The sequence below is a fragment of the Amblyomma americanum genome, chromosome 4, assembly GCF_052857255.1.
Source record: "Amblyomma americanum isolate KBUSLIRL-KWMA chromosome 4, ASM5285725v1, whole genome shotgun sequence".
Lineage (NCBI taxonomy): Eukaryota > Metazoa > Arthropoda > Arachnida > Ixodida > Ixodidae > Amblyomma > Amblyomma americanum.
In genome coordinates, this window is record NC_135500.1 from 42,985,290 (window position 1) to 43,104,354 (window position 119,065).

The 119,065-nt window shown below is 46.0% G+C and overlaps 4 protein-coding genes across 6 annotated transcripts in view; 2 read left to right on the forward strand and 2 right to left on the reverse strand.

Moving 5' to 3' along the window:
* Positions 1-3,721, forward strand: part of LOC144127907 (sialin-like) — a 109,850-nt gene extending 106,129 nt beyond the window's left edge. For both annotated transcript variants that reach the window (XM_077660893.1, XM_077660892.1), the window contains 2 exons: positions 659-744; positions 2,750-3,721. In XM_077660893.1, coding sequence (XP_077517019.1) covers positions 659-744; positions 2,750-2,968 — 305 coding nt within the window. In that variant the 3' untranslated portion in view covers positions 2,969-3,721. The remainder of the gene's footprint in view (positions 1-658; positions 745-2,749) is intronic.
* A 24,644-nt stretch (positions 3,722-28,365) lies between these two features.
* LOC144127910 (steroid 17-alpha-hydroxylase/17,20 lyase-like) lies at positions 28,366-82,928 on the forward strand. Its single transcript, XM_077660896.1, has 4 exons — positions 28,366-28,586; positions 61,270-61,395; positions 72,237-72,341; positions 78,026-82,928. The coding sequence occupies exons 1-4, from the start codon at positions 28,472-28,474 to the stop codon at positions 78,382-78,384; spliced, it is 705 nt and encodes a 234-aa protein (XP_077517022.1). The 5' UTR covers positions 28,366-28,471; the 3' UTR covers positions 78,385-82,928.
* LOC144127909 (uncharacterized) lies at positions 52,487-53,907 on the reverse strand. Its single transcript, XM_077660894.1, has one exon. The coding sequence runs from the start codon at positions 53,602-53,604 to the stop codon at positions 52,630-52,632; it is 975 nt and encodes a 324-aa protein (XP_077517020.1). The 5' UTR covers positions 53,605-53,907; the 3' UTR covers positions 52,487-52,629.
* Positions 82,929-82,931: 3 nt separating the features above from the next.
* LOC144127911 (zinc finger protein 784-like) lies at positions 82,932-114,726 on the reverse strand. 2 transcript variants are annotated; one of them, XM_077660897.1, is made up of 3 exons: positions 111,284-114,016; positions 95,870-96,044; positions 82,932-85,083 (listed from the first exon to the last, which is right to left on the reverse strand). In XM_077660897.1, the coding sequence occupies exons 1-2, from the start codon at positions 111,406-111,408 to the stop codon at positions 95,897-95,899; spliced, it is 273 nt and encodes a 90-aa protein (XP_077517023.1). In that variant the 5' UTR covers positions 111,409-114,016; the 3' UTR covers positions 82,932-85,083; positions 95,870-95,896. The 2 variants fall into 2 exon arrangements, with proteins under 2 accessions (XP_077517023.1, XP_077517024.1); XM_077660898.1 differs by lacking the exons at positions 82,932-85,083; positions 95,870-96,044 and adding an exon at positions 105,838-109,763 and having other exon boundaries at positions 111,284-114,726.
* Between the last annotated feature and the right edge of the window lie 4,339 nt (positions 114,727-119,065).

Sequence of the window (119,065 nt, forward strand, 5' to 3'; positions counted from 1 at the left end):
AGATTTAAACCTGTGTAAGATAAGGAGAACCTTTGTCCTCACTTTTAGAGACCTTTTCATTTTTACGGCTGCCGTAAGGGCCCCACTATATCGGTATGGAATAAACGCCGTTGCCTGGTTACCCATTTACCCATTGGCATGTCTGCCCTTTTGAATTTCTGCACATGTTTGTTTGTTTCAATATGTCTATGACATGTTATGCAATATATTGTTTCACCTGTTTCACCTGATTGGTCAAGCATGCCTTTTTGCTCTATCGACTCTGTTGATAAATATTTTTTTGTCATGTTATGTGGATAAATTTCAAGACGATTATGGATATCTGCCGTCTGCCGGCCCTAGTTTCAAGCTCGTGTTTGCGTTCCGTATTCGAGGGAACATTCCTGAAGGCGACGATCCTGTTCATATCAATATAATTCTTCTTACCGAGTGCTCATTGCTATAAGATGTGCCCTGAACAGGGTGCCAGGCAGACCTACGACATTCGCACTTAGCAGACCTACGACATTCCCACTTAGCGGAACCAGCCGATCGTCTCATCCGGTGCCAGTGGCTATAGGTGTGGATGCAATATGAAGCATATGGCGTGAATGCCCGTGTGAGCGTGCGCTACCACGCTGCCAATCTGCCCGGATACCATCATTGCGTCGTTTCGCAGGCATCCTGTACGGCATCGCGGGCACTGTATCCAACGCTTCCGGATTCCTGGCTCCCCTGATCGTCGGCATGCTCACTTCACCAGCGGTGAGCGCAGCGCTACATTTACTGCGAAAGCATTAGACAGCTCATCGACACGAAAACCTGGCGTCGCCCCATCGCGATCGGTCGAAACGGTGCGACGTCATCAACGGCGGGAAGATACGAACTGCTAACCAGTAATAGCCAGTACTATAGTCGGGTACAACAAAAGAAAGAAGCAGCAAATTCCCCCCAGAGGAGCTCCTCCAGCCAATGACATCGACAGATTTTCATGACACCGCGGTTAATTCGATGAAGCCGTGGGGTTTTCCCATTAATCCTTCGATTTCATGCAACAGGTCTAAGGGGATCGGTCAGTGGGGAGGGGCTCCTTTGAGGGTCATTTGTCTGATTAAAGTACTTATAACTGCATCAAGGCATCAACTACAAAACGATAGAATATATTTAGAATGGAACTGGAATAGAATTCCAGTTTAATTGCAATGGTTTCGCATTACTCGCACGTAAGTCCATTAAGCGCCCCGGTAATTTTTATTCTTCTTTTTTCGTGACTTCAACTTGTTGGCCACAGGCGTCAGCCACAGTCACAGCTTCAGTGAACAATTGCTAGAAGTCTGTGGAAATCATAACCTTCCTAAGGCCGTCACAAGGCTGGCAGAATTTATAAAAATAAAAATAAAACCACGGCCGTCCTAGCTGTGGCGAACTTTGGAGCTTGTAGCTTAAGGTGTGGCGTGCTTCTTGCTAATTTTTTTCCTTTCGGAGTGCGACCCAAACGTGGTCATTATGTGCACATCATATCCTCACGGGCCTATATGATTTTTCGGATTGCTATTCATGTTCACACAATGTGATAGCGCACACAAACTCTAAGCCCTATTATGACGGAAGGTTTCTGAAAGAAAAAGAAAACAAAAATTGGCGCTTACTTTGAGCGTAATTTTAAGGCCACATATTAGCTCGGTTCTCTAGCGCAGTCGAAATAGAAAAGGCGGAGCGTAAAACCGGTTTGATATCTTGTGCCAGAGAGCGAAAAACGTTTAATTTGCCCCTGGTCCTAAGTATTTGGTAAGGCGCAGCCGCAAAATATAAATTTCTTAAACTGTTCGATCAAGAACACTCTCAATGTTGCTATGCATCACGCTAACAGAGCGAACTTGCTAAATATGAAGGTTGCCGTCCAAAAACTTCGTTAATTTTTTGTGGCCAAACACGAATACGCACACGTGGGAGTGCACTTGGAGTACGCTGTGTGCTTTGATAAAAGGGTGAGGACAGTCTACTCTCTTCCTACTCCTTCCTCTTTTACGGAGTGTACAGAGAGGCGGAAGTTTTTAGTGCTGCGAATGTCTCTCGCCTGTGCTGATTTTCTCAGACATAAATTGTGCCTTTATGGGAAGTTTAAGCTAGGGCGCTGGAATCGGCGCGTGTGTTGGTGTCAGTGTGTGTGCCTTCCTGGTGCGCTTTACGATTCCTTAAAGGTCAGCGTTAAACGGACCATCGATTGAATATTAAGGATCCAAAGTTTTTTTTAGGCCTGACGGAAAGTTTGGTCTGCAAGGTGTCCTGATTCCACAATTATTTTGTTAGAGAAGGTTTTTAGTGAGAATTTTTTCAATAAGTTGATGCACTCATTTTTTCGCGTTCCGATGCTGGAAACTACGGTTATAACTCACAGAATGTTGTAAACAGCAAAAAAGTGCAGAGAACATTTCTTAAATAAAACATATGCAATGACCAAGCTCGTGGTGGGGTATAGATGAATAGTGCCAAAGTTTTCCCGCATAACGCCACTGTGGCCTGGTTTGTGCGGTTTTCAATGCCAAATTAAAATTCTAAATCCTGGTTATACTAGCATTAGAATTCATAATTTCGTAAATATGAGGCAGGATCTCACCTCGAGGAGGTCTTGCAGCAGAGCAAGGGTGATGGTTTACGGGACGCGTCGTTCGCAGCGCCGAACTTTTCCGGGGATATTCTTGCACTTGAGAGCGGCAGCAGAGAGCCGTTACTTTTCCCACATCACAGCTTGTGCGTCGTCTCGGTGCAGCCGAGCCTGGGTAACTGGGCCACCGTGTTCTACCTGACGTGCGGCATCTACCTGCTGGGGGCTCTGGCCTTCTTGGCCTTCGGGTCGGCAGAAGTGCAGCCATGGGCGCAGCCAGCTCCGCAGCACGGGACCGTGGCCTCCCACATCGAGCATCAGGCAGACAACGCCCACCGCTTCGACCTCACCACCAGCTTCGCCGAGAGCTTCCACATGTTCTGACCGGGGCGTCGTGTCACGCGCACGTGGACGCGGCTCAAGCCAGGGCAGGCGTCCTGCATACAGCCAGTGAACTCTCGGTTAACCGTAGAGTGTCGCTTCGGACGGACTCACGCCACCACTGGACTAGGAGCGTGTCCTTGACCAGCCACGGTCGGGACATTGGCCATCGCCATCTTTTCCAGCGCATTCTGATGGCCGTCACGCGCAAGCAGGCATCAGCTGGCACGCCTCTGGAAACGGGAACAAATCACGCATCTTTCTCAGAGCAGCGACGAATGCGTCACTTGTTGAACTTATTTATACGGATTTTCGAATCTCGCTCTTGAACCGGGACTTCGTGGCTTCGGGGTTGGGGCTCACTCTGCTGACGCGGTAATCACAAACGAGCGACGTCTGAGGTTTCACGTCGTTCGCGCGGTGCAGCACGTAAGTGGTTTGTACGAGTCGTGTATTTCCCTTTCAGCTCTTTTTCTTCAACCGTTCTCTTAGTAAAGTGTTTAATACTCCTGATTATCTTAGAACTAGGCATATTTGCTGACTGCTAGCCTCTCTGCACTCAATGATATGCCCGTTACGTTTCCTCTGCAATTTATTATTTTTCTCTGCTTCCTAAAAAAAAATTCAATTCGTAGTCCATAGAGCGGCTATGGACCGCGCGAATATATCTTTTGCGAGAGCTGGTGCCATCAATGTTTGTTGGTGTTCGCTGTATGTGCTTCACGAGCAAATAAACCATAGCCCACCGCTGATGGCGACGCCTGCCTACGCCTTCTCTCTGCTATCGCCGTCCATGCGCAGCGATAGCACCGACAACCGCTTCAGCGTCGTTAGCCGTCCTCTGCCGGACGACACTACACTCGTACTGCACCCGCCGAGTGCACCCTACACCAACTGACATACAGTCGTCCACACACCTGTGTGGAGCGCTCGAACGAGGCAGCGGGGAGTTCGCCTGCGTCATTTACGAGTGACTCGAAACAAGGCCTGTTGGCATCGGGCTCCAAGATCGTGAATGAGAGCACGTTATCAAATGTGAGGACAACTTACAAGCCCTTGCCCGATGATGTCTTGCGGCGACAATATTTAAGTGGCCTTCCAGGCACTATGTCTACAAAACGATACCAAACTATAAGTAGGTTCGCAAATTGCCCTGTTGTGACTGGTAACTACTTTTTTGTTTTCACCTGAATTATAGATTTGCTGTGAATAAGGCTGCGGCTCTGCAGCTTATGTTCGCAAAGCTGAACACGATAAAGTTTTTGTGCTCACAGAAGCGTTTATGCTAATGAACAGGATGTCATTAGGGTACAAAATTATAACACGCATATTGTGAACTGCGCAGACAAGCGTGGTGGCGGCTTGTGTGTTTTAGTAAGCAAACATGAAAGGCAGAAAATTTCAGCTTCGTCTGGTGTCCACGACGTAACAACAAAGTTCCTGAAAAGCACAGCTACATGTCCATCCTTGATTCTGAGTGAGATCTCTATGCAGTTATTGCAGAGTCGCTCCATACCATATGACTGGAAGGTTGGGAAGGTGGTTCCTTTACATAAATCAGTGTTTAAGCACTTAATTATAGGCCCATTTCATTAACAAGCGTACCCTGCAAACTTCTTGATCACATTATTTACTCTCACCTTGTTACATTTCCTAAATCTAACCGCTTTTTCAAGTTTGTCAACACAGTTTTCGACGATTTTTTTCGTGAGAAACGCAACTCCTCTCTTTCACTAGCGATTTATTTCGAGGTCTAGATGCTAACTTTGTTGTGGACTGTATTTTTTTTAGATTTTGCCAAGGCATTTGACACTGTTTCGCATGACTTGCTACTAATTAAACTCAATGCTCTAAATATTGACGATCAGGTATTAGGCTGGATCAAACGTTTTCTTTCAAACTGAAGTCAATATTTCTTTGTTAACGGCTACGATTCGCCTCTTATTTCCGTAACTTCCGGAGTACCTCAAGGTTCTGTGTTAAGTCCACTCTTGTTTCTAATTTATAATAATGACCTTACTAACAATGTTTCTTCCCACATTATACTTTTCGCAGATGATTGTGTGCTGTATCGTTTAACTACTAATCCCTGTGATCAGGCGTGTTCGCAGACGGACCTGGATACAATTTTTTCATGGTGCAGTGACTGGCTTACGAAACTTAACGCTACTAAGTGCGAACACATGCGAATTTCTAGACGAAATTATGAAAACACTACTCTTTATCTCATTAATAACACTCCGTTATCGCCTGTTTCACCGTACAGATATCTAGGTGTTCACATAACTCGCACTCTGTCCAGGAAAATGCGCGTGAACTATGTACCTAACCAGGCTAACAGCACATTCGGTTTCTTACGCCACCATTTCACAGCTGCAGACAGTTCCGTTAGGCTTCATTTGTACGGGACGTTAATGAGACCGAAACTAGAATACGCATGCTCTATTTGGGATCCTAATCAAATATCTCTAATTAACATTTTCGAGTCCGTTCAAAACCGCGCCGCCTGCTTTATTGTTTCAAATTGCTTTCGAACAGCAAGCGTATGTGCCATAAAGTATACCCTTGGTCTTCCAGCTCTTTCTTTGCGTCGTAAATATTTTCGCTTATGTCTTTTCCAGCGGATTTCTTATGCTAACCCCATTCTCAGAAATCAGTTACTGCTTCCCCGATCTTATATACCCTCACGCACTGATCATAGTTTTAAGCTAAGAATCCAGCACTGCAGAACCACCCTTTGCTTGAATTCATATATTCCTCGAAATGCAAATGTCTGGAACCATCTCCCTGCCTTCATCGCTGCCATCACCGATCTAGAAAATTTCACGAAAACTACTTCTGATTTTGTATGCCCCTCCTCTCTGTAATGCCTCCGGGCCTTAAGAGTATTTAAAATAAATAAATAAATCAAATGTGGAGAGTGACCTGATTCCAAAGTTTTCTTTTTTAGTACCAGACTATGAAATTGTTTGTTTGATATCTGACAGTACGGTATTTGCTTCCTGTTATCGTCCTCCTTACGGCTGCCTTGAGCATTTTAAGGCGAAAGCCTTTCTTGCCTCATCAGTGTGCGCAAGACCTGTCCGCAGGAAACGTGTACAAGAAGTGTCCGCTCCACCTGTCAATCAATCCAAATGTCATTTAAGGTCATCAATAGTCATCAATAATTGACATACTGACTCGGTCATAAAGTAATATCAGGTAATGACTGTATCATGTTTATAATTATGAATTAATTATAACTATATTGTCATAATTAACATTAAATCAATTTATTGAATAATTAAAAAATTACCAGGAGCGTTCTAGAGAGCTCAACAGGACGACACGAAGGCTTCGCCTTGATGCACGTAAGGTGACGTAATTAAGTGCTCCCCTGAATTTTTTTCTTGCATTGTTCGACTCCTTTTTGAAATTCGTACATAGCAATAAGTATATACGATGTTGTTTTAGAAAGGTTCAAATATACTTGACGGCAGACGATGCGGCAAATAAAAATTTTATCTGTCTCGTTTCCGCCAATGGATGCGCAAATTTCATTGATAAACCGACCAGAGTCAATTACACTGCCCAATCATCAGCCCCCGCGGTGGCTCAGTCGTAATGATTCTCGGCTGCTGGCCCGAAAGACGCGGCTTCAATCCTTGCCGTGGCGCTCGCATTTCGACGGAGGCAAAATTCTAGAGACCCGTGAGATGTCAGTGCACGTTAAAGAACCTCAGGTGGTCGAAATTATCCGCAGCCCTCCTATACGGCGTCCTTCATAGCTTGAGTCGCTTTGAGAGTGTAAACCACAATAAACCGGACCGCTCTGAAGTACTCAATCTTTAATTCACCTTCTTAAAACAAATTTTTACAGCGGCCGGTTTCTATGTAGTTTTCTTTTTTTCTACGAGACTAATCACCATCTTCCAATTCTATTCACGGTCAAAATAAGTGCCAACCGCGCACTAGATACCCTCGTTTGCTTCAAAGCATTACTGGAAAAAGCTTTGCGGCTTTCCAAAAAGTCGTTAGTGTTGTGAACTGGCAAGATGTCGTGAATTATGACGATGCAAAAACGGTGTACAGATCATTTCGTGCAAAATTTACTTCCATTTACAAAACCCCCTATCCAAGTAGCAACCACGATAGAGCGAAGAAAGCACGCAAAGAATGGATTACTCCACAACTACTGCGCAAGATTGAAACAAAGGTGTTTAAAACTTTTCTTTAAACACGGCTTAACAATCAAGAAGAAAATTTGGTATTTGGCTTAGTTTTTTTTACTAGATGGCATGAAAGACCGACATATCTAAAAGCACAATTTTTCTGAATATTTACCTCTGATTTCTAAAAAAATAAACTTAAAAATTAAATCTGTCCGCAACATTTCCTCTATTCACTAAAGAAGAAAACGCTGCCATAAACCTCATGAAAATTGAACCATATTTAGACACGCTATAGCTTCAGAAAGTTCCCATGTATTTCCTGAGGACACATGTCACTGGTGAACCCTCTTATCGTGAAGCCCGCCCAGTATAGTATCACATTTAAATACTGAAATATGTAAAGCTTCTTTGTAAAACGAATACAGCTCCATAAAATACTGCGTGAAAGTCATCGTGCTGAGTACGCAAGCAAGTACTAACAATGAAGCAATTGAAAAACAAAGGCGCTCTGAGTGCAGTTGAAGCAATTTCGATTTTGTTGCTGTGTACAGCGCGCAGCCCCGACCCGGTGAACAGTTTCTAGAGCGTGCAGGCGCCCCAAAAGTAATACGGAGCACGCGAGCAGTGGCCAAACTGGCGAAAACTGCATGCCAGCGCGCTCTATCAGCAGATGGGCAGCAAAGAGCGAGGCTGAGTCGGCACATCCGGCTGACCGATCTCGATAACTTGATGCGACCGCAGTCTCCTCATTGAGCGAAGCTGCGCTGCTATCATCCCTGCCCGCCAGGGGCGCTTTCAATTCCTAATAATTCAATAATTAATAATTCTTGCTCGTGCGGGCCGTGCAGAAATGTTTGCCATCGGCAGCGTGTGCTTTATGCTTCGTCAGGAATTGCATCATCTTTGCGTGACAGCCCAAGTTTGCGCTACACTTGGCGGCGAGTTTTTTGCGCTGTGGAGTGTAAACGCTCGTGCAACGCTTTCGCAAATGCGGTGAAAATTTTACTTCGCTCTGGGGAACGCATGAAAAAGAACAATAGTATGCATGTGCTATCTTCGATAAAAATAGGTGCTCAACAGCATACCAAGCGGGCTAATAATTCAAGACCAATTTCTTCAACACAAATTGACTTTCTTACACTGGAGAACAAAAAGTTAAACAAATAAAGGTAAATCTGGGTGGCCGGAAGAAGACAGTTCAAAAAAAGAAAACTCCAAAGATGTCGTTTCATGCAAACTCAACAGTTTCATAATCGGTAAAGCCCCCACGCAGGTTGACGACATAGGCCAAGTGCCGACGTAGCTTTAGGAGGTTGTCCCATGGATATCTTTGTTGACAGCCTGCCAGCCAAAGGTTATCTGTACTCAATCCGCGGCTGACACGAGGTAGATTGCTTTCCAACGTTCACCAAACGACCTCACTTATATCCATATCGGCGTCCTTTGGCGTCGACTCCAACAGCAGCACAGCCTGTTCTTCCAGCACGACTTTCATGACTCGCGCAAGGTAGACGGGACTATGTATACTCTTGCTGCTGGAAGAATACATCATCGTTAAATGGGCCGTCCAAGTCATATGGGATGAGATAGTGGTCGAGCACGTCGCAGTAGGTGACTTCGTTCATGCTCTCACCTTGACAATCGATGAGAAGAAGGCTAGAAATCTTTTGCAAGACATGCCCACACGCACATATACCGGGTGTTTCAGCGAACACTTTCAAAAATTTTCGAAGATAGGCTTTTTGGGGTAAAAATATGGCTTTTGTGGCATAGTATTACCAGTATTGGCGGACACCAGAAAACTAGCGAATCGTCTTAAGTAGTAAGCTGGTGAACAAATTATTAATAATTAACTTCTTAACTATTATAGTTAGGCGCCTGGTAGAAATTACAGATTTGTAGCCAGTCATTGGTAATAGCCATATCAGTTTTTAGATTTTATAAAACGCGATTACCCTCGCCACTGCGGCTCGACAAAATTTCTGCATCGTGCGAAAATGCATGCGTTTTCGAAAGCATGCAGGGAAAGCAACCCCTGCAGTGCACGTAACTGGTAAAAAAAGCCAAATGTCGAGCCGCAGCGCCAAGGGTAGTCGCGTTTTCGAAATTCCAAAGACTGATCTGGCTGTTACCAACGACCGGCTACAAATCTATAATTTCAACAAGCCGCCTAACAGGTAAAATTTAATTATAAAAAGTTAGTTAACCAACTTACTAATTAGACGGTTCACCGATTTTCACATAAAAGGGGGGTGCGCTAGAGGACAGCTTATTCCTCCCTTTCTGCTCCTTTTCGGTTTTACAGAGTGTTTTTGTCTGTGCGTGCTTTCAGCCTACTGTATTTTTCAGCGTTTTCGTTGCTTTCCCTGGTCTACCAAAGACCTCGCCCTTTATTTTTTTCTTATTTGGTTGGCTTTCATCTAGCGACAGGCAACCAGCAGCGCCCCAGATGACCCTAAAACTGTCCCACTGGACGCATAAAAACTGCTGCCGTAAGCCGCTTGGGCCGCTACGAAAGCCGGACAGCACTCCGAACCATCTGAAGGCCGTTCGGTTGGTGACCGTTCCTCGCCTATCTTCTCTCAACGCAGCCCCGTTGGCTGACGAATGCCACGTGTGCCTTCGACAGAGCACTAGCGCTGCCTGTTGGCGCAGGCAGACTAAAACAACCCTTGCTGGTCTCACTATAGGCTACGCGCGTTACGGCGTTGCGATCGACACGGCAATAGCATCGCCGGCGCGAGCTTCCTGTCACCGTTTATTGTTTTTTTTCTCTCTTTCTTTCCGAAAGAAATAAGCTCACTGCCGCTCTCATCCGTGCACGCTCACTTTAAAGATGACAGTGAACTTTCGTGTCAAGGCGACGAAAACGCGAACAGTGTAAAACATAGTAAAAAATACGGTGTGCTTCCCCAGTGTCCCGGGTAGCAAGGAAAGCGATAAGCCTTCTTACAGGTGGCGATGCTGAACAGGAAATGGGAAGAAGCAACAGTGCTTCTCAGAAGTGTCGTCCCAGCCCAGCTACCAATGCCTGGAAGTCTAGATATCCAGTGCAGTTCGCTGTAGTGCGGTGCAGTTTAAATATACGAAATTTACACACCGACGAGCACTGTGTACTCGAAGCTCGACACCTGCACAAATTCCTCAAAGAAGCCAGCCGCGTTTATGCAGATTGTCAGGGTGGATGCTTCGAGCACTTTTGTGCGCCTCTCTTTTACCCCAAACGTTTCACAATCCTGTTTGAGAAAAGCATGCAAGCGCCACATAATTATTATTTTTCCGACAAACTGTATACACCACGCATCTCGAACCAGTTACCTTTTGCATGTGACTTGGCCGTTAGTGGGAATGGTGAGCAGCTACGCAATAGAGAAATGCGTTTATTCCACAGGTAAAATAGTGCAAAGTGATGCAATCACACGTATCACTTCCGAAAAAGAAAGGCCTCTAGCTCTGATTCAGTTTTTTTTTTTCATAACATGCAGCATAACTTTGAAGGTTCCATAGTTTTTGATCTGCAGTTAATAGACTGATAGACTGATAATAGGCTGATAGACTTAAATCCACGATAAACAGCAGTAATCAGAATAACTTTTGTGTAGTCCATCATTAATAGGAGCCGCCACGGTGGCTCAGTGGTTATGGCACTCCGCTGCTGGCCCGAAAGACGCGGCTTCGATCCCGGATGCGGCGGTCAAATTTCGATGGAGGCGAAATTCTGGATGCCCGTGTACTGTGCGATGTCACGGCACGTTAAAGAACCCCAGGTGGTCCAAATTTCCTGAGACCTTAACTACGGCGTCCCTCATAGCCTAAGTCGCTTTGGGACGTTAAACCCCAATAAACCGAACCATAAACCAAATAGGGGCGTCCCACTGAGTAAGGTATAACCCGCCACTAAGCACATGCCCTAAGTTGCCAGTCACGCCCATGAACGCTTAATAGAGTTGAGTGGCGGCTACCATGCACCCACCCAAAGCAGAAAGTCATGTTCCGAAATGGAACGAAATAAACGTAAGTGGCAGAAACACAGACGGTGATAAAAAGGGGAAGCAAAAGGCGCCCACTAAAAGCATAATCAGAACTGAAGCTAAAAAAAGCGACTTCCCAAAAGATTTAGAACAGAAATATGGTGACTTAGGAAAAGTGTCAGGACAATGAATATATTACGGGGGGCAAGCATTTACGTAGCTTCTCGTGTTATTTTCTCACATAAGGTCACATTCTGAAGATTTGCACATCAGCATCACTTTCTAAAGGCCACGGAAATGCAAAATTAGGAGCGCTGTTGAAGTCATGAACAACCCTGGATTGTTCGTGCATTACTTTCTTTTTCTGTCCAGTGGGTGGCCAGCTGTACCCGGCCAGTCATATTGGCCGGCAGTGAGCTGACGTCATCTGGCATGCACCTGCCAGTTATTGCAGATCGCAACATGGTAAAGCTGGCGTTCATCGTGATGAAAAATGGCTAGCTATTGCTTTAGGCTCCCATAATTTCAACTCTTTCTACAAAAGATGTTAAATTGAAGAGCGTTTCATTCGGAAACATTCAAGTCCATTCACTAAGGCTTCAATCTGCAGCTGTTTGTTAAGGATATCACATTGTCGGAATTTCCCGCGAGTAAAACGTAGGTTTTTGATTCCGCATTCTTGCTGTACGGAATATCGCATCGTTCAGTTTTGCTGAGAATACGTGTGTCACTAAACCTCTATTTTTCCTACCCTAACTAAATAGACCTAACGGAGGTCTGAAAGGGGTTCTCATAAAGTTGCGGTAGGATGTTAAAGGTCGCCGCTTCACAAATGTCCACCAGCAAGAATTTTTTTAATGCGCTCATTGGCAGCTGAGTTATCTGTAGCAAAATTTTGAATTCCAGCATTTTCACGCCTTTCCGTCTCCTCAAGTCACTTCTTGCTCGCTGAGAGGTCAGCGCTCCTCCGCCGGCCAGTCGGCCCTATCGCCGGCTGCCGACGCGCGGGGGAATTCCTCGCAGGGCATAGCTCACTGACGCGCTGAAGTGACGCGGCTGATTGGCCGTGGCAGCTGCGTGACGTCTGAAAGGATATAACGGCCACTCCCTTAACCGACATAGGCAAGAGCGCAAAATGGAGGAGGGCGCGAGTATGAAAAAGTCGCCGGAAGAATACTGCGCGTGATTGCGGGTTGGTTCTCTGCTGCGTGAGGAAGTGCATTACTTGGCTCAGGTGTTTATGGTTCAGGTTCGGGTGTTAATTTCAATGATAAACTTTATGCATTCTTCTCGGAAGGCATTTCAGGGCCCCTTGAATGCCTAGAATACTTCCAAAATCAGGCTTAACCTTTGTTTCTCGTGCAAATAAATGGGTGATTTTACACGAATTCCTGCCATGGGAAGACACCTGACACACTTAGGCGCTCTTAAGCATTCCGGCCGGTTCAGGCATTGCCAGATGCGGTGAGTGTGATTTTCACCGCAACAGTAACCTGTGCACAGGGCGGAAAAAAACGTTACCGCGCTAAAAAGACGAAGGCAACCACGCTGTAGGTTTCCTTTCCGCCAGCAGTAAGAAAAAAAAGCCGCAACCGACTTCCGGGAAGAAATACCCGTGCATCGCACGAACGGAATTTTTCGCGGATGTTGTGTCAGAGGCGCAATGAGCATAGCAGCCGATCGAAAAACACTGTTCGAAGAGGTCTGCAACCTACCTGGTGCAAGTCTCGTAAGTTCACTTGCTTCTGTCCTTCATTAAAACCTGTGTACGATGACCAATTAATGCATATAAGGCAAGCATACTGCAGTAATCGGTTTCCTTCGTTTCCAGTGCAATATTCTGTCGAGCCGAATGGCTGATCCCGACGACAAAGCGAGGCGCAGTGGCGCTTGAGCCGGGCACAAAGGGTGCAAAAGGATAAAACTGAAACACAATTTCTTTGTTATATTCCGTCCCAGCTCTCTAATATTTCAGCAGTGCTATCACGCAAGCGTGAATGCTCGGCCGGTCCAAACAATCCGACGCTTAAGCGCAATGACGGAAACCTGCAGCCAGCTCTGCTGCATATCGTTATCAACTCCCAGAATCACGCGCCGCTCGGCATCGTTGTGTAGCCACGGTAATAAAGAAAAAATGAAAAAAGGAAACAAAAACTGTGCGGGCGCATAGGAGTGGAATTCAGTAGCTTCTGTTGCAACTCCTGTGTGCGTTTGTGTCAGTTTCTTTGTAATTGTCGGTCCATCAACCACCACACTCGGACTGCTAGCTGGCATCCGCTATGCTGTAACAGTGCCGACATTTGCATATGTCACATTTTATTCTGCTATCTCATTTCGATTCCCTACCTATGTTGCTGCCTAGAAACTAGGTTGCTTGCAACGCAGTGGACAGGTAATGGAGTTCTACAAAATCAGTAATGGAGTTCTACAGGGAAGTATTTAGGGACCGCCTCCTTTCATCCTTTACATTAATGACATCGTCCAAGTAAGTAATAAGCCATACTATGTCATTTATACTGACGATAGCAGTATCTATTCTAAGGGCAGTACTATCGAATCCGTAGTCTCAATCATTAACAGCGCGTTAGATGGCCTGAAACACTACAGCGAAGCAAACTCCCTAGTTCTGACCGGAAAAAAGAGAAAAGCTGTTATTTTCCACGCGCGACATTCGGAGATCATGTCAGAATTTCGGTTTATCATTTGAATAGGAATTGCAGATACCGTTAATACAGAGGGCATTTTTCAACTAGAATGTGGCCTGGGACGCTCGCGTTGTTACAGTTTTATGTCGGCTTGCAAAATATGTGGGAGTGTTATGATTTCGGTACTTCATTCTGGCGTCCATAAAAATGATAACTTACAAAACACTGTTTCTACCTGATTTAAGTTACTGTTTCCTGCGATGGGCAATACAATGGAGGCCAACATAAATAAAATATCCATGTTCCAAAGGAAAACTGGCCGACACATGGCAAATAGGGATTACCGTGGGCACACAGAGGAATTGTTTCCTCGCTTTCACATCACTCCAGTTCATGACCTATACGAATATTATTTAGTAATGAATGAAATATAAAAATGTATATTCGTTGCCACCAAAATAAGTTTATAGAACTATCCTGCCTCAAAGCAACTTTTCCAATATATGCTTTTCGCAATCAAATCATTTAGTGCGCTCCGTTCTGCGTACAGAATAGGGATTTTTGATGCTGCGTTTTGCTGTTCCACATGTATGAAATAAACTGCTGAGTAAAGGCACATCTGTGGAAAGGAGTAGCCCACGTGAAATTCGTGACGCCTTGATACGATGACTGTTACAGTTCCTTTCATATCTGTGCTGAGATACACTTGATGTTTCAAACTTGTAATGCTTAACTAAGGTTTTGTGAATATATTTGCTGTCATAATATGACAGCATGTAAATAGTCTTACCAATCTTTATATATGCCTATTGACTCTTGTTTCTGTGACCATATGTGCCCGCACTATTAAATTTTGCTGAATTCAAATTCTTTCTTGTCCAGCTAATGTGCAGTATATGTATCAGTCATATTCAACATGCTCTGTCGTTTTCATTGTATTTGGCCTCGTACAAGGGGGCTGCTTCAAGTGAAATGTAAAGACGACTTGACTTCACATGACCTGACGCCTGTAGGTGTCGCTTCCTCCCGCCGTCTGCACGATGCAGTCTCAATTTTACCTACAGTGAAAGCAAGTGTCACTACATTTCACCCACCCTGGAAAGACGCGCGATTATATATATATATATATATATATATATATATATATATATATATATATATATATATATATATATATATATATATATATATATAGTGAGCCACCGCTTGCACAGGCGTCGGGAACAGCCGGGCACACAGCGCGCGCTCCCCGGAGCCCAGGCAAGCGACGATGATGATGATGGGGATATAAGATGAAAGAGGTGAAAGTTCGCGCAAAGCGCTCACACAAATAGTTCACCGGCAGGAAAGCGGCCATCCTGGCCGCGGTTTAAATAGAAGAGGGGCGACGGGTGTAGAGTTTCATCCGCGATACATGAACCACTTGAGAGCGGCGACGGCGGTCGATGACGGGGTGCAAGGGAACAACGGCGTAGTTGACCGGAGATGTTTGCTGGACGACAAGATAAGGTCCGATAAAGCGCTGGAGAAACTTTGCGCACAGTCCAGGCGTGCGGACGGGTGTCCAGAGGAGGACCTCATCTCCGGGTCGGAAGGAGACCGTACGGTGGTGCAGGTCATAGCGGTGTTTGCGGTCTTGCTGAGTGGCTTCGGTGTTGACGCGGGCGAGGTGGCGACAATATGCCATCCGAGAAGCGAACTCTTCGCCCAGAGACGCAGGCGGAGATGCGGGAGCAGAAAAGAAGGCGGTATCGAACAATGAGGATGGAACACGGCCATAAACCAAGAAGAAAGGGCTGTAGCCAGTGGTGCGTTGAACTGCGGAATTGTAGGCAAAGGTGACAAAGGGCAAAATGTTGTCCCAGTTCTTATGGTCAGGCCGAATGTACATAGATATCATGTCAGACAGGGTACGGTGAAAGCGCTCGATGAGACCGTCGGTTTGAGGATGGTAGCTAGAGCATGTCTTGTGGACAGTGTTCGTGGCGCGGAGGACCTCTTCAAGCACATGGGACAAAAATGTCTTCCCACGGTCGCTGATCAGGACACGAGGAGCACCATGGCGCAACACTATCGCATGCAAGAATAAGTCGGCGACTTCAGAAGCGGCACCGGAGTGAAGCGGGGCTGTTTCAGCATACCGCGTCAGGTGGTCAATGGCGGTGACAACCCAACGGCGGCCAGCTGGCGTAAGGGGAAAGGGACCAAACAAGTCGATGGCGACGGTGTCGAAAGGCACGGATGGGCAAGGAAGAGGCTGTAGGAGGCCGGCAGGAACGGATGTTGACCGCTTGCGACGCTGGCAAGACACACAGGAGGATATGTATTTGGCGACGCTAGTAGAGAGCCCAGGCCAGAGGTATCGGCTCTTGATACGGTCATACGTCTTCAGGTGACCCAAATGACAGGCAGAGGCGTCGTCGTGGTAAGCCTGCAAAACTTGAAGACGAAGAGAGTGAGGCACAACGGGAACCCACCGGTGACCAGTGGGGTGGTAGGTGTAGCGGTAGAGTGTGCCGTGCTGAAATCTGAACTGGCGAAGCTGGCGGCGCGAGCGACTGTTGGGTGCCGCTGATTGGCCTCGGAGACGATCGATGATAGTGCGGCAGTATGGATCAGCCAGCTGATGGGAGGGCAAATCGTCGTGGACGTCGACTGGTGCAACAACAATGGGTACTCAATCCAGAGGGAGGTCGGACGCCTGAGGTGAAGGGCGCGTCGTTGAGGGGGCCGCAGCGTGAGTCCGGGAGTCAGTCAACGGGCATCGAGACAGGGCGTCAGTGTCGAGGTGTTTTCTCCCGGATTTGTAGGTAATAGTGAAGGTTTACTACTGAAGACGTAGCACCCAGCGACCCAAACGGCCGGACAAGCTCTTCAGTGTCGACAGCCAACAGAGCGCGTGATGATCGGTGACAATGGTGAAGTGACGGCCGTACAAGTGGGGCGAAATTTCTGGATTGCCCAAACAACGGCGAGACACTCTTGCTCTGTTATGGTGTAGTTACGCTCAGCTGTAGTAAGAGAACGGCTGGCGTACGCTGCAACCTGCTCTTGGTTGACATCGTTGCGTTGTAAGAGAACAGCGCCAAGGCCTTGTCCACTGGCGTCGGTATGGAGAATGGTGGGGGCTGCCTCATCAAAATGGCGAAGCACAGGCGTTGAAGTGAGCGCCTGCTTGAGGGCTTGGAAGGCCTCTTCGCATTCAGTGGACCACAGATAAAGCGTCTCAGAAGTCAATAGTTTATGGAGGGGGGACGCTATGGATGCAAAATTACGTATGAAACGGCGGAAGTAGGACGCTAAACCCAGGAAGCTGCGAAGTTCTTTCAGGCGCTGGGGGCGAGGAAAACTGAGGACAGCGGCAATTTTTTCAGGATCAGGTGGGATTCCGACCTTATTAACGATGTGGCCGAGTACTTTGATGCTTTTGCTGGCAAAGTGGCAGTTTTTGGTATTTAATTGAAGACCGGCTTTCGCAAGGCACGTGAGAACTGCGTTGAGACGGTGCAAGTGCTGGGAGAAGTCGGACGAGAAGATGATAATGTCGTCCAGATAGCAAAGGCAGGTCTTCCATTTCATGCCCCGTAGCACGGTGTCAATCATGCGCTCAAATGTGGCCGGGGCATTGCACAGTCCGAAAGGCATCACATTGAATTCGTAAAGACCGTCCGGGGTAACAAATGCGGTCTTCTCCTTGTCTGATTCGTGCATGGGGATTTGCCAATAGCCCGAGCGGAGGTCGAGGCTTGAAAAGTACTCAGCGCGTTGGAGGCAGTCCAACGCGTCGTCGATGCGAGGGAGCAGGTAGACATCTTTATGGGTTATCTTGTTAAGGGCACGGTAATCCACGCAGAAACGAATTGAGCCATCTTTTTTACGGACGAGAACGACAGGAGATGACCAGGAGCTTGTAGACAGTCGAATGATGTGGCGCGAAAGCATGTCTGCAACCTGGTCCTCAATTATCTTGCGCTCAGATGCGGAAACGCGGTACGGACGGCGTCGTACAATAGCTGAGCCGTCCGTCTCTATGCGATGGGACGTTACAGAAGTCTGGCCTAAAGCGGACGTGCACACATCAAAGGAGTTCTGGTGGGTCATAAGAACTTCTAGTAAGGCTGTCGACTGCTCAGACGTAAGGTCAGCGCTGATGGCGGCTGCGAGCGCAGAGGAAGAACCCGGAGCGGGAGTATCAGCTGGTAGCACAGCACATGAAATCGGGTCGGTGTCGAGAGGGACAGGTTTACCCTGAAACAGGAAACCAATAGTAGCGCCTTTGGGTAGTAACATGGACTGGCTGGTAGTGTTCAGCGCCGTGATGACCGCGCAACCACGGACGAAAGACGTGAGGCAAGAGGCAAGAGCGATGCCTTGGGAGGTCCAGCGTGGCGAAGGCATGACTAAGGCATCGCCGTCAAAAGCGAAGTCTAAAGTTGCAAGGATGAGCTGTTCACGGCCAGGGGGCAGGGCGAAGTCGACAGCAGCGACCACACGTGGTGGCGAACAGTCAGACCAGGGTGCCAAGTCTGGATATGATATGTGGATGAGGCGGTCGTTGCAAGAGATGAGGGCAGAAGACGACGACAAAAAGTCCCACCCCAGGATAATCGGAAGAACGCAGGATGGGAGGATAACGAATTCAATATTAAATTCAATATGAATTAGCGATGAAAACACGCACAGTGCATTGGCCAGTGGGGTGGATGAGCGTGCCGTTGGCTCCACGGAGAGGCGAACCGGTGTATGGAGTTGTGACTTTGCGCAGGCGGGAACACAGGGCAAGGTGAATGACGGAGAAAGCGGCACCCGTGTCTATGAGAGCTTTAGTCCACACCCCTTCAACACACACTGTCAACATATTCGACGGGCGGTCAGGAGGAATTTTGGAGTTCGCACGGCAAGCAGCTTTCCCTCCAAAAACTGCTTCGTTTAGTTTTCCGGGCTAGGAGCGAAGGGCTGCGAGGCGGGACGAAGAGGTGATGAGCGGCGAAAAGGTGAAGGGGAGCGGCGGCGAGTATAACGGGAGGACCGAGTGATATCCTGGGAGTTTGGAGGCGAGGGGGAGCGACGGTAAATTTGGGAGAACGGCGAGGTGGAAGTATCAGGCTGGCGCACAGGTGCACGTTCGAAAGCAGCATAACCGCGTCGTTCATCTTGCTGTCGCCGGCGACAGACGCGTGAGACATGACCGCGGATCCCGCAGTAGTAGCAAGTAGGACGGGGAGTACGCCAGGCTGGAGCATAAGGCGTTGCTGGAGGACACGGAGCCACGGCAGCCACGTGACCGCAGACAGGCGTTGGAGTAGACGTAGGGACAGGGGCGGGTGGCCTCGATGCAATGTCGGCATAGGTGGGCGGGCGAGAAGGAGTCTGAGGGGTGGCAGGGGCTACGGCGCAGGTGAAAGCGGCCAGCTCATCTTTGATGACGCTCCGCAAGTCAGGTGTAGCAGGCGGGATATTAAAGGAGGGAGGGCCGAGAGTGGTGGGCTGCCCGTAGAGTTCCCAGCGTATCAGGGCACGGATGACGGAACGGAGGTTCCCATCGACGAGGACGCTGCCATCACTGGGGTCTGGCTGAAGGCGGCATGACTGCAGCTCATCCAGGCGCTGGCATGTGGAGGTAATGGCAGATACGCTGCAGGGGTTCTGGGCTATCAACGCGTTGAAAACAACGGTCCCAATGCCCTTAAGAATGTGGCGAACGCGCTCCGACTCAGGCATGTCAGCACTAACGCGGCGGCAAAGAGCAAGAACGTTCTCGATGTAAGAAGTGTAGGACTCCCCAGGCTGCTGAAGCCGCGCGGCAAGCTTCTTCTTGGCTAGCTCAGAGCGGCCTGTCGGCGTGCCGAAAATTTGCCCCAGCTGCTGTGTGAATGTAGGCCAGTCGGCGATGTCATCTTCGTGATTAAGAAACCACGTCTTTGCGACGTCAGTCAAGTAAAAGACGACATTCAGCAGCTTGTGGGAGTCATCCCACCGGTTGAACGTACTGACCCTGGTGTAGTTGTCGAGTCAGTCGTCGACGTCGTCGCCACGAAGTCCGGCGAAGACCTGAGGGTCGCGTTGACGGCTGTTGATGGTCCAGGCTGGGGCAGCCGCAGCAAACGGGGAAGGCGACGGGGGTGAGCGCGTTCCGTTGCCTTCCTCCATACCTGAGGGCTGCAGACGCAAACGACGGCCTGATCGGAGCTACAGGGAGAGCGAAAGACGGGTCCGAAGCGAGAGGTAGGGGATACGAATAGCCACTACGAATAGCCTCCGCCACTTGTGAGCCACCGCTTGCACAGGCGTCTTTTTTTCGGGAACAGCCGGGCACACAGCGCGCGCTCCCCGGAGCCCAGGCAAGCGACGATGATGATGATGGGGATATACAGATGAAAGAGGTGAAAGTTCGCGCAAAGCGCTCAGAATATATATATATATATATATATATATATATATATATATATATATATATATATATATATATATATATATATATATATATACCAAAAGTGATTTCTGTATATATATATATATATATATATATATATATATATATATATATATATATATATATATATATATATATATATATATATTAGTCGCGGATGGTACAAGTCCTAGCGATGGGCAGAAAGACACGGTGACGATGCACACAGCAAGCCGAGCACCGCCTTTTCAGACCTGTCTGTCTCTTGTTGCCAGGAAGAAAGAAAAGGAATGTGCACAGGCCTGGCCACTGGCTCAAGCCGAGCCACAATCGCTACCACGTGCAGATATAGTAGGAGAGATGAAAGATGGGAAAGAAAGACAGGATAGTAAAGACGCGCGGTACAAAGACCAAGGCCGACCCCGGAGGCAGGGCAATACCGGGCCAACCGGTGGCGGGAGTAAAGCATCCTTCAAACTCTCCGCCACATTTCCAAACATAAGTCCATTGGACCCGTAACAGATTGAAGAGAAGTTTATTTACCACGGGCCTGAAAGGGACTGGCATCCCTCATAAAAAACAAAGCCACAGAACGGCGACTAATGTCGCCCAACCTAAACTAAAGACATGCTTTGGCGACTAGCGTCACCCTCCCTACCTATGCAAAAATGCACGTTAGCATAAAATGCACAAATACATGATCCATGAATGTCCAAAAGAGTTCAAAAGATGGTCCATACGCGCGGGGGGAAGCACGCGGGGCATTCACGCACAACACACCGCTCACAATCGCCGCACACAGAGATCGCACGGCACACTCAGTATAGCAGGAGCTGCACGGTGACGCGGCCCCTGCTTGTGTTGATGAACCGGGTGCTCCATTGGCGCAGGAATTCTTCCTCGTCGAGGGTGACCAAGTCTAAGCACGCCTGTTCGAGCAGGCGTGTTCTCACCCTCTGCAACAATGGGAACATGGCCCGCTGGGGTCAACCCCGCAAGGAAGCCGCGCCTCTCTGCCGCCACAAAACAAAGGCACCCACACACAGCATAAGCCGCACAAATGGCTCACATGGCCTGGTGCGGGAGTTCAAGGTGACAAAAAACATTCGCGACATGAGCCGCCAAACGTTCTAGCAACCACGCACTCAAACATGGCATGCTGTAGGGTTTCAGTGTAGCCACACTGAGGACACCGCGAAGAAGGGGCGATGCCCCACGCTGCAACACGGACTCCCGTGGGCAAGACCCTCCAGCCTCACAGTCAGCCGAAGTCGTGAACGTCTGGTGGAAGAGTGCTAGACGTCAAATCTCGCCACATCACCCGCCTGCTCCGCTCGAGCTGTTCTGGTGCAGCCTCCTGGATAGCGAGGAGCTCGCAAACGCGGGAGGCCTGTGTCTTAGTGACGTCGACCTCGGGCAGGGCGGCTGTGAGAGACTCGGCCGCCCGACAGACATACCTAAAGAACATCGGCTGCTGTTCGGCTGAAGGACCTGTTACTTGACCAAAAAATATGCGCCGTGACGTCCCAAGAAGGTAGGCGAGAAGTCCCCTCCCCGGGTAGTCGGTGACGTTGACCAGGTCGCGGACGCCTCGGACAGCTAGAACACTGCACATTGTGCGTAAATCGGGCAAGCTGAACCCGCCCATGCGCGTTTGAAGGCGGAGGAGCGCGCGAGCGACGGTCTCCGTCTTTCCCGCCCAGAAAAAAGCGCCACAAAGTGTGGCCAAACGACGGGTGATTGTGCGCGGCGGACAGGCGACGCGAGCTGCGTAGAAGAGTGGCGCGCACACAGATGATCTAATAATAAAAGCTCGCTCAGACAGCGACAAGCGAAAACGCGCTGCCACTTCGAGACGTCGCTCTGCTGTCGATCTTAACTGCGACCACGACTCGCAAGCTACCTCTCCTGAGGAGAAGAACACGACGCCAAGAACCTTAACCGCCGAGACCCACTCTACGTCGCCCAGCAGGTCTGACGCAAAAGCGCCAAAGCGCAGAGCTTTGCTCTTGCCGCTGTTAAGCAGGGCGCCGGGCAGCTCGCTGCAACTCGCAAAAGGCCGTAAGAACGCTGCGTAGCTGTCCTCGTGCCGCAAAAACAGGGACACGCCGTCAGCGTACGCGGACACCTTCACCTGACCTTGGCCAGACAAAGGGAACCCGCGCACCGATGGACACTCCGCTACACGGCGCAGGAGTGGATCTAAACACAACACGAATAGCATAGGTGACATGGGACAACCCTGTCGTATGCCGCGCTCGATATTGAAGCGTTCGCTCATCGAGCCGTTAAAAAGCAACCGAGCTGTAAGGCCGGAATACAGCCGCTCTAACCGCGCCACGAACTCGGGCGGAAAGCCGAAAGCCCCGAGAACTCCAAAAAGGTAGCGGTGCTCAACTCGGTCGAAGGCCTGATCAAGTGAGACGAAACAACCCGGTATTCCCGTTCTCGAGGTGAACGTGAACAAGTCACGCGTTAGTGCGAGAGACGAGAACACCGATCGTCCGGGCACACTGCATGTCTGTGCAGGGCTTTTGAGCTGCGCTAAAACCGTACTCAACATTTTAGCCAACAGTGACGCCAAAAACTTGTAATCTGCATTAAGCAGTGTGATCGGGCGCCACGCCTGCGGGTCAGATGGGCACCCGCCAGGCTTAAGGATGAGCACAATACGGCTCTCTCTGAAGGACTCCGGCCTCTCGCCGTCCCTGGCGAAGGCGTTCACCACCCGGAGAAGGTGTTCCTCTTGGACGGTGTAAAACCTCGCATAAAAGCTTATGGGAATTCCGTCCGGGCCTGGAGCTGAGGCAGCGTTCATGCCTTTAACTGTGGCAAAGAGTTCTGAGCTCACCGGAGCGCTGAGCTGTGTGCCTACATCGCTCGGCACTTGCGGCAACTGGCCGAAGAAATTGCGTAAAGCGTCCGCAAAGGAGGCGGCATCCCGCCGTCCGGCCTCAGAAACAAACAACTGTGAGAAGTGACGCTCAAAAGCGGCAGAGATGACCGCCGCGCTGCTGCTCCTGGAACCGTCCGGCAAAACGACCTCCTCCGCGCGAACCTGTCGTGTCTCATCAAGACTACCTGCGCGCACCTGCCGCAACACTGTTGGATCTGACACAGGTCTACCCTGCACTAGTGCCTGACTTGCTGCCCGCGAGGACTGGCGTAGTAGCATGTGGTAGCGTGCTTTTAACAGGGCGAGGTAATCGCGCATGGCAAAGGTAAGCGGCGCGCCGCGCTGCACGACGCGAATACGGGCGAGGGTGGTGTTTATCTCCTCCGAGATACGCCTCCTGCGCTGGCGCCCTTCGCTGACTAAAAGCGCCCGCTATGCCCATTTGAGTTCATCCCAGGTGTTGGCACTTTCAGCGCCTCCAACCGGGTCTCCCAACGCCCGTTCAATAGATGTCATGCTCGACCAATCTGTCAGCAGACATGGATCCATACGCCACGCGCCCACACGGGCGGCGCCACCGCCCATGTCCAGTACTGCTGACAGAGGTCGATGGCCGCTAATACGTGGGGTGCGCGGGGGAAACGCGAGCACGTCACACGAAACCACACAACAATCCAACTCACGTGGAAACAGGAATTTGTCGAGACGACTAGCCGACCTGCCCCTCTCCCACGTAGAACCAAAACTGTCCCCATGTAGTTTTACTCACGCGTCAGAAAAACAAAATTGAATACAAATATCCCGCAGTGATCGTGCCCCGGCGTAGGGTCGCCCCTGGCCTGGACCGCGAACATCACGTACGGGATCTAAAACACAATTGAAATCTCCGACAAGAAAACAAGGATAACAGTCTAACAAAAAAGAATCTAACAAATTAAAAAAATCTAGACGAATCAAAACGGCGGGCTGGTCCGTAGACCACTACCGCCCTGACACGCCTGCTACTCAAATAAAGATCCACCGCAAGTGTGCGACCGTCTATGCCGTAAATGCCGTGCGCGCCAGAGCGAAAAGAGCTGTTTACAAAAACATCCCCAACACCGCACGAAAAAGAAGTAGTTAACGAAAAAAAGGCATGAACACAAAACCTGGACTTAAAATCGGAGACCTCGCGGGGGTTACATAGGTTAGTTTCCTGTAAAAACAGGATGTCGGTGCCCTGCGCTCGGGCGAAGTGCATCACCTCTCTGCTTGTCCGGCGACCTAAATTCCTGAACATTCAGGGAGAGAAGGTGCACCAACGCGATGGTGGTGATACAGAGCATCGACGTTGACACTACTCGTTTAGGGAGCCCCGCCATGAGCGGAGCTTGGGGCAGACTTTTTTGCCTCGGGCGAGACAGCGCCATCGGAATTATCATCCGTGTCCCTCGCGTGCTTCCCCGCTAGCTTTCCTGTGTCCATTTCGGCCAGTGCTCATAGATAGAGCGGCTGGCTCACCGTCACGTGGTGACTCAGCGCTTCACTGGACGCCGCCAGAGTAGCGACCAGTGTTAGCGACAAGCCACCACCGGCTGGTTGCGTCTCCTCTTCTCTCTTGTGCTGGGGGCGGGGCGCATGACAGGGCAGGCCTTGGTGTACTGAGGTGGAGAGGGCTTGGCGCTGCTCGCAGGTCAGGTCCCCCGTCAGGCGCAACACTGAACCGCTCACGGACGGCCCGTCCTGATCTGTCAGGGACGAGGTGGACTCAGAGTCCTTGTTCGACTCGTCCTCCGAGCCGAAAGGTGCGAGCGGCTCCGGCGAGAAGGCGCCCGTTGCATCGGAGACGGCGGCCGGAGACGAGGGGAAGTCAAAGGAGAAGAGCTCCGAGAAGCTCTCTTACAGCGCGTCGACGGTGTGGTCCACGCTGGGGTGGCACGTGGGGGTGGCAGCCGGGGGGTTCGCGCTCTGCTCCTCTCGGGGGGTGTCGTCCGAGAGGTTCGCAGTCTGATCCTCCCTGGGGGAGGCGATCGGAGGGTTCGCGGCCTGGTCCTCCCGGGGGGTGTCGACCGGGAGGCTCGCGGCCTGGTCCTCCCGGGGGCGTATTTCCGTTTGCTAGCCGCTGCAGCAGTGCTGCCAACCTCGAAAGCCACTTCTCCCCCAAATTTTCACTCAAACTTCCCTAGATTTCCCTAGATGCGAAAAAAATATTCAGGCATGGAAAAAAGGTGCGTAGTTGAATTGTGAACTCTTTTATTTCGCTGAGACCCTCTTACCACACTTTGGTAGCAACTTTGATATAAATAACACATTGATTTCCCATGCAAACTCGCGTACCACGTGATCACGGGTAAAGAAAACATTAGTTAATATCAAAGCCTAATAAATCCTGGCCTAAGCCCTGAAATGAACGAAAATCTCGCAGTGAACACTTACGCTCACCGGCTGCAGTCAAAGAGCGAGGGAAAATCCACTTTGTGCCCAAATGTTGGCGTGAACAAACAAACGCTAAAACATAGGACACGTCATTCGGGTGGCATCCCGACTGAGTTTCACTCCTGCATACACATTTCTTTTTTCATGAGGCCAATTAAGCGTTCTTTCACTGCAAAGCCATAACAGTTGTGCCCTCTTAGAACCCGCTTGGCGTGAAGCGTAGCTGCCAGGGTTTGCGTCATCAAACTGTTTCTGGTCTTTGTTTTCATCAGGTTGATCTGAGAGAAAACTCTCTCCACTGTTGCACTGGAGTGCGGCAAACAGAGAAGCTTGTAGGCGAAGTCGCTCAAGAGAGGGAACATTGGGCTCCCATCTCCTTGCCAGGCGTCTCTCACTCGTTTCCAAAAGCGTTGAACGCTCGCATCTGCCGGCAGGTCCATTTCTCTATTGCGGAGCAGTCTCCATTCTGCTTCAATTTTGTTCATTTCTCTTTCTGGCACCACAGAAGGGAATGATGTGGCAAGTGGGGCTATTGAATAAATCCGCTTTTCGATGACAACTTGTGGATCGATTGCCTCCAGTCTCTTGATCTGGACGTTGTCCAATGGGAATCTGCTTAATATCTGGCTTGCCGCTTCAATATAAAATTCCAAACATCTGAGGCGGAAGTTATGAGTAATGGTTCGGTCTATGCCGTGAGGTTCCGACAGTGCCGACATCACTTTTCCGCCGAGGTATATCTCCTCAAGAGGTATGAAGTTCTTTGGGTCTCTGTACGGTACACGCTCCAACGGTACATCCCGCAAACAGATCGGCTTTATGTCACGCTAAGTCGAGGGCATCTCCTTTGTGACCGAGACCGCTACCCCCACACCCTCTAAGGGTGTCTGGCAGTGCACGCAAAAGTGCACGAAGTGGTGACACACGCCTGCGAGACTTCATATGAAGTCGCCTAAGCTGTTGTGAAAGAGCAACGACTCTTTCTGCTTGCATCCGGGTCGACTTGGGCCTCAAAAAGACTAACCACTTCACCTTCAACTGGCAAGTCGCGGGGACTGGTTCTAGGGAGACTCGTCACGAATTTTTCTACGGAATTTCACCGGAACCCAGCCAAGAGAGTCCAACCTAGACCAGCCCTTCCAACAAGCAGCTCACCCTTAGATTAAAGTGCTGAAACAATTCATTTGTAATTTCCTCTCTCTGCTCGATTGAATTTTTTTAACTGTTCTAATTGTGTTCTCATTTGATGTTACTGCTTGTATCGTTGTCCTAGTTTCCCTCTTTGTATGTTTATATATGTTTTACTAGATCTGATTTTTTTAAACCTCTTTGGCTTTGTTCTTGTATTTTCTTATGTACGAAGCCCTCCTTATGTAATACCCTGTGAAGGGGCGGGGCCTTAAGGGAAAAATAAATGATGATGATGATGATGATGATGACGACGTGGTGACGAAGAATGTGCGGTGCAGATTTACTGGAGTAGCAAAGTCAATCTGCTCCTCTGAAGCGGAGAAAAAAGCAGAATCCACCGATCTCGCCGGCCTACAGAAGAATGGCTACACACGTGGCTTTATTCAGCGCGTTGGTCGCCAGTAAAGCTCAGAGGACAGGGGAACCAGCTAACAATGAGACAACGAAACGCGCGTGTTGTGCTTCTATATGTGAGGGGAACCAGCGAGGCACTCGCACGCATTCTGAGAAAACATGGAATCGACATAGGCTCACGAACCTGTTTCGACAACAAGCAGCTTCTTGCCACGACCGAAAAACCGTGTCCCAGAGAAAAACAACCAGGTGTCGTTTACAAAATCTTATGATCAAAGTGCCCGGCACCATACATTGGCGAAACAAAAAACCTCCACCAAAGAATAAGGCAACACAAAAATGACATTCGGCAAATGAATTCAGAATCTAACTCCCTCGCCGAACACTGCGAGCGCGCCGACCACAGGATAGCCTTCGAGGAGGTGAGCGTCTTGGCCGTGGAGCCAAACCGGTTCAAGAGGCGACTGCGGAGTCATGGCACATCCGGCTGACAAAGGTGTCGATGAATAGCACTCCAGCAACACTCTCCTCCGCGTACGTTAGTGCATGGAGTGCGCCACGCGCTAACAAACGGAGAACGAAGGCAGCAACCCGCTGCTGCTGGCACACTTTAGTCACCCCTGAAGAAGAGACCGCGTTGGTCCAGAAACCTTGGCTAAAGTTAAAAATATTGGTTGGCGTCAGTTTCCTCTAAACACACCCAACTACCTTCAGCCGTGATTTCGAGGAATCGTGCTTCTTGGACAGCGTGCTTCTGGTACTGCTAAAGCTAGACTGTTCCAGGAACCGACCAGGAAATTCGAAGCAAAGGAAGCGTCCCAACGTTTGCCTAGGCAGATGCGCCATCGACTCTGTTCAAGGGCGGTGGCCAGACTTGTTTCTTAACGGGTAAAGAAGGCGGGAAGCGGAGGCAAACCCTATTTCAGGGCGCCCGTCCGCCTTACCCATCGAGTCTCTACCAGCGCTTCCCTCATCATCTCTGTACAGTCCGTGCATTTCCTTCACCATGTAAATAGAATGTCTTGTTGTCCCCCCAAAGTCTCCCTGAGTCCCGTCATCCTCGTACATCCTCCGGCCCGACCACGCCACCTCGATCCCAACAACGCTTTCCCCTCGTGCACATGGCGCGTAGCCAGATTCTCAAAATCAAGGTGGTGAAGAAACAGTGAATAAGGAGCCGATTCACATCGAAAAATAAAAAAGACATGCGGAAAGTAAAATTTCCCTAGATTACAACAAAAATCCCTTTCCCCCTAAACAAAGTTCAAATTCCCTAGATCTAGGAAAAAATCCCTAGGGTTGGCAGCACTGCGCTGCAGACAAGCCCAATGTTGCCCATGCCAACGCGCGCGCGGAGCAGCTGTTGCCATGACAACTATGTACATGCCATTGTTGCCTACGCCAACGCGCACGCGGAGCAGCTGTTCCCATGGCAAAATGTGGAAAATAGACGCGACGCCGGTAATTGCAAATGGCGGCGCCCTGCCGCCTCTGGGTGTTCGTGCTTTTCGATGACAGCAACGATGACTGCCGCTTGCGGCGACTATCAGACTATGAGAGTGCCATTTGGACAAGCTTAATTCAAGGTGGGTATTTTGTTCTCTTTCATTCTTTGCATCGACGCCGGTGAGGCGGAGAAGCAACGATGTCGGCCGTAGGGGTGGTATGGGATAAGTTTAATGAAGGTGAGTAATTTATGTGGGACAACTGTGCTGTCCCAGTTTTTTTTTTTTTTGTGTGTGTGTGTGTGCTAAGAGACTACATGAATACATGGCGTAAAAGAGTGCCGTTTGGCCAATTTATCTGGGACATTGGGCTGTCCGTTTTTTTTTTTTTAGTGCGTAAGAGACAGATGAATACATGGCGTAAAAGAGTGCCGTTTGGGCAAGCTTAATTCAATGTATGTGCAAATGGCTGCATTCCACGACCACAGAACAGTTTACCCTGTGGACTTTCTTCTTAGAGTGGAACAGAAAGAAGTTGTGAAGAACAAGGTACCGTGAATGGTACAGGTAAATATTCTAGGTAATGGTTTTTTTTTTGTTAGAAATTTTCCACAACTTGGGCTATTTTCATCTTGTTCAATCATGCAAATGTTTTAGAACCTCCTGGTATTTTCTGGCTTTTTTTTGGATATGCCCAAAATTTGATGCCTACGCATGCACGCAGTTTACTTGCAAAATCAGCTGGTGATGACAACACCTGTAGTTCACTTTTTGGTGTTTTCCGTCTTATTAAAGCTCAGTTTTCGGTGACAGCAGTTCCTTTGACATTAGAATATCATAGTCTGTTGATAGCAGGTCAACTTTAATTTATCCTCAATGTTCTTTTAAGTTTTGTTTGATTTGTGCCCAGTCATAACTGAAGCTTATATTGTGTGTAGTTATGCAGCAGTCATTTGGGGGCTGAAATTTTTCAAAGCACTTTAAAATTACTCTCAAAAGTGCACTTCATCGTTAAATAATTTAGTTGTGAAGCATAAGATATTAGAATACACGGATCACCACATGGTATTTAGCTAGGCCTGCTATGTGATTTAAAATTCAATTTATTTTCTCATGCTGTTTCGGTTTAGACAGCCGGACAATGGCTATGACATAAAAGGTCTGTATAGGTCACTGCTTCTTCATTTGTAGTCATTCTCACTCTTGAGACAGGCTGGTTTTAGCATTGCAGTTAATGAAAACAAAGAAGGAGCAGTTATATTGCAGTTTATTTTATGCCGCATGTGGCGTACACCGACCTTTGATATCACAACCATCTCCTAGCTGCTGGAATCAAAACATCAGAAGGAAATTCGATTGTAAATTATTTAGCGACTGATGTGTATGGGGTGATCCATATATACTAATGTCTAACGCATCGTTTTAAACATGAAAACATGCAAGCAAAGATTTGGTGGGTATAGTCCTGTAAAAAAAGACTGAAAAAGCAAGAAAGGAATGAGGAAACATGAGAACTACACACACACACAGAATTTGAAGAGCAATGAAGAGAGGAAGCGAGTGTGTTCCATGCCTTACCTGCATTATGTTTCTCACATCAAGAACTGTTATGCAAACTAAAAGTCATTCTCAATAACTCAACTCGTTGACTGGATTGCCGATTTCCTCTCGCACCGCTCCCAGTCTGTTCGCTTCAATTCCGTCGATTCTTCGAAAGCTGACGTAACCTCAGGTGTTCCCCAAGGCTCTGTCCTTGGCCCTTTGTTGTTTTTGCTTTATATTAATGATTTGCCTGACAGTATAACCTCAAAGATCCGTCTACGCCGATGATTGTGTATTGTACCACACTATTAACTCTGTCAGTGATCACTTCCTTATGAATGAGTCTTTTGGTATATTCTATGATTGGTGCAATACGTGGCAGATGAAAATCAACTTCACCAAAACAGTTGTCATGTCTTTCAACAACCGCCTATGCCCTTCTAATTACAATTATTCATGCCCTTCTAATCACGATTATTCATCCCTGCAAAGGGTACATGAATATAAATATCTTGGCGTTGTTTTTTCACACAATATGTCATGGTCAAAACACATCGATCATATCACAGCTAAAGCTCTTAAAAAGGTAGGTTACTTGAGGCGCACAGTACGGGATGCTCCTAAAGAGACAAAATTGGTCATGTATAAAACTCTAATTCGCCCTATTCTTAAATACGCTTCCAATGTTTGGAATCCATATAAGCAATGTGAAATTGATCAAATAGAATCTGTACAACGAAAAGCTGTAAGATTTATTTTTCGCCGCTACGACTTCATTTTTCACCCTCATCTGCGATATCTTCCTTAAACTTAATTAAGTCCGCTCGCATCCCGCCGGAAAACTGAGTCGTTAAAACTTCTTCACTCAATAGTGCATTCTGCTAATTGCCTCTCAGAGAGTAAGCATATCACGTTTTCAAAACCATCTCTAACCAGGAGCCATCACGATCTTAATATCCAACCCTTTTTTGCCCGTACTAACGCTTTCAAATACAGTTTTTTTCCGCGTACCGTGGAGAGTTGGAACTCATTAAATGGAAATATACGTGCCCTTTCTGTGTCTGGTTTTGCTTCCGAAATTGAGACGTAGCATTATATGATGTTGTATGCAGCGTTTGTTTCACATTTTGCCATGTACCTCTTTATGCGCGCAACTGTACCGCATGATATATGTAACCACTCCTGCTATAGCCCCTGGAATGGGGCTGCAGAATTTTCAAATAAATAAATAAATAAAGCTGCAGGCAGGTAACGAGTAAGCTTATGTTTTTGGTGCCATTTATTCGAGGAGCTCCAAATTTTTGTGGACTTTGGCAATACATTTTGCTGCATGAATGTTCTGTCTTGTCAAGCTTAGAGTGGCGTTCCTATGTCGTTTTAGAGGCATAACTGCTTCATGGTGCTTTTCCAAATACACATACTGACTATAAATATGAGAAAAATGTGGAGATGGTGCTAAGACAACGGCGACATTCTTGAAAGAACAAAAATGAACAAGGATACTGCACCATTTTCACTATGAGCTCAGGCCCATCTATTGATTTGTTGAATTCCAACAGCATTTTGTGAATGAAGATTCATCTAGGACCACTGTTTATTTCCAGAAATGAGACCACTGCCACTTGGAACAGTGAATTGCAAAAGCTACAAAGGAATAATTTCAAAGCATATTAGGAAAAATAAATCTGTCACAACAAGAAACACACTGACACCAATGGCAAATATGTTGAGTGATGTTTGAATGAATAGACTCTTTTGGTACAACCTTTGTCTTTCGTTCCATCAATTAACAGCCACAAATTTTAGACCTCCTCTCGTAAGCTTGCCAAGGTGTACACAAGGTTGAGCAAAAGATTAAGAGCTCAAAGAGTTAACAAAAAAAGACATAAGCAAACACAATGCGCCTCAGGGCCATCAACACGGCCCTTTATTCCAACTTGCGGCTCATTCAAAAACATCCCATTCGGTAATACTCTCTCGGGGGCTAAGTTGGTGCATGGTTTTGAAAGCAGACGCACAAAGCAGACAACGCTGGGGGAAGACAGACGAAACAAGTGCAACTGTTTATTCACCTATTGAACCAAGTGAATATATAGACAAAAAGGCAAGAGCAGAGAGGGACCTACACATGCGCACAAGCAGAAACAATAAGGTAACAAATGGCTATAGAAAAAAGTGTCTCAGCACATATCTAAAAAGACACTTTCTTTTCTGCCAATTGTAAGCGAGCGTGTGCTTACATAATCTCTTCTGCCTTTGTTGATGTGGAACGCCTCTATAAGATCACGGGCTGTAGTATCTTTGTCCCTGCTTAGGATTTTTGTTTCCTTCAGCTTTGCCTGGCATTTTTTCTTCTTTTTCCCTGCAGGCTTTACAGTATGTGGTAAGAAAGAACCCGTGCCGTTCTTTAATGCGTGATTATGGTCAAGGCTATCATTAATACATCAGCCCGTTTGGTCAATGTAAGATTTCTCACACGTCAGCGGGATCTGATAAACTATGCCCACTGCACATTTCACAAACAGCGTCACATGCTTTTTCTGCCATTCTGCTTTTTTCGGTTTGTTTGAATCCATTTTGCCACACGAGAAGAACAGCTTCTTGGGGGTGGAAAAACTACACGAACTTTAAACTTTGCCTCAACATGTTTCAGATTGTGTGCCATCTTATGAATATAAGGAATTATCACAGGTTTAGTTTTCTGTTTGACAACATCGTTTTTTGCTCTGTTATTACACTCTTCTTTTTTTAACCTTTTTCAGTAACACTTTGGCAACTGAGCAGAGTAGGATAGCCAGCTTGTTCAAGCCTGGTCTAGCCTTTTTGCTGATCTATTCACTTGCTTTCCAAGTGAATACACAGTTGCAGAGTTGCACTTGTTTCGTCTGTCTTTCTCCTGTGTTGTTTGTTTTGCGCAGTCTTCAAATTCCATTCGGTGACACCTGACTGCCCCAAATGGCAGAAGTAGATGCACATCTGCTTCTGGCATTTTAGTCAATTAGGTGTCACTGAAAGGGATGTTTTCAACAGGGACACAAATTGGAATACAGGCCGAGATTCGCCTACCGTGTGGGAGTATGCCCATTTGGCAATGCACTGTAGTAAATGCAAGAAACGTGGCTGCTGCCCTGCCCTTGAAAACACAGTGTTCTTTGCAAAGACAAGAGGTAAAGCTGAAAGGAAGGTAACTGAGGCTTTCATATTGCTAAGAATGCCGACAAAAGTATATGAGCACGCCATGTATCTTCATCATTATCATCATCAGCATGACTGCGCCCACTGCAGGGCAAAAGCCTCTCCCATGTCCCTACCATTAACCCTGTCCTTTGCCAGCTGCAGCCACCGTATACCCGTAAACTTCCTAATCTCATCCGCCCACTTAACTTTCTGCCGTCCCCTGCTACTGTTGCCTTCTCATGGAATCCACTCCGTTACCCCTAAGGATGAATGATTGTTTTGCCTTCGCATTACATGCCCTGCCCAAGCCCATTTCTTCCTCTTAATTTCGACTAGGATGCCATTAACTCGTGTTTGTTCCCTCACCCACTCTGCCCTCTTCCGGTCTCATAACGTTAAACCTAACATTTTTCTTTCCATGGCTCGCTGTGTCGTCCTTAACTTAAGCTGAACCCTTTTCGTTAGCCTCTACGTTTCTGCCCCATAGGCGAGTACCGGCAAGATACAGCTGTTGTACACTTTTCTGTTGAGGGATATTGGTAAACTGCTATTCATGATCTGAGAGAACCTGCCATATGCGCTCCACCCTTCTTATCCTTCTAGTTATATCCCTCTCATGATCAGATCAACAGTCTCTGCGTGCCCTAAGTAGACATATTCCCTTACCACTTCCAGCATCTCGCTTCCAATTGTGAACTGCTTTCCCCTTGCTAGGCTATTGAACATTAATTTGGCTTTCTGCATGTTAATTTTTAGACCCACCGTTCTGCTCTGCCTGTCTAAATCATTGATCATGCTTTGTAATTCATCTCGTGAGTGACTCAGCAAGGCAATGTCATCAGCAAGTCACAGATTATTCAGGTATTCTCCATTAACTCTTATCCCCAGCTGTTCCCAATTCAGGCCACATGATGTTATAACCCTTTTTTTTTTGCTGTAGTATGCAGTCTCCCTTCATATTTTGTGCGTATACAAGGTGTCCGATTTAATTCAATACAAATGGTTTATTAAACATTGCATTTGCTGTACACCACAGCTTTGGAAGTTGAATAATCGGTGAGGCTGATGCCTCAGTCAAGTGCAATGTAAATAATAAATGCTTATACATCTAACACTTTCAGACTGGCTTTTTAAATCCTGCGTTTAGGTCATATCTATAAGGAATAACATGGCACATCCTGTATACCATGAGTATTCCGCCCAAGCATATTCTTTAAGAATAAATGAAAACACTGAAATGGTTCCGTTGCGCCATCTTCTCACAATATGTCCAATGATAATGGCAATTGCTAGAGTTTAGGAAGGCCGGAAATAAAAGCAGCGTTTTACCGGACGTACCATAACAGGTTCTCGTACCACATCGCTGGAACTCCTTTATAAAAATTTATTTGTTGCCAGCAAAAAATATTTTTCTAGTTTTTTTAATATGCGAAATAAATGGGTTGACCATTTGGCTGATTTTTTTTGTCTAGCACCGTTGCCCACATAGCATTTTCTGGTCCTCAATGTGGCCGTTTCCGCAGAAATCTATGTACTTTTTATTAAATTACAGAACAACGCAAGGTTCAAGTTTAATTCAAACAGTGCTAGATCAAGGTTTCAGGCAAAACTCCAAAAAAGTTTGCTTAAATTTAGACTCCAAGTTTAGTTTAAAAAATGCGGAAATCTTCAATTTTCTCCGGTTAAGCATTTCCATTTTAAACCAAAATGGCATCATCCACAGTTTATTTTTTGAGGCATGACAGGGCATCTCAATACCTAACTACATGCGGAGATAAACTTTGCCAACAAGGACCGGTTCCTGAACAATAATTCTTGCAAAATGCCCAGATGAAGGTGATGTTTTACACTTTGGGGCATGATATACGGAGAAAAATTTTTTTTCTTTGAAAGAAGGTCTCTACACTTCTGTTGGGACTGGTCTTCCATGAATTTTCTCAGCAAAATCTAAAATACCAAGAATTTGGTGCATCTCCTTTCGCGTGGAATGACTCTGCTGTCCCCAAATTTAATTCTTGAAATCGACTGGGAAGTACTGTAAAAAAAAATTGTTTCATGAACCTCGACGGCTGTGAATAGTGACGAAACATTCAAGAAACGGGCAATTTTCTCTGTTAAGGTTTTCTGCCTAGATACATGCCTTACGGAGCATACTTGTCCCCAACAGTTTTCTGTTTTCTGGACCACTCGTTTCGTTGCACTCCTAGGACCGCAGCCCAGGTCTAGACAACTGTTTTTTTCTTCAAATTTATGAATTTTAAATTTCTTGTATGAAATTGTCTTCTCACTTTAATATGTCAACACTGAATCTCAAAAATTCAAAACAAAAATTTGAGCTTTGCAAAGCGAAAAGAATTACAAGAATGACTTCACCCTGCAAGAACAATGAATGTTGAACTAGCCTTCTGCCATATTTTCTTAGCTTTGCAGGTTTCAAGAAAAATATATATTGGAAAATAATGTTCTGCACATAAAAAAGTGACATTTGGTGAGAGCAGTCATAAAATTATTTTTAAATTGCTCAAAAAATTTCATGTAAATACAGCTAGAAATAAACTAAATTTTGTTGAAAGTTGCGTCCCTTCTGAAATGGAGGTGTGGGACAGACTGCCGGACATATCATGCTGACTTGAAATCCTATTGTTTACATCGAGTGCCGTATTGCTTGCTGCATTGCCTTTCTGACTGGTTCTCGCATTTCCTTGTCAAGTGCGAGTGAACTTTGAAAATGGGCAAGGTGCCACCTCTTTTTGACACAGAGTGGCACATGACCAGAAATGTTGTTTGAAGTAATGGCCATTTGGCAATCACTAAGTGCCAGCAGACTGGTTGGAAATATGCAGAAATCACTCTTGCTTGACACTTCAGCAGCCGACCATGATGCAGGAATACTTTACTGTGAGACTGTTTATTGCCATGGGTGCACTCCAGAAACTCCACGTTGTAGCACTCTGTATGTAGCCACTGTCTGCGAGTTAGCACATCTGTTCTTCCATCCCTATGCATCACACCCACTATAGTGGCAGCGTTTATCATGCTGTTCGTCCTTTGATACAGCCACATTAGAAGATGCATGCAAAGTTAGTGGGCTTCCTCATAACAGGAACATTGAAAGGACTCTCAAAATAAACACTGAAGCTTGTTTGGCTGGCTGCTGTTTACTTCAGAAAGTTTTGCATAATACCTTTTCTGTGTGCTCAACTTACTGCCCTACCATTTATGTATTTTTTTTGTCATAGCAGGGATGAGGGGCGTTCTTTAGGAAGGCCATGCATATTATGCGAAACCAGGTGGTGTTTTTCGAATACTGCATGGTCATAGAGGCATGCCTCGTTAATATGGTACTTTCGTCCCCCGTCAAAACTGTCCATAACAAATTGGGAAGCAAAATAAAAAGAAGACATTTATTCAGATATATACACTGGGATTACAGTATGCTTTTCTGCATAACAACAAGCAGTGAATTGCTAATTATAATCTTAGAAACTTGAACATTTTCCCGGTCGCAAAAGTTGTACTGCGGTGCGAAGTGCCTCACAGGCCACGAGAGACATCATGGCAAGATTCACACTGGGTGTCCGATTCTGTGTTTGCTGTTGTATTCACAGTGGCCCTGTAGACGACTTGCTTGTTCACCAGTTGTTCATCACTTCCTGGTCTACTGCATCAGCTGCAGGCATTCCTGAAGACTCACGAGGAGGATGTCATTGATGCGCACATTCATTTGCCTGTGACCTCCCTGAGAGGAATGCGGTTTCTTGGCTGCTCTGTATCAATGATGGTGAGCCAATGTATATGTGGGCTTTGTTGGCTATGCAGAATCCTTCCAGGTTTCTGTGTGCGTTTGTACCTTTTGTACTGGAGTTATAGGTTCCCTGGTTCTCCTATCTGTTTGCATATGTTTCTGTGTTCATGTTAGCATCATTTGCATGTTCCCTAACGAAATTCCAATTCTTGTGCAGGATGTCTGCACAATGACAGACACTGCACTGCTGAGTTGAGCCGTTCCCGAATCTGGCAGTATCGATGCTAGAGCCTGTGCGTCAAAGCTGAGGTCAAGTGTTGGACCTGTCTAACTCCCAAATTTTAATTTCGGTTTCATTCCTCACTGGTTGGACTAAATTAAATTGTTCTTGCTGTTTATACTTGTAAATTTATAGCTTTGAACTGCTGTTAAGCTCAGTTCCTCTGCACTTAACCGCAGTCATATCTCAAGACCAAATACCGCTTAATTTTCACTGCAACTGGTTTTCTTGTGTGCTTTTTTTCCCTGAGTGGTCATCACAATGCAAGTGAACAGCTTTGTTTTCATTATTTTTTGAGTGGCTTTGTTCTCTTGGCAGGTGCAGGTTGGCGCAACAAAGGTTGACGAAGCTTCCATTATTTTCTTTATAATGTTGAAATGCTTATGGAGGTGGTCATTTGAAAATTTATTTTCACATCCTGCAGGCTCCTCAAGTGAAACTGTGGCGTGAGGAGCGGAAAAATTATGCACCCCAGTGTGCCCTTCTGAACACCTGCCCAATGACAGCAGGGTCTAATACACTGAATATTGTGCAGTGGAATTTTTTCCTTACATATTTCTTTGTACACTTTTTTCCCAGAAGTGGTTGCCCTCATCCTACAAAGTAATGCACCTAGTGCTGTGCAGAAAAAAAAACACTGACATTAGTTTGCTGCCTGATTTTCAAGCTATGCAACAGCTGAAATGCGTTGGAGACTATACCCCAACACCCGCCGTGGTGGCTCAGTGGTTACGGCGCTCGGCTGCTGGCCCAAAAGACGCGGGTTCAATCCCGGCCGTGGCGGCCGAATTTCTAGTGCACAGGATTCATTGTACATTGGATCCCGCTGTCTTAGGTACGCTTTCATTAACGGCAGACTGGGGTACATTTAAATGATTGTTTTCACCAGCATTGCAAAAATGTAAAAGTCAGAGAATGGTGGTTTCCTCAGCTTTCATTGCAGAGTATGCAGATGCCAACATATCTTTGACATATTGTAACGGGAAGAAGCATATCTGATAACCTGAGAAATTGAACAGAAATTATTCATAGTCTGAAAAGAGAAAACTGCACATCTACTCCGGCCGACATTTTACTGCAGAAACCTGCCGTCATGATGATGATTCTTATTCATTCACAGTGCCAGCACTCTTTACTGCATAAGTCTGTGCAAGAGTGCGAACAGTAAATGGCAAGCAGCAGCAGCAGTGCATCATCCTTTCCCCTGTATTCATTGTCTGTGTACTTAACCAAAAATAAAAATTACGATTACTGACGCTGCAAGACCAGGCCCCTTCTCATCAAACAAGCCATTTCCTACAGTGTACTTCGCACCGTGTACTGCGAGTTTTCTGTTCGAAACATAAGTTAAGGAGCTGCACACCAGAGTTCACACAACTTTCTGCACAGTGCGGATGTCAGACGAGTGATGTATTCCTTCCAGTCCACATAAATTGGCAGTCAAAGCACACCTTTGGTCAAATGCAGCGTCACACTGATGTGGGTGTTAGTTTTCTGTACAGTATGGTACATTGTTAAAGGGAACATGCGGTCACGTGAAGTTGACTTTCCGCGAGACGCTGCTGAGGAAAGCCGGAAAGAATGCCAAGCTGATTATGGTCCGGAGATTTTTTTCGGCATTCTGTCCCCATGCATAGATCTCATTTTTCACACCCGCAACACATCGAATACCTCTTCTCGCTGCTGAATTGGCTTTTTTCCATTCTGTGGTCGCGTTTCGTGCGAAATAAGCAACATTTTCTGCGGACTAGGTTATCCATGTTTGAGTGACTTGGTTCATATGCCACTTAACGCGTACAGTACACGTTGATAAACAGTAATAAATATGCTCTTCTTATTGACAGATTCATGCACTAACACTGCGCCTTGGTTTAATCGGCACCTACATCGCTGAAACAATAACAAAAAATGCCTTTACAGACAGGCTGACTGCTGGAAATGCTACAAAGGCTTGAAATGCTACAAAGCATGCGATAAGGATTATCAGTTGATGTCTAAAAAATGGTGTCATTGCATGGCATAAATTTTTTGGGAAGGAAGCATTCAAGTATTTTTTATTTATTTACACACACTGCGGTCTCTACTCTTAGAGGCATAACAGGGGTGGGCTACACAGCATTTGTTTACAACAATGTCAATAACATAGTCAGGCAGTTCTTTTTGAAATTGGTTACTTAGCAATGCACGCAGATCACCGTCTAAGTTATTCCGTAATTTAACATTCTGTGGACCTTGATATGCCGGCCTGTTGACATTGCAGATCTGCAAGCTTGAGCCATTTTCGCAAGCCACCCAAGACAAACACATTAGGTAAAAAATTGTGAAGCGTAGTAGTGATGTGATTGTTAAAGAGTGCAGGAAGACAGGACACATGAAAGGAAGACAAGCAACACAACCACTGAAGCAAATGAATCATTACCAACTCGCCCAAACAGAAGCTTTAATTTAGTGGTGATATGTTCACTTTTTCAAGAACTGGTGAGCGGTTTCAGCAGCTTTACATCGTACTAGTCTTTTTAGTTTTCATTTACCCACTGCAGTATATTTTTTCACATTCACACTGCTCTGATATAATAACTACCAGCCCTTCTGACATGTATGATCCTGACAAAACTCAACGAAATTTGGGTGCGCAGAAAAACCCATATACATGCGCCATAACCCATAGCAACATTTCCAAGGCAATCATGAGGGAACATGCACGCTCCATTCACTGGCATAATGCCAGGCAACTGGTACACAAGGCACCAGCACACCAATGAAGTTTTTCCTACACAGGCACTCAATATTTCTGGATGATAGGATTTAACAAAAGTGGCCATGGAAAACTCTGTATCAAACATGCACATAGCTAACATACAACAGAGGAGAACCGTACATTGGTGAGTTGTTGGTATACCATGGCAACAGCAGCACCACAATGCACAGGATCAGCACAGCCCCCTAGTTCTTCTGTCAATATCTTTTGGTGCTTCTTCTACCACAGATTGAATATTCTATATTCAGTACTTCTCATGATAACTTGGTATCTTGCAAATACTTTAAAAAAATCTATATTTAGAATGAACTTAAACACTTGTACCCATTCTTGAATTACTCTTAACATGCTTCAAGTTTGTTTTTTTTTCTGGGAAGGGGTGGAGGCGAGATGCTGGCAGAAAACTTCAAACATGTTTGCTATGTCCTTTTGCATACATTCGTCCCAGATATTTTTGGGGACACTGTGTTATCTGTTCTTATAAGGAAACACAGGTTTTTTTGTAATGCTCCTTTCCTTATTCTCAATTTGTGTTAACTATTGTTACAACCCTGCTAGGGACACATTGTTTGACCTCTCGTTGACCTTACAAAAAAGAAAAAAGATGTCTCGGGGAAACTACCCTTGGAATCTCCCACGCACGCTCCCCTTGTGTCGGACCGTGAGACGCGACCGACGATAGACAAGATGACAAAAGGAAGCGGGCAGAAGCGCATTCCCGAGGACGAAGTAGCAGCGGACCTCCGTACCCTCCTCGCCCATTCCCACAGGGCTCAGCGTGCTATGTGCGGCGACTCTTCCGATCTGTGAATCGTGTGGTGAAAGCGGCGGAGCCTTAGTGTATTTAACGAGTGTCCTGAGTACGAACGATCGCTCTGGGCCCTGACACAAGGCTCATCCAGTTGCTCGACGCTATGAACTTTTAATTCTTGACCGTTTGCTCTTTGTTTCCTTTTAAATTATGTAATCAAGTTTCATGAAAAGTGCCAGTAAACTCGTTTGTTTTTCGTTTTCCCAAGCTTGAAGTTCCATATTTCTTCAACCTGAAGGCTCGGACACGTTACCCAACGGAGCCCGGGTTCAAGTGAACCCCTGCGCCACAACACTATGAATTATTTACTTTTCACTGTTCAGACATTTTTTACAGTTGAACATAGTCTCAGCAGATACTTTCTTGTTACACAGTACTCAGTACCATAAGCAACTCTTTTCATGAAAAGTATTTTCAACAAATCTGTTTTGCACTTATGTGCCCAAACTTTGACCTACAGCAGACAGATCTGAGAAAAACTCAAGAAGACTTAACGGCCACTCAATGTTATTTCACAATATCAGCATACGGTGATGCCAAGTTCAGCAATACATAGTACCACAACTTGTTTGGCAGACTTCGCTACAAATGTATTAGGCTGTCTTGCCAAGCTGTTGCCAAATACAAGACATGTTAACCAGTTGTAGCATTTGTCATTATGAGCATGCAGTGGTGGTGAAAAACACTTACAGTAAAAAAAGAGAGAGAAGAGGCTATCAAATACAGATGCTTTGCTGAAACATGTTGATGACCTCTGTTAACACTAGTTATGTCAAACTGAACTGGTAGCCGCGTTCACACTCATTTGAGGTGCTGAATCGAGCTGGACTGGTCAGAAACGTGCTTATGGAATGTATACGGTTATGAAGGCATCAACTGTACAGCAATTGTAAACGTTGTCACTGTCATTTTGGCTCAGGAGGGCTAATATTTTAGTGTGAAAGTACTACTTCACAAGGTCTAACTGGCTCACAGAGTTGGTGTGAAGCTTGACCTTGAGGATGACCTTGGCAAACAAAATAAATATTGCCGCAACTGGGATCAATTTCGATGGCCTGTGCACGAGAGCACTATGCTGCTGCCACAGACGACCCCGGCTCGCGTTAAACTGCAACACACGCTCGCGCTGTGCATTGCATGTCGCCGTCTTCCATCAACTAAAACTACTCTAGAACTAATCACGTCGCCAGAAGTGCCGACGACCTAGCAAAGCAAAACCATGAGACAACCAGGCTAAACATGTGCTTTCACATATATACTCGGCTTAACTACGTTAAAACCCTACAATTCCCCCCCTCCACCCACCCCCCCTTGTGCGGTACCCGTTTACTATACAGGGTCACAGTGGCTGAGCTCGTGCACTGCGCTCAGTATTTCTAAGAAAATTAACTGTGTGAACTCGCTTAATTGAACAGCTCAGGCCTGAAGTGATCAATTTCGAATCGCGTCACACGGAGGTACTATCGGCAGGCAAAATTTACGAGGTGGGTGTGTACGGGGAAGAAGAAGATTGGTTTTTGGGGAAAAGAAATGACGCAGTAGCTGTCTCGCATCTTGGCGGACAACTGAACCGTGCCGTAAGGGAAGGGGTAAAGGAGGGACTGAGAGAAGAAAGATGTGCCGTAGTGTATGGCTCCGGAATAATTTCGACCACCTAGGAATGTTTAACGTACACTCACATCGCACAGCACACGGGCGTCTTTGCGTTTGGCCTCCATCGATAACGCAGCCGCCGCATTCGGGTTCGAACCCGGGAAATCCGGCACAGTAGCCAACCGCCACGTAATCTAATCGCTCGAAGTGTCTGAACGAGGGGACTTGCATTCGCCACACGCTGGTAGCATTTTTAAAGCACTAGGTCGCGAGGAAGCCCCACAATAACTTTTCTTCCCCGAGAACACGCACCCCAATAACTTTTGCTGCTGGTGGTACATACACTTACGCGGTATGAACTCGACTCTGTCCGATAGGATCACGCAGCAGTAAAATCCTCCGAAGAGAAAAGTGGCCATAAGGTACAACTGCTGTTTTCCCAAAAATTGGTACAGTACTAACGAAGGCCGTGTAGGTAGCCGCGCAGCACGGAAAGCTCACCTGAACTGGCTCCAACATGTCATACTTGAACACTGCAGCATAACTTTTTTGCTTGCGCTTAAAAATGCACTCAGTGTTACAACAAACGCAAGAACAGCACCAATCCAGCCATAGATGTTGTTGTTGTTGTTAGCCTATCAAAAGATGGCACATACGGAATGTTGGCTTTCTTATTGTGAAAGGCCAGGAATTTTACACACTGCCTGTGACACTCACCTATTCGCACAAATGCAGGCCAGGCTAGCGTTACTACAATACAACTTGGGCCTGGCAGACGCTTGCATTTGTCGGAAACGGACGTGGGCAACACAGCCAGCGGAGGCGCTGACACAGCCAACACTGCACTTGGCTGCAGCGTGGAGACGCGAGAGGAGCCTCTCGCTGGCAATCCTCTCTGGCCTCGGAGAGCTGGGGGTCGGAAACAAAACGTACGGCTACATAAAGGACTTCCTGTCGGGTAGAACGATAAAAATAAGGTTTCAGGACATTGAATCCCCAACCGTCAAACTAGGTAGTAGGGGTACGCCGCAGGGTTCAGTGCTGTCCCCATTCCTCTTTAATGTTGCCATGCGAAATCTCCCGGCAGAATTGAGAAAAGTGGAAAACTTGAAATTCAGCATGTACGCGGACGACGTCAACCTATGGGTCACCCAGGGCAGCGACGCGAACATCGAGGAGCGCTTACAAACGGCAGCAGACACCGTAGTGTCCTATGCGGCTGAAAGGGGCCTCTCGTGCGCTCCCCAAAAATCGGAGCTCTTTATCTACAATCCAAAGGCGCTCAGGCACAAACGCCAGATAAACATCAACATAACAGTAGATGGCCAAACAGTGCCAAAAGTCGAGCAGATTAGGATCCTGGGGCTATTTCTACAAGCGGACGGGTACAATGATACAACGATAAAGAAATTGAGTGCGTACGCCACGCAAGTCATGGGTCTGTTCAGGAGAATCGCACTCAAGGGTCGAGGCCTTAAAGAACGAAGCCTCCTGAAACTAATGCAGGCTTACATCACTAGCCGCATATGCTACGCCACACCATTCCTAAACATCAGATCGGACGAAAAGCAGAAAATAGACGCACTCATCAGACGATGCGTGAAGAGGGCTCTGGGACTCCCCATCTCGACCTCTACTGAACGCCTCCTCGAAATGGGTGTGCACAATAATTGGACGGAGCTAGCGGAGGCTGTGCGCATGGCACAACTGGAAAGATTAAGCAAATCTACCACGGGCAGAACCATCCTTGGCTGGGTGGGGCTGCAGTCAGACAGGGGGACATGCCAACACGCGGACGTTCCACGAGGATGCCGCGAACACATAACAGTGCCCCCGCTACCTAAAAACATGCACCCCACATACAACGGGGAGAGGAGACGGAAGAGGGCCGAGACTCTCGCAAAAAACGCGGACAAAATAGGGCCGAAAGGAGTCGCCTACGTGGACGCGGCTAGCGGAAAGTTGGGGGCGGCGGTGGCTGCGGTCGTTGACGGCCGCGGCGTACCCGTCGCCGCCGCTTCCGTTAGAAGTCGAAACATAGACACGGCCGAAGAAGTTGCAATAGCGCTCGCTTGCGTTGGCACGGAAGCCAGTACGATCATTAGCGACAGCAAAACAGCAGTCTGGAACTTTGGAAAAGGGAGGGTCTCGAAGGAGGCAGTCAAAATCTTGGAAAAGGGAAAACTCGATAGACGAGTTCGAATAATTTGGACCCCCGCGCACGAATCCGTCCCCGGCAACGAGGCGGCGCACGAGCTAGCCCGAGCACTCTACTTCCGGGCAGCCGCAGAGCCGCCTGGTTGCGAAGGGATGGACGAGAGGCTGCAGACATACAAAGAGATCATAGAGCACTATAGACTTGGTAGACGGTCCCTGCCACCACCGGACCGAGCGCTAACAAACAGGGAGGCAGTCGCATGGCGGCGCCTGCAAGCTGGGAACTTCCCGAACCCCGTCTGGCTCTACCACACGCAAGTGGAGGAAAGAGCCGACGATAAATGCGCGACATGTGGAGAGAGGGGTACTTTAGACCACATAATCTGGCAATGCCCTGGTTCCCCGGGCGCCAAGGAGAACATAAGAAGTAGAGAAGCCTGGGAACTGATGCTGCGAAGCGAGTCCCTCGCCCACCAGCAGCAAGCCATCCGCCTGGCGGCTAAAGCCGCGAAGAAACACTGTCGCTTCGCCTGTCTTTAGTCGCGGAGACCCCGGCCCCCGTTCTCCAGGCCTGCGTGCCGGGGATGGGGAGTAGGGGGTCTCCTACATCGGTGGAAAATAAAGTTCTTACTCACTCACTCACTTGGCTGCAGCGTCTGTTTTGGCAACATTGCACTTGTCGGGAACGGGCGTGGGCAACACTGAAGTTGGCTGCAGCGTCTGTTTTGGCAACATTGCACTTGTCGAGAACGGGCGTGGGCAACATTGGGCTTGTGGGGCGAGTGAAGCTCCGCGCCAGCGGAGCGCGTGAAGCAGGCGGCGCCGAAATCTCGGGCCGCCGCGCGGCGGCGCTGCTGCGCCTTTCACTTGGCAGCCCCCTCGCACTCCGGAGCTCGCTGCGATAGGCGCCGGCTTGTTTGTTACACGGGGAGCGTGCTCTGCCTTGGAGTGTATTTTCAGTGTGTCATGCTCTGTTATGTTGTTTAACATAGGTGTGACTTTCTCCAGGGAACAGGTAGGGGCCATCCACTGACCGTACGAGAAACGGAACACTTTGCGCGGCAATCTTAGCACGTGCACTCATCTACGTAGGGTACGCGCGCTGGTTTCAACAAGATCGTCGTGGGCAAGCGTTTTTCCTCCGTACGTTAATTCATGTGCGTGTTGATTTCATCTATGCTGCGCTGTGCATCCCATGATATTACGAGATGAGCAAACCTCGGCGGAGGAACTATTGTTTTGCTCCTGGATGTAGGACCGGCTACAGTGGAGTGAAGGATGCTCCGAAGTTGTCATTATTCGGGGTTCCTGAAGACGAAGCAAGGCGCCGCACATGGCAGCGCAACTTGCACCGTGCGGACAAGCCCCTGGAAATGACAGATGCCGTGTGCGAGCTGCATTTTGAAGAGAAGTACATATTAATAGACTATGTGCATATCATCAACGGCAAGGAGGTGCGCATACCACGTGGCAAGCCATCTCTTTTGCCAGATGCAGAACCAACAATTCTGCCCAACCTTCCCGCGTATCTGTCCAAAAAGCCCTCGCGCGAGAGGCCAGCAAGGAAAAGAACGTCTTCGCAAGTGCCCAGCGACCCGTCAGCCAAGAGGCAGTGCACACAAGAGGATATATCACCGATTATTACGTCCCAGAATGACGAAGCAGCGGAGTTATGTGAGCCTAGCGAGAATTATGCGTTTCAGCTGAGCGAAGTCCCTAAACCATCTGAGCTCTGGGCACTGCACAAGTTTTGGAACTACGATGGTGTTGCTTTCGTCCACGGCTCCCTCAATTGTGAAACACACGCTATCAGCATAGAGAAATCTGTGTTCATGAACTATGGGGAAAGCCCAAGTACAGTGCTTTGCCGCACGTCTGTTCGCAAGACACTGATTTCCGAAAAGGTTTTAAGCTCACTGAGCGAAGGGGAGCAAGTGCTACAAGATGCAGATTCTTTGCAAATTTGTAAAGGCGTGGGTAGACCAGAAGAGTTCGTCGGTGTGCCGCTCACAGAAAGACTCAAGCAGCAGATATCGGATGCAGATGGCCTTTTTGTGAGCACCAAATGCAACGGAACTGTAAATGACAAAGGTGAGCCCTTGCATCAATGCACATTTTTTACTGGTCTAGCCAAATTCTTAATGAGCAACAGAGTTTTACTGATGCATATGTTAAACAATTAGTTAATGAGGTTGAAAATCAATATGGTTTATCTGTTTGTTCATATAAACACACAGGTATCCCAATGTCAAGCAGTTATCGCTGTATCTAGAAAAGCCTATTTTTGAAAATTCTGGTTCACCTTCGCTGAAGCAGCCTTTACAGTTCATTGATTAGATCTTACTGCATGTGCGGCATATCGCACTATTGCAGCTGCATGCCATTAAAATACAATAGAAGGATCAACATAAAAAAAACAATTGATAGCGTTGTTGCCAAGCAATGCGTAGAAATATATTTTTCTTTTGAAACTCTCTACAGGCTCAACATGCATTCCATGCAAATACCTGCGGAAGGCCCTATTGACACGAAAAAGCCATTTGAAGCGGAGGGTACAAAAGTGCACAGCTGCCACAAAGACCACAAAATTTCGACTTTTGAGCCAGAAAAATCGCCGCATTTCAACCAAGCTCCGTGGTATAACAGCACGCCTGGAGGAAATGAGGGCCAAGAATGCAGTGATTGAAGAAGATGTGCTTGAAAAAAGCATCAGTTGCCTTCCACGAAAACAGCAGGCTAGTGTGCGGCAGTGTTTTCAAGCAACAAAAAGGTCAAGCAGGAGGGGTATGCGCTACAACCAGGAATGGATCCTAGAGTGCATTCTGATGAAGCTCAAAAGTCCCCGTTTGTACGAACACATACGAAAGCATGAGATCCTTGTGCTACCAAGCAAGACTGCTATAAAGAAATATATGAGATACCGGTCATCGTTTGGCTTAAGCGCGACGACAATGGATATTCTAAAAAAGAAGACATCGAGCATGTCAAATTTCCAAAGGCATGGGGGTCTACTAGTCGACGAGGTAAAGCTGTCTGAGCACTTCAGCGTAACCTCGTCAGGAGAAGTTCAAGGCTTCGTCGACCTTGGTACTTTTACGAAACCACAGGATAAACACCAACCGTGCGATCATGGTATGGTAATTATGTATATGCCCCTTGTAGGAAAATGGAGCCAAATCGTCGGTGTCTTTGCGACAAAAGGAAATGTAAAGGGCGACATTTTATTGAAGATGATGATCGAAGCCGTGATTATTGTTGAGAACGCCGGACTTTTCGTAGGTTACATAACATGCGATGGGGCGGCCTGGAACCGAAAAATGTGGAGGCTTGCAGGGGTTGGCGCATCAGCAAAGAGTGTTACGTGCAAAGTGGATCATCCCGTTGACAGAGAGAGGAAGTTGCATTTCGTTTCGGACTTCCCTCATCTGATTAAGTGCTTACGAAATGGACTCCAGAGGGCTGACTTTACCACCCCTGAAGGAAAGGTAATTCGGCACACTTGAAACTACGTATCGCTGTTTCTAATTGAGGAAAGCTGCAATCTTGTTTTTGCATTTCTCTAGGTTTCAATGTGGCCTGTTCGAGAAGCATTCCGACGCGACTGCAGCGTGCGGACACTGAAAGTCATGCCTGGACTCACTGAAGCGCATACAGATCCCAACTGTTTTGAGAAAATGAGGGTTTCGTACGCCTTCCAACTTTTCGGGACAAACGTCCTGAGAGGAATGGCATTTTACAAGAAAGATATTGAAAGGAAATGCGGCTCCATCGAAGCTACGCAAGAATTCTTCACGTAAGATATACTATCCATGAATTACTGATTTGTCAGTCGGCATTAGCCTTGCATACAACGTTTGATTTGTGTTTCTTTTTGTCTTCTTTTCAGGAAGATAAACAAATTGATAACGGCCATGACGTCAAGGTTTCCCGCCGAAGCACTCAGGCCAGCATCTCCAACAGCTGCCATTCTTGTGGACTTTCTGGACTATCTTGACAAGTGGGAAGCTGGCACCTCTGGAAAACAAGGATTTCTAAGCGATTCCACAGCGACTGGACTTAGAGTTACCCTTGCTAGCACGCTATCATTGCTGCAGTACTTGACAGAGACGCTTCGATTTAAGTACCTAATGACTTCGCGTTTGAGCACAGACCCTGTGGAGCACTTGTTCGGAATAATCCGGCAGTCCAGTGGGTGCAATTCCCATCCTTCTCCAGAGCAGTTCCTCATCACTGTGAACTGCCTATCATTTTATAACCTTGCTCGAAGCGTTGACGGGGCCAACGCCACTCCAGACGCGATAAGTGCCCTCCTGAACGTAAGTGACAAGGACAAAACTATAACCCCAAAGACAGTCGATGAGCTTCTTGCCCAAGGTAAACTAGACCAGGCTGAGACTTCTCTCGTTAAGTTGCCACCTGCAAATGACCAACACTTGCCATTAGTGGTCGAAAAGAGTGACTCAAGACTTATTTATTATATGGCAGGGTACGTGGCCAGAAAATGTGTCTTGAAACTTAACTGTGCGTCTTGCAAAGACATTCTTCTCGTGGAACCAAGTGAGGCAGCAGTGCACCATCTCCCATCCGAGTATACAAAACATTGTGACTGGGGTGGACTTTTATACCCCTCGAAAAATTTGTACTGCTTCGTCGCTGAATTGGAAAATTTATTTACAGAATGCTTCAGCACCGGAGAATTGCACGCCAACAGCATCTCCGACGTGATATCGCTTGTGAGGCAAACATTCATTCATTTTAATGCTGTTGGGTGCAGTGTACACAAAGAAGAGATCAGCATGAAGGTGGTCTCTTTCTATGTCCTTACGCGCTTGCACTTTCTCGTCAAAGGACTGAAGAGCGAAAATAGCGCAAAGCGAAAAAGAGCCAAACTTGCTAAGCTGAGCAGGAGTGTGTAAAATTCACGGCAGTCAGTTACACCAATGCAGCTTTGCGTTTTCTTGGAAATATTTGGGAATTTGTACTAGAATTAGGAGTAGTGGGTCGAGGGAAGGCGGCGGGCTGAAGCTGCTTGCGCCGACGCCGACAGATGGCGCTGCCGCTCCCTTCACCTGGCAAGCGCGCGCTCGCTCGCAGCAGCTCGGCGAGTAGCTGGTGATCAGGCAGGTATGCTCCTGAAGTTATTCGGGCTCTGCGAGGTTTAATCTTACATCAGACATTTATGGAAGAAAGGCAGATAGTCATCTCTTGTAAAGTCATAAACGTTCCGTGTGACGTATGGCTGGCGTGCGTTCACTGTAGCTCACATAGGCATGTGAAAAGTCTCATTGCACTGGAAATATATACAAAATGGCTTTATTTGCAATAATTCCCAAACATTTCCAAGAAAACGCAAAGCTGCATTGGTGTAACTGACTGCCGTGAATTTTACACACTCCTGCTCAGCTTAGCAAGTTTGGCTCTTTTTCGCTTTGCGCTATTTTCGCTGTTCAGTCCTTTGACGAGAAAGTGCAAGCGCGTAAGGACATAGAAAGAGACCACCTTCATGCTGATCTCTTCCTTGTGTACACTGCACCCAACAGCATTAGATGAATGAATGTTTTCCTCACAAGCGATATCACGTCGGAGATGCTGTTGGCGTGCAATTCTCCGGTGCTGAAGCATTCTGTAAATAAATTTTCCAATTCAGCGACGAAGCAGTACAAATTTTTCGAGGGGTATAAAAGTCCACCCCAGTCACAATGTTTTGTATACTCGGATGGGAGATGGTGCACTGCTGCCTCATTTGGTTCCACGAGAAGAATGTCTTTGCAAGACGCACAGTTAAGTTTCAAGACACATGTTCTGGCCACGTACCCTGCCATATAATAAATAAGTCTTGAGTCACTCTTTTCGACCACTAATGGCAAGTGTTGGTCATTTGCAGGTGGCACCTTAACGAGAGAAGTCTCAGCCTGGTCTAGTTTACCTTGGGCAAGAAGCTCATCGACTGTCTTTGGGGTTATAGTTTTGTCCTTGTCACTTACGTTCAGGAGGGCACTTATCGCTTCTGGAGTGGCGTTGGCCCCGTCAACGCTTCGAGCAAGGTTATAAAATGATAGGCAGTTCACAGTGATGAGGAACTGCTCTGGAGAAGGATGGGAATTGCACCCACTGGACTGCCGGATTATTCCGAACAAGTGCTCCACAGGGTCTGTGCTCAAACGCGAAGTCATTAGGTACTTAAATCGAAGCGTCTCTGTCAAGTACTGCAGCAATGATAGCGTGCTAGCAAGGGTAACTCTAAGTCCAGTCGCTGTGGAATCGCTTAGAAATCCTTGTTTTCCAGAGGTGCCAGCTTCCCACTTGTCAAGATAGTCCAGAAAGTCCACAAGAATGGCAGCTGTTGGAGATGCTGGCCTGAGTGCTTCGGCGGGAAACCTTGACGTCATGGCCGTTATCAATTTGTTTATCTTCCTGAAAAGAAGACAAAAAGAAACACAAATCAAACGTTGTATGCAAGGCTAATGCCGACTGACAAATCAGTAATTCATGGATAGTATATCTTACGTGAAGAATTCTTGCGTAGCTTCGATGGAGCCGCATTTCCTTTCAATATCTTTCTTGTAAAATGCCATTCCTCTCAGGACGTTTGTCCCGAAAAGTTGGAAGGCGTACGAAACCCTCATTTTCTCAAAACAGTTGGGATCTGTATGCGCTTCAGTGAGTCCAGGCATGACTTTCAGTGTCCGCACGCTGCAGTCGCGTCGGAATGCTTCTCGAACAGGCCACATTGAAACCTAGAGAAATGCAAAAACAAGATTGCAGCTTTCCTCAATTAGAAACAGCGATACGTAGTTTCAAGTGTGCCGAATTACCTTTCCTTCAGGGGTGGTAAAGTCAGCCCTCTGGAGTCCATTTCGCAAGCACTTAATCAGATGAGGGAAGTCCGAAACGAAATGCAACTTCCTCTCTCTGTCAACGGGATGATCCACTTTGCACGTAACACTCTTTGCTGATGCGCCAACCCCTGCAAGCCTCCACATTTTTCGGTTCCAGGCCGCCCCATCGCATGTTATGTAATCTACGAAAAGTCCGGCGTTCTCAACAATAATCACGGCTTCGATCATCATCTTCAATAAAATGTCGCCCTTTACATTTCCTTTTGTCGCAAAGACACCGACGATTTGGCTCCATTTTCCTACAAGGGGCACAAACATAATTACCATACCATGATCGCACGGTTGGTGTTTATCCTGTGGTTTCGTAAAAGTACCAAGGTCGACGAAGCCTTGAACTTCTCCTGACGAGGTTACGCTGAAGTGCTCAGACAGTTTTACCTCGTCAACTAGTAGACCCCCATGCCTTTGGAAATTTGACATGCTCGATGTCTTCTTTTTTAGAATATCCATTGTTGTCGCGCTAAAGCCAAACGATGACCGGTATGACCTCATATATTTTTTTATAGTAGTCTTGCTTGGTAGCACAAGGATCTCATGCTTTCGTATGTGTTCGTACAAACGGGGACTTTTGAGCTTCATCAGAATGCACTCTAGGATCCATTCCTGGTTGTAGCGCATACCCCTCCTGCTTGACCTTTTTGTTGCTTGAAAACACTGCCGCACACTAGCCTGCTGTTTTCGTGGAAGGCAACTGATGCTTTTTTCAAGCACATCTTCTTCAATCACTGCATTCTTGGCCCTCATTTCCTCCAGGCGTGCTGTTATACCAAGAAGCTTGGTTGAAATGCGGCGATTTTTCTGGCTCAAAAGTCGAAATTTTGTGGTCTTTGTGGCAGCTGTGCACTTTTGTACCCTCCGCTTCAAATGGCTTTTTCGTGTCAATAGGGCCTTCCGCAGGTACTTGCATGGAATGCATGTTGAGCCTGTAGAGAATTTCAAAAGAAAAATATATTTCTACGCATTGCTTGGCAACAACGCTATCAATTGTTTTTTTTTATGTTGATCCTTCTATTGGATTTTAATGGCATGCAGCTGCAATAGTGCGATATGCCGCACATGCAGTAAGATCTAATCAATGAACTGTAAAGGCTGCTTCAGCGAAGGTGAACCAGAATTTTCAAAAATAGGCTTTTCTAGATACAGCGATAACTGCTTGACATTGGGATACCTGTGTGTTTATATGAACAAACAGATAAACCATATTGATTTTCAACCTCATTAACTAATTGTTTAACATATGCATCAGTAAAACTCTGTTGCTCATTAAGAATTTGGCTAGACCAGTAAAAAATGTGCATTGATGCAAGGGCTCACCTTTGTCATTTACAGTTACGTTGCATTTGGTGCTCACAAAAAGGCCATCTGCATCCGATATCTGCTGCTTGAGTCTTTCTGTGAGCGGCACACCGACGAACTCTTCTGGTCTACCCACGCCTTTACAAATTTGCAAAGAATCTGCATCTTGTAGCACTTGCTCCCCTTCGCTCAGTGAGCTTAAAACCTTTTCGGAAATCAGTGTCTTGCGAACAAACGTGCGGCAAAGCACTGTACTTGGGCTTTCCCCATAGTTCATGAACACAGATTTCTCTATGCTGATAGCGTGTGTTTCACAATTGAGGGAGCCGTGGACGAAAGCAACACCATCGTAGTTCCAAAACTTGTGCAGTGCCCAGAGCTCAGATGGTTTAGGGACTTCGCTCAGCTGAAACGCATAATTCTCGCTAGGCTCACATAACTCCGCTGCTTCGTCATTATGGGACGTAATAATCGGTGATATATCCTCTTGTGCGCACTGCCTCTTGGCTGACGGGTCGCTGGGCACTTGCGAAGACGTTCTTTTCCTTGCTGGCCTCTCGCGCGAGGGCTTTTTGGACAGATACGCGGGAAGGTTGGGCAGAATTGTTGGTTCTGCATCTGGCGAAAGAGATGGCTTGCCACGTGGTATGCGCACCTCCTTGCCGTTGATGATATGCACATAGTCTCTTAATATGTACTTCTCTTCAAAATGCAGCTCGCACACGGCATCTGTCATTTCCAGGGGCTTGTCCGCACGGTGCAAGTTGCGCTGCCATGTGCGGCGCCTTGCTTCGTCTTCAGGAACCCCGAATAATGACAACTTCGGAGCATCCTTCACTCCACTGTAGCCGGTCCTACATCCAGGAGCAAAACAATAGTTCCTCCGCCGAGGTTTGCTCATCTCGTAATATCATGGGCTGCACAGCGCAGCATAGATGAAATCAACACGCACATGAATTAACGTACGGAGGAAAAACGCTTGCCCACGACGATCTTGTTGAAACCAGCGCGCGTACCCTACGTAGATGAGTGCACGTGCTAAGATTGCCGCGCACAGTGTTCCGTTTCTCGTACGGTCAGTGGATGGCCCCTACCTGTTCCCTGGAGAAAGTCACACCTATGTTAAACAACATAACAGAGCATGACACACTGAAAATACACTCCAAGGCAGAGCACGCTCCCTGTGTAACAAACAAGCCGGCGCCTATCGCAGCGAGCTCCGGAGTGCGAGGGGGCTGCCAAGATGGATGGATGGATGGATACGGCTGAACCCTTTACATCGGGCGGTGGCTCAAGCCACCTAGCCATGTCTTGTGAAATTTTACTCCTGTCTTGCTTTTAGCCACCAATCAGATAACCTTCGCTTGGTTACTTCTAACCTCTTAAAATCCACTTTCCCTTCACTATCCCTAAACCCCAATGCCTTGGGTAAGTCAGCCCCGCTGCCTTCCACTGTAGGGTGAAGCCCTTTACAGAAAAGTATCAAGTGTTCAGCCGTTTCCTCCTCCTCTCCGCACGCAATGCACAAAGTGTCTATCTCCTGGTACCTGACTCTATACTTCTTAGTCCGCAAAACTCCAGTCCTGGCCTCAAACATCAAAGAACTTCCCCTACAATTATCATAGATATTTTCTTTGACAATTTCCTGTTTAAAGGTCCGGTATGTTTCTAGTGCCGATTTCGTCAGCATCCCTGTTTTCCACAAAGCTCTCTCTGTTCCTTTAACCTTTTTCTTAACCGATAATTGCTGATTTGCCCCCTTACTGCTGTCCAGATATTTGCTTGTCAATTTTCTAGTTCGCTTTCTCCATTTCGTGTCAACATTCTTTATATACAGGTATCTGAAAACTTTCCTAGCCCACCGCTTTTCCTCCATCCTTCTCAATCGTTCCTCAAATGCTATCTTACTGCTAGCCTCTCTGCTCTCGAAAGACGCCCATCCCATATCACCCTGTACCCCCTGATTTGGTGTGTTGCCATGTGCTCCCAAAGCTAACCTCCCTACTCCCCGTTGCCTAATTTCCAGCCTTGCTTGAACATCTGGCCTCATACACAGGACCGCATTCCCGAAGGTCAGGCTAGGGACCATCACCCCTTTCCAGATTCCTCTTACCACCTCATACCTATTGTAATTCCACAGTGCCCTATTTTTCATGACAGCTGCATTCCTACTAGCTTTATTCATTACATATTTTTCATGCTCTGTCAGATACTCAACACTGTTATTTATCCACACCCCAAGATACTTGTACTCATTCACTACCTTTAGCACGAACTCCTGTATTCTATGCTCGACGCCCTCTTCATTAAATGTCATGACTGCAGATTTTTCCTTACTATACTTGAAGCCTAATCTATCTCCCTCTGTACTGCATATGTCTAACAACTTCTGCAGGTCTTCCTTGTTGTCAGCCATTATCACTATATCGTCCGCATATATTAGTCCCGGTAATGTCTGTTTAATCAATTCCCCTTGCTTGAAAAAAGATAGGTTGAAACCTAGTCCGCTCCCCTCTAGCTTGGCCTCCAAACCTTGCAGGTACAACATGAACAACAAAGGGGACAGAGGACATCCTTGTCTAAGCCCCCGCTGTATCTCTACAGGCCCTGATACATTTTTTTCCCATTTTATGAGCACTCTGTTACCTCTATATATATCTTTTAAAAGATTAATTACTCCATTTTCCACATCCAATGTGCCCAATATGTCCCACAAATGCTCCTGAGTAACGTTGTCATAGGCTCCCCTAATATCCAGAAATGCTAGCAATAAAGGCCTATGTTCCTTTTCCGCAATTTCTATACACTGTGTCAATGAAAATAGATTGTCCTCCAACCTCCTTTGTTTCCGGAACCCATTCTGTAGTTCCCCTAGCACCCCCTCGTTCTCCACCCAAGCCTGCAGTCTATCCTTTATAATTTGCATCACCACCCTGTAAACCACAGACGTCACTGTTATGGGGCGATAGTTACTTACGTCTGCTTTGTCCCCCTTTCCCTTATATATCATGTTCATTCTACTTAATCGCCATTCATCGGGGACTTTCTCATCCACTATCATTTTGTTCACTACCTGTATTAATGTTTGCTTGGATTTTGGTCCTAACTTCTTTATCAACATAATCGGGATACCATCTGGTCCTGTTGATGTGCCACTAGGAACCTTCTTTGCCCTCTCCCACTCTCCTTGCTCAAGTGAAGCTATTGCTGTAACCGGTCTGTCCTCCTTCGATAAATTATGTACCACGTGCTTTGCTGAAAATTTTTCCGTCATCCTTGTTCCTATGTGTTTTATTGCTTCATCCCCTTCTAGTCGAATACCCTCATCTGTAACAATAAACCTTTGTTCTAGCCTAGTTTTATTACTCATTGCATTTAGATGTTTCCAGAATTTTTGGGCTGCTTTTCTATCCTTTTTATTTACTTTTGACATCCATTGGGCACCCTTTCTTCTAATTTTCTCATTAATCAAATAGGATGCGTCCCTTCTACGCTTTATGAAGGTATCCCATTTTCTGTCTACTTTGCGTTTTGGTTCCCCCCTCTTCTTGGAATATCTGTGTTCCCTGGATGCTTCCTTGCGCTTTTCTATTGCCCTCTTGACCTCCTCATCCCACCAACTCTTGGGTTTGCATCTTTTCCCTTTTAGCTTTACTCGCACCTTAGCTAGCTCTAGCTCCAGTAATCGAGTTAATTTGGTATAAGTCCATTCTGTTTCACTATCCTCAAAAATTACTTTCTCGATTTGTTTGGTTGCTACTTCCAATTGCTTTTCTGAGTAAAAATTTCCCCCTGATTGTTTATCTTGATTCAGTCCTACATTGCTTTTTCTTCTGAAGCTCAACTTGATACGCTTGTGGTCACTACCTAGACTTCTGGAACCATCTTCATCTATGCTCATTACCCCTAATCTGTTATACATCCTCTGTGACATTAGTGCGTAATCTATCGTCGAGTGCAGACTCCCCGCCTCCCATGTTATGAGCCCTTCACACTTCTCGGTGCTGTTGCATACAACTAAATCATGCCTGTCACACATGTCCTGCAGCATGCTTCCTGTCGAATCCGTGTACCCATCCAGGTCTTCTATGTGTGCATTCATGTTGCCTAATATAATTATCTCGCCCTGTCCTCCTAGCTCATCAATGTCGCTTGCAATACATTCTAACATTTTCCTGTTTTCCTCTTTGGCATTAACCCCTGTCCACAGGTATACAAAGCCAAGGAGTGTTTGCTTGCCTGCCACTGTTCCTTTTAGCCATAAATGTTCCCTGCATCCCAGTCTAACCCTTTGAAAATTCATACTTTTATGAATGAATGCCCCAATTCCACCTCCCTTTCTGCTGCCCTCTGTTCTATTGCAATATTCCCATGCATAGTCTGGGTTAAAGGGTGGTTGCTCCATGTCTCTAAGATGTGTTTCCGCTAAACCATATACCATTAATTCCTCCTGTCTTAACTGTTCTTCTATTTCCTCCCATTTCAGTCTATTCCTGCCACCTTGCATGTTAATGAAACCTATATCTGAATTAACTTGGCCCTGGCGCTTGCGTCTCTTTCTTCCCCTATGGTTCCATTGTCCGTTTGATCTTAATTCTTCCTTCTCTACACTGGTTCCTTCAGAGCTCTGGGTCCCCCCAAAAAAGCTGTTGCCTGGCGACCTATCCTACTACCCACCTTCTTGCCAGTGGCACCACCGTAGTGGATGCCATCCTGTGCAAAAGGGTGGGGCCTAACCTCGTACACTTCCCTGTTGACCTCCATCACCTCGTATCTTAGTCGTCGACTCAATAGCCTAATTACCCGATTAGTCTCCACGACCCTCCTTTCCGTTTCGCGAGCCTGCCTCTGGACCTCTGGGATTGTGCATATGGTCACATGCACACTCTCAGAGGCCTCTCTAAGCCTACGCATCCCCACCTCCAACTGCGTCTCAAGATTCTGGCTCCTCCCCTGCAGTACATCATTGAGACCAGCATGGATGACCACAAGGTGTTCGCCATCCATGCTGCCCACCACCACCTCCCGGGCTCTGGCCATTGCATCCACCATGCACTTTCCCGACTGAGCCTCCACCTGCACCCGCCTGTCTGCCTTCACTGCCGTCAGAACGCCTCCCTCAACCCTCGCTACATTCGAGTCCCCGACCACCAGAACTCTCCTGTGCCCCAAACGTTCGCTTCCTAATTCCATCTGTTGGCCTCCGGATCGCTCTAGCTGACTCTCCTGCCGCTGTACGCTATTGTCGCGAGTTTCCATGCCCGCTTTAACCTTTTTCATTTCGTTCGCATTTTTCTCGCTCAATGCTCGCTGCACTACAGCACTGTACGATCGACGAGCCTCGTCCCCCACCTGACACTTCTCCGAACTGGGGTGCCCAGCCGGCCGCGACCTGAGCGCTTCAACCTGTTTTTCTAGCTGGGTCCGCTTTTCCCGCTCTTCTTTAATCTCGCCCACCATTCGCTTCAACAGGGCGGCATTATTCTCCTCCTTTTTAATCAAATCGGCGACCTGAGCTTCCAGCTTAATCCGATCCTCTCGTTCGACCTGCCGGTCCGCATTAAGTGCATTAAACCCAGCTTCCCATTCCCCTTTTAACGCATGAACGGCGTCCCCAAACCGCTTGCACATCTTACACACGAAGCTAGCCTCACCCGCCTCGGCTAAGCTCCCGAACCCTGTCTCATCTAAGTAACACCAACGGTCGCACTCCTGGCACTGTACTAACTCCCCGTCCTTGTCCTCCTTAACTTTCCTAGCTTGCCGACCCATCGTCCGGCTGACTACGCCTTGTGAAAGCCCGCCAAAATTCCTATGCGTAAAAACCCGCCAAGAATATTACACAAAACTTCGGCACTACGCAACGTAAAAGCCCGCCAAAATTCCTAGAGAAGAAACCTTCGGCACTAGTCAACGTAAGAGCCCGCTAAAACTCCTGCACAAAAACCTTCGGCACTGCGCAACGTAAAAGCCCGCCAAAATTCCTACACAAAAAACCTTCGGCACTACACAACGTAAAAGCCCACCAAAATTCCTACACAAAAACCTTCGGCACTACGCAACGTAAACGCCCGCCAAAAATCCTACACCAAAAACTTTCAGCAATACGCAAGGTAAAAGCCTTCCAAAATTTCTACGCAAAAACCTTCGGCACACACACTTCCGCTAGCCTTTCTACCCTTAACTCGGTTTAAAACTACTGCCCGAAAGCATGTACAAGCGCAAAAACCAAAAGGCACTTAGCTTCAGACGTAGTCGCTGGAGCTCCAAAAAAAAGCGTCCGCCTCCGACGGTGTCACGCAGCAGCGCCGCCGCGCGGCGGCCCGAGATTTCGGCGCCGCCTGCTTCACGCGCTCCGCTGGCGCGGAGCTTCACTCGGCCCACTACTCCTAATTCTAGTACACTATAGTTCTTAGACGTCACACTAGACGTCTTGTTAGACGTCTAGAGTATTGGAACGCAGCCTATGTTCGGCGATCCTGAATATCGGTGTTGCTTCATTGCAGACTTGAGTTGTATCCGACTATAGCACTCATATTACAGTGATTACCTGTTTAAGTTATTTCATTGGTTGCTCACTTAATAAATACATGGCTGTGCACACACCCATGGTTCTGCCGATATCTGCCGATTTACAGTGAAGAAAATTTTATTTGTGCGGCATCACAGGTGCGACCTTCTTTTCCTGTTTAGCTAAATAAGCTAACAAGCACAAGCCGCCGGATGTACATTCAGTTTGTGTTTTGTGACACTGCTAATATCAGACGCCAACAGAATCCACATATCGCACGTAACTCCGAATGGCTACTGCAAGTCGACCTTCATTTACTGTTCTTGTATAGCAAAATACACATCGTCAGGTTTTAATAAAATGACTTACCTCTTTCAAAAAACAAGGTGCTAATATATTTTTTCTTTTCTATTGGCAGATTACATTCAAATTTTGTAGCTTTATTATTTCTTTATATGTGTGTTTTGCCCCCCATCCTCTGGTTGTGCTGCAGTCGCGCTAAACCACTTTTCGGCCCAGCCTTCGCCACCACTTTAAATCGGCCTTGTAATACCGCGAGTGTGACGTAGAACGTGAACTAACGGCGAGGGCGGAAACTGTGCGAGAGCCCTCTTATGCTACCTATGGCAACAAGACTGCCAGAACCGAGACCCCCGTTAAGCTATTAGCAGACAAGGTAAAGGAATATACTATTATTATAATTGGTTTTGGGGGGAAAGGAAATGGCGCAGTATTTGTCTCATATATCATTGGACACCTGAACCGCGCCGTAAGGGAAGGGATAAAGGAGGGAGTGAAAGAAGAAAGGAAGAAGAGGTGCCGTAGTGGAGGGCTCCGGAATAATTTCGACCACCTGGGGATCTTTAACGTGCACTGACATCGCACAGCACACGGGCGCCTTAGCGTTTTTCCTCCATAAAAACGCAGCCGCCGCGGTCGGGTTCGAACCCGGGAACTCCCGATCAGTAGTCGGTAGGTAAAGGAAATGAGGGGCTCGTTTTGACAAACATATTAAGGAAGCCAACAGTCACCGAAACCAAGGGACATAAGGGAATGTTTTTAATCTTTGTCTTTTATTTTTTTGTAGTGCCAAACAATCGGTTTAAAGAAAATTACTTATAAAGCAGCAGAAAAAACAACCATGCCGCCGGTGGGATCTGAACCCACGACCTCCGAATATCGCGTCCGGTGCTCTTACCAGCTGAGCTGCTTTTTTCTGCTGGTTTATAAGTAATTTTCTTTAAACCGATTATTTGGCACTACAAAAATAAAATTAAAAAAAGATTAAAAACATTGTCCTATGCCCCTTGGTTTCGGTGACTGTTGGCTTCCTTAATATGTTTGTCAAAACGAGCCTTTCATTTCCTTTACCTTGTCTGCTAATAGCTTAACGGGGGTCTCCGTTCTGGCAGTCTTGTTGCCATAGGTAGCATAAGAGGGCTCTCGCACAGTTTCCGCCCTCGCCGTTAGTTGACGTTCTACGTCACACTCGCGGTATTACAGGACGTGCTACGTCCACCGCTATGGTCGAGGGTGGCGCTGGTGAACACTCTCAAGGTTCGCTTACACGCAGTAAACATAAATACCCACGAAAGCAGCAGATTGGACAGCCGTCGCCGTAGCTCAGTTGGTAAGAGCACCGGACGCGATATTCGGAGGTCGTGGGTTCGGATCCCGCCGGCGGCATGGTTGTTTTTTCTGCTGCTTTGTAAGTAATTTTCTTTAAACCGATTGTTTGGCACTACAAAAAATAAAAAAGATTAAAAACATTCCCCTATGCTCCTTGGTTTCGGTGACTGTTGGCTTCCTAATATGTTTGTCAAAACGAGCCCCTCATATATATATATACCCTGCGATCTCCTTGGCACCAGAACATTTTTTAATCGGCTAATTTAAACATGCATCAAGTAGCAGTCTACGCTTCTCCTTTTGGCTAACTCGTGCACGAGTTTTCTTCAACTACCCGTGCAGATTCGCGAAGACTTCATTCTTTCGGCAGCAAGACGAGGTTTTCTTTCCAGAGCATGACTTTGAAATTGGTCTATTTGATTTCAGGGAAGATATCGAACTTCACTCACGCCCTGTCGTCCTCCAGAGATGAGGCCTTGGAGCAAGAGAAAACTGACGCCGAGTTTTTGACTGAAGGAAATATGGCTCAGATACTCATCGATTTATTTGGAGGTAAGATATCCTGTAAGATGGCCGACCACCGTTAAGTTCCGAGAGAGTTACCCATGCTGATGAGTGCTGCAATTGAGAAAAAAGGCACGGCTAACTTGTGGTCTGCGAGGGAAAACAATGGTAGCCTATTTAGTATGGTTAGGCCAAATGCGAATAAGGCGTGCAACATGTGTTAGCCGTTGTTTTGCTAGTTATTGCAAGGTTATGGCAAAGCACATGTAATGTAAGAATTCGCAGAACGATCAGTTCCACATGAGACTTGACTGGTGTTACAGTACCGTTTATACATATATACAGCTCAAACTTTCGTACCACTTTAGCTAATATTGTATACTGACAGGATTATATATAGTGTTGTTGCTCATTGTACTTGTTTTTGGATTTGTCATGGTGTTACTGTTGTTATTCCTACCCCTGTAAACAGTTCAGATACTTATTTTTGTTTTGTTTGTTTAAGCCACTCCTCTCTTCAATGCCTTTTCTAAAAAGGCCTTGAGGGTATTGTAAATAAATAAAACAATGCGGATTTCACTCGGAGAGGTGAGGGAGGATGGACGCAGGAAAAATTCGTGAGGACGCGGGTGAGAGAAGAAAGGCATGATGAGGCGAAAATGGTGGACGAAAGATGATGAGGTGAGGGCGAGGGAGGTGGCCCTGAGCGCGAGGGTGATGGCCCGAACCGTAATCCGGGCTAACGTTTTTTGTCTGTGCAGCCCGTTATGAATTCCCATTTTAGAGCTCTATTTCTCAGAGTGAAGGTTCCCGTGGAATACGTAGTTTCTGCTGTCTGCAGGTACATGAGGCGAACACGAAAGGTGGAGAACCGCACAGCCTCTCCATCGCAGTGCCTAAGTTGTAAATAAAACAAACTAAGGAAGCACGTATGAACAGCCACCGCTAAGCTTCGAAGAGAAAGAAAAAACGCAAGAAACGGTGAAGGAGCAGGAACGAAAGTCATAAAACAGTCGGCACACTTGGTGAACGAAGGCTTACGGAGTCAGGAATAATCCAGCGTGGGCACTGCATGGCATTCAGTGAAGGAGTGCGCGGAGTACCGACGTGCGGCAATCATTGCAACGTCGTGGTAATAAATTTGGCCATGTCTGTTCGAATCAACGCGCTTAAGATTAAAGTGGATGGTGGGATAGCTGTATCGAGCTCGACCCATCACGGTGCAGATGGAGCGTCTCGCATTGTGATCATGTTCGCGGCACGGCTGGTTATGCATAGTTCTCGCCATTCGGTCTCTTGAATGGGAGCTGTGTGTGCTGCAACTACAAAGTCGTATCAGTGTTACTGGACATAGCTCGTTTGAAGAAATTCACCATAACTAGCAGTGATGTTAGATGATGCAATGATATTGTTCTTCATATGATGATGATCACGCTTGTTTGCTGACTAGGCGACACATTGCAACGGGCAAAGAGGACGTTTTCTTCAACTGTACCCGTTCATTTAGAGTTTTGTTACATTGGTCGGCAGGTGCGCCCAGTAAAAGCTACAAATTCAAACTCTCAAGAAGGCCGGAGTCCACACCAAAGTGGGAGCCCCGTCAGCCTCTGACTGTTCAAGAGTCAAACACGCAAACTACAAGGTTAAGTAGGTCGCTCCGGCGGGCTAGTTGGTACATTTGAAGCGAATGAGTAAAACTGCGCAAAGAGAACGGCTCTCACCTGGGCTCCTCTCTACTTCTAAAGAACAAAAAACAATTGGCACTCGTCTATCTGAACCTGATTGCCTTGTCAACATGCCAGACCCGAGTTTTAGCACACTACCTCAAGAGAAATCTGGTCCCGACTCAACTTCTGGGGCTCTCTGGAGTCGTCCCATGTCCTTCCTGGGGTGCACTCGCAGGATATGCAAGATCATGAAATCAGGAGCCTGGAGGCAAGTGAGGCACTACTCGTATTGGCTAAGAGTCACCATCTACGAAAGAACCAAGGATTGGTTATCCGCACGACGTTTCCAAGAGTACAACCGTCGGCGCAGATGAACGAATTTCTTTGGCAGAGAACGCGGCTTACTTTTCCGGCCACGCACCGGACAACCACGACGATGTCACGGTACTGGGCAATGTTGATTATCCAAGGAACATCAAAGAAATGCTACAAAAGGAACCGAAGTTTTGCTTCGAGCCCTCGGCAGGATGTTCTGAGCTACTTGCCATGGTGCGATGTGTCGGGGCACTAGCCTCTGACCAGGATAGGGAACAGGCTGTTAACCACACTGTAGACTGCCTTCTGCGAAACGTAAGTCGTCTTACCTCACGCAAGGCTCTAGTGTAGAAAGTTGTGTCTTACCTAAGCGATAATGGCCTAGCAATAATGGAAGCAGTCAAGGAGGGCGGCTTCGCAGACTTGCCGCAAGGTATGTTTGCGGAGAGAGCTCGGAAGCAGTCTTAAAGAACTTCAAACCATCTGAATTCCGAACCAAGATCCAGAGAAAGCAAGCTGTCAGGCACTGTCTGTCTCAAAAACCAAGAGGGATTTGTTGGAAATGTTTTTCACCTGCAAAGCACACAAAGCGGATTGCCCTCTTTGTGCGCCCCACCGCGGTGGCTCAGTGGTTAGGGCGCTCGACTACTGATCCGGAGTTCCCGGGTTCGAACCCGACCGCGGCGGCTGCGTTTTTATGGAGGAAAAACGCTAAGGCGCCCGTGTGCTGTGCGATGTCAGTGCACATTAAAGATCCCCAGGTGGTCGAAATTATTCCGGAGCCCTCCACTACGGCACCTATTCTTCCTTTCTTTCACTCCCTCCTATATCCCTTCCCTTACGGCGGCGCGGTTCAGGTGTCCAAAGATATATGAGACAGATACTGCCCCATTTCCTTTCCCCAAAAAACCAATTATTATTATTTGTGCCACTGCATTGGAAAGAGGGAGCTGGCAACATGTCGTCCTTCCTGAAGCAACACCTCGACAAACTGGTGGGGTGTGATCCTTACCCCTTGCGCAGCTCCAAGGAACTGGTGAAAATTCTTGAAAAAGGCATCCCACCAACTTCTACAGCCTTTTCTATTGATGTAGATGACTTGGTCTACTCCATACCTCATGATGGTTTCCACAAAGCAGAGACAGAATTGAAGAACATGGTGAAATAGCCTTCCAGAACGCCGTAGGCAAAGTACAGTTTCTAGAACTACTGCAATTTTGCCTTCCCTCCACTGCTAGCCTTCACGATGGGCATTTTTACGTCCAGAAATCTGGAATTTGTATCGGGTCACCTGTTGATCCTGCTTTGTGCGACATTTTTATGGCATCTTCGGACAGGCGCCTAGAAAAATAACCTTTGAACCAACCGGTGCTACGCGTGCTTGCTTATGTTGATGACTATCTTATGATTTCAGATAACTCCTTTAAACTTGGCCTCGACAGTGTTGTTGCCAGCATTCTCTGCACGTTATCCTCTGAGGGGCAACGAGTGCATTTTACTCACGAATTGACAAGAGACAACAAAATCCAGTTTCTCGACCTCAAATTGCATTTTTCCGATGCCCATGTTTGCTGTTCCTACAATCCTAGATCTAACAAAAGCCTTTTACCCTATAAAAGTGCACATTCTAAGTTAGTGAAACACAGCACCATCATGTCCAGTTGTTTGTCTGCCCTTCGGGATTCATGTGGTCACTCACTGTCATCAAGTTTCCAGAATCAAGTCAGATGCCTCGAATATGCGGGCTGCCACATCATTTAATTCTTAGCTTATGTAAAGGCCTTCTACAGAGGTTGAAAAATACTGAAAGTACAGTGCTTAGACCAAACACTTCCCTTTGTCATGCCTTATTTTCACTGTCTTTCTCGTAACGTTAGGTAGCATTTACCTAGGTAAATATGCTATACGTGTTTTTTCGGCCCCTTGTATGCTGAGAAAAGTTTGTGCCCTGCTCTCAGGAAGAACCAAAAGAGAGACAGAAGGAGAGCAGCACGTGCAAAACAAACCATCAGACAAAGTTCGTCAGATGTGTCTCCGAGGTTATCTCTCAGATACCTCTATCTTGCAGGCAGGTGTACATCAGCCAAACCAGCCGGTGCTTCAATGAGTGCGCCTTGTAACATAGAACATCAACGCGCACCGGTACGGGTAGCAATATACCACTGCATTGCAAGAGTTGCGACAGCCGCTGCTACTACGTACCTTATCTGGACAAGACCACGTTCCTCTCTAAGGCAAGCAGCAAAACTGAAAGGGAGGTCATCGAAACTTTCTTTATTGCCAAAAGGGGCGACTAATGCGTTAGCTCGTCCTCGATATTGATATCAAGACAAGAAATCGAATTTTTACAACTAGAAGGGAATTTTCGGGTTTGACACTGCCTCTGACACACCTGTGTCCTTTGCAGTTCTGATGTCATTACAATGAGCCTTTTCGGCGCTCGTGTATTTCTTGTTATGTTCATGGCCTTATAAGCCACCTTTTTTACATAAATAAAATCAGCTGCAAGTCTGCGCCTTGTCTGTGCGTGCCTTTTGTCCAGTTCTCTTTGCACAGTTTTACTCGTTCGCTACAAGCTTAACACTGCGCAATCAGGCCAGAACCGACCACAAGGCGAAGTACCTTCCTCCCGCTCTCAAAGAGGCCGGAATCAGCACTCTGGATATTACGAGTCGCTTAACAACTGTGGACTTCAGGAACTGAATGGTGGTGTTTGCTGCGTGCACATGCATCTTTGTGTTGAAAGATAATCACCCGCAGCCTTGTCCATACTCCCGTTGTATACGCGGCTTTCCGAAAATTTATGGCAAGCATGATGTTACGTGGCCAGTAAGAGTCCTTTGTTTCTCCGGAAGAATGGTTGCCCAATGACGGCTTTTGCCGTTGCCAAAAAACATCGCCACCATTTCCTTGCCGATACCTCGAGGCGGCGACATCACTTTTATTTCTAGACTTTCAGCGTGGAAAGATCTTGAGGTCGAGTCATGACTGGTCTCCGATTAGCACTGATAAATCTTAAAAATATGTTTCCATGTGAGGGTTTTCTTTTGCCTCTTCCTATCATTAAAATTTCAGTTGTTAGTCCACCCTTGTATTGTGTTCCTCTTTTCTCCTGGGTTGCATCTTTTGGCTGGTTTTAAAGCGACTATGCAATGAATAAAAAGTCGCTTGTAAATGTCTTCAGTGCATAGAAATGATGCTAAGAAGCATTCACACCAAGTATGAGTCTTTGGAACTGAGCCGGCAAATTATTGAATTTTTAAAAACCGTGTTTTTTAAAATTCGCGGGCAGATTCTTGTGCTCGTAGTGACCGATTTTGAAGCTGAAATCGTGAAAAAGGACGTCACTGTATCCATGACGTCGCCAGGTCACCACACGCTGTCATTCGCTGGAGCCACGGCAGCCACGACGTCATGGGCACACTTCCGATAGCCGTGAAAGTCGTCTGCTCGTGCCGCCGCGCGACCCTCTCGGGCAAGCGCGAGCCAGGGCATTGCATTGGCACATATGGTTTCAATTTTCTCTGCCGCCTCCTTCTGTCGGGAGTTCCAGAGCCACTCGCAGTGGCTCTCCGAGTCGCTACTGTCGTCGCTGGCGTTCAGCCGGTACGGCGTGAACGCATAGGGCTCAATGCCCACCGCGGCCGTAAGAGCGAGCAGTCGCGCCTCGAGGTCCGGGTCCATTACTGCTGATTACAACAGGCGACAGGCAAAGAAACCCGACACGCGCCGCAGTCACGCTGCCGCCGCTGGGGTGCTAGGAGCGACAATCGGAAGTTGCAAAAGCAACGTCAGCGGATGACGTATTCATGGGCGGGGCACGGTCCCAGAGCTGTTTTGTTTATTTTTGTCTGGTGCCCCGCGTGTACGAGTTGAGGGTGGAGAGGAGGAGCGTAATTTTTAATCGTCTATATCTTCGGTGTTATTGATTCTAGCTTAAAAATTCTTGCGTTGGGGTGATGAGTGATGAAATGCCTATCTCTCGTCTGCTTTACGTAATCTCGATTAATTTATTGCATAGTCCCTTTAAGGTGATTCAGTACCAACTCACCCAGTCGTCCGCCTTGTCAGAAATATGTGTTGAGTTCCCTCCATCGAAATTGAGCGCCATTTTTTTATACCTTTCCGCACGAATGTGCTTTTGCTGTTTGTCAATATGTGAGGCATCGAATAAACTGATGTCACCTACATTAAACTTCCGGACATCAAGATGCCCCTGCAGGATTTTAGACACTGTCGATGCCCCACTCTGTGATGCTTGCTTAATGTCTTCAAAAGTCACTCGATGTAATATAGCGTAAAATTCTTTCCACAGCAGATGTCTTCCTCCTTTTCTTGTCTTTCAATGCAATATCACATCTCTTAAATTTATATTTATTCATTTACTCGTGTTTTCTAAAGGCTCTCACAGGGAGTACTTCACATGGGCGCAGAGCGACACAGTATTAATAATAACACGTCGAGCACTTTAAACAATATTAAATAAAAACCAAGAAAAACCTTTTACGACGAACAAAAGGACCAAGACAAAACACATGTAATGTTCCCGATTATTATGTCGTGATCGAGAATGCAGTCTCATTGAATTGTGTCTGCAGGATTGCTCGTTAAGACTAAATCAAAATGTTAACAGTGTTTGATGTGCAGCGCGAGCAGTGATTAATAAGTTGTGATAATGAGAAATCTGCACATGGCTAAAGAAAATCATGTGCTTCCGGCAATGCTCGCTTCGACGAACTATGTGCTGCCCTTAATACCACGAAAGTTAGTCACAAAAAATGACCACAGAACAACTCCGAAAACGCGCACATATTTCATAGATAGTATACAATGAAATCCGTAAGAGAAGAAATCAAGCATTACAGAGGGTCACCAAACGGCACCAGTAATGAAGCCAACAGATCCAAACTTTAAAGAAAGCTGCACACATTCAAGAAAATTACAAATGACAAATAGTACAGACGTGATCGAACCCATTCTCGATCCACAAATGTAGACCACCTCCCATACGATTTTTTTTCTGTCACATTGAAAAAAATTGTTTTACTGACAAAAATAGCATTACCAGGAAGGACTTTAGTGAGCTACATTTCGGTTCGTGCTACTGCACATGCAGAGGCCGAGTCGATCAGCCAGGACAGTTCGTCACAATTTGACAGAACGCTTCTTATGTTTGTGAACAAAAAATGAATGGTTTTATCGATGTGACCTTATGGACATTAAAGTTGGAGCCTGAATTGCATGAGCGATAGAAAAGCATTATTCGGTTGAACACCTAGGAATACGCACGGCGCGTCTGGCCATCAGTGTCCCATAAATAGGTGAGCAGGGTCATCAAAACCCTAAAAAAAATGCAGCGATGAATGGAGCAGTAGTTCTGTAAAATCACTACACAAGCCCAAGGTTTTCAGACTTGTTACAATTACTTTTAAAATCAAACATATATAGTTATCGTCCAAACAGCACTAATTCCATCTTCAATGCAGGAAGCAGATGACAAAATAATGTCCCTTTTAACTTTCTGCACTAGGTGAACGAGTTGGCATCGATTCATTGTGGTCAACTGCACAAACTAGAAGAGAACAGGAATTTCTCTAGTTCTCCTTGTTCTGTAGCGCACAGGGAAGCGCCTGCCCTGTGTACGTCTTGTTTTATAGTTCCTCATTTTCTGTGGCATTTATCACATTTGCTAGAGTATATCAGAAAGAGCTGGGCTCCAGTCAGCGCTTCTTGCAACTGAAACAGAATCGTTACGCAGCCTGTCTCAAAACTGTCGCAGCAGCCTCGCACACTGCACTCAGACAAGTGAGGAGGCGTGTATCGTGTGTCTGTGACTGCAGTCATGTCTGCTGTCTTCCTGGAACATGAAAATTGGCAAATGACTGCAGGAATAGAAGTTCAGTTTTGTAAAGCCAGCATTCGCAAATTATCTACGTGATATCAAAGGCGAACGCGGGCTACATTAACGATGAAATGCGTCACATCGTTTCGTTTGTCCTGGCGCCACCCGTTACCCTTCCCTCTCTCTCGCCAAGAGCACTCATTTATAGCCAGCGCCAGCAATGCTTGTCAGCGACTTTTCTTGTTTTCCAGGCGTAGGGAAGATTTCCCGGTAAGTTGTTCGCGTTGCGAGTTTGGTACGATTAGTACGTCTGTTAAAAATATTATTGCTCGTTTGGTAACCGTATTTATTTCTTGGGTAACAACGGGGATGCAGCTTCACGGCTCCTGCTTGTATTAATGTGCTCAAAAACAGAATCGGCTTTTTAGGCCGCCTCTGGAGTATGAGGAAAATATCCTAATACCTGCAAGAAAGGCAATAAAAGCTTGACTGACGTCAGCAACAGAAACCTCGAAACATTTTCAACTGCCTTGAGAATGAAAAAACCACAATGCAATGCTGCCTTCACAACATAACAAGTATTGCATCGCTATACTGAGATCATATTGTCATGGGTTGTTCAGATGAAGCGGGTCGGAAGGACACTGGAGGACCAGGATCACAGGAGCAGGCGCCAGAGACAGGCCAAACAGTCGCGGCCGGGCTCATGAGCGATTCCTTCCGAGCTTCTTCCTCTTTACCGTCGATCAGCACCCCGCTGGTTGAGGATGACATCAAGTGGATAACACACATGACCTTGCCGATGTGCAGCGAGGCAAAATTGAGGCTGAAAAACATGTGTAGAGTATGAAGAGTTAGGCCATGTGCTTAGAGCGGTCACAGTACGCTTTAAGGCGAGCTACGTGAACCACTTCAGAGGCAGGCGGGCGACAGGATGCCCGCGTTACGATCGGCAGCACTTCGTACTTTAACTGCCTATACGGTGAATCACTTCGTACGGGCCAAAGTATCGTTTCAGCAGCTTCTTGCTAAGACCACGGCGTCGAATTGGAGTCGACACCCACACTCAGTCACCAGGATTGAATGAACATCACGGTGGCCTTGTTTGTATCAGCGAGCATCGACTTGCTGGCGAGCTTGGATGCGAAGGTGTGCCAACTGCCGGGCTTCTTCCGCGAGTTGGGTGACGAGTTGAGCATACATCTGGCTAATGAGGCAGCATAGCGTCTAGCATGGTAGCAACTTCCCGACCAAGCACCAGGCGAAATGGTGAAAATCCGGTAGTTTCTTGAACCGTGGTGTTGTACGCAAAAGTTCGGCTTATGGGGTTTGTCCCAAAGCGACTCAGGCTGTGAGGGATGCTGTAGTGAAGGACTCCGGAAATTTCGACCACCAGGGGTTCTTTAACGTGCACTGACATCGTACAGTACACGGGCCTCTAGAATTTTGCCTCCATCGAAATTCGATCGCCGTGGCTGGGATCGAACCCACGCCTTTCGGGTCAGCAGCCGAGCGCCATAACCACTGAGCCACCACGGCGGCTGTACGCAAAAGTTACGTACGGTGACACTTCATCCCAGGTTCGGTGCTCGATCTCGACATAGATTGAGAGCATGTCAGCCAAGGTCTTGTTAAGGCGCTCGGTGAGCCCGTTTGTTCGCGGGTGGAATGCAGTAGTTTTGCAGTGGGTTGTATGACTTAAGCTCAGTATCTGTAACAGAAGTTGGGACATAAATGCGGCACCACGATCAGTGATAAGGACCTCTGGGGCACCGTGTCGAAGAACGACTGACTCGACGAAAAATTGCCACATCCCAAGCCGTGGATGACGGCAGAGCCCGTGATTCGGCATACCGCGTGAGGTAGTTCGTCGCAACAGCGATGCATCGGTTCCCCGATTGTGACTTGGGAAAAGGTCTGTAGGTCCATACCGATCTGCTGGAACGGGCTGAGCGGTGGCATGGCGGGGCAAAGGAGTCCCGCAGGCTTCACGGCTGGAGTCTTGCACAGTTGACACTCGCGGCAGGTCCTGGTGTAATGGCGAACGGTTTTGCTGCGAAAGATGTGACCGGCCTCCCCGCAGTGGAAACATATAGCGGATGGTCATTAGTGGTCCTCCACGCGTTGGCCTTGCTTGGTCCACGCTGTTGGAAATGAGGGTTGTTGGCAGGCGCAGGAGGCGGTAGTGGCTGTGGTGTGGGGGACAGGCGGTCGACCGTTGGCGGTGACGAGCGATGGACGATAGAGGCGTACGTCACGGTGGGCTGTGCCGGATGAGGGGTGACGGGGCAGCGAGGAAGAAGTGCACGTTGCACTTCTTCTTGGACGACCATTGTGAAAGGGCACAAAGATGTGCAATTGATGGATGACAGATACTTCCGAAGTCCCTCCCTAACAACTTCGCGGATGACCTCACGTAGGCGCATGGCATCGACGGGGTAAGCCGCCGGGTGGTCAGCGAAAAGACTGGAAGTATTAGAAACTCCAGTAAGCCGACGATAATGATATGCCCTCGCTGCCAGGGCGCGCTGGATGTTAGTCGCCTGGGATATAAACCCAGTCATTGTTGTGGGAGGTTCCCGAATGAGACCGCTGAAAATGTCAGACTTTACTCCTTGCATAAGAATGCGCACCAGCTTTTCCTCGATGGCTTGCACTCAGGAGCTTGTTGACATTTTATTATGTTTCTTTAGTCTAAACTTATTGGTCGAACATTTCGAAACAGAGATTATTCTGAAGTACGAGGAAGTGACATAACGGCTGCACATGAGTAGAGTTTTCCTACGGAGTTACATAGCATCGTAAAGTGAAAATTTTAAACGTACCCAATTTTACACTTTTTTTTTACTTCATATTCTGTTATCGACAAAGCGTGCTAACATACTTCGGTCCTTCGTTGCATTTTATATTCTTCTTGAAAGACTGCGAAGTCCATCTTACTCAATTTTTGGAAAAGAGTGCTTCAACGTGACTAAGCATTAATGCACACAAGAATGCAGCTGACAAAAAGGTTCATCTCGAGTGCACACTGCGTTGGTGTTCTCATGGGCGTGCATGTATTTCAGCTGGAACGGACACGTCAATTGGAGAGCTGCAGTGGCTGCTTCTTAAGATATCTCGGGAACCGAAGATTCAAGAAAGGATACGGAAAGAAATCAACAACAACATAGGTGATCTATTTTCTTTTCCTTTATGAGGTGAGGTGAGCTCTTTGCTGGTAAGCTCCTGTAAGCGGTAATGTTACATGTTTGCGTTAGGTAGTGTCACTGGGCTCTCGTGTCCATAAAAATAACTCAGAAATAAATGGTGTTTTGTTAGTGCCGTAAAGCAACAGAGAATTCACTTTTCGTAGGAACTACAATGTGAGACACTGACTTTATTCAGTGTAGCGAATGCATGTTCACGGCTGCGGCTGTTTTTTTGGACCATGCGTACGTAAGGTTGAACCAAATGAAAGTGCCCTACAAAAGCCGGTTGATTGCTTAAACAAAGAGGGGTGGGGTATTTGTCGTATTTGCTTAGCATGGCAACATTGTGGGCGCTGTTGCTAACTGCAGCGGCTGTTAAAAACAATAAAGAAAGAATGTCGTGCACAGCGAGAAGCTTGGGTAAAACGTGTAAGTATACATAATTTCTGGTATACATGACAATCCACAAGACTTGGTTTTGGTTCAAAAAGAAAGTTTTTACTAAAGTTTTGTCTTCACCCGGTCAACGAATCGCATTGTGCGACATCGAAGAAAAAATGCTGCCGCATCTATAGATTGTTCGCAAAGCCTAGCAGTTTAATTTTTAAACATGTATACTAGATTTTTGATGATGTCAGGACGGCGCGAAAACAACAAGGACAAAAGAGGCACACGAACACAACAGGACAGGCGCTAACTTGCAACTGAGGTTTATTCGCCCAAACCCTTGCATTTTATGAAGCACCCGAGCCGTATCGCAGAAGCCTATCACACAAGAATAAGATATTGTAAACAATAATCAGAATTCAGGAAGTAGGTGCTACTTCTAACAGACCGTGGGATACATTCATGCATTCAGCACTACACTCCTGATAAAAGCAAACGAGGCCCCAGATTATCCGAGCGCAAAATCAACAGGAAAGCAATTCATCCTCACAACAAAGACCCACGCTTGGCCAAGGCAAACAGATCGCAATATCAAAATTCTTGCTTTAATACATCTTGTGATAATGAATGAGTGACCAACAACAAACTCGGAAAAAATGATGGACATGAAAACTTTAAACCTCCGAGAAATCCTCTCAGTGTCAAAAGTACTAAAACAAGCGTCAAAACTTAAAACCTTCGAGAAATCCGCTCACCGTCAAAGAACTAAAAGTATTGGATTCTACACAATTCTCGTTTGGCTGTTAAAACATATTCAGGAACAACAAACTATGCAGAGAAAACTTCAACACATTAAAACCTAAAGACACTCTTCGACAAAAGTCACCTCAGCGTCACTGATTGAAATGGACAGTTTACCAACGCATGCGCTTCCCGCTTTTTTAATAAAATATGCCTTTACTACTTCCCGCTCCAAACTTGTCTTTTCCGCTCTTCAAAAAAATTGTTTTGTCTAGTTCAGGATGACACTCTTTGCAGGTTTTGCAGTGGTCTGCAAGGAAGCTTCCATGTTGGTTGCGTGCATTCCGCAAGTGCTCACTGGCATGTTCATTGAAACATCGACCGGTTTGCCCTATGTAAATGAGACCACAGCCTAGAGGAATCCGATACATGACTTGTGACCTGCATTTGGTGAACTGTTTTTGATGTTTAATAGGGCAAACCGGTCGTTTCTTCTCCATTTTAGTCATAGTACAGATCTTTGACAGCTTTGATGGGGCTGAAAACACAACTTGCACCTGATGTTTGCTTGCGACATTTTTTATGTTATGGGAAACTTTGTGAATGTAAGGAATGACAGGGACAGATGTCTTTCGTGCTTCTGGAAGTCTCTTATCATGAGGCCACTTAGGTTAACGTTTCGGAGACAGCCAAAATCAAGAGGCGGGTAACCGGCTTCTTGCAACCTCTGAATTTGGTCGCCAAAGCTCACCGACATCATGTGATGCACGACTTTACCAAGGCATTCTGAAGAGAATAAGCGATTATTGCTCTTTTGACGAGTTTGGAATGAGTGCTGTCAAATGGTAATATCCCTTTCTTTGATCTGGGATTGTACACCCAGCATAGGTGATCCTGCATAAATACCAATTTTATATCTAAAACTGAAGTTCACGATTCACTGGTAATTCCCACGTAAATGTGAGGCCCTGGCTGTTATTAGTGAAGACGAATAACACACTTGTTGCCGCCTCAGCTACATCAGACTCGGGAACATTCTTCAAAATAACCAAAAAATCGTCCACGTATCTAAAAATGTATACAAGATGCGGGTCACTAAGTTGACTTTTGATCTGATAACCGACGGCTGACAAGAAAATGTCACAGAGTACAGGCGCCACGCAAGACCGTATGCAAACACATTTTTTCTGAACAAAGAAGCTTCCTTCAAATGATATGGCTGTCAAGCCGAAGTAGAATCCCAACAAAGCTACGAAACTGTCGCTGCTAATCCTTGCAGCATTTTGAAATTGAACTTCCCCTGTTGTGATGATCTTTTCTCTGACAGCACTTGGGAGTCCGTGATGAGGAACAGAGTAGTACAAATCTTCAATATCGATGGAGAAACCTAAGTACTCGAGGGAGGTCAAAGCGTCCAGTTGCTGCACAACGTACGAGGAACTACGAACCAGGAAAGGATCATCTTCCACCAAAGAACCAAGGTGCTTTTGAAGGTAGCAACTGACAACGCATTTCCAAGTCCCTTTTTCCGACACGATGGATCGTAGTGGCATTCCAGGCTTGTTGGTTTTTAACTTGAAGAATATTTCAAGGAAGCCCCTCTCTTCATCATTTGCTCGCTTGATGGCATCCAGGTGCAAGTCATCCAAAATTTTGAGTGCTTGTCGTTTTCTAGTGCGTGCGTTGAATTTTATCGGTTTGAAGTTATTGTTGATGGTCGAAAATGCCTTTTCTCGGAAAAAAATCGATGGGCAGGACAGCAAAACCACTATCCTTGTCTGCTTGAAATGCCAGGAGACCATTTTCTTTGAGGGCATTGGACACCTTTTCAAGAAGCGGGTTTCACGGGGGGTTATCCCCGACGCACCTCGTCACGCAGGCGACGCCGTCATCCATGACCCTCGCTTTTCCATGTTCCGTCGCATGGCCGGCCACCCTTCTAACCATGGCCAGCAACTCCTACCGCTTGGCATGCGCTGGGAAGCAGAACTTTGGGCCTTTCACCAACACATCTTTCACTTTTTCAGGAAGAACCGCCTCCCCAAGAACGACAAGCTTGCTGCAGCAATCCTTAGGCCGGGAAATCAGGCTCGTCAACGCACGTTGCCAGAGGAACTCTGTAGTTCTTGCCACCAGCCTTTTCATTTCTTCTAACCGCCTGTGCTCTTTCGTTGGGTCTATTCCAAGCAACATTAAACAGAAGGGCACGTGCCCAATCATGGAACATGCGGACCTGCCTCCAGTACTCTGACTTGAGTATCTTGCAAATGCGTCTGATGTGGCCCCAAGATGGCTGCAGAATGCTGATGAGAGCTTGAACCTCAAAAGGAACAATTTTTCACTTCAAGCAGAAGGAAACCACTCGGGACTGGCAGATAGATACGGCAATAAGTTTGGAACATGGAATGACAGGGTCGGTGCGGAAACTTGTTTGGAGGAAAGGGCCCAATGCAGAAGAAATATGCTCAAGAAGTACTTTGGTTTGGGCTAGTTTGTGCATAGCTTTTTGATGTCAGGACGGCGCGAAAACAACAAGGTCAAAAGAGGCACACGAACACAACAGGACAGGCGCCAACTTGTAACTGAGGTTTATTCATGAAAGCTTCCTTGCAGACCACTGCAGAACCTGCAAAGAGTGTCATCCGGAACTAGACAAAACAATTTTTTTGAAGAGCGGAAAAGACAAGTTTGAGCGAGAAGTAGTAGAGGCATATTTTATTAAAAAAGCGGGAAGCGCATGCGTTAGTAAACCGTCCATTTCAATCAGTGACGCTGAGGTGGCTTTTCTCGAAGGGTGTCTTTAGGTTTTAATGTGTTGAAGTTTTCTCTGCATAGTTTGTTGTTCCTGATAATGTTTTAACAGCGAAAGAAGAATTGTGTAGAACCAATACATTTAGTTCTTTGACGGTGAGAGGATTTCTCGAAGGTTTTAATTTTTGACGCTTGTTTTAGTACTTTTGACACTGACAGGATTTCTCGGAGGTTTAAAGTTTTCATGTCCATCATTTTTTACAAGTTTGTTGTTGGTCACTCATTCATTATCACAAGATGTATTAAAGCAAGAATTTTGATATTGCGATCTGTTTGCCTTGGCCAAGCGTGGGTCTTTGCTGTGAGGATGAATTGCTTTCCTGTTGGTTTTGCGCTCGGATAATCTTGGGACCTAGTTTACTTTTATCAGGAGTGTAGTGCTGAATGCATGAATGTATCTCACGGTCTGTTAGAAGTAGCACCTACTTCCTGAATTCTGATTATTGTTTACAATATCTTATTCTTGTGTGATAGGCTTCTGCGATACGGCTCGGGTGCTTCATAAAATGTAAGGGTTTGGGCGAATAAACCTCAGTTGCAAGTTGGCGCCTGTCCTGTTGTGTTCGTGTGCCTCTTTTGTCCTTGTTGTTTTCGCACCGTCCTGACATCATCAAAAAGCTATGCACCAACTAGCCCAAACCAAAATACTTCTTGTATACTAGAATTTACGATAATGAACTGTCTCAGCAGATGGCGCAGGTGGCGGACAGCATGTAGCTTTTGCATTTCCGCACGTAAGGAGACCTAAGTGCACCTCATAATTTTTGTCACAACAACCGGTGCGATCCTTTTCTTTTTACAGTGAAAGCTGCTGTACGCAGCCGTTCCTGGCGGATTTCCATCGCCACCCGTCAACATCCGATTTCATGACCTGTTACTTTTCATTACGTGACCAGTGCCAGTCACGTTGCCGTGCGCCCATAGTGATCAGTGTCTGCAGGCATAAGACATTAGCAAAAGAAAGCCAGCAGCGCAGCGACAGCTTTCACCGAGTTTAGTGCACTATGCAGCGGGGCACAAACACAGGGAAATTTTAACGCGATAGCTTTAAAGGCCCCGTTGCGCAGAAAATTTGGCGTTAGCATTGTGAGCGAAAAATCACGAGCATGACTCCGGCAGGTGGTGTCCAGAGAGCAACGTAGGAGACAGATGGGCCACCTAGGTCATGTGAACTTGTGGCATCATCACAACCTGCCCCACAGATAGTGAGCAAACTACCCACCATGGCGGGTGGCAGTTAAATAACTAGTCGCTCGGGAAGAGCAACCTGGGTCCCACAAGGCTGGGAGTACCTGCTATCGCAGAGCAGTGGGGCATCGCTTAACCTCTGCACCACTGTGCCAGAAGGGGACTCCCAGGGATCTATGAATGCAAAGTAGAGAATGACCTTCTGCACATATGGGAATTAACCCATTCAGCTGTCAACCCTTAAGGCGGAACCGCCGCAGTTGCTCATTGATTATGGCGCTCGGCTGCTGACATGAAAGTCACAGGTGCGATCCCGACTGCGGCGGTCGAATTTTGATGGAAGCGAAATTCTAGAGGGCAGTGTGCTGTGTGATGTCAGTGCACGTTAATAGAACCCCGGGTGGTTGAAATTTCCGGACCTCTTCACTACGGCATCCCTCATAGCCCGAGTCATTTTAGGACGTTAAACCCCCATAAACCATGAACTTTAAGGCGGAGCTTAGGTGTCGATCCCCTTCAATTTTTTGTTCTTTTTGCAGGTCACGTTGAGATTCCGAAAGACACCAGGCTCCTGTACAACATATACAGCGTTAACCACGACCCCAAGATCTGGCCGGACCACGACGTGTTCAAGCCGGAGCGATTCCTGGACCCGGTGACGGGCAAGTTGGCCGCCAAGGACCACTTGCCACCCCTACTCAGCTTCGGCCTCGGCCCACGGACGTGTCCCGGCGAGAAGCTCGCCCAGGCGGACATCTTCTACGTGCTCGTGCGGCTAGTGCAGAGGCTGAACATCGCTGCACCTGAAGGCGCCGTTGGCAAAGAAGCCAAACCGATGGGCTCCAGTTTCTTCCTTGTTGCAGAACTCCACGACATTGTGCTCACAAAGCGCAGCTGAACATTTTCACATTTCCATTATGTTATCAGCTCCTGTAAGATTTCTTCATACCCGAGTAGGAGCGCAGTTTGTCAGCGTAATGTAAATGCACATTTTTTAAAGGGACACTGAGGAGAACTCTATCGTTTTTTTTTTGTTAGCAAAATCTGATACTTCGGCATTTCATGGCTTTGTTGCCGCTTGTCCGGGCGCGAAAGATGCATTTATTTCAAACAAATTTGGATTCGAAGTTGAGAAAGTTTTTCCCGCCGCTCTGATTCAAACTCGAGAACTCTTATGACGACACGGAGAACTCTTATGACGTCACAGAACGGAGTGACGTGATACGTGACGTAAACGCAGACTCCGTGATTTCTGACGGCTAGCGGTGCGATGCGCAACCTTTCCTTTGCCAGCCTCAGAGATTCGTGGTTACATGAAGTAAGGAAAATTCCTCCAAGGTGGCGCCTCTTGTCCTAGGAAGTCATCACGCTTGTACTTGCGAGATTGGCCTGTGGCGGCGACACCTGTATTTTGGTTCTTGCTATTTTCTACATTACAAGAGCTTTGTTTTCAGTAAGAGTGGCGTTTTTGTGATCAGGAGCTGCTATTCTATCGATACTAGCCAACTTCAATTTCTCCTCAGTGTCCCTTTAAGGCATAAGCCTTACTTGCCCCATTAAGCGAGTCTGTTTGTGTGTGTGTGTGCGTAGTAGCACTCGACGGTACACCCATAAAAAATGGCGTCCACATGCAACCTGGCAGGTGGTGGTTAAATTAATGATTGGTTGCTCTTCCAGAGCAGCCTGGCTCGCACAAATTACACCAGTGGCAGCGCCTGCCATCCCAGGGCAGCGGTGCACAACTTTACCGCTGCATCACTGTGCCAGGAAAGGTACGAGGACTCTCAGAGATCTGTGAATGTTAGGTAAAGAAAGACCGATTCTGCATTTATGAACATTAACCCATTAGCTATCGCGTCATACCCTTAAGGCGGATCAGCGGGGAGATCAGAAGGAGCGTGGCAGCGGCTACGTGGAGCCATGCACAGGTAGAATTGCCAGCTGCGTGGCACCGAGTTACATCACGCGGCGACTGCGTTCACAAAGTGAGCGGGCGAGCTTATGCCTTCTCATACGTAAGCAGAGTTAAGTGTCTCTGCCGACTTTTTTTTTTTAGTTCAAAGCGAAAGCTGTTATAGCTTTGGTTTAGCCATATAGCCCTGCATTCTACCGTGAAATCTACAGCGAAAGCTGGAATACCTTAAATACTTAGAGAATTTATTTGACTTAATTAAAATAGCTGAATTGAATTTGAGGTAATTAAATTGATTCTTATGGTGGCTACCTGCCAGGGTTGGCAGGTGGCAAAGTGAATAGTGGGAAATCCCCCTAGATCTCAGAGTCTCGGGGAGAGAGGGCAAGTGCGAGGCTGGAATTAACCTAACTGGCTAAAACAAAGCTATCACAGCTTTTGCTGATTAAAAGGATACTGAGGCGGTTTTTGAATCTGCTAACCTTCTAGGGTTCAAATCTCCCATGTCCCGCGAGAGCGCAAGAGAGAACAGCGGAGAGGGAAACATCGTCCATGACGCCATGCCGCGTTGAGGAGCCGGGGATACGAGCTGCCCTCCGATCTTTCAGTGAGCGCTGTTTCTCGTGCTGCGTGCATTGTTACCCGTGTTGCGTGCACTGTGGACGCACATGTCAGCCGAGTTTGAGCACCACGCAGGTTCGAAACGAGGTACTGCTCTGCTTTCGGGTGCACGAACAACTATGGCCGCGACTGTGACGTGTTCCACTAGCTGTTTCCCACAAGATCAAAAGCTCGCAGCGCAGAGGGTCGCTGTTGTGAAGAGGGACCAAAGCAAATGTACACTGCTCGAAGCAATTTCGTTAGAGCGCTGCATGCAGAGCTTGTCCATAATGCGATCTCTACGGCTTTCTTTCAAAAAGGCACGGCTGAACCACAACATGGTTTCTTCGATTTTCTTGTGTATGAGACGTGTGTCACAATCCCCAAGAATCGCCTCTGCTAAAGGAAGAAACATATGAGGTAAAAGCTTCTACTTCCGATTCTAATTTCATACTTCACGCGACAGTTCAGGTCTCTTTGTGTGCGGAGGTTTGCGTGAAGGTTGACAGCGATCAGTCGATGGAAAGCGACCCCGCAATGGGACGGACAGGTAGCTTCAGCACGTGGCTGCGTCTGCGCGTCTCTTTTTATCAAGCAATGAGATACACTACAGGCCTCTGTGCTAATCGTTGCGTAACCAATCAGCGGCATGATTATTCGTGTGCGGACAGGCTATTGAGACGAGCTCATTGTTTTGTCGGAGGTCGTGCTGGCCCTGCGAAATGCTTCCCCTCATGGAATACACCTGACATGCACACGGAGCCCCTGCAGAAGCTTTGCAGAGGCTCAGGCATGCGTCACTCTCCTCTCGGGTGGAAAGCCCGATCGGTCCATTTCTGCCGCCAGCCAAATTCCATCGGCCCAATAGGACGGCGAGTAGGAATTAAGTTGCATTCCCGCAGCGACAAACACGGCAGAGCCCTTCGAAGCAGGACCAGTCGTTTCAGAATGTCGGTGGCACTGCCTTTTTAATGCGAGAGCGAACTCGTTAGGTGGAAAAGGCGACATCGTCGACGGCATCGCCACAGGGCTGCCGCGGCTCTGTCGCGTCGTTTGTGGTGAAAAATACCACGAGCGCCCACGGCAGAGGCCTTGCGCAGCCTTCCCTTACAGCATGGTTTGGGTGTCAACCGAGATGTGAGACTGTAGGCTTATGGCTTAGGATTGAAGGAACGAGCAGCTGACTCAGATCTAGGCAAGAACAGAACAGCCTGCCATGGTTTCAACTTGCCACAGCCCCACTCAGTCTTTTATTTTCTTTCTCCCTTTGGCTGTGCTCCAGACCCCGGCAAAAGAAAAGCGCTAAAAGACAATTACTAAGCCATTTCCTTTCCTCAAAAACAAATTTCCTCCCCTCTAAGGAATTATATGGAAGTAGACAACCATGGCTTAGACGAGGAAATCACAGAGCAGGAGGTCTGGCTTGTGCCAAGTAGCATCAAAACTGCCTTGGTAGTGGGGAGAAGACAGGATCAGTAACAAGACCCTCCGTACCCTGGATGATGCGTCAATCACAGCCACTACCAAGTACTTCATGCTGGAACAACAGTTCTATCCCAGACTCCTGCAAGCACTCTAAGGTCATATTCATTCCCAAAGCGAACAAAAGCTGGATCTTCAAATTCTTAGACCTATCTAGCTAACTTCCTGCCAGGTAAGATCCTAGAGCATGTAATTCTCAACAGACTCAACGCCTATGCCGAGAAGGAAAAACTCTTCCCAAGTAATCAAATTGGCTTCAGCCTATGACAGTATTATTCAAGAGGATTTGTGGGAGATACTGGGCACAATGGATGTGGAAGATGCAGTAACTAATCTTTTAAAAGATATCTATAAAAGCAACAAAGTGCTTATAAAATGGGAAAAAATGTGTCAGAGCCTATAGATATCGATTTATGGCTTAGGCAAGGGTGTCCTCTGTCACCTTTGTTGTTCATGTTGTACCTATAAGGATTAGAGACCAAATCTCCAACCTTTCTTTTTTCAAGCAAGGAGAACGAATTGAACAGTCATTACCAAAACTGATGCACGCGCATGATAGCTAATAGAACAAGGGTGATTTGCAGAGGTTGATGCACATCTGTGGTGCAGAGGGAGATAATTAGGTTTCAAGTTTAGTAAGGAAAAATGGCAGTAATGACTGACTTTTAACGATGAGGGTGGCGAGCATCGAGTACAGGAGGCCACGCTAGATGTAGTGGATAAGTAAAAGTATCTTGGGTGTGGATAAATAATGGTGCTGAGTATCCAACAGAACATGAAAAATATGTAATGACTAAAGCCAGTAGGAATACAGCTGTCATAAAAAATAGGGAATTGTGGAATTATGACAGGTCTGAAGTGGTAAGAGGGATCTGGAAAAGGGTGATGGTTCCTAGTTTGATTTCCAGCAGTGCAGTCCTGTGCATGAGACCAGGTTCAAGCAGCGTGGGGTAGGTAGGCTTGCTTTGGGAGCACACGGCAATACACCAAATCAGGGTGCACAAGGTGACGTGAGATGGGCATCATTTGAGAGCAGAGAAGCTAGCAGCAAGATAGAATTTGAGGAGCAATTGAGAGAAATGCGGGAAAAGCAAAAAGCAGTTGGCTAGGAAAGTTTTTAGTTACTTGTACATGAGGAATGTCAACACAAAATGAAGAAAGCAAACTAGAAAATCGACAATCACAATTTGGACAGCCGCCGCAGTGTCTCAGTGGTTATGGCATTCGGCTGCTGACCCGAAAGACACGGGTTCAATCCCGGCCACAGTGGTTGAATTTTGATGGAGGCGAAATTCTAGAAGCCCATGTACTGTGCGATTTCAGTGCACGTTAAAGAGCCTCAGGTGGTCAAAATTTCTGGAGCCCTTCACTGTGGTGTCCCTCATGGCCCGAGTCGCTTTGAGACGTCAAACAACCATAAATCAATATTCGTACAGTAGGGGGGGGGGGGGGGGGGGGAATCAGCAATTATCGGATAAGAAAAAGGTTAAAGAAACAGGGAGAGCTCTGTGGAAAACAGGGACTCAGACGAAATCAGCACTGGGAACATACAGAATGTTCAAACAGGAAGTTGCCGAAGAAAATATCTACGATAATTCTGGGGGAAGCGCTTTGTTATTTAAAGCCAAGACAGACGTATTGCGGACTAAGACGCACTGAGTCAAGTACCAAAAGACAGACAAGCTATGCGGTGCAGGTGGAGAGGAGGAGGAAATGGCTAAACCCTTGATGCTTTTCTGTAGAGAGCTTCACCCTACAGTTGAAAGCAACAGGGCTGGTTTATTCAAAGCACTGGGGTTTAAGGACAGTGGAGAAAAATATACTTTATATGGGTATCTGATTGGTGGCTAAATTCAAGGCAGCAGTAAAATTTTACGAGTCACAGCTAGCGGCTCTCGATTTAAAGGGTTAAGCCTTAATCCATCCATCCATCCCTTTGTCCGTCCATCTGTCGATCCGTCTTTGCATATGCTGAACTAAAAGTGGGAATGTGAGAAATGGCTTAACATCCCACAAAATACCTGTGTATAGCGTACACAAGCGTGCATACGCTTATGCTCGGCTTTGGTGTTTAAACATAGATATAGTTGACCGCCAGGTCACTGAACTTAAACTGTGGATCTAGGAAGAGGGAAGAGTTCAAAGGGAGTGACAAATAATTCCCGGCATTTGCCGAGCGTCCCATGACTGAAGCAGCAGCCTTGTGCGTGAATTTGGTTTGTCTTCAGCGCAATAGCTCCATCATCGTCTACCCTGTGGTCGCATGCCTTGCAGTGCTCGGCCACTGCGCTTCGCTCACTTTAACATTAGCTTTGTGCTGCTCCATATTTTCTGTGAAATACTTGGGTTTCCGAACACACAATGCCGGGCACTCAGAACAGTGTGTTTTTTACACAATCCCTTGGGCCTTTTTTCTTTAGGATGACGACTTTTTGAGTAGAGCAGGAGGCATTCGACTGTTTTACTCCTTAGCCCTGATGGACGAAAGGGCCCAACCCTTCACAGTGCTGCAAACGACTTGCGAGATGAAGTATAGTAACAGCCCTGAACTTTGTTTCCCAGCCCTCCTTTTCTCTCCCAACTAGGGCCACCGAGTAATACAGGGCCATTCTGTATAACAAGAAGCCATTCTGTGTAACGCAGGGCCATCCTGTTTCACACAGGTCCTCCCACTTGAAAATCCAGTTCACCAAATCCTGTATAAGTGTCACACTGGATTTTCAATAGGGGTGGAGGGGTCGAATAATGGGAGGCCTTTACTGTAAAGGCTCCTGAAGATCACAACGGACAACCCCCCCGGGAGTAAGGCGAGAGAATAGCACCGTTCCAGTGTGCTGCTTAGAAGGGTGTTCCTGAGGTTTCAAGGTTCTTCCTGTTTTGCCAAGACCACGTAGCCAGCAAAAGCAAGTGCGCAGCAGCTGCTGACACCAGCTAATAATAGGACACAACCACGTTATTTTTACTATAGCCCCTTTTATAAAAATACCTCTTGTAGCAATGTCTCCATAAGCCTGCTGCATTCATGAGGAGGGCCTACCCAGAAGGCTACATTCGTCACAAAGGCTTGCACAAGCTTTATGCAGTTCAAAGCGTAACCAAGGCCAAGAATGAAGCAGGTCAGTATAGGGCAGCAGATTTTAGATTTTGTTTGCATCTCAAGGTGACACTGTGTTGCTGAGGTACATAAGAAAAAATAAAGCAAGCAGAACATCCAGAATGTGGTAGCCAAGTTTTTAAACTCTTCAAACTGCTCCCTTTTTCAGGGCAATTCTTGGCAGTACGAACTTCACCATGCTGACAAGTTCCAACCTGAGTTTATCTCTGCTCTCTGAACAACAAACCTTCAGCGGCCATGTTAGAAAAGTCGTACACCCAGCACTCATGTCCAGAACTTGCCACACCATCAAACATTTATGATTTTTTTAAAGGCAGGTTTCGCGCATTTTCTGCTACAACGGAAACAAGTCCGAAGACATGTCCACTTGAAATTGACCTCATGAGTCAAGTGTGGTAGTATTGTCGAAGAACACTTGTGGAGTGCGCCGGGGAATAGGCGGAAGCTTTCCTGCATGCCGAACCATGACATGCTGAGTCAGCTGGTACCTGCAAAGGGGCATAACAACAAAATGAGTGCAGGGGCTGAGAGGTGCCATCACATATAATTTCACAGCAAGGCGTGGGAAGGGCAATGTTATTTTTCATTCTTTTCCACTCTCTAATGTATGTAAGAAAACGTAGCAAGTTGTGCCGACTGCGGGCATGGCATTTTGTATGTTTATTTCTTAGGGAGCCCAACTTAATATATATGTACAAACAAGTCATTGGTGATGCGAGCAGTGCACTCTTATTTTCCTCCATTTTTCCTTGCCCACCCTAACCAATGTACGAAAAAGTAAGGGATGCTACGACCATGTGGCCAGAGCAGCCACCCCCCTTAATTGTGCAAAACTTGACATTTTGCAAAAAAAAAAAAAAAACACACAGTCAGTGCAGCTAACCTCTGCAAGTCAACATCCTTTGAGGCTGACTGCATTAGCATTTATTTTATTTTATTACCTATTTGACAGTATTGTAAGCCTGATTTCCAGGCTTATACAGAAGTTCTGTCCAAGCAGACAATGCTTGGTATTGCGAAGTAAAATGTGCAATAAATATGGGCAATACACACATTGCTAAAACAGCCAAGATCGGGCATAGCACACTGCTCATAAATTGCTACAAGCAACAAATAAGAGGCTTAGTAATCATTTTAAGGGGCTTCACTCTAAGAAGACTCAATTTTTGAACAAACAGTTCAAAAGTGCCGATATTGATACATCCATGCGACAACCTATTCAACTGTTCAATGGTCAATAGAAAAAATTAATATCTGAACGTGTCACAGCGAGAGTCAACCAGTATGATACACTCGTCATGGTTAGTATTGCGTGAGTGATCGTGAGGCGGTTTTAGATATGTAGCTTTATTTGTGTTAATGTAATTGCGACACAAAAGAAAAAAAAAATTCAAAGAAGAAACACGAGGATGATTCAACAGTAATATGATGCCAGCACGGATGCACATGTCACTTACACTGTTGTGCCGTGAGTATTTTGAGTAGATGAAACGAAGGGCAATGCAGTGTATTTCTTCTACATTATCAAGATATGCCTGGTAGGGATTTCAAACTCCATGACTGGTCATATGACAGACTTATATACCGTTGTTGTAGCTTGACGTTAGATGGTGCTGATGAAAGTTTTCTATGCGGCAATCCTAATTGTCTGTGGGCCTTGTTGCACATGTTAGTGATGTGTACGTCTCATTATAACTTGCTTGTAAATGTTGCACCCAAATATTTGACTGTGTTTGCATTGCTAATGTTAATTCCCTTGCTCTTGTACGTGAAACAAAGAGGCTCCCTTTTCCGAGTCATACATGTTGTCTTTGCAATGTTCATGCCCATTCCCCATTTGCCACACAAGCAAGCAATGTTAGCTTGCGATGTATTATGTCTGAACTGATCATCACGAGTAGTGTATATGACATCCTCTGCAAACAATCTTATGCTTACTCTAGGAGCTACGCAAGTGCAAATGTCGACATATGCTAGGAAAACAGTAGGACATAGAACTTCCAAATGGTCAGAATAGACTTCGTTTATGCTGACGTATTGGCTATGGTTAGTCAGGTACGGCATTATCCAAAATACTACAGTGGGATTAATACCAAGACATTTTAGCTCATTAATCTGATTGTAATGAGACACCTGGTCAAAAGCCTTTGAAAAATCTACAAATACAGGTTCAGCTTGCACTTGAAGGTGGATTACGATGGCAAAATTGTGAGTTATTTCAAGAATTTGAGTGACAGTCGAGATGTTCTTGTGAAATCCACATTGATTCGAGTGCAGCTCCTCCAGATCCTCCAAATAGCTGATGATTGCTTTATTGATTATATGTTCCAATAATTTACAACTCGTGAGTGATATTGGCCTATAGTTAGATGAAAGTAGTCTATCTGCAGCTTTATGGATGGTAATCACCTTTGTACTCAGCCAGTCTGCAGGTAGGGTGGCAGTTTGAAGTGAATTGGTAAAAACTGCATGTAGGATTGGGGATATTTGTTCTGCATAGCAATCTAAAGAATGCATTAGAAATACTGTTGGGGTCTGCACATTTTTGATGTCAACATTGAGCAGCAAGTTCAGAATTTCACATTACGTGATCACGACATCTGGCACTGATAAAGCCAGATCCAAAGCCGGCTCACACGAACCACTTGGGCATGAAAAAACAGATTGAAAGCATGAATTGAAGGAGTTCGCTCTAGTGCGGTCATCACTGATAACACAGTTGTCATCTTCGATAACACACCGAGTCTTAGTTGACTTTGCATAAATGGGGGACTATGGATAGGTGGTACAGCAGTCCTTCTTTACACATGTACGCACAGGCGGGCGTGTTTCTCGTGATGTGACACTGTATGCTGGCAAGGAATCATAGAGTATCTCCTGCTATTGTGGGAATTGGATTGTGGAGCGAAAAAACAATATTTTATATGTTTACCAATTTTTTATCCACAGCTGGCTACCTGTGGTCTGTGATTACAGCATTAGTATGAGAAAAATTGGCTAGAGAGGTGAAATGTGGTTTCGTGCTCCCCTCCCCTAACCAGTTTCGACAGTGGCAGGACATATGCTATGATACCTTGCCAGCATAACATGTCACATCACTTGAAACATGTTGCAGAATGCAACAAGGTTGAGGTGGTGTTTTTCACTCCCTTAAAATTGGCCCGCATCCGTGCACATGTGCAGAGAAGGACTGCTGTGCCTCCTAGCTATAGTTCCTTTATATACAAACTCAACTAAGACTCAGAGTGTGCACAGTTGTTTACAGATTAGCTTTTTCCTGCGGTAAAGTTAATGTTGGTCAGTTGGGGCAATGTACTAACATTTGAAGATGCAGAGACAGACGTAGACGAGGCGTCTCTTGGGCTCGGTTAAAAGAAACCCGAAAATCAGATCCAGTGTGCTCATGTCTCCAAAGGCTCTGCAAGAAAAACTGGCCTTCCAGACGAGATTTGCCCCTTGAGGTCAGGCCTTTCTACGAGCATCGTGGCCAACTCACAACAGAGGACGATCTGCTACTCTATGCGTGGTTGTTCCACTATCCTGCAGGAACAAAATTTTGCGTCTTCTGCACAAAGGTCACTTCGGCATAACAAAGACACAAAGCTCGTGCCAAGGTCACTGTTTGGTGGCCAACGGTGGCCAAAGACATCACGACTACCATGAAAAACTGCCGAGACTGTATAAAGACAACCAGCAACCGCAAAATGCCTATGCAGAGCACTGAGTTTCCACTTCGACCATGACAGCGCATTGCAATGGACTTGTTCCTTTTCAATAGCCATTGGCGGTTAATCGTGACTGATTACTACTCTCGATATCCTAAACTTGTTCGACTGGAAAAGTTAACTTCAGGTATAGCAATGACACACTGCAAATCAATTTTTGCCCGCCACGGTATACCAGAGATGGTGGTCTCCGACAATGGTCTGCAGTTTTCGTCGTCCGACTTTACCAGGTTTGCTTGTGAATACGGCTTCACGCATGTCACATCAAGCCCACACTACCACCAGAGCAACGGACTCGCCAAAGCTGCGGTGAAAATCATCAAGTCTTCAGCGAAAAAGACTCAGAACCCGTACCTGACCCTCCTATCCTACAGGTCAACATCACTCAAAGACAGCTACAGCCCCTCTGAACTACTGATGGGGAGGCAGTTGAGGACAAAGTTTCCCGCCACTTCCGGAATGCTGGTTCCCCGCTTGCCAGATGCCACCAAACTCTGGAATTTTGAAGAAGAATACCGTGCGCAGCAGCGTCGAGACTACGACAGGCGACATGGTGTGCGTCAGCTTCCAATTCTCCTCGAAGGAGATGAAGTCTGGGTCACAGGCCTGAGGAGGACAGGGAACGTGCAGAGGCCCGCAGACGAGTCTCGGTCCTACATCATGGACACTGGAGACGGCACCCTGCGGCGCAATCAGACCCATCTTGTTCCTTTTCCCAAGTCTGAGAGAGGATGTGAAGACAACAAGGCATCTACGTATACAGATGCAGACAGACGTAGACGAGGTGTCTCTGGACGGAAATTCTCTGAAAGAATCACACGCGACCTGTGTGGACGCCTCTTCGCACCATCGCACCAGGAGTGGACGCTGTGTAATTCCGCCCAAGAGACTCTCTTATGTTTCAGGGGAGATGTTGTAGGCCTAGCCACTGCATGTGGCTGGGCCGAGAACGCACCTGGCTCCGCGATCGCTTGAGGCTGTGTGTGTCGTACGAGCTCGTTCTGGGCCCAGGCCAGTGTTCGTCTGCCCGGGCAATAAACCGGTTGCTGGTCCTGTTTTCCTCGACTCAACAGAAGATGCAATTAAACTTCTTTAAATATGACATCCACAGCGATTTCACACGCTGCTGTGAACTGCAGCGACTGCGAAGAGGGAAAGAAGGAATTCCATGTGCTATACAGAAACTACAATTTGATACTCAAACAAAGCCTATGTTAAACAGGAAGTGTTCAAAGCGTACGTCATGAAGAAAAAAGAACAGACTATGTAAATGAGCAATCAGTCTCTCTTGCTGATTATAGGGTACGATTCCTAGACGTGATGCCGTGATGGCAGCGTTGCTTTGATGGTTGATGAATCCTGCACATTCTGTTCATTTGGTTCACTATGGATATACATACAGTCAAACCCACTTATAACAATACCGCTTTTAACAATATATTGGATATAGCAGTGGACAGCCACGGCACCGTCACCTTTGCAATGTGTTCTATGGTAAAATAGACCGCTTATAACAATGCTATCATACTAGATTGTCGGTTATAACAATTAAATGTAGTCATTTGGAGCCAACCCTCAAAGAAAAAAACTCGCAAACGCAGCTACCACGCCAGCCAAACGACGCTTACGGCGCAAAAAACACCCGCTCATATGCGGAGCCGTCTGCACAGCGGCCACAGCGGCTGCGAAAAGATCACGTGACGACGCATACGAGGCGAGGCGGCGCACGGGGTGAGCCGGAGAAGCTTGCATGACTCTGAGGAGGAGAAAATCTGGGCAGAGGTGGAGAGAGTAGAGAGGCGCTTCCTTTTGTTCCTTTTGTATCTGCGCAGGGAGCAGTCCATTCTGAGGGTGCGCCGCCCGTTGAAAATGCGTCACGGCATTTCAGCATGAGCTGCCCCATCTTTCCCACTTTCTTTGGCTCCTGCTTCAGTCAGCTCCTCCACCGCCATGAATTGCTTCCGAAAAGCGGGCTTCGCCGGGGATATCAGTGACGCGGAGTGTCGCGAAGCTCCTGCCGATGGAGCGATTACAGAACTTTGGTCTACGGTGCGCGGTGATGACGGCGACGCGGAAGGGCTTGAAGAATTCTTGCACGCCGACGATGCAGTCACCACAAACGAAGAATTGAATGACGAGGCAATCATTGCAGCAGTCACCAGCGCGGAAGACAATGACAGCAGCGATGACGAAGAAGAACCGGAGCCTGTACAAGTTGTCTCTCATCAGGAGGCCTCAAGAATGATCGAGTCCCTGCGGGACTTCATTTTTGCAAAAAACCTTTCACTCGGACATGTCCAACATTTGGATGCCCTCCAGAACGATGTCAGCAAGATTGCCCAAAGCAGTCGAAACTCACTGATTACGGGTTTGTTTCAGCAAAGAAGTGAGAAGTGCAAGCTATTTTGCCCTATTTAAATGCTTTCAAGTTTCATGTTTTCTTTGTTTTTTTTTCGGGCACTAAGGGATTTTTCAAGCTGAGAGGCAGCCGCAGCAACCTTCTCGTATTTTTTACAATGCCCCTTTCGGTGCCACCAACGCGATGCCTCAGCGGAGATCGCATGTCACTTGCCGTCCGTGACCCCTCTTTGCAGTTGTTATGCTTTTTTTCGTGCAACCCATTTATAACAATTATCGGTTATAACAATGGAATTTTCGTGGCACTTGAACATTGTTATTAGTGGACTCAACTGTACTTCATTTTTCTATGCAGTTAATAACTCATATGTGAGTTTGAGTGAGCACTGTTCACTTTCATCTTCTTACTGTTCACGTTCGTTAGCGCTCTAACAGTTTTTTTGACAAAGCATCTGCACCAACTAACCTAGCTTGCCACTCTGCTTTAGGTGTGTAGGGTATGTGTCAGTCCTGCGCAGTCCATAATCCATCCTTAAACCACATATATAAGGTGGGTGCAGGAGAGCGCCATTGAAAATGTTGGAGTGGCCATGTGCAGTAAGCAGTAAATTGGTGTGGGGGCGGGTGTTAGTGTTGGGTTGGGCGTCAAGCTTATATGGTGCAGAAGTGTGAGGTTGACCTTGTGGTTTAGAGGGTTACCTGAGCAGGTGCAGGGATGTGGCGTGTGTACACGCCATCAATGACAACATGATCTCACAGTTAAAGGTGGAGGGCCCCTGACCTGCACCACACTTGCTCACTCATGGACGGAGTGGTTGGAAGATTCAAGCAATGAGAGCAACCCTGCTGAGGCAACACTGGATGCACCACTAGAGCAGACTTCTGATTTCGGGCAGCTGAGTTCCCTTCATCCCTTTATCATAAGTTGGCAAGAAAATGCCAGCTCTAAGAGTAGTGTCATGCTCTCGCATTTCCATGGCATGTATGAGTTCCTTAAGTTCGAAATCATCAACCACAACAATACAAAGCAGACACGAAAGAAACCCACTCACATGCAGTGCACTTCCTTGCCCCTGCATGCTTTGCACTGCTGCAGTTGATGGAGGACCAAATATCCTGCATTTCTATTGTTCTCATTTAAAATATCTGTAGGCAGCATCAACCTTGTTTGAGTCAAGCTTTCCCAGAATCTTGCCCATAAACGGAGTGCCATCAGCGTTCAAGTAACAGGGAAGAAAAAGAAAATGGTCTTTAGCCAGTTGCAAGTCAGAAGCACACGTGCATGAGAAAAAATTGTAAATGCTCGGGTTTAACATCCACAGACGACACATGGGTTATGAGAAACGCTGCATAATGGAGCACACGGGCTTTTTTTTTTGCTGTTTTTGTATCCATTCACGTGTTTCAGCTGCTGATTCTTTCTTGCACCTGTGCTCGTGCTTTCTGAACAAATTTTCAGTTGTGATACACTTCTATGTCTTCTTCCCTGGTTTGTGAAATTTTGCTTAGCAATGAACTCCCCAGCCCCATGAATGCATTCCAAGTTGACCGACCATCAGTTTTGACGTACACCAAAATAAGGTTGCCCATATATGGCTGGCAAATGACATCCCGGCCACAACAATACCTAACCCTGTGGCACTCATAGCATTTACAATGGGGTTGTGAGCGCATGCGGTAAGCAGATGAGACTTGTAAATTAACAGATATGTTTCACATACTGTTGAGCCCACTTACGACAACCGCAGTTGTAACAAACGCTCGCTTATTACGAACAATTGCTACTGTCAAATTAATGTATTAGGGCAATGGCATTGCATCTCAGATACAACGAACAAATGTGGCCTCACAACTCAGTTATAGCAAATAAGGAAGCGCTCTAAACTCGGCCCCAAAGTTGAAAATTCAGTTTCTTGCAGGAGCAGAGAGTAATGAGCGCCTCCATGACACCTCCTTCCTCCTTTCTAAGAAAAGAATGCGACTACTCAAAAGCAAAAAATAATACGGAATGTATGAAACACCGATGAAATGTTTTGACAAATGCGGCCATCAAAAATGCATGCCTTGAAAACGGCAAAAAAATAATACAGGATGTATGGAACATTGATGAATTGTTTTGACAAATGCGGGTGTCAAAAACACATGCCTTGAAAAGCGGCGCCTAGCACTGATAAAAAGTGCAAAAGCTTCGCTTTACCTTCCTTGTATACACAACCATGGACGACAGCGACTGGTGGCTGCCGTGTGTCATTGGGAAGGCTCGTAAGGCGCAGTGTTTTGGAAGCTACATTCTGGTGCGCTACAGACACAACACAAAGGCCTAGGCGATGCACAACTTTTTTTATTGACGACTGCTCCACTAGGCATAAATTTAGGGGAGGTATGGGGATAAGGCTTACTTGGACATAGGACAGGAGTAATTGAAGAGATATGGGAGAGGCCTTTGCCATGCATTGGGCGTAGTCAGGTTTATTATTATTATGATGATGATGGAATGATGAAGATAGGAGGCGACTTGTTCGCCTTGCCTAGTGGCTGTGCTCAATAATCGTGCCGTGCACGACTTCTCTGACTGCAGCGACAACACTTTTCTGCCACTGAACACGTCGAGCCAGACCTGCCACTTGACATCGGCATAAATCACGGGCTCGAGGTGTCATATCAGCGCTGTGTCACCAGTGCATACTGATAGCAATTGACTGACCAGGCGCCAACGTCCCAGTTCGGGTAACTCTCTTCCCCACCGTGGAGTAAGTTCGCATGGATGGAACTGACGGCAAGGTGCATCAAGAATTGCTTCCGTAAGGCAGACTTAATGATTCCAGAAAAAATGGAAGATGCTGTCAAACAGACACATTACCGGATGCATTTAGATTTGTTGTAAAACGACTTCAATGTACAGCTAGCCCGACCTGATGTCGCCTGGGATGACCTCATTGGTGAGGATTATGACGCCAACTTTGGAGAGTCATATGCTGAAGAGAAAATTAGTATGTGAAGTACGAATGCCCTCTCACTGAGAGGAATATAGTGAAGGCGATGACGAGGAAGCCAATGTTGCACCAGCTGCCGTGGAGGCTTCCACCGCGATTAGTAGTATCGCATCCCTGAAGCAGCTTGCAGGTAGCAAAGCTTGGAAAGCACAGTAACAAAGTCTAGTTTGAATGAATAGATGAGCATAATGGCCTTAGACTGTCTGATTTTGTATTTTGGCTATTTTTGGCTGGAATTTGAGAAGTCCACTTACTACGAACATTGGACACAACGAACGCAATCCGCATGACCGTTAGGTTCGTTATAAGTGGGCTCGACTGCATAAAACGCAGCAGAATTATGTGGGGTCGGCAAAGCATAGCATGTACTGTACCTAACACTACAAATAACCACCGAGGAAAGAAGGAAAGCCTTAGAGAAAAATAAGGGACAGCTTCAATAAAACGTCTTTCAGGGCCTGTTCAAGAGGGGACAAGAGTCTTGAGAATGTTTTTTTAATTACCAGTATATCTTCTGAAACTTAGCAAGCACGTATATCATAGAATGCTGATTTCAAATATGCATTTAGATTTAAAATATCTCACCTGGAAGGAAATATATGGCAAAATAAGATACGCAATTAGGCGATTTCTTACCGGCTTTTACGGTAACTTCTCAGTTAAAAAAAAAAGCTTTTTTAAGAATACGCAGATATTTGCAAAGACCCACCCAACATCTTAAAGCTAAGAAAATGCCTAAAAAGCCATTTTGTTGATCACAAGATCATAAACAAATAACAAAGGTGGAAAGAAAAACGGTGTGGTAGTAATTAGCCCACACCAAACCAAACTGCTAAATCTATCAAGTTTAAGAGCAAAAGAAAAGTTTTAGGATGCGCAATGGACCTTTGAATTATCTATATATTCTTAAAAAAACCTTTTTAATTGAGAAATTACCATAAATGCCTGTAAGAAATGACGTAATTAAGATGTTATTTTGCCATATATTTCCTTTCAGATGAGGTATTTGAAATCTGAATACATATTTGAAATAAGCATTCTATGATATACCTGCACGCTAAGTTTCAGCAAGACATGTTGACAAAAAAAGTTTTTTCTGACCCTCGTCTCTCCTAAGGAAGCATGCAGGTCTTAAAACTATTTTTTTTATATATGGTAAGAGTCTTATTGGATCATTCCGTGTTTTTTATGGAGAGTCCAAATATGCAATTACAGTTTGAATAGCACAATTAAAATTTGAGTTATACGCAGTTTTGTTATTTTAATTGGGTTCATATGGACCATTAGCCAAAAATGTTTGTAACTAACTTGAAATATTTACAGAACTGAATCACCCAAGATGCACTTTGTGTGGAGATGCTGTTAAAAACAGCATCGCCTTGCTGCCTCAATGAAAATACATTGGTAAAAAAAATTATGAATACAGTGTACAAAACAAGTTGGCTGGTAATTTAGGAAAGCAGCACATTAAATTTATTGCATAATATAAAAGCCAGTAAAAAAAGTATCACCGTACAGCTCTATCCTTCCTTAATAAATTAATACCAAGCTCATTTCAGTTGTCCAAGGCAAACCAGAGAAAAAGTCCATGAGGTAGATACTATTTGTAAAATCAATAACGGAGATAAAGAGGCTTCAAGTTTGTGTACAATTACTGCGTCACAGGAATTTGAGTCACAGGATAATGCCTGCAGCTTCGGCTTCGCTGATGGGAAGTCACCTCGAGAGGTCTCCAACGAAAGGTGGTGAAACAAGCTTTCAAACGGTTGCCAAATGACGGTGATTGAACAGTGGTTTTGGAATTTCGATTGCTTCAAGTGGAATGTCACTTCGAAGCTTGCACTTCATTTTTCAGCCATGCTACTCTCTGAGAATACACCGTTTTCTTACTTGGGGTCATTCTGAGAGTGGGTATTTTGCAGAGATACAGTTCAAAGTATATTTAATACAAAAAACGGTTTTTCCAACAATTCACTTTTCTGCGATTTTTTTGCGATCTCAAGGCCCGCGTCTCCTCCTCAACAGATATCAAGGGTTCTCTTGAACTGAAGCCCCCTTATAGCAATTTCTATGACCGAGAAAATTTATACAGCTATGACTCACTGTAGCAACTTCAAGACTTGCTGCCACAAAACCACAAGCAACATTCACAGCTTGGTTCACGCTTGGTTCACGGAACAGCTGTAAAAGCTACCGACCTGCGCTGGAAGCTCTGTGGACACAGGTCACAACGGTATGGGCGCTCCTTGGTGTGCCGGAGCTGGTGCCTGCGGATGGCGCTCTCGAAGCGGCTCACAAATGGGCAGTACGGGCACTGCAGCACGCGTTGCAGCTTGCGAACGGTTGAGCGCACGGTCGGTTGGACAGGCAGCTCTGCACACAGCAAGTGCACAGGTGGGGAAAAGCTCTGTGCACATCCTGCTCACACATAAGCACTGCCATCGTTACAGAGGCAGGTTGAAAGCAAGAAGGCAAGAGCAAAAACTTGAGAGAACACTTAAACTCTGCCTTAAAGGGTAGGTGAAGAGGTTTTAGAATTCAATGAGTTTAAAGGGGTAGAATGTGTGAAACTTGGAGGTAACGCATGCGAAGTATTTTTATGCTAGGATTTGAAATGGTGACGTAATCACAGAATAAATCCACGTTGGTGGTCAGGCTTCTCTGCAGTGCGCAGCGATTGGCAGAGGCCGCAACGATGACCTCACATAGTGCGGTGCTGTGTTTCCAGCTAATGAAAAGTTGTTTCAAGGAAGTAAACCAATGGCGCCGACGGTGAAGCCCACAAAGCATAGTTTGGTGGTGCTGGAAGGCTCACTGCACCTTGTAGGCGAAGGTAGCGAACATTTGAAATTTCGGCAACAATGGCATCATCACGAATTTCTATGCACTCCTCTAACATAGTGAGGAGAAGCCTAACTATCGTTGCGGTTTTAATCGGTGATTATGTCACTATTTTAAATCCTGGCGAAAAAATACTTGGCATGGATTAACTTGAAGCTTCATGGAATCATTTCTTGAAGAACCTCAAATTCTCTAAAAACCATTTCAGCTTCCCTTCAAAAGGTATGACGCAATAGCGTTAATGGCTCCCTTCAGCTCAGGCCGCTGAAGGGAGCCATTCATAGATTGCAGGAAGTCCTCATACCACTCCTGGCGCAGTGGTGCAGCAGTTGAAGAACGTGCCACTGCCCTGACAGGTGGCTGTTTCAAGCACAGCTACCGGTGGGGCCTGTGAGACCCAGGTTGCTCTACCTGTGCAACCTCTCGTGATCAATAATTAAACTGCTATCTGCCACGGTGGGTACTTTGCTCACAATCCGGTGAGCAGGTTGTGATGTCATGAGGTAATGTGACCAAGGTGGCAGGTTAACAAATTGGGCACTGAACTGCACTGCTAAATAGGCAGGTCACGGTCACTACACAAAACAGAGAAGTCGACAGAGTTTCTCAAGATTACCTACAGGGACAAGAGGCACTGTGGTAGTTCACCCAACGCGGGGAGGCACAGGAATGCTGGAAAGTGCACACTCCGTATTTGGCTTGGCCATTGCTGGGCAGGAGGAGGTGAGGATTGTCATAAATATAAAGGCTGCTGCAGTTTCCATGCCAGACAAATGCTGAACATTGCATCTCGTTATATTCATCGAAAATGTGAGAAATGTATCAATAAATCAATCTAATCTGTGTACAGAGAACAGCATAGTGGCCGAGCTTCGATTCGGCGACAGAACCATGTTCTTGGCCCAGCATTAGCCTAGCCAGATATGAAGTGTCCACTTTCTGGCATTTCTGCCGTGGATGAAGTGCTCTGTAAAGAAGTTGCATAGACAGTGGCACGCCTTTTCCCTCTAAAAAATGTTTCGAAACTCCATGCAGACATTCACAATCCAGTCAAGAGCACTCGAAGGGCGTGTTGCAGTGTGCACTGGCGATATTTGTCATTGCCCTTGGGGCTTGATCTTGTCTTTAGAGGCACGAGATGCAGAGCACAATTCATACAAAAGTGCCTACACACACTGTAAGATGTTCGAAGCGATCTGCCACCTGTTGTTAGCCAAAACACACACTTTCGAGTGCTCCAGACAGGTGTGTGGAGCACAGTACACACAAGACTACACACGTCTCACTCAGGTATTGCATCCAGAGACATTTGTGAAAAAAGGACAGAGTTGACAGGGGAGAGCACTTCTACACAACAGCCAGAGCTGATGTGCAAGAATTGGCAGGTTAGCAGACAACAGAGCTATGGGCATACTAATCTGCATCACCTTCATAAGCTCAGCCATTCAACTATTCTTTGCACCTGACAGCAAAATGTCACTTTTGCACGCGGTAGCTATGAAAAGAAGAAAAACAGAAAATGCACAAAAATAATTACAACATCAATCAAAATGACTCGAGGCATCTGTCCAATTGGCTAACGTTTCAAGACAAATTTGGAAAGTAACAATGCCGTGATTTGCTTTCCCATGCAAATCACCAGACGGTGTGCAAAGGTGCAGCAAGTGCCAGCGGAGACTGCCCACTCACTGTACAAAATCCTGTTGCAATAAGAGCAACAGCCAGGCAAAACATTAAGAGTGCAAGATTTTGATAATACGGTGGCTGTACAAAAGAAAATAAGCATCCGAGAATAAAAGGCAATGAAATTTTTGACAAAAATAAATAATAATGCACTGTGAGATAAAAAAATCTTCTACAGTAGTAAAAGAATACTAGTGACAAGCTAATTCATGTTGTTCACAGGCAAGAAATAAATTCATGTTGTTCACAGGTAAGAAATAGAATGCATTTTGAGAGTAAGGCTTTTTATACTAGTGAAACAACACACGGCTGTTGCCAAAACATATGAAACATTATGTAGTTGTTACCAGGCGTACAAACTGAGGTAAAAACTGCCAGAATAAATAAATGCTTTTGGAAAGGACCAAGCTATGTGAACGAACAACATGGAAAGACACTTTACAGCAAGAATAAACAGTGCCACAGAGCTGTGCTCTCTTAAATGTCATCTTAGTAACTCAAGACATCAACTAAGTTCTAAATGATTTTTGTCAAGACTCTTTGACAACTACTACATTACATTCATTCAAAACTATGCTGCAGCAGCACACCATGAAATAGACTGCTGGTAAGTTCATCTGCCTTCCGTTAAGCATGATGGGAGCTTCTCTGCTTATATTCAAGAGTAGTAGTAGCTAAAACTGAAGCAAAAGTAGTGAAATTTATGCCCGAAACTATTCCAAAATCCTCCAAAAGCATAAAAAAAAGAGGGGAGCAAGTTTTGGCATGTTTTTATTTTCAGCTACAATAAGATTTTTTCTCATCCTAAGCAGCTTTTCCATGCGACTGAACAGTCTGCTCTGCACTCGTGTTTTTGCTTCCCGTATACAAATAAATGAATCAAAATTTGTGATTAGATTCCTAAGCAATCATGTCTTCTGTTCATCGCTGCATACAACTCCATACCAACAAGCACTACTTCTCTCAGCGTAGGCGAGAAATAGTCGCTGCTTTTGCAACGAGAAGCAAACAAAGAGTGCTGCCATTCAACACCCATTAAACTTTTCCCTCCAGTCCCAGTGGACTGAAGTATGGGAGCAAATAGCTGGACAGTACAGCTACACAAACAATAACACACTTGGAAAGGCTTCATCCTCCAGCTATTCACTGCACAGCAGGGAAATGTTAGGCAATGAACTCGATAAGACCAAGAACTGCAAACAACACTCAATTTTCAAGTTTCTCATTCTTAAAGCAAGAAGTAGGAAAGCACTGTTTTTTTTTTAACATGTCTGAAAAAGTGAACCTAAAGATTAGGCACGGAATAATGTAGGTTGTCTCCATATGACACATTACAAAAGCACCTCGGAACTTCCCCGAGCTCCTCAACAGTCCTCTCTTTAAAAGACTGCGTTGCATGAAGTAAAAGGTGGCAATTTCAACCTGGAAGAAAAGAGAAATTAAATTACTTAAAAGGCAAAATACAATGCTTTGTCTTTGTTGCATGCATTGCCCATGGTAGACAAAATCTTCAGAGTAAGGGATACATTCTACACCACTTGCTAGCCTCCATACCCAAGAGCAGTGTTGAATTCCAAGCCTAACACAGAAGCAGGAACTATCCGACCACAGAAATGTTTTCATTTCTCGACCCAGCTCCTCTCTCCCTTCCCTCAATGTTAATGTACTTCACTCATTGTTTTCAAGGTACATAATGAAGGACGCGGCTTTCAGAAAACATTTTTTTTATTTCTTGATGTATCTACATGCCACTTTTAGACCACATTAGAAATAATTTTGACTACTCTCACAAAATTTCACGCTTATATTTCCTGAAAATTGTTTTCTGATATATATTTTTCCTGTGAATCTTGTAAAAAAGCTCGAGAGTAAAGAAAATGTGACAGCTTCAGACTTAAGAAAGTGTGGCAGAAGGCTGCCTCAACATTCACCGTGTTTCAGCTGACATGCTACAGGTCACGACTTTCTTTAAATTTTGTTTTTGCAAAGCACAAATTTTGGTTTTGAATTCTTGCAATGCAGTGTTCATTGGCATATCTAGAGTGAAGAAAATTTCATACAAAAACTTAAAATGCACAAATTTGAAAAAAAAAAGTATGCCTTGACCAGCACTATGGTCCTAGGAGTGCAACAAAACAAATGGGCTCAAAACAGAACAAGCAATCATGAAGAAATTTGCTCCACAAGGCAGAAAACCGTAATCAAGGCAGCAATCTAGGCAGAAACCAGTAACAGAAAATCTTCTATTGTTTGAGCGTTTACTCTCAATGCACAGCTGCTGCGGTTGATGAAACAATTTTTTTAGAGTATTTCCAGGTCGATTTCAGCAATGAAACTTCGGAAGAGCATAAAAAATTATACATACAAGTGGATATAATTTTCAGGAAAATCAATTTTTGGCCATTTCTGGGGATTTCAAAGCCGCATCCCCCGTTACGAGAATGAGACTTGCGTTGAGCTCTGGACAACAGTGCTTGCTTGGTAGTTAACAGCTCATCGCTATCAAAAAAGCTATCACTCAAGGCAGGTTCCGGAGAGTGGGCAAAAAGGTCGCCAACTTCACACCTACAATCCTGTCCAGGTGTCTTGTGCAACTTGAAACATGTGGGCTTAGCATCATCATGAAGCAGCGAAATATTTGCGACCAGTTTTTCGCAGCTATTTGTTTTTTATAGACCCTTTTATCATAAGTGCCGCCATCTTGGGAAGCTGGCACCCTCTAGTGTCTAATCTGGAAACAACCGCCATGCTGGTATGTGCGATCACATTCGTGGTGCATGCACCGAAGAGGACACAGATGGCACAAATCGGCGATCCAGAGTTCTCCATTTTTTCGCGTTCTAAAATTGTATACTGATAAAATAAGCTTATCAAGCAGCAGTGAGAGATAATTCCGACAAGAAATGGCCAAACACCAGCGGATTATGGCGCTGCAGGTGCTTCCACCATCGTGTAACCCATTAGAGTAACCAGCGAGGAATACTGTTGAAAGCTAATAAAGATAGCCACTTCTTGATGACTGTTTTAAGTGTGATGTTAGACGCAGTTTATTTGTTGAATAGGTCTAGTGTGTATACACTCAGTTTACTGTCCGAAAAGCTAACGGCGATGAATTTGTTTTGTGAAGGCCGACGTGGATATACGACAAGCAAATTTTTTGCCCTTGCTATCACTCTTACAATAGAACATCTTTCGGTCACGAATCGACTGTCGTGCCGAATAACAAAAGTCTAGACCTAGGCGCTAGGCAGCAGATACAAATGTGTTCTTTCAAGTGAGCTCTAGCCCAGTGCTTGTGTGATCTTAACACTGTGGCACAATTTTAAAGTGGCGAAAAAGCACACCGGTATCTTTCATGCAAGCCCTTATTAAGAGCACGATGCCTTCACATATCAAACAAAATGAGGTCATGGCATCTCCCTCCTTTTTTTATTTTCGTCCGCACATAGTCAGTTCTCACGGCATGCCTCCTGCGAATTTTGATCTATGTGAAAGTTAACTTCACGCACGGTGATTGTCTAGCGCATTTGATGTGGACAAATTCCCCTGTGCAAACGAACGACTTTTTTTTTTTTACATATCCGCATGTGCACATATTATTGGCAGTAGAAACGAATGGGGTGGGTGTTCTCGGAAAAAGAAAAGTTATATCACTGCCTTGTGACCAAGTCACCTAGTATTTTTAACAGGGGTGGAGCATGCATGTCCTCTCATACCTTCATAAATTCTACGCGATAAACTTATGTGACTGCATTGAAATAATTTTTTCCCGATCAACCTCTTCCCATAAACTCCTGCTGCCAATAGTACCTTCCGTGCAATTATGTTCTTGACCCTCCGCTCTCACCAACAAAGTGTCCAGAGCACGCATGAGACATGACCGATAAGATGAAACCTGTTTGGTTGATGCTTGCAATCTAAAAATGCCCCTCATCTGCAAAGCAGTGCAAATGAAACAGCCTGCGCCCACACACATGCCACGGCTCTTGATGATCTTTGCACTGTTCTGGAGGTCATCTTTCATGCTTCCGATAGTTGTTGCTACAGCCGACAACAACACAGTGGTAGCCGGACGACCTTAGGTGATACCTAGACGCGAAACGCTTTTCAGCTCCTTCATTGCGCAAAAGACCATGCAGCACACTCGTAAACCGTGCACCACACCCTGCTGCCGGTGCTTACCAGAGAGGAGGAGCAGTACACAAAAGCTTTAGCAGGATAGTTCTGACCGAATCCGTAGCAATCTGAATAACCAAACCACCACATGCCTACTTAGTCACACATCCTTCAACTCTGTGGCAGTTTTTTCTGTAGTGATTTCATTGGCAAACAGCACAAACGGTGCATGGGTTAAAGATTCCCTACCACTTCCCTCTTGATGGCTGACAGTGCACTGCTCCCATACACATCCCTCACGTACCAAAGAATGCTTATTGCCAATGTTCTACTTTTGGTAAAGAGTCCCCCCCCTACTGGTATGACGCTTGATCCCACCTTTTATTTCATCTACTCCTACCTAGTATCAATTCTATCTTAGATGCCTGTGATGCACCACTATGAGTTTCCCAAAGCCTTCCTTTACAACAGATCAACTAAGTACATCTGCAGGAAGTGTACCACATCAGAGAAAAATTACTAAGTGAGCTGGCGTCATGAGGCTTAGGACAGACAATAATGCAGAGGTCATAGTGAGTATGGACTCCATTTCTCCTCAAACTGTACTAAACCTGATGATGCTTATAAATGAAAGTGACAAACACTAATTTACGGTCCCAGCCAGATGCTTAACCTTAGCAGAATGAAGCTAAACTGACAGGCCTAAGGAGGAGAAGGCACTATTTAATTATCACTGGAAACAGTTGCATACCTGGCAGAGTACCCAGATGACAAAGCATGTATCGATATGCATACTCAAGCAGAAGTGTAACGCACATGCACACACAAAGGATTGTTAAAAGTCCTGTTTGGTTTGATTTATAGAGTTTTTAGCATCCCAAAGCAGCCAGAATACAGCTAACACATGCTAACCAATAGGCTCGTTAACTACTACTGAATATTTAACTTTTCAACTACTAGTGTAAGTCTCCTTACTTAATGAGAGGCGTGTAGCCCATCGTAAGTAATATCCTTATCAGTTTCTAGAAATCTGGAAACACAGTTGCCCTCGTCTCAGTGGGTGGTCCAACAAATTTTGGCTATTGGAACGAGTCACGTGCACTGGCTACAAGTTCCTCGAAAGTGCATGGATTTCGGCGCGATGTAGACAAAATTTGTTAAGCCACAGCGCCGACGGCAATTGTGCTTTCGAAATCCTAAAAACCGATATGGATATTACTTATGGTGGGCTACACGCCTCTCAATAAATAAGGAGACTAACAGTAATAGTTAAAAATTAACTACTCAACATTAGTTCACTGGCCTACAAGTTAGAATGTCATAGCTGTATTCTGCTGCACTAGACCGCTGACAATGCTATGCCGAAAAAGGTGCACTTCTAATTCAAAAAGCCTATTTCTAAAAACTTCAGATCATCTTAGGTAAAACACAAGCTATATCCCCTTCAGGCACAGACTAAGAGCCAGTGGGGAGCAAAATGTAGACGCTGTGCCTGAAGGAAATATGTATGTGCATTGACTTTTTTTTTTAGTGCATGATTTCACTAGCAATCCTGAAAGAAGCGGGGTGTATCTGAAGCCTCTCAGATACCTGCAGAAATAAAATAAATACTGCCGCGACTGGGTTTTGCACCCACGGCGGCGCGAACAGATCAGCTTTTCTGGCCACTGCACGAGGGCACTATGCTGTCGCCGCAGCCAACCACGCCTCGTATTACACTGCCACAATCTCGCTCTCTGCATTGCATGCCAACATCTTCATCAACTACCATCTGTGCTCAAAAGTCACGAAAGGAAAGGAAACGCGTATAACTAGCTCCCTGTGTCAATTATGCACCCCCTCAATTGCGCTTTGAGCTATGTGGCGGTAGTGACAGAGAGATGTGGGCTGCTTGCGTTTGCACAGACAGTGCTTTGGCAGATAAGCAACACTGGAGCAATACGCCGCCGGTGTTCACTTGGTTCACTGGCATTGGGAATGTTACAGACTTCGTTGATTTTCAGGAAAGGAAAGGCGCATAACTGGCTGCTTGGGTCAGTGGACATCTCAATTGCACTTTCAGGTATGTGGCTGTGGTGCCCACCAGCAAAAGCCTGCTTTCGCACAATATTTTGCGCTTAGCTGTGCTAAACCATCAGAATTTTTTTTGAAGGAGCCCCCGTAAAACAACTAAACTTTTTAAATTGCTATCCTATGGCTAGAATAAAATCTCACAACAACCGGAATGAATGCGGCGGCGGCACAAAGCGCGCGCCACCACCGCATTCAGTTTAGTCATATATTTTCGAAAGTTTCAATTTCAGTGCCGCATGCATATAGCTTTGCAGGGTTTTGTGATTCTTTATCTTCAACATGACGGAGCCCACGAGGCAAAGAAGCTACGATGCAAAACTGAAGTTGCTGCCGTTGAATTTGTGCCGGAGAACAGGAACCACACAGCAGAGAGACAGTTCGATGTAAGTAAAAAAACTATCCAAGGCTATCCGGCTCTTTTTGATATGGCAACGAAACGAACCCTGAAACTGATCTTCACTCAGAACTTCGCGATTTCATACCGTTTCCCCCTTCCGGCCAAGCAAGGCCATGGAAGCCAAGACTGGTGCCCTTTGCGAACGTTTTCGTCATGCGCATTTCCAGCGTAACCTCCACACCATGGGATGACCACAGTAAATCCCTGCGTGCTGCAGGCCTATTTCGCTTCTCTCTTTTCACGACGTGCGGTGACAACGAACCCGGCCAGCATAATATACAGCGTGCATATGTTCACGAAGAATAACACGCAGTGTCCAAGAAATTTGTTTCTTAAGTAAATACGAAGTTTTGGTGCATCCTTGGTGCAGATTACTTGTGCATTTTGTCATAATGTAGCAGCATGTAGTAGGCTTTGCCTTTTGGCGCAGTTTGGTGCAATTGGTGCAGCAATCACATCACTGGTAATGCCTAATAAGACGTTTGGTCAGTTGCCGTGCTTTTGCTTCTCGCTTCTGAGACGTACTGTTCAAACTTGGCCTCAAATTAAGCACAGTATATAAATGAACAGCCTTAAAAGAAGTTTAAAATGATTGTTTGACTGAAAACACCAGACTGGATGTCTGCACAAGATATCCGGTACTTTTCTTTCAGTCTTTAGTTTTGTCCACATGTAAACTAAGTTTCCTAAAAGGCTTATTTTTCGGTAGATGTCAGGTTTTACCCAAAAACAAAGGGCCCTAACTATACTCCATATTACAATTCGTTTGCAGCACTGTGAAGAGTGTAGCAATCTGACCCAATCAGAATGGCACGCACTGCAAAATGTGTCCTCCTTGCCCCCCATCCTGTGACTGGTGGCTCTATCACTGGGAAGGGAAGAGCACCAGCGTCTAGCTGCTGTGTGCAGGAGACCCGGCCGACTTGGTAGACGCCTTGTTTATGAAAGGCGGCACACCACTTCACAGCAGGCCTCCGCAGTGCTGTGTTCATGAGGATTTTCTCTGCTAATGTAACCAGTGAATGAAATGCTCACGGTACTTTCAAAACACCATCCTTAATTACCATCTCATTCACGACAATAATTGTATAAAAAATAGTCACAACACTGCTCACAATTTCAGGGACTATTTGCTGGCTTCCTTGGCCCAAACTGGACAAGACCTCTAGCTTTCACACTGCTACAAGCAACTTGTGAGAGGGCACAAGGCTGCTTCCCTAACTGCGCAGCCACACAACAATCTTGGGCAAGCCAGGGTGGGCAGGAAGAATAGGGTGGGCAGGAAGAGCATGATAGCTGAGAAAGCAACAAGCGCCACCTTGGCTTCTCTCACAGGTAGCTGATTACAGCAGCCTGCCAGCAAAGTTAAAGCACCAAAGTTTACACTTGTCTGTTGAAATGAGACACCCTGGTGTGAAGCAGCATGCATACAAACAAACAGGGCAGTGTCCAAGAAAAAAACCAGGTAAGCACTTGCCCAGAATACAGGGACTATGAGCGGGTTCCATTAAATGCAACAGGACTCAAGCTGGGGCCTTCCGAGCTTGTGGCATCCTAATTTCTTGCCACCATCTTCACCTGCAAATCATGCTGTTTAACATGTTTCAACATTTACACTGCCTATAGTACTCATCACAAGAGAGGAACCGCACCTGCACCTGCTCTGCTGATTGAGGTTCACAAAGATTAATAGACTGCTTTAGAACAGACTCCCTCCAGTTTCCCTAACTCTCTTGTACTGCACGAAATAAGCAGTAAGCTAAGTACTAAATGCATCAGTAGGACTGAATACTTGTCATGGTGGGTGCTGCAGTATACACAAGGAAGTACTGCTAAGCAGCTGGAAATAGCAGAACACCACAAATTAAGCACTATGCACAAAATATAACTCAACGAAAACTGCACTCACTTTTATTAATATAGTGACATGCCAGATAAGAACACCAGCCTCAAAACAAGCATCTAGTACAATGTTCCCATCAATACTGACAATCTTTCTTCTAAACTAGAACAGCGCCTAAGGTAGTGAAAGTGCAACCCCCGCAAGTTGCCTTTAACCTTTCAACCTCCATACACTTGCAGTAATAAACCACCTTTCGTTTCACAAGAGCTTAGACCTGTCACAAACCTATCTGGCATCAACCCATGCTGCCACAGAGGAAATGTCCCAACTAAACACAAAAAATGTTTAGGGATTCCCAGCAGCAGTAGACAACATACATGAAGGTCACTGGGTGGTAGCCCCGTTTGGCATGCAGACTATCCAACACCATTCTGATGGAGTGGCAATCATGGCCAAGGCGGCGAGCCGAAATATCATTTCTAATTTGCCTCTGAAGCGGAGAGACAACGGTTAACAACAGTTCAGACCAGCTCACATCCATATGTTTGCACAGAATAATGGAGGCTACAGAAATGAAGCAAGGAAATGCAATGAAATACACAACACTTCATAGCACATACAGGCAGATTATAAGCACAGAGTGGCAACACTTCTAAGAATAAGTCTGTAGTCCAGTGGATGAAGAAAAACACACTGATTCTATTTCCATGTCAAAACAGCTTGCTCAATAAAGGTGTCACAAACATGTGAGCAGCCATGACAGATCATACCCTTCTGGATAGCACTGATCCGTTTCCTTTTCCCTCTGCAGACTGTCAACCAGTGTCGAGTGAAACTGGCCACCTACATGGCATGTTACAGAGACGTCACATCAATGGATCTGTATAGGGCACACAAAGTGTAATCAGAATGCTTGCACGAAGTTTTTGGGGTACAGTGAAGTGCTAAGCAGGACCTTCGCTACGATGCATTAGATGTTAATACTGTAACTGAGCAAACCATGCCCTAGTAATCTGCTGTGCCTGCTATTTTGAAATATCCATGAAAATGCAGTGATTTGTACTACTCATGAAAAAAAATCGCTGCGATGAGGCCTCCTTTTCAGCACACTGAGATCAAAAGCACACACACAGCTCCTTCTTTACTAATGGCCTTTGTTTCCTCATTGGTAGAGGGATAGCATTTGTAATATTAAGATTAAGTTCACACAAAATAATCTTTTTTTGCTTTTCTGGGAGGGAGTTAGCTTTCCAGAAACTTTGACACTACGGCTACAACAAGCATGCCACCCACAGAACTAAACAGTTCTTCATTTCCCGTGAGGAAGCATATCTGGTAAATAGGCCTCAGGTTTGATGCAATTCTGGCATTGGACTTGCTAATGTTTGTTCAGTGCACCAAGCAAAAATCTCCACATTCATGAGTGATGACACTGTGGCCACAAATTGATGATTCATATTAGTAGGTCAGATTCTCTGCTTTCACAGAAGAAAGGTGCCATATCGCTAAACATGCCACTGAATCATAACCAGTCTAATGTACACTCTCTTACCTATAAAAAAATTGTGAAGTTTGCACACTCATCTCTTCAAAACTAACCACAAATTGCCATCAGCTAAGTTAGGTCACATATGTAATGCACATATCTGAGTTTGAATGTACTTTCTAATTTTGTGCAAGAATAAAATCCAAAACATACGGAACACAAAATGCATTCAGAAATTGGCCAAGCGCACATGTAGAACACATGTACTGAAAATAAAAATGTCCCCTGTGCACTACAAAATGTGAAGTTTGCAATCAGCAAACAAAAAAGTTATGAAAAGACTTTGCAGAAATGCCCACCAAGTTAAAATTTACCCTTTAGTACCAGTTTTCTATAACCCTCTGCAGTGCAGCGACTACTACTGTGCATGTGACTTCTCAAAATTTTTTTCAAAGCATCAAGAGCTTTTTTCACAAAGCCAGTGATGTCGGCTCATTTGAAATCCCTGCTGTACAGTCTGGTAGGGCCATGTCGTGCATAGAAAAAAGGGTCGCTTTTTTAAAACAAGAAATAAAGATAAAACTTCATGAAGTTCTACAGTGCACCTAGGAAGTGCCGGTTCTGCCGCTCCTAGAGTTGAAGAGGAGTGTCGGTTTGTTGACAAAAGTGGTTCTCGCTTTGAAAACCAGGTGGCACAACTAGGCTGAAGCATCCAATTTAATCCAATCCAGTGTCCCCACGCCTCAGTTTGCATATGCTGAACTAAAAGTGCAGATGTGACAAACAGTGTAATGTCCCACAAAACGCTTGCGTGTAGTGTACATAAGCATGCATACGCTATGCTAAATTGCCTCCTCACTGCTCGTTACGACCTTTGTAGTTTTTTCCTAGAATGTGCTCGTAAAATCTCCCGTAATTTGAGCCCCAACTTTCTGAAGCCTAAATTCAGAGAAAAAAAGTGCGCAAATTACACAAGTAAATATGGCATTCGAACAAAATATCTATTCACTTCAAAGTGAAAATTCACTCTTCGCATATGCCTACTTTTAAGACATAAAAACAGAACAGTTTACAAGTGTATCCTCCCTGAATTCGACCCTGCATACAAGTGCACTGTCACTGCATGAGAATAATTAAATCAGAAAACACTCACTGTGGCTGTGGGGGGTCTGCAGTTATGTAACAGGGTCGCATCATGTGTGTAGTCCTAAGTTTTGCTTCATGACACCAAGATACAGACAAACATTATGCAGGTGGCAAGGGAAAGCTGCACTACGTGTGGTTCTGGTCTGCAAACACGTTGGTGAAAGTATACATGTCACAGAAGTGAGTCATCCCAGGTTGCACACACATTGTTATCAACAGATTTCATGGCTGATGGTACACACAAGATGAATAGCAGCTGCACTGTCCAGGGCTTATCACATTTCGTTCCTTGCCTTCAAAGCAGACCATGTTCTCTCTTCTTTCTTGCTCCTGAAGGGGAAAGAAACCCAAAGGCATATCTGCTTGATAATGACCTGACAAGCGGTCCACATGTGCCATTGTGCCAACAGAATGGCGCTGCTGTTGAACGCTTCTGGTGGAGTAGTTCAGGGGAACTGTGAAGGCTTTGCACCATGCTGGTGCACCAAGTGGCGAGTTAGCTGGTACCTGCAAAGGGATGTTGCAGCAATACAAGGCTGGAATTGGACACTCTGACCAGCAGGGAGTCAGCACAGAAAGCCATGGGACCCCTTAAAATGCACGTGCACGTTCATCTGAGTGAAAAAAATCCTACGCTTTTCACCCACTTTGAAGACGAAGAAGAGACCTATACAGCTGTAGCACAGCCCCTCTTCCATGAAAACAGCCCTCATGATCCAAGTAGATTGCATTATCACAAATGGTATGGCATGGTAACCTCACTGGCTGGGACAGACCTATACAGCTAAACCTCGACGTAATGAGCTTCAATGTAACGAAATCCTCGACGTAACAAGTATTCCAGTTTTCATAACTTCGCTTCCATAGAACACTGTGTATTTTTAGCTTCAGTACAGCAAAGCAGATTCTCCTGCACTTTCAGTGTAACAAAATTTCATTGCTGGCTGGAAACGAACCTGAGGAAAAAAAGTATCGTGGGCGTTAGTGGTTGAGCGGAGTGCTCCCGAAGAGTGCAAGTGCATTGGAGCGAGCGGCATAGTAAGGCGCTGCCCGGCTTTCACATACAGAGCACATAGGCAGGTGCAAAAAAGGGCGCCACCGGCCATGCCATCTGGGGTAGTACAGGCGAGGCTGGCACAAGCGCCTGGGTAACGTTGGCAACCTGCCAGGCCAGCCCGCGGCGCTCGCTATCGCGTTGAAAATCAGTGCCGAATGCGACACACTGCCTATGTTCAAAGCTAGAGCACCGCGTTTCTCGCGTTTGCAGATGTCCAAAGCTTCATAAGAGGACTGGGAACGTCAGTGCCATTGGCACACCAGTCAGCTGTGAAGCCCACCACGTGATTCACACTTGACACCCTCGCTTCTCACTCAGACGACATGCGTATATGCAAAAAGACAAACACTTGCGCTTAAGGCAGGAAAAATGAGGAGCGGAGTGGGCCTGATTTCATTGCGCTGTTTGGTGACTGGAAGACACCTCGCTCTCGCCGGCATGGAGAAAGAAAAGAGTGCAAGGAGAGGGGGTCAGACAGCGTGGCCTGCCGTGAGGCTGCCACAACCAGCCATAAGGTTGCAGCAGTGCCAGCAGCGGAGCACGTCCGTGGTCATGTCGGCAGTGGGCTTGAGCCACTTGCAAGAGATGATGTCAGCAAAACCAAAACTCAAGACGGGTGCGTCGTCCCATCACCCACAAAGTGGTTGGTGCGTAGATATGCTGATAGGGCTCACGAGCTCGCAACCTAAGTAAAGCGCGCATTATTTACTCGCCTAATGAACCAACTCGCATAATGACCCCGCCCCCAGTTTTGTCCGTCAGAATTTACTTTTTTCTCAGCTTTTAGCTTTTTGTAGCTGGTTTCTCAGTTTTTGCACTGTCGTTGCCTGGTTGTGGGAGTGATGCTCACTATTCATAAAAATTATAAAAACAGCCAATTACAAAAAACACCAAAGCACAGCCGAGTCACAAATCTTTTGGTCGCATGATCTTGGCGATGTTGTGATCCCTGCATGTCATGCAAGCTCACCTGCGTTGGAAGTTCTGTGGGCAGAGGTGGCACTTGTGGGGGCGCTCCTTGGTGTGCCGGACTAAGTGCCTGCGGATGGCGCTTGCAAAGCGAGTCACGAAGGGGCAGTACGGGCACTGCACCATGCGACGCAGCTCGACTGGCTCCACAAGTGGCACAGCTGGTGGGACGAGTAGCTCTGCGCACAGGTAGGAGAAAAGCACCAGTTACCTGGATATCAGGCATGCACATCTGACATGAGGATCTTTGACACACACAAAGTAAAAAAAATGATGATTTAGCTAAGCTAAGCTACAGGCAAGAAAAGTGCACTAGCATAACTGCACCTCCATGTTCGACAAGAAGGTGTACCTTCATGTCAATTTCCCTCTCTCCACTTTGCAGCCCGCAACCCGTCACCCTCTCCCACTTGCATTTCCACCCGCCAGCTGGAGGCTTCACCAGGACACACAATGGCTTTTTCAGTGACTCCCCCTTGCCAACTGTGGCAGGTGGAGGAGGCTTCAGCTGAAGACAGAACTGCTTTTTCACTAGCAACACAGCTGGTGCTAGCGCCCTAAAAACAGTGCTGTCCAATTCATACAGGATCATGAACACCATAAAGATATGGCCGAGTTGGTGTTTGTTCATAGCAGACAACAGTGCTGTTTGAAGGTTCAATAAGTCTATTAGCACACTCGAATGTTGATAAAAACGAAACATCATAAAAGCACGCTCCGTCTTGTCTGTGCTGTTCGTTTCAACTTTTGCCAATAGCATGCCAATAGTAAGTATTCTTGAGCCTTCGAGATGCACGGTTGTCCATTTTTGGGCCATTACATGAAATGGCAGTAGTCATGAAGCAAATAAGAACAGGACACATGGCCGCTTGAAATACCAAAGAGCAAAAGCACCTCCAAGTGCTTCACAATCTCACACTGTGTGTCGAGCCTGTGATGCGACCTGCATGATGAGATCCAAGTGCAATACAGCTGTGGATATTTGTGCCTACTACAAACAGGATTGCATGAAAGTGCCATAAGGCTTGTGGGTTTACACCCCGAAGGTGCAAGCAGCATGTGACGGACATCATGGTAGAGGACTCAGAATTTATCTGAACAATGCGAGGTTCTTCAGTGGGAACTGATATCAAGCACAGCACATGTGCACTTGCACATAAACCTTCATTGATATGCAGCCAAAGTGGCCATGACCTAATTTCAAAAACTGATTACTGCAGCCACTGAAATTTCAGCCATTAACACACACATTCACGCTCAACACACAACCTATTTAAAAAAAACTCACTCCATTTTCCGATTGGTGAAAGCGCAGAGACACGCAGTGCGTTTTATATACAATACAGAAATACTGACTCACTGTCTGCTCTAATGGTAGCCAATCAAATACAGCCCCTCCACATCAGACGAACAATTTCTCGATTGATCTTTCTTCATTTACTGGTAAATAAAAAATTTGGAATTTCACCAGAACCTTACACCACGGACTTGTAACTCGGAAAACCAGACACAAACATAATTACACTTTTGTCCCTTACTTTGCATGGACTAAACAATATAAATATTCATATTTCCCACGTACTAGAACTGGCTGGAATTCATTACCTCATAACCTCGAGGGTTGTTCGAAAATGAAAATTTTGAAAATGCAGTTCAAAACATTCCGTAAATACTGTTTTTCTATTTCATGTTTCTGGCGATCTGTTAATTTCCAGTTTTATATTGTAACCAGTGTGTCTTGTTAGTTATTGTACCGAATTGTATTATTTGGCGTTACGATTACTGTCTTCCTAGTTTTTGTCCATCCTGCCTGGACCACATAAGGTCTATAGTACTGTGTAAATAAATAAAACGGTTGATGCACAGCTATGTGTTTACATCTACAACTACAGTGACAAGCAATGAAGGGCAAGAGACGACACATGCAAGGACTGTGCTTTCCTGCCCCAAGTCTGTCCAAGTCAAGCATGAGCATTTCTCCTCAAGGCCATTTCATTCAAGTGTCCTGTAGCCTGTTGGCATAGAACCTCTTTCAACTATAGCTGTTGCATGCCTAGAACTTAATTCTTCATTACAGTGGCTAAATGGGCACATAATCTGAGTCCTTCCCGGTAAGCACTGCTTCTATTAATGCAAATCATAGTTTAAATGGCCAACTTTTACCAAGCAAGATATCTGGAAAGTATTGTATTTGCACAAATATAATGCAATGGGGGAGTTGGACCTTTAGGAGAAGGAAAATAAATGATCATAACATCAACTCACACTATGCAGGGTAACTAAACGTGAGGGCTATGCATAAAAATGACATCGCCTTCAATCTTGTCAATGTCATTTTCTTGAGAGGGAACAATGAAAAACTATGGACACAGTTAAGTCACCTTAACAATGGAATGCGATAGCATGAGATTTCACATTTCTCGCAGCTTCTGTTAAAACTTTTGTGTCTATTTGCATCAGTTTCTTAGAAATTTTCGGTCCATCAAGTACATTAATCGCACTGCTAACTGCAGTAGCAGGTATCCGCTTTGCTGCGAGTGCCGACATTTGCATACATCATATTTTTTTCCTAATTTTTCATTTCCATTTTCCATCTAGGTCGTTGACTAGAAACTGGGTTGCTCACAACCCGATGAGCAGGTTGGATGTCACAAGGTAGCGTAATTTCTTTTGACCAATCATTAATGTAATTGCCACTTGCCACGATGGAGGGTTGCTCACAATCCGGCGGCCAGGTTGCCACGGGGGGTAGGTTGCGATGACGTCACAAGGTCACACGACCTCTCGTTGCCAATTAGTCAATTTCGTCTCAGACATTGCCAAGGTTTTGGTGCGACGACAACTCTAATGCAATTGCATTAATAAAAGCGCACGACACAGCCAAGCGCAGCAAAGCATGCTGTGCATTAACACACGTGGCCTCACACGCCACCATGCCACCGTGCTACCGCATCTCTGCTTACATAAAAACTGGCTTCTCCGAGCAGCTCACAAGTCTAATGCTTGAGCTTAGGCAAAGAGTAGCGAACAAAAATTTCACCCTATAACAAACTAAACTTAACGCCAGATATTCTGATAATGACAATCCATGGGAAAACAACTCATGTTACATTCAGGCAAATACGGCATGTGTACCAAAGCAGTTAGAAGTGCTGGAAATACAACTTGATTTATATAGGAATTCTGCTTGCAAGGATATCTTTTTCTTTCTCACCGTCACATTTTTCGCTATGCATGGCTTCAGCTAATTTCCGATTGTTTTGCAAAAGGAACGAAGCAATGCACACTAAAAGGAAAGGCTGCAATATTATTTGTCCTCCGCCCGTTTCCTGGAGCACAATGAGGTCTTGGAGCTGCTGAAATACACTTCAGCATTGCAAGGCTAAGAACTTGAGATGGCATTCAACCAGAAGAGTTTTATGGACTCTTACACCAAAAAGACAGAAAGAAGCATATTTCACAAAAACAGCAAAGAAAAACAAAAGCGCTGCCAAGTCAGGAGATATGATATGTGTGACTTCTATATAGCAGTTTTGAAATGATACGACAGACAAAAGCAAAAACTGCAGAGGCTTCTGTGTACTTCTTGTATGCTTCTTGGGAGGAGAAGAGTCTCCTGCCTGTGCTTGGCTGCAGACGGCAAAAAGCTCTGCAAGAAAAAAATAATGACAATAAAACTACACATTTCAATAGCTAAAGTCAGGCACAGTAACAAACTAAAAGCTATGTCAGTTACTAGCTTTGACAGTCAAGGACTGGATGGGTTCCAATAAAGGAGTGCAAAAACGCCAAATTTTTCGGACTGTGTTATTCATCTAGAATGATGTGTATAACATAAGTAAATATTGATCACCAAGTGGAATTCATCAGCACTCAATAAATAATTTGGAATTTATTTTTTTTCCTATGTCATTTTAATTAATTGAAACACTTACACTGAACTGCTCCAGAAGTCAGAATGGCACCAAGAGAACAAGAAGCTATTAAGCTGGAAGCTTGGACATTTAATGTATCATTATTGCTATGTTGCAAAAGACGAGGATGAGAAGCCATGTCTGCATACTCGTCTCGTAGTCGTCTTTTGCACTGTAACGATAAAGAGCTACTATACTGCAGTTTTTCTATGCCTCAGATGATTTAGTGCTCACTTGTGATGTCGCAACCGTCTTTAGACTGCTGAAGCAGAAACTGCATAGAAGAATAAATTCAGTTAGAAGTTAGGTACCTAACATAGGCTATTTTTTCAGTGGTGGTTCACGATTACTTTAAGCATCATTTGAAAGCAGATATACACTAGGAAAATTTTGGCATCTCTACCACTTTTAGTGAATTCAGCTTACAGCAAAGCATTGCTAACCGTTTCATGGCACTTCCTTGTAAAGGCACTTCCTTGTAAAAGACATTGTTCAGCTAGCTGGCTGAGCATCTCTTTATACCTTCAAGCACAGCATTTTGAAGATCTGTACTCGGCCAAGAGATCTGAACTCGGCCCGCTACTTTTCCTAATATACGTTAATGATCACAAGTGCCCTCTAATATATGTATGTTTGCTGACGACTGTGTAATTTATCGTGCAGTTACTAAACCCGCCAACCAAGCATCTCTTCAAAGTGATCCTAATGCTGTCCAGAACTGGTGTAACCAATAGCTAATGGAACTCAACTCTCATAAGTGCAAGCTTTTATCTGTCTACCGCCGTCGTAATCCTCTTATTCGTTCCTGCGTAATCTCGGATGTGTCCATAGAACCAGTTCAGTCCCACAAGCATTTAGGCGTAACACTTTCAAGTGATCTTTCCTGGAGTTTTTATGTCACTAATACAATATCATCAGCCAATAGAACATTAAGATTCTTAAAACATCATCTACATCACGCTCCTCAACATGTTAAGTTACTAGACTATAAGTCGTTCGTCAGGTGAAAGTTTGAATTTGCATCACCAGTTTGGAATCCTCATCAAGCTTATCTCATTTTCTTGAGTCCGTTCAAAACCGCGCGGCCAGGTTTACTCACGCATCCTATGCTTATGACATTAGCGTTTCTGCCTTGAAAACTGCATCCAGTTTGCCGTCCTTATCACTCCGTCATCGCACTTCCAGCATATTTTGATTTCACAAAATCTTCAATAGCCCCATGCGCACCACTCCTTACATTCTTCCTTCCCCAGCATGCATATCACTCCGCACCAGTCATCATTTTCATGTGGCCCGTCCACTCTCGCGCATTGTCACCTTTGCCAATGCCTTTTTTCCCCGCACATCTACAGACTGGAACGGCCTTCCAAGCGACATTGCCACCAGCATCTGCTCGTCAAAGTTCAATGAAAATGTAACAAATTATGTACAGCTGTAAGAATGCTTTCTTTATTAGTTTCCACCCCTTACGTTAAAACCCCAATCATGGGGCCTTTAAAGAAATAAAAACGAAATGAAATGATATGAACATTGAAGTGGTAAAACTGACAAGCTTAGCTTAGTTAGGAAGCCAAACTAAATAGCTGCAAGTTAACTTAAAATGCTAAAATGTGTTGCATTTGCCGAGAAATTCCAAACAAATCAGATACCAACTGGCAGTAAGCCTTCCTATAACTGCCCACTGTCCTTTGCACAACCACAATCCGCCATGCCACTAGCCCAAGCTGCTGTAATAGTGAATTCCAATTCGTAGCCACAACACAAGCTGGTGGCTGAGTGGTTATGGCGCTCGGCTGCTGGCCCGAAAGACGCGGGTTCGATCCCGGCTGTAGCGGTCGAATTTCGATGGAGGCGAAATTCTAGAGGCCCGTGTACTGTGCGATGTCAGTGCACATTAAAGAACCCCAGGTGGTCGAAATTTCCGGAGGCCTTCACTACGGCATCTCTCATAGCCCGAGTCGCTTTGGGACGTTAAACCCCCATAAACCAAACCAAACCAAACCAGAACACAAGCAATGTTATCAGGCTGAGCAGACAAGATTCTGCCTGGAAAACCAGATGGAGGCAGGGAGCCTGCCAGAGGAAAAATGCTTGCTACCATGCCCGCATTTAGAATTCACTGAAGGGGCACAGTTCCAATGGCAGCAGTTCTGGTTACCTCTTGCAGACTGTGGCACTATAGACTGCCTGCCAGTTGAAAAGGCTGCACCTACACCGCACCATGTCCAAGATAAAGCATCATACAACACACACTATGTGCAGAACAACTTGTGAAACCAAAAAATGCATGCATAGTATCTGCATTTGTGCTAGCTGGTTAGTTTTACACAAAACAGCATAAAGTGCATATATGGTACAGTTTAAGAACTGCAGATAGTATGCAACACCTGCTGTGAATTTCACTGTTCAAGAAGCACTACTTACTTTTAAACACCTGTGGCCAGTTTTCTGAATGTTGCACAAGCATGTGGTGTAAAGGAGTTTAAGAATGAATGAGAGAAACTGCTGTTAAAGCTTTCGAGCAGCCCAAACCAGTTGAACTGGCCAACAGAGGTGACGAGGGAACAGTTTTCACATATCTGCATGTTTTGGACAAGCCAATGTACATTTCTACCAAGAGATGATGCAATGCATATCCATCTTGTTTTGTTTCACACAATACCGCAAACTGGTATGCAAAAAAGAAGCACCCCAAAAAAAGTTAGTTTAGTTTATGGGGTTTAGCGTCTTGATATGCCTCAGGCTATGAGAAACATCGTATTCGTGCACAGACATCGTGCAGTCCAAAAGCCTCTAGCAGTTCGCCTCCATAGAAATGTGACCACCGCAACCAGGATTAAACCCTCATTTTTCGGGTCAGCAATTGAACACTATAACCAGTGAGCCACCGTGGCGGCCCAAAAAAGAAGAGCGAAACATTTCCTGCATTGAACGAGAAGGCCACTGATCACATTTTTGCACGGCAGTGCACACATGCAAGCACAGACAAATCTCCAAGGCTACAAGTGCCAATCAATCACTAAAATGCTGCCGGACATAGTGAAAACACAGTATGCCTACATCTCTACATGCACACATTAAAGAACAAAAATGACGCACTGATAATGACACATTCCCCCATGATCACGGAGCATAGTTAGCCCACTTTTTGGACATGACGTAAGTAACAGTTTAATGAAACTGTTACATATTTGTGGTTCGGGAAACATCATCATCATCATCAGCCTGACTAAGCCCACTGCAGGGCAAAGGCTTCTCCCATGTCTCTCCAACTGACCCTGTCCTTTGCCAGCTGTGGCTAACATATCCCCGTAAACTTCTTAATTTCATTTGCCCACTTAACTTTATGCTGCCCCCATGCTACGCTTGCCTTCTCTTGGAATCCACTCCGTTACCCTTAAGGACCAGCAGTTATCTTGCCTTCGCATTGCATGCCCTGCCCAAGCACATTTCTTCCTCTTGATAGGTGCAACATTAAGAGACTGGAAGCGGTCAGAGTGGGTGAGGGAACAAACGTGGGTTAAAGACATCCAAAAGATGTAGCCCTTTGTAAATGTCAGTTTGCTCACAGTGTATACGATGACAAACTTGTTGTCTTTTGGCCTCCAACTCTCGCAGAACCTTTATTTTACAGATGCTGTACAAGAAAATCTAAAGTTATGATTTCTGTAGCCTGATTGTATAAGCTTTCTGAACACAATAGGGCAACTGTTCTGGCAACAGACAAATTACTACACTCTGTTTCATACATCAGGTGCAACGCTGTAAAAAGTACGGTAGTAGACCGGATGGGAAAAAAAAAGGAAGGTGTGTTAGTATGCGCTTGTTCTGTGCCGGAGTGGTGTATGGCATGATAAAGCGACAGCATG

Excerpts from the sequence above, each read along its gene's own strand:
- LOC144127910 (XM_077660896.1), top strand. The coding sequence starts at position 28,472 with ATGGCGGCGCCCTGCCGCCTCTGGGTGTTCGTGCTTTTCGATGACAGC. Across the intron at positions 28,587-61,269 it reads TTGGACAAGCTTAATTCAAG|GGAAGATATCGAACTTCACT; the intron begins GTGGGTATTTTG and ends ATTTGATTTCAG. Across the intron at positions 72,342-78,025 it reads AGAAATCAACAACAACATAG|GTCACGTTGAGATTCCGAAA; the intron begins GTGATCTATTTT and ends TTCTTTTTGCAG.
- LOC144127909 (XM_077660894.1), bottom strand. The coding sequence starts at position 53,604 with ATGAGCAAACCTCGGCGGAGGAACTATTGTTTTGCTCCTGGATGTAGG.
- LOC144127911 (XM_077660897.1), bottom strand. The coding sequence starts at position 111,408 with ATGGTGCAGTGCCCGTACTGCCCCTTCGTGACTCGCTTTGCAAGCGCC. Across the intron at positions 96,045-111,283 it reads CCACAGAACTTCCAACGCAG|AGCTGCCTGTCCAACCGACC; the intron begins GTGAGCTTGCAT and ends TGCTGTGTGCAG.